The sequence below is a fragment of the Pinus tabuliformis genome, chromosome 1_1 (assembly GCF_031772625.1).
Source record: "Pinus tabuliformis cultivar Carrire ecotype Pingquan chromosome 1_1, CPIR1, whole genome shotgun sequence".
In the NCBI taxonomy this organism is placed as follows: domain Eukaryota; kingdom Viridiplantae; phylum Streptophyta; class Pinopsida; order Pinales; family Pinaceae; genus Pinus; species Pinus tabuliformis.
The window spans coordinates 704,233,011-704,377,189 of record NC_142297.1 but is presented as its reverse complement, the minus strand read 5'-3'; positions in this window follow the sequence as shown (position 1 = coordinate 704,377,189).

Below are 144,179 nucleotides of genomic sequence, written 5' to 3'. Positions count from 1 at the left end.
TTCTAGATCAGCACAAGAACTGGTTTGAGACAAAGTCATGGGAGGTCATCTTGCGGGTGAAAGACAAACAAGTTAGCAAACATAAGTTGTTAATCCAAAGAAACTCAATTGAAAGCATAAGTACCTCGTTAGTGCAAAACATGCTGCTAAGGATGGTTGGTAGGGAGGCTCCAAAACGAAGCTAAGTAAAACTTTTGGAGGATGGTTGTAGCCGCTACAATAGGTTCCATGTCTAAATCACTTGGAGTTCATCTATATTATGTTACTTTCATTGATGATCATTCAAGGAAAACTTGGGTTTATTTACTTGAATCCAAGGACGAAGTATTCATAAAATTTCAACAATTCAAGGCAGAGGTAGAAAATCTTACAGAAAGAAAGATAAAGATTCTAAGGTCACACAATGGAGGTGAGTATACTTCCAAAGAACTCATTGCTTTCTGTAAGGAGGTTGGGATTAAGAGGGAGATTATAGTTGCATAAAATATCAAGTAGGATGGAGTAGTTGAAGAAAAAAATATAGCTATAGAAGAATGTGTCAAGGCTATGCTCCATGATCAAGATCTACCAAAATTTCTATGGGGAGAAGCAACAAATACTATATTATACATTTAAAATAGAAGTCCACATAGGTCACTTGGAAATGTAACTCCAGAAGAAGTCTTCACTAGGAAGAAACCAAATATTGATCATCTCTGGATATTTGGGTGTCCTGTATATATTCACATTCTCAAGGACAAAAGAAATAAAGCAGACCCCACAAGAAAGAAAGAAATATTTTTTGGATATAAAAACTCTTCCAAGGATTACAGGATCTACATAAAGGAAGGGCATCAAATAGAAGTAAGAAGAGATGTAATTTTTTATGAGAGAATTTCCTTCAAGAAATCCAAAGATCTCCCATCTGATTCTGATGAATAGGATCTTCCTATGTTTGAGGAAGATGTTAATAAGGAAGAAGAAGTCTCTCATCATGAAGAAAAAGGTCCCAGTGAACCAATCTCTCTCCTTGTAAGAAGAAAGATACCTAACTAGTTAACTTCTACACTTCAAGAAGCAGAAGGTTTTCACCATGAAGAAAAAGGTCCTAGTGAACCAATCTTTCTCCTTGTAAGAAGAAAGAGACCTAACCGGTTAATTTCTACACTTCAAGAAGGAGAAGGTCACACAACAAGAGGAAGATTTAGGGAGAGAAAGAAATCAAAAAGGTACTCAGGATATGAATCATAGATCTTGAAGCTCATTGAAGATGAACCTTCCACTTTCGAAGAAGCAGCCAAACATCAAGAATGGAAAAATGCAATGAATGAGGAATACCAATCTATTATGAAGAATGGATTTTGGGAAATTGTCCCAAGACCGGAAAACAAATTAGTGGTAACCTCTAAGTGGTTGTATAAGATCAAGCATGTTGCAGATGTAAGCATAGATAAATTCAAGGCTAGATTTGTGGCTCAAGGATTCTTTCAGGAAGAAGGAATCAGTATGAAGAGACCTTTTTTCCCATAACAAGGTATACCATGATTCGATCTTTAATATATATGGCAACATCAATGGGATGGAGGGTGCATCAAATGGATGTCAAAATAACATTCTTCAATGGTACCATAGACGAAGAAGTCTACATAGAACAACCATTTGGATTCGAATTAAAGGATAGAGAAACTCATGTGTATAGATTGAAGAAGGAACTTTATGGCCTCAAGCAAGCTCCTAGGGCATGGTATGATAGAATGGATGCATACTTGCAAAGGTCGGGTTTCAAGAAAATCACGACATATCCCAATATTTACATCAAAGTAGAGAATGTTGAACCTATCATCGTTTTTATATATGTAGATGATATTCAATTAACTAGTAATGAAGAAAGAATTCAAGACTGTAAGAAAATGCTCGCAGTTTAATTTGATATGAAAGATCTAGGACCTATGCATTATTATCTAGGACTTGAAGTCTGGAAAGAACTGATTGAAATCTTCCTGGGACAAGGAAAGTATGTGATCGAGCTATTGAAAAGGTTTGATATAATGGAATGAAAACCCACGACAACTTTGATGATCACACACTTTAAAATGTTAAGGAATTATGAATCCAATCAATAAAACGTATTGGATCCTAGATGTATCTGGTCAATAATTAGCCAAACATATGTTTTGCAGTAAATGTTCTATGTCAATTTCAGATGAAGCCTAAACATGATCATTGGATAGCTGCCAAGCATATACTGAGATATCTGGAGGGAACCATTCATTACTGCCTGAAGTATGAAAAAGGGAAAGGTGTTCATCTACAAGGATTTTCTAATTCAGATTGGGGAGGAAGCAAGAAGGATGGAAGAATCACTACAGGAGGATGCTTTATCTTGGGATCCTCCATGGTCTCTTGGATGAGCAAAAATAAAGAGACAATGGCTTTGGGTAATGTTGAGGTCGAGTACATTGTAGGTTGTGAAGTGAGCAGGGAAGTGGTCTCGCTAAGGAAGATGTTATCTGATCTGTTTGTAGGACCATTAGACCCTACCATAATAGATTGTGATAATACCATCTGTATAAGACTGTCTGGGGACCCAGTATATCATGGAAAGATGAAGAACATAAACAACAAGTACCACTACATTCGAAAGTTGGTACAAGATGGTGTACTGAAGCTAGAGTATATCCCCACCGATGATCAAACTACTGACATTTTGACAAAATATCTTCTCAATAAGAAGCTTGTGTATTTTAGAAATAATCTTGGATTGGTTGACATATATTCCCTAGTTTATAGGGAGAGATAGACACATCATACTTGTCTTCATTTTGGAAGAAAGAATGGAGGACTGAGTAATCATCTAGCATCCGGTACTCTTTGAGGATGTGGTAGGGAATCCAAGATAAGAGTAGGCAAGAGAACCAATATTCTTTAAGGGTTGGGGACCCAAGATAAGAATAGTCCTAAAAGGTCATACTTGGTGAACACCCGGGTGGGTATGTTCCTTGAGAGACAATGATGAAGGTGTCTATAATCATTGATCTTACCAACATTGTGCTATGATCTATTGAGAGATATATTTTTTAGTTAAGGCCTTGTTATGTGACAATGTTGTTTATAATGATGCTATACAGATGGATTACTAGTACGACTCTTCTTATGAGATCTCTTCAGTATTGAGAATAGCTATCTACCATTTATAAATACCTCCCTAGTTACTAGGGATTGTTGAAGAAAGAGTAACTAAGTTTGGTATTCATAAATATGAAATGTAATTTTTATTATTGTATTTTGTAAGAAAATAAAAATGATTATTATTATTATTGAGCTTGTGTATTTTTCCCAAGCAATTTGTTTTATAGGTCAAGCACTAATTGAAAGTGCTTCTAGGGTTGTCCTAGGTCAAGAATTCAAATAGGGACATTTTCATAAAATTAATACCCCATCGGGCATCTTGTAAATTATAAAAATAATTATTTTTGTATTTTACTGAGCCTTCCAAGACCAAGTTAGCATACCAACCTGTCAAGCTAGCCTAGAAGCTGGAATTCGTACCCTTGGAAGACTTATATATAGGAGATAGTTCAACCTCACCTGGACACATTCATTCCCCTCTCTCTTATGCAAATGAAGAAACATAAAAGGGCAGTGAAGAAGGTAGAATATGGAGGAGTGTTTTGGGTTCCTCTCTCTCTTTCTCTCCACACGTGCGAAGAAACGGTTGAAATTTTGCAGCTTTTCTCTAGGGTTTCTACTGTTGGGCTAGGTTTTTTTGTGGAGGTTTGATCTGGTGAAAAAGAGCTAAAGGAAGGGCCAACAAATTTCCCTTCTAGATCCATAAGACAAAATAGGTCAAGCGAGGCAGTTGGAGGCAAAGAAGAAGCAATTCTAGTCCACACGTGTGAATTAGTAGTTGTTGTCTGGAGGCCGAAGTTGCAGATCTAGAGTTAGGGCCAAAACGTTGTGGCTGAAAGTCAAAGTAGTGTTGCCAGAAGATATTCTATTGTGTTTGGAAACCAGTGAAGAAAGAACATTCTTGAGAAACTAATCTTTGTCTTGGAAGGGCTTCAGTATTGGTCAAGGGTCTTGGTATTCGCCAATAAAGAATCTATAAGAAGAGATTGAAGGGTTCTCCTCTCAAGAGGAGAGGTTTTTCCTTGGCATGGAGCCTACATCTTGTGTACTCTTATCTTCTTGATCTTATTGTTTTGGTAGTTGTTTCATGATTGAAGAGCACACTATAATAATAATAAGAAGAAGATAATTCTAATAAGTAAAAATACATCACAAGCAGTTATCATAGTTAGAAGAATAAATAATGCCATCTTGCCTTAGACTCTTTAACACGTGCACCATATATGAATATGCAACATAAACAGCTGATAGAAGCAACATAGATCTCATAATGATAGCAGCATGAACATACTCATCATCAAGAAGTAACGTAAGATATGAAAATGTAGCATCAATCTCTCCAACATCATCATTATGGGACAAATATGCAATATTTCCCAGAATAGAAAATAAGATAATGCAATAAATCTTTGTTAGCAACTCGTCCCCTTGACCTCATATCATCAATTCCAACACACTTTTCCCATATATAGAAAGAGCCACAATCCTCAAGAATAAATATCAAACACCATAGGAAGCATGTACATGCATCAGTAAAATATGTGAAAACAATGAGAACCTTCAACATCAAAAATCATAGAATAGTTTGACAACATCATCAAAATATTTAAACCAACTTAAACAAGTGCAAGACAACATCCATAACTTCATCTCATGCAATGCATGTATCATTGATAACTAATGATAGTATCATGTGTATCTTCAATGGTAACAACAGTAAAAACCATACATTTAGATTACCAATATGTACTCATCATCAAGGAAAATTTTAGGGGCTAATATTTGTGGGTGGGCTAATTTCCATGCTTTTTCCAAAAAAAAAAAAAATTCACCAATTTCCATTTTTTTTTTCTAAAATGATTTCCCAAAATTTTATAGTAGACCATTATTTTTCCATAAAAATCACCAAAATATTATATCGACCAATATAAAATCGTTGGAAATCTAAATATTTCTACAAAAATATCACCAAAAATTTTACAATTTACATATTAGGGACTAGTAAGATTCGCGAAGGTTTCTAAACATTAAGATAAATTTCCATTCTTAAAATTTCCCGTGCTCATCATACTACAACATCATGCAACAAGTAGTGCTCAAGAAACCATAATGCCAACAATGAACTATTAGAAGCATAGAAGATGCTCCCCTTGAACCTGTGCAACAAATAGATATCAGCACCTAAAAGCCAATAATAACTTCTTGAAGCATATGAGAATCACCCTCTGAATCTGTGTCAATCATTTTCATTACTGAGAGGCATACCTGACTATCTAGCTCAAAAACTGCGTATACACGCGATTGTCTTTCATACAATTTGCATACAGAAAGTAACTTACTCGTGATTACTGCCACAACTCCTCCTGAACATGAGATGCATGTTAGAACAATTAGCAGAGTGAAGAGGAAAGAATAATTCCTAATTTTTGTCTGAGATATTCAAAGGAATCACATGGAAGAGGCTTGGTATATAACTCTGCAACTTGTTCCTTTGAAAGAACATATTCCATATTAAAGTTTTTTTATGAACCTACTCTCTAATAAAATGGTATTTGAATGGGATGTGCTTGGTATTTGAGTGCATGACTAGAATTTTCGAGATATTTATGGCATTAGTGTTGTCACAAAGATTAGGTACAGGTTGAGGACAAGTAACTTGAATGTCTTGCAATGTTTGGATCATCCACTAAACAAAGAAACTAAGTGAGGTCCCAAATAAGATTCTCCTCCACTAGTAATTTTGTGGTCATCAGCATTACCTGCCCAATCCGCATCTATGTAAGCATGAAGTGGAAAGCCTATGTTTTTGGGATACCAAAGACAAAAACCTTGAGTGCCTTGCAAATACTTGAACATCCTCTTGACTTCCTGGAGATGAGTTTCCACTACAACAAAAAGTTTATTGGAGAGGGTCATGCCTGTGACAAACTTTTAAGGTTTGTCACCAATGTCACATATGGTGATGGTCCTTAAAAAATCCTTGTTGTAAGTATATATAGTGATGGCCCTTTAATGTTTGTCACCAAATACAATTTCAATGACACTTTTGGTGAGGTTCTTTAAAGGCCCATCACTAATTCTCTCTGTGGTGACACTTCTAGTGATGATCATTTATTGACCCTCATCAATACTCTTTTTGGTTACTTTTGGTGACGGTAAAAAATGTTCGTTGTCATTGATCATTCCAATGACTTTTTGTTGACACTATGTGCTTGTTACTATATTATTTTTCAAAATATAATGATTTAAGACCATTGTTGTGGATCCTTTTTCATTATGTTTCCAAGGTCATAGTGGTTAGAGTTACTCAATTTGTTAAGAAGTAATTAATGTGTATCATTTCTCTCAAGTATTGAGACAATAGTTTTCTTATGAGTCAACACATGATTCGTCTCTATTAGGTTTATTATATAGAAAATTCCATTTAGATAAAGTTCCACTAGTGTCTGTAGGAACTAGATTATTTAATACATAATCAAGCTCTGTCAATTCTATTAATCAGAGAGACCTAACACTCCTCAAAAGTCTTGGCACACTTTAACATGTTTTGGCACACACTAACATTCCTTGGTACCTCACGTCTTGGAACATCTTTGTACCTAGAAAATATTGCCATGACTAGGACACTCAAGAACATGTCATCATGCCCTAACACAACATAGCACTCTCCTAACATGTGTTGGCATGCCCTGTAGTCCCTAACATGCCCTCGAACACCTTGTCATGCATTGACATACATTAGTACTTGGAAAACATTGACACTTCACATGTATTGGAACCTATTACTAGTGCGCCTAGCATGCCCCTTTTGAAAAAGATAAACTCCTAACTTATTATCCATCTTATGTGTTCATTTCTTTGAATTTTATCTTAGTTCTTCCTTTTGTTGCCTTGACACTTCTTGACACACATTGGCATACCGTGGCACCCTGCACATCGTAACATGCCTTAGCACCCAACATGTATTGGCATGCCTTGGCACTATTTGGAAAATGTTAGAACACCTTAGAACTCCCTAGCACAGTTTGACACTTCCTGACATGCCTTTATATTCCCTAACATGCTTTACTTTTTTCTTATCATACTGTGTTACTCCCTTCTTCGCATGACAACTAACACTCATTGGCACTCCCTAGAACATGCTCAAATTCATTCACTTCCATGCATTTTGACCTAGTTCTCCCTTGTGTTGTCTTAGTACTCCCTAATAGCCATATGCATGCATTGGAACTCTCTAGCACATCTTATCCCTCTTCAACATGCCCCGCCACTTCATAGCATGCATAGCACTCCCAGACACACATTGGCACTTAGCACATGTTGGCGCTTGGAAAGTCTTAGCATGTATGGCATGCATTGAGATGCCTTGGTATTATTTGGCATGGTTCAATATTAAATTTATTTGAGATTAATTATTCGAAAGTAGATGACACTACAAGAAAAAAGGACATTGGTGAGGGGTGAAAAATGTCACCATAAGCTCATTGGTGACGGTGAAAAGAGCATTTGTCACCAAAAACTGAACGTCACCAAAGGTGGCGTCATCAAAATAATAAGTGTTGTAGTGACATACAAAGTCCATCACCAATAATGATTTATAATGACGGATAATGACCGTCACCATTTCATATGAGAAATGGTGATGGACCATAGCCTCCATCACCAAAAAATGAATGCCACCAAAGGTGGCGTCGCCAAAAGCATAGGTGTTGTAGTGACATTCAAAGTTCACCACCAATAATGATTTATAATGACGGATAGTGATCGTCACCATTTCATATGAGCAATGGTGATGGACCATAGCCTCGGTCACCAAAACCTGAACGTCAGCAAAGGTGGCATCACCAAAAGTATAGGTGTTATGGTGACATTCAAGGTCCATCATAAATATTGATTATAATGATGGATAGTGACCATCACCATTTGATATGAACAATAATGATTTATTGTGATAGATCTTTAATGGTCATCACTATTGGTGCATATATACGATGATGTTCATTGGCTGTCACCAAAAGCCACATTGCTAAAAGTATAGGTGTTGTGGTGACATTCAATGGCCATCACGAATAATGACTGTAATGACGGAAAACGACCATCACCATTTCATATCAACAACAACAATTTATGCTTATGGACCTTTGAGGGTCGTCACTATTGATGCGTATATATGGTGGCGTTCGTTGACCATCGCCATTTTATATTTTTGGTGAAGGTCAAAAAATGTCACCAAAGCTCATTGGTGATGGTCAAAAGAGCCTCTGTCACCAAAAATTGATTGTCGCCATCCCATATGGATGTCAAAGCATGATGGAATCGAACCACCAACCCCCTACTTGTAAAGCAAGTGCTCTTCCATTGAGCTAGCACCCTTTAAAGAATTATATTTTTTAAAATTATACCTTGAAACTTCATAAATTGTAAATTCTACAATTTTCAATAAATTAAATTCTCAATAATATTTTACAAAACAAGCAAAGCAACATCAAACATGTAGGTCCCTACCTAATGGTTATTAAAGTTATGAAAATTGGGTGGAGGGAAAAACAGTTATGTAAAAGAGAATCAATATGTTCAGTTGAATACTCAATTAGAAGTGAAACTATAAAGACATTTATAACCTATGAATGACCTATAACTATCAAATGCACCAAATATTGCAAAGAAAATGTAATAAGTGGATATCATATGGAAGAAGAGGAGATAGGGACTTGGAACCCTTGTACACCTTCGCATGCCTTAGCACTTGGCACATCTTAGCTTGTTTGACATGTCTTCATACTATCTGGCACATCTTAGCATGCCCTAGCATTCCCTAACACACCTTGGCAGTCATGACCTCACAACTAGCATTGCATTTTTCCATGACTTGGGAACCTTAAATTCACTAGAACACCTTGGCACTCCTTAGTTGTCATGCCTCTATTATCCTCCATAATGTCCTAGGCTGATGAAGAGATCGACGGAGGTAACCACAGACCAAGCTTTTAGTTTGGCAGCTAGCCCTACCAAACCAGAGAGGGCTCTCTCTATGAAATCATAGCCAAGCGATGATTGGAATGTAAAGGATTTTAAGCTACATAGCTAGGGTCAGGTGGGCTTTTGGAAAATTTAGGGACTTGGAACTCTATCCAATGGTGTTTTGTCTGGCAGGGATTTTTTCAAGGAGGAAAGGACTTGGATCTCTATCTAGGATAAATCACCTAACATGCATGACAGAAGCTCCCTACAATAGAGTACCTCCTACCTAGAAGAGTGTCCTCTGCTCAAAATATAGAACCCTTCTCTTCTGTGCACTTTTCTTAAAGATAAATCTGTGCATAAATAGTACTAAGAAAAGCACCTAAATTAAGAAAATTGAGCGTCTAAGTCAAACCATAAAAGTATAATAAATATGGATCTATATAAGTTTGGGAAACGCTAGACAAGCATGCTTTCATACAACAATAATTAGATGCCTAAAATCGATGTGATTCCTTCATCGTTGCTATACCCTCACAACAAAAATAGAATCTATAACATGTACCCCAAGGCTGTATGCATTTACTGAAGGTGTAGATTGAAAGGATCTGCTGAGATGAAGTACTATTGAAGGAGAAACACCTTCAAAACAATAGATAAAGTACATTGTGAATTCAACCCATTTTCACATAGACTAAGGATACTATTGGGTACACTTCTCCACTGAATGGAAACTACAATGTATTGTAGTGCTACTGAAGGAAAAACACCTTTAGTGCAACACGGATAAAAATCTAACAGATATTTTCATTTTTGCCTCGGTTGTCGATGATCTCATCAATATAGGTAACAACTTCGATAATTAAAACACCAAAAGGTGAGATGCATAGATCATTTGAAGTGACAGATTTGGGCATACTTTATTATTGTTTAGAGTTGTTACTATAGAAAATGCAAGGTAGCTTGTTGCATCTTTATGTCACAAGCCAAGGATGCGATGAAATACATAAAATACTAAATAGCATGGTATAGGTCGATTGCAGGTTATTTTGGAACAGGAATGGAATTCTCCTTATGTGGGTTCTAATATAGTGGATATAAATTTAAATAAGAAACTCATAGTTATGGGGTTGAAATTGTCTCAAAATTCATGAAAAGTCCCAAAATTGTTCAATAGAAAGAAGTAGAGTGAGTCTTCAAGTTTATGGAAGGGAACACCCTATTCGCAGGAAGATAACTTCAAATTAGTCGGGCATATTATTTCTTGTGTTCTTGTATGTGTGTGCTTTGAAAAGATAACTACATCCAAAGACTTAATAACAACTCTGGTAGAGTTTATAGATGTGAAGCACTTTTGAGAAAACAATCGCTTAATGACAATTGAGCAAGGAATATGTCGAAGGATTCGATCTTGCACTCAGTCATAAAAAGGAAGTTGGGGTATCTAGCATCTTGCCAACAAATTGACTCCAAAAATAATGTGAAAGGAAGGTTAATTGCGAAACCTCTTTCCCACTTTGTAGTATTGTTCCCTCTTGAATTCCAACAGGTATATGGCTGCTTAGATCCACAAAACTCGTGCCAGGTAAACTTTGCATGATATAATTGTGGCATGCAAGCTTGACACACGCTCTAGTTTCCCTCTAAAAGAGGGTAAGTCAAAATATTATGACAATCTTAATTGTAATTTGATCATACAATATTAAGGTATTGGAATAAACAATATACTATCAATGCACTAATGAAGAATTCAAAATAAATGAATTTCTTATTGCTACAATAGCGCCTCTTGGGATTCTCGTATAAAGAACCTAACGTGCATGGAAAAAGCTTCCTAGAATAGAGTTCCTCCTACCTAGAAGTTTGTCCCTTGCTCAAAATATAGAACCCTTCTCTACTATGCATTTTTCTTAAAGATAAATCTGTGCATAAAACATAACTAAGAAAAACACCTAAATTAAGAAAAGTGAGCATCTAAGTCAAACTATAAAAGCATACTAAATATGGTTGTATACAATATTGAGGTATTGAATGGAATAAACAATATAATATCAATGCACTAATGAAGAACTCAAAACAAAAGAATTTCTTATTGCTACAATAGTGCCTCTTGGGATTCTCGGATAAAGCACCTAACCTGCATGGAAAAAGCTTCCTAGAATAGAGTACGTCCTACCTATAAGTGTGTCCCCTGCTCAAAATATAGAACCCTTCTCTACTGTGCACTTTTATTAAAGATAAATATATGCATAAAACAGAACTAAGAAAAACACCTAAATTAAGAAAAGTGAGCATCTAAGTCAAACTATAAAAGCATACTAAATATGCCTAAAATCGATGCACTTCTTTCATCATTGCTACAACCTCATAGGAAAATTATAATCTACAACATGTATCCCAAGGCTGCATGCATCTACTAAAGGTGCAGAGCGAAAGTATCTACTAAGGTGAAGCATTGTTGAAGAAGAAACAACTTCAAAACAACAAATAGAGTCTAATGTGCATTCAACCCATCTGCACACAGGCCAAGGTTGCTACTGGGTACAATTCTCCCCTAAATGGAAACTATAGTGTATTGTTGCTCTACTGAAGGAGAAACACCTTTAGAGAAACACGGATAAAACTATAACATACATTGTCACTGTGGTATCTGTTGTAGAAGTTCTCATCAATATAGGTAACAATTTTGATAATTGAAAAACCAAAAGGTGAGCTACATAGATCATTTGAAATGATATATTTGGGCATACTTTATTATTTTTTAGGAGTGTTAGTATATAAAATGCGAGGTAGTTTGTTGCATATTTATGTCACAGACCAAGGATGTGAATAAACACAGAAAATATTAAATAGCAAGCTACAAGTTGATTGCAGGTTCTTTCGAAACAAGAATGGAGTTCTCCTTGTGTAGATTCTAATCTATTGGGTATAGATTTAAATAAGAAATTTATAGTTATGGGGTTGGAATTGTCTCACGATTCATGGCAAGTCCCAAAGTTGTTCACTAGAAAGAAGTAGAGTGAGTCGTCAGGTTTATGAATGGGAACACCCTATTCATAGGTAGATAACTTCAAATTAGCTAGGCATATTATTTCTCCTCTTCTTGTACGTGTGTGCTTTGAAAAGCTAACCACCTCCAAAGACTCAAGAACAACTCTAGTAAAGTTTATAGGTGTGCAACACTTCTGAGAAAACCCATCACTTAATGACAATTGAGTGAGGAATATGTCGAAGGATTCAATCTTGCACTCAGTCATAAAAAGGAAGTTGGGGTATCCAACATCTTGCCAACAAACTAACTCCAACCATAATGTGAAATCCAGGTTAACTGTGAAACCTCTTTCCCACTTTGTAGTATTGTTGCCTCTTCAATTCCAATAGGTATCTTCCTACTTAGATCCACAAAACTTGTCCCAAGTAAAATTTGCATGATACTATTGTGATATGCAAGCTTGACACACACTCTAGTTTCCCTCTAAAAGAGGGTAAGTCAAAATATTATGACAGGCTTAATTGCAATTTGATCATACATTGTTGAGGTATTGTATGGAATAAACAATATACTATCAAAGCACCAATGAAGAACTCAAAATAAGCGAATTTCTTGTTGCTACAATAGCGCCACCCTTGGGATTCTCCAAGGAGCCACTAATTTATACACATTTGGAATCTTTGCTTCGCTTGCATAAAGATTAAGCAATGGTAGTGATCACTCTTTGCCCTCCCATGGAAGGTCTATATAGAGACAACAATAAATTGATTTCAAAAAGAGGTATATGCTTGAAAAATAGGAGTCTGACTCTTCAACTCTAATTTAGTGGCAAGGAAATATTCAACTGTAAATGCTTGATCTTCTACAGTGTAAATTTCTAGATAAATGGTTAGCGTAAATCTATCCATTGTCCACATATACCAAAAAACCATGTATGTCTAGACCCTAGTTGTGTGTAAGACAGGGGAGATCACATAAATAATCCATGATCAAAATAAAATGTTAAAGCAAAACATTCTATGGAGATTTTTTTTTAAATTTTATTACATACCTTAGAAAGTTTGAAAGGACATAATTGAAGCTTCCCTCTCCTTCCAAACTTCAGTAAATATGCCCCTTTTCCAATGAAGATGTGGCCTACAAAATCACAATCAGCGAATAGAATATGAGAAGTAAGTTTAATGAATTAAAGTAGCTTTGTTATACCTCAACCAAATGGACTATGAGAAATTGGATTTATTCTCTACAAAAGATGATATAGCAAGATTTAATTACATTTTTTACTGAAACAAAGGTAAATTGGATTCACGATTTGCAATAGACGATATAATGAGATATAATGGCATTTTCAACTCAAACAAAGGTAAGTTGAGTAATCTCAAGCTCCAAAATGATGGCATCCAACTTCTGAGTGGAAATTACTATATATATCTAGCTAGAGGCTATAACATAAAGATATTTGTTATATGTGAAGATAAAAAAAAGAAAGGAATGTGAAATTTTGACCATCAACTATAAGTTCCTTGCAAGGACTAGATCAAACCATAACATTGTTATCAAGATAATCAACTCACCCATTCTAATACACTTCTAGCAATTTCATGATAAAACTCAAACTCAATAAACTTCAAACAACATAAATTAACCAACAATATGTCTGAGGTTGGTTACCTTAGGATTATATCATACTAAATTATCTTTTGCATCTAACATTGAAAATAATTGTGAAATAAATGAAGACAAATCAATGATTATGATGGATGCATGTGATGAAATAAAATAAAAAATACCTTTCTTCTTGCTACTGATGAGCCTTCTAGGGGATTCTTGGATGAATTTGATCTTGATCTGCTTTTTGAAATCAAAGAGACACTTTCTAGCTACTCTGATTTGACGGAAAGCAACCCTAATGCTTATGAAAATGAATATGGAAAGCAATAAGCATCAATGAACCTGGTCTTGAAGAAGGTGTCTCAAATTCTAATATGGATAGTATTTTAAATTTATATAGCTAGCAAAGGGTTTTCCTAGTTGGGTTCCCTAGAATTTTTTTTTTTTGCTATAGTGTGACTGTGTTTTATTTATGTTCTATTCCACTACAAATAGGTAGAGATATTTTTTGTCTTCATGCAACAATTAGCTTCATATTTATTCATTCAAGCATTAGCATAATTTCAAGGAAATTCTACACAAGGGACAATTAATCTATATTTTCACTTATATATTTTGCAAGTAAAATTCACAACTAAATTTTCATCCAAAGTGTTTAGGTTACTAGCAAGTGGTATCACAACATATCTCAAAATTGCAAGGCATAAATCATACTATTCAATAAGGTTGAGAATTGAGATACAAAAATATTCCCAAGTTATGCAAGCAAGAAAACTGTTGATTTTTATTTCTAAATCTATCGAACCAAAACAAAATTATGCCATTTTCAACACCCTCTAGTCAAAGTTATTCCCTACCTCATTCAACTCAATTAAGAATATGTCAATCTCGTTGAGATTTATTCTTCATTTCATGCTTCTAAGTTATATATTTATGCAACCTAATATATCATTTATGTTAAGGGATTATTCATTAAAAATTATTTAGTCCGTCTAGCGCATCTACCTAATTTTCTAATCAGTTTCTGGGAAGACTCTATCAGACATTTGTAGCAAAAACTAGAAGACTATTTTAATACCTAGTGTTATAAAAATATAATCTGGAAAAAGTATTTTGGGTTGTTTCCCTAAAAATATTTACAAAATTTTCAATCCCAAAGCGAAGTCAGGGGGAAATTTAGTATTATTTTTGGAAAATTTTAATGCAACTAAAAGAAATTCTTCCCGTTTGCTCAAAAGATTCCAGCACCAAATATGAGTGAATTCATAGAAGTTAAGATTTGGAAATAATTAAATTTCACTTCGCTTTTCCAGGACCATATATGAGTGAATTCACAAAACCTAAGATTTGGATTCTAGAAACACTTAAATTTCACCTCATTTATTAGGATTGGAAGCTCCCTAAGATACAAACATTTAGCATTAAGGATCTACTTTGCATGTTTAAGGACAATGTTGAGTTTATAAAGAGTGATACAAGAAACCTTGTATACATGCCTGACACGGTTCTTTGGTCACAATTAATGAAATTGAACTCCATCAATACATAACAGACAAGGTAGAATGTAAGAGAGCATCTACTTTTCAACATATACTCTAAAAAAAATAAACAACTATACAGTCATATAAATTTGTCACCACACCAAAGAAGGAAATAAAAACCAAAATAAAAATAAGAAGATGCTTGGATTGTTATGGTTACTCTAATAAAATGTTAAATAGGATCAATATGTTAATATGGCAAATAGTGTAGTTGATTATGATTTATTGAGCCCAAGGGGTTAGAACCGAATGTCTTCCATTAATGTTACTGGGTATTTGGCTAGTTCTGTGCTGGCAAGTGCCATGTTTGAAATCCCTCAGGTGAGGTGCACCAGTCAATGCCAATGGGTTTACCAGGGATGCCATCCATGAATGTGGGGAAACATACATTGGGATTCCCCAAATAATTTTTCTTGGAAAAAATAAAAGTAGGATTTCGTAAAGAGCAATTTTGAGGGATTTTCTAGAGATTTTTTCTTGGAAAGAATAAAAATAGGATTTCCTAAAGAGAAATTTTGAGATGCATACAGTGTACACCCAGTAAAATCAAATCTATAGAGACAAACCACAAAATAAGGAAAGATACATATGATTTTACCTATGTTCCCTTGTTTTCCCTTGTTCCCTGTGAAAAGTGAAAATATGTTACTCTTAAACTTAAAAGAAATGATGAAAAAAATAGTGAATTTTGAACCAGTCCCCCTTGTGTGGAAGAAGACTAAAAGTGGGGTGGAAATGTAGTGAGGTTAGAAATGAAACATACCTAGGCGCCATTAATGGATTTAAGAGGTAAAACCTTAACTCACAACTCTCTTCAATCTCGTTTTCCCTCCCGCCCTGTGAAAAGTGAAAATATGGTACTCGTAAACGTCAAAGCAAGGATGAAAGAAATAGTGAATTTTGAACCAAAGATCTGAGGTGTGTGTACTCCTCTCTGTGTGGAAGAAGATTAAAAGTTGGGTGTAAATGCAGCCAAGTTAGAAATGAAACATACTTGGGCGCCATTAATGGATTGAAGATCCAATGATGGGGTATCTGACGTGTACGTACTCCTCCTTGTGTGGAAGAAGACAAAAAGTGGGGTGGAAATGCAGCAAGGTTAGAAATGAAACATACTTGGGCATCATTAATGGATTGAAGATCCAATGGTGGGGTTCGGTATCAGTCTGATTTTGGTAAAACCTTAATTCACAACACTCTTCAATCTTGTTTTCCATCCCACCCTGTGGAAAGTGAAAATATGCTACTCTTAAACTTAAAAGAAAGGATGAAAAAAATAGTGAATTTTGAACCAGTCCTCCTTGTGTGGAAGAAGACTAAAAGTGGGGTGGAAATGCAGCGAGGTTAGAAATGAAACATACTTGGGTGCCATTATTGGATTGAAGGTCTAATGGTGGGGTTCGATATTAGTCTGCTATTGGTAAAACCTTAATTCAGAACTCTCTTCAATCTCGTTTTCCCTCCCGCCCGGTGAAATGTGAAAATATGGTACTCGTTAACTTAAAACCAAGGATGAAAAAAATAGTGAATTTTGAACCAGAGATCTGAGGTGTGTGTACTCCTTCCTATGTGGAAGAAAACTAAAAGTGGGGTGTAAATGCAATGAGGTTAGAAATGAAACATACCTAGGCACCATTAATGGATTGTAGATCTAATGGTGGGGTTCGATATCAATCCACTACTGGAAAAACTTTAATTCACAACTCTCTTCAATCTTGTTTTCCCTCTCGCCCTTTGAAAAGTGAAAATATGCTACTAGTTTTCCCTCCCTCCACCTTATGAAAAGTGAAAATTTAATTCACAACTCTCTTCAATCTCGTTTTCCCTCCAGCGCTGTGAAAAGTTAAAATATCTACTAGTTTTCCCTCCTCCCTATGAAAAGTAAAACTATACTACTTGTTTTAGAAAGTAAATGAAGATTGGAAATAGGAGGGCTTTGTTACATCAAAATTAAGGCTGAATTTTTCCAAAAATGTTAAAATTTCCCTCCCTAAAATACAATAAATATAATATTTATAGAGTATATAGTAGATGTGTAGGTGTAATGTAAGTATGTAAACAATTCTAAATATGGGCTTAGTTAAAGAATAATAGTAATAATAATAAAAGTTAAAAGTATGGGGATGAGTGGAAAAATCTAAATGTTGGCTCAATTGATACTAAAAATAATAAAATTCAATTTGTTATATTTTGATTTTGTTATTTACTTGTGAATAGGTTTTTTTGCTATACCATGAGCCAATACCATGGCTTATCAATACCTCAAGCCCAAAAACCATAACTTATTTCACAACCAAAATATCTTATAACAATATGACAAGATTCTTAACCATGGATATTCACCCCCCACTTTACAGTGGATATTATTAACTTGTAAAAAATTGGTTTTGTTATAATACCATGGGCCAATACTATGGCTTATCAATACCACATGCTCTAAAAACATAACTTATTTCACAATGAAAATATTCTTAACCATGGATATTCGTTCTCACTTTACCATGGATATTATTAACTTGGAAATAGACTTTGTTACAATACCATCGGCCAATACCATGGCTTATCAATATCACATGCCCAAAAAACATAACTTATTTCAAAATCAAAATATTTTATAAGAATATGACAAGATTCTTAATCATGGATATTCACCCCTGCTTTGTCATTGATATTATGAACTTGTGAATAGGCTTTGTTACAATAGCATGGGCTAATACCATGGCTTATCAATATCACATGCCAAAAAATCATATCTTATTTCACAATGTAAATATTTTATAACAATATGAGAAGATTCTTAACCATCGATATTCACCCCCACTTTAGCATTGATATTATTAACTTTTAAATAGACTTTGTTACAATACCATGGGCCAATATCATGCCTTATCAATACCACATGCCCCAAAACCATAACTTATTTCACAATAAAAATATTTTAATTTTATTTAATTTTATAACATTTTTTATTTGAAGCTAATAAGAAAAGGGTTGTAATTAGTTTTGAGATATATATAAACCCTCTATCCTCACGAATACTAAAATTATTCCCATATAAATTAAATTAAGGTTTTAATAAAATTAAAAATGAGAATACTTTTGTATTTAAAGATGTGAAATTTATATAATACAAATATTAGTAAGAACCAACATAGATCTATCTTAACTAAAGATCCAAGTGATGTGAGAGAGAGAGAGAGAAGGAGGTAGGAAGAGAGAGGGGGGGGGAGAAAGAAGAAGAGAGTGGGGGAGAGATATGGAGTTGGAGGGGGAGAGAGAGGGAGGAAAGAAGTAAGGCATAGGGAGATAGAGGTGGAGAGAGAGGGAGGAAATAACTAAGGCATACAGAGATAGAGGTGGAGAGAGAGGGAGGAAATAACTAAGGCATACAGAGATAGAGGTGGAGAGAGAGAGGGAGTGACAAGGGATAGATGGATAGAGAGAGAGGAAGAGAGGAGAGGAGAGGAGAGAGAGAATAGGTGGGGATAAAGATAGGGAGGGAAGGGAAAGAGAGAGAGAGGGAGGCACAAATATGGAGGGGGGAGAGAGAGAGAGAGAGATATGGTAAGTGGATTAAATATACTAGGTGGGTGCAAACAAGAGAGAGTATATGGTAAGTGGATTAAATAGTTAAAAACAAATGTTAATTAAGGAGAAAGTTACAAAAATCTAACAAATAGGCTAGGGTTGGGATATTACTATTTTGGGACATCTAAAGTTGAAGCTACATTTTATGGAGGTGTAGTCTATGCCCTTGGGTGTAGGGCACATACTATGGGTATCTTGGACCTTTGGTGTGTCTTAGTGGTGTCAGCTAGTGGTGGAACGTCCAACCAATGAGTAGGAAAAGTTTTTCATTTACAAGGTTGGCATCAATAGAGTATTTTCCCTCTCTACCCAACTCTAAGATGATGAATGTGCATAATGGACTTATTATTGTAACAAATTGCAAATATTTGATTATCTTTAAGTTCAAAGGCTTGAAGTGGCTTCCTCAACCTACAAATATTTAAAGGAACTATGTGTTTTTCAGTTAAACTCTTGTGGTCAAGGAGCTACAAAAGAGGAAGGCCTTATGTATATTTTTAAGGGATTGTAATGACCCTCGTATTGTGGTAAATATGTAGATATGATGCTAATGGTCCTGATCTTAGTACATTCATGTATATAATGTAAATATTTTCCTATCACCTTGCATTGTGTAAATATGATAAACATTTTGTGGTTACCCTGATGTACATGTTGAAGTTCCACTTGCATGATTATGGGAAACACTTCTCAGTTATCCTTGTCTACATGGGGAAGACCATAATTACTCTATGTGATAAAAACACCTAGTAATATTTTCACACTGAACATTATACAATAAACTTAAACCTAATATCTTAGTGAAGAACAAGTAACTAGCTAGACTCTGGAAGGGTTTTTGGATTGACTGTTAGTGAAACTCATTGCAATTAGGTGTGTCAATGTGTGGTGAGTGTTAGTGAGTGGTAGGGAAACACAAGGGAGCACTAGGTCAAAATGCATGGAAATGAATGAATAAGAGTGTGTGACAGGGAGTGTCAATGAGTTCCAGGTGTGGAGCGATAAAAAGGTGTCTTTTAAGCTCCTAATTATCTTCACATTAATTATCAACCCAGGGACGACTTTTTATTTCAAGAGTGTACTCAGTCTGAGGTGGCTATTTACTTAAGAGTAATGTTTTGCAGTATAGTGCTTAAAACCCAAGAGTAAATGAATGCTTGAAAAATAAATCTAACAATAACATAAACTCAAATGCTCTAAAATCCAATTATTCACTCAACAAACATCAATTGAGGATACAACAACTGTTCACTGAGCAAGCTATGACTAAATTACTTTAAAAGAGCAAGGCAGCTTATCAGTCAAGGGTGTGGAAGCGATAACCCATCCCTCTAGAAACTGATGGAAAGGAAATTAGAGCATGGACCATAGGTCTGGGAGCTAAGCAGCGACTTGCTGGCTCACTACAGCCTTAGACCTTCTCTCACACCAAAGCAGCAAATGCAAGTAAATGGAATGGCAGAAAGTAAAATGGAATAGCAAACAGGAAATGGAACAGCAAGCAGTAAATGGAACATCAATCAAATAAACTAAGTCTCGCGAGTTAGAACTAAACTCACATTCTGCAATAAAATAACAATCTTCTTTCTTAAGGCAAATTGGATGGAATGTACTTTATGGAATAGCACTCATTGATGAATTAGCAAAAATCAACCATACATACACACGACATGCTAATATGGTAATCTGACAATTAAGGTGAGTATGACTATGTTTCCAAATAGAATAATATCACTTTTCGGATTCCAATAATCAGGATTTCAAATGAATCCAACAACAGTAATATTCAGTACAAATGCTCTGTAACAGAAATAGTTGGTTTATACTAATAACGTGCAATCAACTCTGAAAAGATTCACTCATACAATACAGAGTCACTACATAAATTTCCTGAAGAAACCATTAATGAATTAATCATAGCAGAGCATGGAATAGCATATGAAAAAGCATGTCAGATTACCGAGCAATAAAGATAAGAAAACCACGCAGAAATCAAAAGAATATAATATACAGTAGCAGCAGCATACTCCACCAGAGGCTGGGCCCTTAGCCACCAGCGGATGCTGCTGGGTTACTTCAGAAGGAAAAGAATGAACAACAACTCCAAATCATGTATTAATCAACCAATTATGGAATCATTACAACAGAAAAAGCTTGGGAATTACACCATGCAACAATCCCTATCCTATCATGAATAATCCATCATCATTCTTCATCATTTTTCATCCCCCAAAAATCATCCTGAAGTCATCTTCATCTCTGATCTTTGTTTTCATTTAAATAGAGAGATCAGAGAGAAGTTACAATAAAGATAAGTACAACATGATTTCTTTCACAAAATTGGGTTGATTCTAACCAGTTGATCAACAAGAAAATATATTTCCTTTCATCTCTCAACAAAAGCAAGACGAATTTGGCTTTGCAGCTAAGATTTGGAGGACGGCTGCAACAGCAAATCGGAGAAAATCGTGCTCAAAGAACCCTGCGTTGCTCTCAGTACAAGCCGAATTTGGGCAAACTGTTCTTTACGAAAGTTAATTGGGCCCGTTCGGGACAAAACCCATGTTCCAGAGTTTCCAGATTCTGCTCCATTTGCTCAGAATCTCAACTGCAAAACTGTCACTCCTTATTCCAGCGCATTTCTGAGTTGGCGCTTTTTAAAAATCAAATATTCAATCTGGAAATTATCTTGGAGGCTAAGAATGGTAAATAATGTTATAACTGATTTATTAAAACTATCATTGATAAAATCATGCATAATCATCAATTTATTAGAAATAAAGAGAATAAATAATATTCATCCATAAGAGCATAAATCATTTATAAAATGGATTTAAATGATAAATTATAACAAATGATATGATGAAGAATAGTGGAAATGGGTGGGATAAGTGTTCAAAAGTGATAATAATAATGGCATATTAACGACCCAACATACCCCCACACTCAATATGTTGCATGTCCTCATGCAATGAAAACTGAATATATTGCATGTCCTCATGCAACCCAAAGACAAAAAAACATGTGTTAACCAAGCAATAAAAATTTGAGAACAAATGAATGCTTCCTTAATTAATGAATATTCAATTTTAGGAATCTTGATGAAGGCATAACAATTTTTACATTGGCATTCAATTATATGTATATATGAAGTTGCAACAAAATATGATATAAATAACAGCAAACTTCATTAACCATTTTGTCAAAAACTACAAATCAGATTTTGTTGAAATGTTGCAAGTAGATTTGTAATATATGAAGGTTTCTATGATCCAAAAATCAGATCGTTTTGATGCATGGATCATGAGATATAAACAAAATGGCTGTAGGTGAGAGTGCATGATTTCCGAAATTTTATGAACCAATTTATCTTGAAATTGTGTGGGTTTGTATTAATGATACGTATGTGTTTTCCAAAAATTACAAGAATTGTGTTCATAGTTTTAAAAATATGTAGAAATCAATTTCTGCATTGTGTAAAAATGAAATTGTATGCCTTAAATAAGGAAGAAAGTAGAAAACATCCATCATGCATAGCAATTCCTCTCTGAAAAATTAGCATGTCCTCATGCGATGCTAGAAAACAAATAGAGGTGGTTGCTACCAGCTGTTGAATTCTATGCTTGGTGTAAAACAACATGAAATAAGGGAGGCGTTGAGAATGAATAAGAATAGCAATGGATGATAAAGAATATGAATGACATGGTCATAAGAAAGAAATGAATGGAAGGAACACTCCCCCACACTCGAAAATGACATGCTGCTGAAAAAGGGGAAGTGGTAAAGATGTGGAATGAAGGATGACAAATAATGCTCAAAATGGATTTTCATTAGATTCTCCTAAATTTATAATAAATTAGAAAACTATGCAATTTTACCTCAAGTTTTACCTCCAAAATTATGAAATGACATATATGGACTGGCAGTTGTTGAAGCTGATGTAGGCAGAGTTGGTGCTGAAAGTGATGCAAAAGGTGGAATCCAGGGAAGCACATCATGTCTGAAGAATTGTTCACGTTCGCGAGCCTCTACTGTGAAGTGCAATAGTGTGGTCATGCTACGAATAGAATTCTGCCCATACTTGTTGTTCTCATGTAAACAAAGCACTATTTTGCATACAATGTTCTTGAATCCATAGTGTTAGCTTTGAATAGCAACATATAAAATGCATGCAAAATTTCAATTAGAAAAACTTATGTATACATGCAATACTAATATGTTGTCAAATCAACGAGGTATGGCAAAGTGCAGTAATCATATCGCATGCAACCCCATAATGCATACATTCCCCCCTCCAATTGGAAAATGGGTTCCATAACCATAAAGCATATGAAAGGGGTGGTGCTGACGGCAAGACAATGGAATGAACAATATATCAGTAAATGAAGCAGAGTACACTTATCAATGATAGGACGGTGAAAGTTATGGTTATATTGAGAGCAGAGTATGTAAAGATAGTTATGAATAAGAAATAGGACACTTACGATTGATGATAGGTTATGAAAAAGAGAAAAAGAACAACAATATGCCAAAAAGATGCTTTACTAATAGTATGCTAGCTGAAAATGATGCGATTGATCATAAAACAATTTCTCATGCATAAAGGTTCAGAACAGGGAAAAAGTTAAGGAAATAACTTCTCTGATAAAAAGAAAAATAAGAAAAGGGTATTATAATAATAATTGATGATAAGATATAACTTCAATACCATAAGCAGAGCCGCTGTTGCCAGCAGGCGTCCATAGCCTCGGCAGGGTTGCTTTTTAACCCATATGAGCCAGAATCCTCAATTTATAACTAGAGAGTTTCAGTGTTGTTCTATAGAAGAGATCAATGTGCTGGCATGGTAACCAGATAACCACAGTGCCATTCACTAGGATGTAGCAAAAGTGATCAGGCCGGCTAGTGATGAGACCTCCTGTTCCAAGGATAATTTGGCTATCCAATGGATCATAACCCTGGTGTGGTGGCCATAATGAGAATGTCACTTTGTTACAACCTTATGAACATGGTAGGCTGGCTCGTAATGAGACCCCCTATCCTCCATCTGCGAACAAAATTTTGTTATTAGTACACATTTTGATGATAAAAAGAGGGAGGCTCAGTACTCCTTAAGAGCAGGGATAGTGGAAGAAGTTGAACATGTCAATAGAAAAGAAAATACCCATAATCTCATTTATTACAGACAGAGAAGATTATAACCAGGAAGGGTGGAACCAGCATGGTATTAAGATGATCAATCAATATCATGTTCAACAGAAAACAATGCAGTAAAGTGATATATAAATAATTGTGTGCCTTTTGAAAAGAATCTATCATCAAGGAGCTGTCCTGTTAAAGATCATAACGTGAATGATATTAACTTTGCTTTAAAAAAATCCATAATTCTTGTCCTCATAAAAGTAGTGTACTTCATGCCATAAAAGGGAATCAGTAAAATGTGGTTGGGATGAACTAGGAGTAATCCTACAAGAGGAAGGAAAGGGTTGCTCTCAAAAATATTCCCAAAGTGTTTCTCTCAAATGTCGTTCCTTTGGAAAAAGAAACAGCAAAAACTAAAAGTGTCATTCCTTTGGAAAGGAACAGCAAAAACGCAAGTGCCGTTCCTTTGGAAAAGGAACAACAAAAATCAAAGGTGTTGTTCCTTTGGAAAAGGAACAACAACAACACAGGTGCCGTTCCTTTGGAAAAGGAACATCAAAAATCAAAAGTGTCGAAGTGTTGTTCCATTCGAAAAGGAACAACAAAACGTGAAAGTGCAGAAGTGCTGTTCCATTCGGGAAGGAACAGCAAAAATGTGAAAGTGCAGAAGTGCTGTTCCATTTCGAAAAGGAACAGCAAAACGTGAAAGTGCAGAAGTGTTGTTCCATTTCGAAAAGGAACAGCAAAACGTGAAAGTGCAAAAGTGCTGTTCCATTTCGAAAAGGAACAGCAAAACGTGAAAGCGTAGAAGTGTTGTTCCATTCGAAAAGGAACAGAAAAACGTGAAAGTGCAGAAGTGTTGTTCCATTTCGAAAAAGAACAGCAAAACATGAAAAAGGAACAACAAAATAGACAATCATAAAATAAAAGCATGCAAAAAACAAATTAGTTGTTCATGACATTCATGCTAAGGATGAGTTACACTTTGAATGAAGCAACACCTGAAACACAAAATATAAGAGAAATTAGAAAAGAAACAACATTTTATTTAAAAAACAGTATGTAAATAAGTAAATTAAGTTACAACAACTATGATGTTATGTAAAAAAAATGATCTCTTTGAAAATGTTTTGGCAAAAGTGACAAGACATGAATCTTCAAATGGAAATCAATTCTTCATTTCTTCTATTATGAATCTGTTGGGTAATGAGTTGAATGAAATTCCTTTGTTTCATTTAAAATTTATTTCAAGAATCACACGTCCATAGATTGACATTCTTTTTCTCCTGGGACCTGCAAAAAACGAGTGTCTACCTGCAATAAAACATTAAATCATGGAGAAAGAGAGGTGCACGGCTCCCCTAATCCAAGAATTATGCAAAAAAACGAACAATTAGTTACTCTGTAGAACAAATCCATGGAGAAAATAACAAAGTAAAATTTATTTGTCACTTGCGGGAGAGCAGTGGTCGACCATACTAACCGCAATGTTTTAATCACAACTTCTATGTTTTTTGTCGAAATTTAGTGATTCCAAAGCCAAATGAGAGCCAATTAAAATTTTTATCTCTAGTAGAAACAGGTTTTAAAAATTCAATGATATGATATGTCAATTTTAGTTAGAACAACCTGCATAACAGAGTCATTTTCAATTACCCAGCCTATACCAAAAGTTGATATTTCAAGCATAATTTTTTTGTTTGATGTCGGATTCAAAGGAACCAAATTGGAAATGAAATTATATTCATTTATTTATTTGCAATAGAAACAGGTTTTGAAGAGAAGAAGAATTGATAGGTCAAATACTGTAAGGAACAGCCGGAAAGACATAGTTTTAAGGGTGCTGATTTACAATAGACAGTCAGTATTTTGATCATAACTTCCCCATACGATATCAAAAATGAGTGATTCCAATTGCATTGTAAACTAGATTCATAGGGGAATCTACCATAGAAATAGGTTTTAAAAATTCATTCATTTAGGACTCCAAAAATTGACTGTCCCAGCTCTGTTCCTGAGCTGCCCACTAGACACCCTGTCAATGTTTTGTTTCTAACTTTATCGTTTCAAATCCAAATTGAGTGGTTCAAATTGGGTTAGAAAGTAGAAATCAAGGGCTACCTAGGGTAGAAATAGGTTTTAAAAATATTCACTTTTGGTCCCTCAAAACATGACTGTCCCGACTGTTTTTCCAGAAAGTTCATCAAGCCCGCAAGCCAGAAAAAATTATATTCAAGCATTTTTTCAATTTGGCGATAAAGATGAATATATGTGTTTGTAGAATTGTTATTTCTATTATAAATCATCTACATACACAAATGAATTGAAACATTTATCATCGATGTTGATTTGCATAGCATGTTGCAACAAAAAACAACTAGTTTTACATAAAAAAAACAAAATGCATTTATTTATCCCCCTATTTATTTTATTTTCTTCACTAACCTATTTTGATTTGAAGAATGAATATTACTACGTATATGAGTACTTCCAGTGAAGCCATTTTCGAAGTAAGGCTTCACGTATGCACATACCCAAATTTGAAAAATGCATGTTAATGGATATTAGGGTATGAGAAGCCAACTTCCCTTCAAAAAATGGTATCAAAAATTGTTGAAGCACAGAATGATGTTGCAAACAAATGATGGAGTGAAACCAATCTTCAATATATCCTTTACTTTTTTGATTTCGCATAGCCATCATATCATGAAGTTCTTGAGCTTTTAAAATAGCTTGTTGATGCATAGTAAAAGAAACCTCATTTTCTTGCATAGCTTCTACAATTTTTGCATTTGAAACATTCTGAATCTCATTGTAGGTTTTCTCTAATAACACATGTGAGATAGAATGGGTGGGAAGGGTGGGTAAATTTTCCAGTTCAACATTGTAAGTATGTTGTACTGGTTTATTATGGTGAGGGTGTGGAATTAGTTGAGCAAGAAAATGTGTAAGGAATGGAGCATTTTGATGATATGGTTGATTGGGTTGTGTGAATGGTTTTGATGGGAAAGCAAGATATTGTGGAAGAGCTGGTGGAGAATATGGAGAATGTGGTTTTGCTACAAGATGGGGGAGAGTAGTCATGCAATCATAAGGTGAACCATGCCAAGCTTGTAGAGAAAATTGCTGGTGGTTATATTGAGATTGACATGGCTGTCCTAACACATTAGTATTCCATAATGGATTATGCAAGTAAGAAAGTGGAGAGGGAGTGTTTTGAACCATACCTGTAGGCCATGATTTCCGTGGTTTTGACCTTGTTGCAGCTTCCTTACCTCTTTGATATGTTACTTCCATCCTAGATAAGGAAGAGTGAGTATCTCTGAGATGCTCCTTTCGGTCCTGAGGGTAAAACACTTCATCCAATTCTTGATTTTTATGAACCTGCAAAACATCCAATTTTTCATTTAGAGAGCTAATAAAATCAACTTTAAAATTTTCAAATAACACATTGATTTCAGGTCTTATGTCTCCTATTCTTGTAGCAGATTTGAAAAAGAAAGAGCAAACATCTCTAGAATTCTTACCAGCCTTGGAGATTCCTCTTGAATACCTTATGCATAACTCACAAACATCATCATATGATAACTGAAAAACATCTCCTTTTCCTATCAGATTTAAGAGTTCTAAAAATTTATCTTTGATTCCTTTAAGAATGAGTGTTTTTAAGATCTCTTTTTCCAAATGCTTATATTTTGATTTTTGAAGGTTGTATTGAAATCGATCTACATAGTCCTCCAAACTTTCATCTTCCCCTTGTATCATACCAAAAATGTCTTCATTGGATTTGCAATAGTCTTGGTACTTCTTCAAGAATATGTTCTTCATGTCCTCCCATGTTTGGATGCAATTCCCACCTAGGCTCATGAACCATCGGAGAGCTGCTCCTTTTAGAGTAAGAGGAAACACTTTCAATCTTTCATCATTAGTACAATAATCATATCCTCTACAAAGTATTTCGAACTCAAATAAAAATGTATCTGGATCTTCATTTGCTAAACCATGAAAAATTGGTAAAGATGGGGGAATTATGTGCATTTGTGTCACTTCTCCTAGATCTTTGATAGGAAATTCAAAAGTAGAAACGTGAGCCATTTCTTACCATAATATAAGATGTTCTTCATGTGTTTTCTTCGAGGCTCCTTCTTCAAATGTTCCTGTCAATCGGTTAGTGAAATGGGTGGTGCTTACATCACCACTTGCGTGAGATCATGTGATTCATTTTTTTAAAAATTTCTATCTTTTTCCTAATCATTCAAAAATTCAAACATCTATTTCTACCCTAGGTTCTTTAACAGTCCTGCTGGAAAGCGGACGGGGGAGCAGGGCTTTTACATGCTCCGTACGCAGGTTCTTACCTTCCGTTTTTAAGATCCAACTCTTCCCTAGCAGGCACTCATCAGATTCACACTACTCTTTAGAAATGGCTACACTCTTCCCCGGCAACGGCGCCAAAATGTGGAGCGATAAAAAGGTGTCTTTTAAACTCCTAATTATCTTCACATTAATTATCAACCCAGGGACGACTTTTTATTTCAAGAGTGTACTCAGTTTGAGGTGGCTATTTACTTAAGAGTAATGTTTTGCAGTATAGTGCTTAAAACCCAAGAGTAAATGAATGCTTGAAAAAGAAATCTAACAATAACATAAACTCAAATGCTCTGAAATCCAACTATTCACTCAGCAAACATCAATTGAGGATACAGCAACTATTCACTGAGCAAGCTATGACTAAATTACTTTAAAAGAACAAGGCAGCTTATCAGTCAAGGGTGCGGAAGTGATAACCCATCCCTCTCGAAACTGATGGAAAGGAAATTAGAGCATGGACCATAGGTCTGGGAGCTAAGCAGCGACTTGCTGGCTCACTACAGCCTTAGACCTTCTCTCACACCAAAGCAGCAAATGCAAGTAAATGGAATGGCAGAAAGTAAAATGGAATAGCAAACAGGAAATGGAACAACAAGCAGTAAATGGAACATCAATCAAATAAACTAAGTCTCGCGAGTAAGAACTAAACTCACATTCTGCAATAAAATAGCAATCTTCTTTCTTAAGGCAAATTGGATGGAATGTACTTTATGGAATAGAACTCATTGATGAATTAGCAAAAATCAACCATACATACACACGACACGCTAATATGGTAATCTGACAATTAAGGTGAGTATGACTATGTTTCCAAATAGAATAATATCACTTTTCGGATTCCAATAATCAGGATTTCAAATGAATCCAACAACAGTAATATTCAGTAGAAATGCTCTATAACAGAAATAGTTGGTTTATACTAATAACATGCAATCAACTCTGAAAAGATTCACTCATACAATACAGAGTCACTACATAAATTTCTTGAAGAAACCATTAATGAATTAATTGTAGCAGAGCATGGAATAGCATATGAAAAAGCATGTCAGATTACCGAGCAATAAAGATAAGAAAACCACGCAAAAATCAAAAGAATATAATATACAGTAGTAGCAGCATACTCCACCCTTAGCCGCCAGCGGATGCTGCTGGGTTACTTCAGAAGGAAAAGAATGAACAGCAACTCCAAATCATGTATTAATCAACCTATTGTGGAATCATTACAACAGAAAAAGCTTGGGAATTACACCATGCAACAATCCCTATCCTATCATGAATAATCCATCATCATTATTCATCATTTTTCATCCCCCAAAAATCATCCTGAAGTCATCCCCATCTCTGATCTCTGTTTTCATTTAAATAGAGAGATCAGAGACAAGTTACAATAAAGATAAGTACAACATGATTTCTTTTACAAAATTGGATTGATTCTAACCAGTTGATCAACAAGAAAATATATTTCCTTTCATCTCTCAACAAAAGCAAGACGAATTTGGCTTTGCACCTAAGATTTGGAGGACGGCCGCAACAGCAAATGGGAGAAAATCGTGCTCAAAGAACCCTGCGTTTCTCTCAGTACAAGCCGAATTTGGGCAAACCGTTCTTCGTGAAAGTTAATTGGGCCCGTTCTGGACAAAACCCATGTTCCAGATTTTCCAGATTCTGCTCCATTTGCTCAGAATCTCAACCGCAAAACTGTCACTCCTTATTCCAGCGCATTTCTGAGTTGGTGCTTTTTTAAAAATCAAATATTCAATCTGAAAATTATCTTGGAGGCTAAGAATGGTAAATAATGTTATAACTGATTTATTAAAACTATCATTGATAAAATCATGCATAATCATCAATTTATTAGAAATAAAGAGAATAAATAATATTCATCCATAAGAGCATAAATAATTTATAAAATGGATTTAAATGATAAATTATAACAAATGATATGATGAAGAATAGTGGAAATGGGTGGGATAAGTGTTCAAAAGTGATAATAATAATGGCATATTAACGACCCAACACCAGGTTTGGTAAGAGGGGAGTGACATGGTATGCTAAGCAGCGCTAAGTCATTCTAGCATGCCAAAGTGACATGCAGCCAATATGTGCTAGGTGCGAAGGTGTGTCAAATAGTGCTAGGAACTATTAGGGAGTGTTAGGGAAACACAAGGGAGCACTAGGTGAAAATAATGCATGCAAATGAATGACTAAGAGTTTGTGACAGGAAGTGTCAGTGATTTCAGGGTGTGCTAAGGAGGGAGCATCAAGGTATGCTAGGCAGTGCAAAGTCATTCTATAGGTCAAGGAAACATGACAAGATGTGCTACGTGATAAGGTGTGCCAATGCATGCCAGGGATAGTTATGGAGTGTCAAGGAAAAACAAGGGAGCGCTAGTTTCAAGTGAATGGAAATGAATGAATAAGAGTGCGTGACAAGGATTGTCAGCAAATTCTAGGTGTGCTAAGGAGGGAGTGACAAGGTATGCTAGGTAGTTCCAAGGAATGCTAGAGTTCCAAGGCGACATGAAAAGATCTTCCAAGTCCTAGGGTGTGCCAATGTTTGTCAGGGAGTGCCATGAGAACACAAGGGAGAACTAGTTCAAATTGCATGGAAATGAATAGATAAGAGTGTGTGATAAGGAGTGTCAACGAGTTCCAATTGTGTTAAGGAGGGAGTGACAAGGGTATATGCTAGGCAGTGCCAAGGCATGCTAGATTGTCAAGGCATGTTAGAGAGTGGTAGGGTCTATTAGGGAGTGGAAAATCATGCCAAGGAATGCAGGGGATGATAATGTTTTCCATGTAGTGCCAATGGATTGTTGTACATGCCAGATGTTATGGCATGTGAAGATGTAAACTATGTTTCTTAGTTGTTTTATGGGCACTATTGGATGTGAGCCTTGACTTGGTAACTTGTTAAGTACGATGAGTTAATATTGGACATGAGAAGCCTAAGATGATTTAGAGTCCATTAGGGGAACAAGGCATAGTCTAGTTGTAGTAAATGTAACTTGGTAAAGTTGTCGTAGTCGAGGCAGGACTTGTTTGGGTCCCTAAGTCTAAAAGAAGATAAGGGTAGTTATGAGGGAATGATAATTAAGGAGTGCCATGGCATGCGAAGGAAGGAAAAGGCATTCTGACATATGCCATATAGTGTCAATGCATGTTAAGGAGTGTTTGGGAGTGTCAGGGAATCATAAGGGAGAACTAGGTCAAATTGCATGGAAATGAATGAATAAGAGATTATGCCAGGGAGTGTCAGTGAATTCTAGGTGTCCCATGGATGAAGTGTGTTAGAAGAATTTCATATTAGGTCTTGTATAAGGAAATCCTACAATTGTGATAAGAGGATGGAAAAAGCAGTTTGAGACAAAGGGAGACTTTGGTCTAGGCACAACACTATTTTTCAATGACTTGGTTGGGTTCCCAAGTCACAAAAAAAGTAAGGTTATCTATGAGGGCATGAAAATTCGGGAGTGCGAAGGTGTGAAGGGAATTCTAGGAAGTGTTAACACATGTTACAAAGTTCCAAGGAATGTTAGGCATGTCAAGACATGCCAAGTGCTAAGGCATGCCAATGTGTGCTAGGTTCTAGGATGTGGCACCAACACATGCTAGGGATTGCCAAGGAAACACAAGGGAGGACTCGTTTCAATTACATGTAAATGAATTAATGTGCATGTGTGATAGGGAGTGTTAACAAGTTATAGGTGTGCTGAGGGAGTGACAACATATGATAAGCACTGCCAATAGATGATAGAGTGCTAGGAAATCCTACTAATATGTGACAAGTGCCATGGTGTGCTAATGTGTGCTAGGGAGTGTTAGGGAGTATTAGGGAAACACAAGGAAGAACTTGGTCATAATGCATGGAAATGAAGGAATAAGAGTGTGTGGAATGGAGCATTAGTGAGTTCCAAGTGTGTTAAGGAGTAGTTACAAGGCATGCTTGGCAATGCTATGGAATGTTAAAGTTCTAGGGTGACATGCGATCAAGATGTGCCAATGCATGTAAGGAAGTGTTAGCTAGGAGTGCCAGCGAAACACGAGGGAGAAATATGTCAAAATGAATGGAAATGAACAAATAAGAGTTTGTGATTAGAAGTTTTGGTGAGCTTTAGGTGTGCTAACGACAAATCGACAAGGTATGCTAGGCAGTGTTCAGGCATGCTAGAGGCTAGGGCAACATGCCAAGATGTCATAGGTGCTAGGGTGTAAGAACGCGTGTCAAGGAGTGATAAGGAGTGCTAGGGAAACACAAGGGAGAACTAGGTAAAAAATCATGGAAATGAATGAATAAGAGTTTGTGACCAAGAGTGTCAATGATGTCTAAGTGTGCTATGGAGAGAGTGACAAGGTATACTATGTAATGCCAAGGAATGCTAGAGTGTTAAGGCGGTAGGCCAAGATGTGTTAGGTGTTAGGGTGAGCTAGGGAATGTTAGGGGGTGTCAAGGAAACATAAGGAAGCACTAGTTCAAAATGCATAGAAATTAACGAATAAGAGTGTGTGAGAGGGAGTTTCAATGAGTTCTAGCTGTGTTAAGGAGGGAGTGACAAGGTTATATACTAGGAAATGCCAAGGTATGCTAAACTACCAAGGCATGTCTGGAAGTGCCGCGATATGCTAGGGAGTTTCAAAGCATGCTAAGGAATGTAGGGGGTGTTAACGCATGCCACATAGTGTCAAAGCATTCTAAGACATGTTAGGTGTTATGGCATGTCAAGATGTAAATTGTGTTGCTTAATTGTTTTAGATGAAGGTTGGATGTGATGAGCCTTGTCTTGGTAACTTGTTAAGTGGGATGAGTGAGATTGTACATGAGTACCGTAAGATGAGTTACAAGTAGTTCTTAGGTGAACAAGGCATATGTTGAATTTCCATCACACATGAGAATCAGGGTTTGGCCTTAGAATTTTTTATGTGAACACACTCAAGTGCCACAACACATCTACTATGCCAAACGAAATCTGCCATGAAATAAAAAGTAATGGATTGAATGCACATAGTTTAGGGTTTGCACATCTTCATATGTTAATGCTTATTATTTTGATATACAATATCAATTTATATGTCTAGTGTAAGACTCCTTTGGAGGTTTCTATCAAACAATAACATCGCAGTGGTAAAAGGTGTACTGTCAGAGGTTGCTCCATCAAAAATAGCAACCAAAAGGGACCTTACTATGCACACAGATGAATAATTAAGAATATTGTTATCTATGAGTGCTGATGTGGAGGTATGGGACAAAATTACATAGGCAATGAACCTTTTTGTTCAACCAATCAAGATCTAAAAAGGAAAATGTGTGATTATATATACATGTGTGATAATATTTGGAGAAATGCCAACCTAACCCACAAATTTGATGACATTTTGCTGGAGCTGACCTATAATTCTTCCTAAATTTAATAAACATGTAAAATAGGACTCACTTTTCAATACAAAATATAAATTGATAGGAAAATGGCCAAATTGTGAAAGTGTAAAAATTGGTATGGTTTAAAGGGACCAATCCCTTTGAAAATTCTTAAATGTGGTAATGAATTTTGAGACTCATTATAGAACCCCTTTGGTCATCCAAATTAGGAATTGGTGTAGGATGCAACACTTCAAAATAATTTTTGTAGCAGTGATGTCAACACTTGTATAGTGACATGGGGTTGGAGTTGGCCTGTCAAAGCTCATTGGTCTACTTTGGAACTTTGTCTAGGGTGATGCCTTAGATGATTTGGAGTACAAGGGCATGATTTGATATTTAGTTTGCATTGAAGAAGATTTGGAGGCTAGATAATGCATAAAAACCCCTTGTTCTGAACGGGGAAGTACATGCCACTAAAGAAAGTAACAACAAGTACACAAATTTGAAACTCAATTCACGTCACTATTTATTACTCTTTGAAACAAGAAATAACTAAAAATTTCAAACACTACTATTCACTTTTCCTTAAGTCTAGAAGGTACAATGAATATGGAAACATGTACAACAATGTCTCAACTTTCTTAACTCCTAATCCAAATGCACCTTCCTTGCATGGATAGATAAGACAATTGAAGTCTACCCCTAGTGAATATTATATGAGATATGCAAACATGCTTCCTTAGCTAAGGCTGAGAATTAATAACTAGGGAAGTGCTCCTTTTAACTGTGCATGCAAAAACTAAATAAAGCAAAGAGTTTCGCTTCTCCCGGTCCTAGAAACGAATCCACTACCTAAGGTAAGTGCTTTGGCCAGAACAAGATATTAAGGACTCAGAAACTTTGTTGCTTCCTTCAAGAGAGGTGTATGCCAAACAGAACTAAGCTATCATGCACAATCCTCCAAATTCATTCACCTTTAACAGAAATATTGTGCCCAGAAAAAGACAAGAGACCAATATCCAATAGAATTTGTTGACTAACCAGAGACCCTTGTGCTCAAACAACAAGATAATAAGGGAATGTCAACTAGGGCGGAATATTTCACCACCGAAATTGACAAGAGATAGAAGGGGTCAAAAAATATCATACCTAATGCTCAAGAACAAATGAATTAATCCACACTTGGTGATCCAAAATGAATTAAATCCTTATTTATTTATAGATTTTCCAGAGGGGTTTCATATTCTTAAGTGATTGAGTAAACCTTACTCCAAACCCCAAATTTGGGTTTTTTAAGCCCAATTTCCCCAAAAATTTCCCTACAATGGTATTTTGGGGTTTTCCCCTCTTTATGGAGGACTATAGTCTACGGGGATGGATAGGATATTACATCCCATTCATCCTCAATTTGTAGAGGACGCTACATGGCACCTAATAAAAGAAACAATGCTTTAGTTTAGAAGGTAATAACTAAATGCTTATTTCTTTCCACATAGGAAATACATCTTAGAATTATGATCATGGGGTAAAACTACTACAAAAGGCCTAAATCTTACTAGCATTTTCATAGTCTAGGAATATAAACCCTTTTGGGTGAAACAAGGTCAGTACCACATACTACAAGCACAAATGACAAATTCAAAAACAATATACTTATTCAATGAAAGAATGACGAATCATATTAGTGCACTTTAAATTTAATAGCTCTTGAGTTGCAGTGTCAATCAAAATGTCTTAGGTTGGATTATAATTAAGTACTCAATGTTGTTTTGGGTCCAATTTAGGGAAAAGGAGGAGCTCCTGGTGACAATGGTATGATCAAGATTTTCAAAAGAATACCTTTCAACATACAAGCCATTCATTCTAGTGGAGGAGATATAGAGAAGCCTTTAGTAAGGACCTTTCCAAGATCAATTTGGAGGAAAATCCATTTTCAAAGCTTAAACATCGTTCTAGATTCAAACACGAGTAGTCATTTTTCAAAACAATTATTAATTCGCAAGAAATTGGAGCCAAGCTGACATGTTCACCATTTATTCTTCTACTGGACAAGGAAGCATTTATGAAAAGTTCTTGGCCCTTTGATCCAGTATTTGATGTAAATCTCTTGATTAGAAATGTAATAAGAGATGCAATTTATATTAAGGAAAAGGGAAAAGTAGAGGGCCATTTAATAATTATCTCTAAAAAACTCTCAATATAATCCTAACATATTTGAAATGGAAAAAGGATAACTCCATGGTTATTTTTTTCTTTAGAAACTTTGCTAATTTCCATGATTGAAGCATGTATTCATGCCTTGAAAGAAGCTCACAAATGCTTTTGATATTGGTTGAAGCAAAGAAAATGTGTAAAGTTACACTCACATATAGGTATGGAAAAAAAGTATATGGAGCTTGTTGTCCCAAACTCCAAATAAAGAATGGAAAAAAGGTGAAAAAACCAAGTCAAAAGGTATGTGTAGCTTTTGTCATGCAGAGGTAGGTGTTAACTCCACACTCTATAGCGAAGGATTTGCGAGTTTTGCATGCAGAACTTTGGATTAAAAGGAGTGGAACTTGATGCTACATGTCCACTATTACCCAGCTTTTTGTATGAGTTACATGAGATAAAAATAAGGAGATATGGGAGATATAAAGTAGATACTATTGTTATTCAAATTTAATAAAAAATATTACTATGTCTTCCTTGACATAAAAGAAACATCTTCCATAAAAAAATGTCTCCATGGACTTGATTTAAAATGAATCTCTTCCATTCACGCGCCCAACTGCAAATAGAAACGATCCCGATGGGCCAATTTCAGTTTAGAAAATTCACAATTAGTTTAAATTATAAGATCTTCTATTTTCAGTTCAGATTTCAGTTACAAGCAGTGAAATAGGACTCGCCGATCAATCGCTATTAATCACAAGTCAGAATCTGCTCACTCTCCAAATGATCTGATATAAATATTTGCGACTCAAACTCACATTGACCAAGTTTAACTCATGGTTGATGAAAGTTTGACTTGAGACTTGCTGAGTAAAGAAGATTCCTATGATTGATTCCAATTTATTCGATTTTCAGCCTTGACTCGACAAGCATGATTTTTTCAAGTTTAGGTATGTCGCATTGCTAAAAACTAAACATCAGTCATTCCAAAATTTATTTCTCATCTCTTAGGCCCAAAACTCATATGTCACGAGCTTCATTAATCAATCACTACTCACTATTACACAGTCTAGACTCAATATCGTGGAACTGTCAAGGTGAGCCTAAGTCCACACTCCATATCGGGCAGTCACCAATGTGTGCTCTATCCATACTCCATATCGACCCTCGGGCAGTCGCGAGTCACCTTTAGCGTGTGTTACTTTTAGGATTAGCCACTTCATTATTCAACAATTGAGGTACATTGGCACTTGGCTTAAACAATAGGTATATTAGTATATTGAAGTTTCAATGTCGTTTTAAATGGCAAGTTTCAAGTTTCACTGTTCAGTAATTGAATGTTCAGCGTATTCCTTTGGTTATGACTTTTCAACCCTATAAATGGGGCTTAAATGTATTTTTTAAATGCACTAAGAAATGGTTTCATACCAACCATCGACCAAGTCATCAAGCATTCCTTCCTTGGCCGATGTCTTGCCAACTTCAAAGGCTTTAATCATGCATTACTTTGGGTATTTTTGTTCTTCCAGAATCTGTTATTAATGTATTGGTTCAGTTGTCTTATGATAAACGAACTTGAAAATTCAAGATTACAATGTAATATATGTTGATAATATTTCCTTTAGGTAGAATTTCCTCATATATACCTAATTATGTTTCAAGGTCATAATGATATATTAGGTCGAAATGTGCTTGTGTTGTTGGACAAACTCCTCTTTGATCCTTAAAAAAACCTCATATCCTTTAAAACCAACCCTCTTTTTTGCGAAGTTATATATGGAATTTTTAATTTTAATTTTTTATTGTATTTTACAAGAGCTAATTTAAATAGAAGCCACAACTCCAAATATAAACAGAAGCCACAATTTAAACACAATTCTAAAACAAAAATAATGCTGAGGGAGAAGGACTTTGCTTGGGCTTACTGTGACAAGATTCTTGGAGACCCTAAGCTCCTTTTTAAATTTTTCAAAGTGAAATGTAGTGGAGGAATTTATAGATTCAAGTGCCACCTTGCACAAATACCCGACCGTGATATAGGTATCTACAAAAATGTTGACAAAATGTCAAACACTAAGCAACCTTGGCCATTGATATGTTGAGTCAGCAAAATGCAAAGAAAGAAAAGAAAAAATAAGAAATAGGAACTCCTGGAGTTGACAATTTTTCTTCCACTACCCCATTGTCATCTCCCTTTTTTGAATCCTCAATGTAGTTCCCATGTTTCCTGCACATGCCTCCAAGTCCAAGTCAAACTCAAGGCCAAATGAATCCTCCTGCATTCAACATTGAAGGTGGAAACATAAACACCCTTTTCTCTCCCCACACAAAACTCGGTTCCCAACCTAGCTTGGATACCATTGGTTGGAAAAAAATCCATAGTCAGGCAAGGAAGGCCATTTCTAACTTTTGGTACTATTTTGACATAATTTTCCACTGTGCCATAAGTCCTTATTGGAAAGCTATGATTGATGCAGTTGCTGTTGTAGGTCCAGGGTTCAAATCTCCTTCATTAGAGAGCATTAGGAAAAATTTGCTATTAGAAAGTGTTGAAGATGCCATGCTTGTGCTATTCGAGTTTCGTTCATCATGGATAGAAATAGGGTGCACAATCATGAGTGATGGATGGACAGATAAGAGGAATAAAACTTTAATAAATCTCCTTGTATCTTGTCTAGTAGGTACAATGTTTATCAAATCAGTGGATGCCTCAGACAAGGTTAAGACTACACAACTTATTTGTGAAATGATGGAGGAAGTCGTTCAAGAAGTGGGAGAAGAACATGTTCTACAAATTGTCACTGACAATGCAGCAAATTATATGGCTACTAGTAGACCTTTTGAGATTAAGCACCCCACTATTTTTTGGACCTATTGTGTTGCCCATTGTATAGATTTAATGCTTGAGTACATTGGTAAGCTTCATTGGATACATGAGGTTGTGGACAAGGAAAAATCCATAACCAAATACCTATAAAACCACATTATTATCCTAAACACCATGAGAAAATACAGTGAAGGTAAAGAAATTGTTTGACCTGTAGTGACTAGATTTGCAACAAATTTCATATCTTTGCAATTTTTGGTTCAACAAAAGATAAATCTGAAGAGGATCTCCTTGGGACCTGAGAGGATGGCATCTAAATGTTCTAAGACCCTTGAAGGCATTGAAGTTGTTGCACGTGTGTTTAATGACGGTTTCTGGAAAGATGTTGAAGAGATTATTGCTATGATGGAGTCCCTTGTTTGAGTTCTCAGGTACTTCAAGTCTTTTAACTTTTTCATGTTTTAAATTTCATTTCAAGCTTCTTTTTATTTTCAATGTTTCATATTAATTTAAATTTGAAAGCTTGAACTTTCAGGATGGTTGATGGTGACAAACCCGCAACGGGTTACATTTATGAGGTGATGGATCTCGTAAAGGAGGCCATCAAAAGAAGATATAGGTATGAGGAGGAAAAGTATATGCCTCTTTGGGACATTATTGATGCACATTGGGATAGGAAATTGCATTCCCCCTTACATGCTGCTAGGTACTTCTTAAACCCATAGTATTTTATGATAAGAGAAAATTCAATGAGGATGGGGAGGTTCACAGAGGACTTATGACATGCATGGGAAAAGTGCTTCCCTAATCCAAAATTTCAAAGTCGTGTCTTTTCCCCGCTATAGGATTATAGAGCACCACCTAAATTATTTTCCTATACCATTGTTATACAAGAAAGGTCTAAGGTGTTGCTAGGTACCCTTTAAGGCTTGAAGGCTTTATCAGTTCATTAAATTTGTTTAAACTTTATTTTGTATGTTAAATTTCTTATTAAATTTTGTTTTCTTTTTAAGTTTTTACTATTTAGTATTTAGTATGTCTACTCACGAACCCTTGCCACTTGCTAGGTACTTGATGGCAAAACTTTTGTAGTGATACACCAGATTTGAAGAGATTTGTCGTTCGAATATTAAACCAAGTATGTAGTGCTTCAGGTTGTTAGTGCAACTAGAGAATGTTTGAGAAAATACATAATTTCTAATAAGTGCAATGGATTGACACAAAAGCACTTAAATGACCTTGTATTTTTCCATTACAATCTACAACTTCACAACAAGAAAATACTAGGTGAGAGCTTGAATTTGAAGGTTTCAAAATCTGATTTGGAATTGAAAGTTTAAACTTTAAAGTTCAAAGTCAAACTTAAATTCACATTTCCATGTCTCATGATAATGATAGGTTTGGATCATTCACCTATAGACCTTGAAGAGATAGATTTGCAAACTACAAATGCAGTAGATTGGGTCCAATTAGAGGAGGCTCCTCTTTTAAGCCTACATGACTTGAAGAACTTTGAAAGTCAAAGCAAGCGGAGGAGTGGGAGGAATCGCTTTTAGTTATCACTCTTAAGAGTCTTAGACTCTTAATTACTGATTTTTTCTAATTAGTATGTTGTTGTTTGTAAACTTTCAGAAGCAATTGCTTCTAGCTCTATGTAGTCACTAGTTAGGAGTCATGACTCAGTACTTTTGATCATGTTTGGACTCAGAACATATATGAGATGCTTATTCATTCATGATATTTTGGACATCTATTGATATTATGAATTGTTTGGACATGGCTTTACTGAATATCAATGAAAAATGTATTTTTTTTTAATTCAATATATGTGTATATTTTTATTGATTGAATTTGTTGATTTTTTTCCTGATTTGTTTTTTCCGATTTTTCCCCAATCTGATTAAAACTCTTAGCTCTTTTGCCTCACCGATTTATTGTCTATTCTGAGTCTAGTAACATGGGTTACAAGATTAATTCTTCACTTATGAGTGCTAAGGTGTGCTAGAGAGTGCCAATGCATGCTAATGAGTGTTAGGGAGTACTAGGACAACACAAGGGAGCACTAGATCAAAATGCATGGAAGTGAATGAATATGAGGGTGTGTTGGGGAGTGTCAATCAATGCTAGTTGTCATGCCAAGGAGGGAGTGACAAGGTATGCTAAGAGTGGGTAAGGCATGCGAGGGAATATCAGGGAATGTCAAGAAGTGCTAGATTGTGCTAACATATGCCAAATAGTGCCAAGGCATTCTAGATGCTAGGACATGCTAGGATGTGCAGGGTGCCAGAGTATGCCAATATGCATCAAGGAGTTTCATGGCAACAAAAGGAATAACCAAGCTAAAATGAAAGGAAATGAACACATAAGAGGGTTAATAAGTCAGGACTTTATCTTTTTCAAAAGGGGCATGCTATGCACACTAATAATATGTTCCAATACATGCCAAGTGCCAATGTGTGCCAAGTGCTAATTTTTGTCAATGCAATATCATGCCAAGGAGTTTCAAGGCATGCTAGGGACTACAGGGAATGCCAACAACATGATAGAGGAGTGCTATGCTATGATATGGCATGCCAGCATGTGCTTTGGCATCCTACTCATAACAATATGTTCTATGTACAAAGATGTTCCAAGACATGTGAGGTGCCAAGGAATGTTAGTGTATTGTTCCAAAGCATGTTAAGGTGTGCCATGAGTGTTGAGGAGTGCTAGGTCTCTCTCATTAATAGAATTGACAGAGCTTGATTATGTATTAAATAATATAGTTCCTACACACACTAGTAGAACTTTATTTAAAGGAAATTTACTAAATAATAAACCTAATAGAGATTAATCATGTGTTGACTCATAGGAAGACTATATTCTTATGACTTGAGGGAAATGATACACACTAATTACTTCTTAAAAAATTGACTGGCTATTATAACTACTATGACCTTGGACACATAATGAAAAATACTCCCCAACAATGGTCTTAAATCATTATATTCTGACAAAAGGTATAGTAATAGGTACATAGCATCATCAAAAACTCATTGGAATGATCAATGATGATGAACATTTTTTTACTATCACTAAAAGTAACTAAAAGGAGCATTCGTGAGGGTCAATAAAAGATCATCACTCGAAGTGTCACCAAAGAGAGAATTAGTGATGGGCCTTTAACAACCCTCACCAAAAGTGTCACCAAAGAGAGAATTAGTGATGGGCAATTAACGACCCTCACCAAAAGTGTTATTGAAAATGGCTTTGGTGAAAAACCTTAAAGGACCATCACTATGTACACTTACAACAATGATTTTTTAAAGACCGTCACCATATGCGACATTGGTGATGGACCTTAAAGGTCTGTCACATGCATGAAGCATCATCAAAAACTCATTGGAATGATAAATGATGACAAACATTTATTGACCATCACCATGAGTAACCAAAAACATCATTGGTGATGGTTAATAAAATATCGTCACTAGAAGTGTCACCAAAGAGAGAATTAGTGATGGGCCTTTAACGACCCTCACCAAAAGTGTCACCAAAGAGATAATTAGTGACATGCCTTTAATGACCCTCACCAAAAGTGTCATTGAAAATGGCTTTGGTGACAAACCATCAAGGAAAATCACTATATACACTTACAACAACGCTTTTTTAAAGATTGTCACCATATGTGACATTGGTGACGGACCTTAAAGGTCCATCACAAGCATGACCCTCACCAATGACCCTTTTTCTTGTAGTATGAGAAGAAATAGAGGAATATTTTTCACTTAGAATGCACTATGACTTGACACTTCGCTCCTTTTGGCACCTATTGTTAGTGTGTCTAGTATGCCCCTATTGGAAAAGGTAAATTGATGACTTATTAACCCTCTTATGTGTTCATTTCCATGTAGTTTAACTTGTTTCTCCATTTTGTTGCATGGACAGTCCCTAGCATGCATTATGACACCCTTGCACATCTTGGTATGCCTTAGCACTTGGCACATCATAGGATGTTTGAAATGCCTTCATACTATCTGTCACATGTTAGCATGCCCTAACATTCCCTAGCATGCCTTGGAACTCATGCTCTCACAGCTAGCTAGCCTCACATTTTTTTACAACTTGGGAACCCAATCAACTCCTTGGCTACTATAGTTCTTATGATATTGGCCTACATCAGCCGCAACAACTTGACCAATTACACCTACTCCAAGTAGAGTATGCCTTGTTCACCTAATAACTGCCTATAACTCATCTTAGGCCGCACATATCCAAGATCAAATTCTCCCACTTAACTAGTTATGAAGACAAGGATAACATCTAGCCATGGCCATAAAACAACTAAGAAACATTAATGACTTTAGGCTTCTGTGATCCATATCAATTTTTAGAAGAATCCATAGAAAATTTTAGGGGCGAATGTTCGCCCTTTGGCGAAATTAAGGGGTTTTAAATTTTTAGTGGGCGAATATTTTGTATCATAGCACATTTTTACAAATCACCTCAAATAGCCCACCTTATTTTAAGGGAGAGGGTAAAAAAGGTAAATTTAGCCCTTGAAACTAGGAGTTACAACCTTCCATTCGCCCATTTTCAAGAATAGGTTTTATTTAAGTGAATCCATTTGCCCATTTTCAAGAATAGATTTTATTTAAGTGAATCCTATGGACCAAATACCATATTTATAAAAGAGGTATGGTAAATTAATAAAAATATAAATAAATGAGAGGTATGGTAAATAAATAAAACACTTTTTATATTTACTCCATAAGTCATCTTATATACATGCAAGGGTGTAAACAAATAAAAATATAAGTAAAGTGGAGGTATGGTAAATAAATAAAAATATAAATAAACTAGACTTATGGTAAATAAATAAAACCTCTTTTTATATTTAGTCCATAACCCTCGTTCTATTTATGAAGGCTCAAGAAAGAGGTTTTATTTAAGTGAATCCTATGGTCCAAATACCATATTTGTAAAAGAGGTATGGTAAATTAAAAAAAATATAAATAAACAAGAGGTATGGTAAACAAATAAAACATTTTTTATATTTACTCCATAAGTCACCTTATATTTACGAACACTCAAAAAATGCGTTATATTTAGGTGAAACCTATGGGAAAAATACTATGGGACAAATACCATGGACTAGATTGTTATTAATACCATGCAAAAAAACATTATTAACCCTAATATTACTATTAATAAAAATAAAAATGGCACATGGTATTGACCCATGGTATTCAACAAAATGGCACATGGTATTGACCCATGTAGCCTATTTAAATTGGGGAATTAAACCAGCATAGATCCATCTTTACTCTGGATCTACTAACCCCCGAGAGGTATCAAATATCGTGATATGCAAACTAGCATAGAGTGAAAAAATATTAGCGGGTCAAGAGTAAAAATGGATGTTGTAATTTAATGTATGTTAAACATTTTAGCTTGGTTAAAAAATAAAATAAAATAAAATTCAACTATTAATTTTATTAATTTTTATAAATTACTAATAGTAATTTTTAAGCTCAGGTTTATGATAACCCATGGTATTGACCCATGGTAATACCATGGTATTCATGTGAGCATAGACTATTTAAAGGGGAAATTCTCTCATCTTAGATCCATCTTAATTCTGGGTCTACCAAGTGCTCAGAGGGATAAATAGATTTCATCCCCCTAAGAGTGGTAGATGTGGAGTCAAGATGGATATAGGTTGGTTTTTATGATAATGAAGATATTAAATAGACTTAGGAAGTTATATTGTAGAAACATTTTAAGGTGAATGGTTAAAGCATAGACATTGGACAAGTATATTTGTATACTTTTGTTTTAAACTAAAACAAATCCAGGGCTAAAAGGAATGGATTGATTGCACTAGTCATCCTTCTATAACTTTCCAACATATGCTGGAGTAAACAGATTGTATTTGGGTAATTTTTCTAACTGCAAATAGGAACATACTTGTGTACTGGCAGGGTGGTTACGAGGTCCCTAGAAGTGATGAATTTGAATTTTTCTTGGTTTTATATATAGTATTAGGTTTTTTCTCATGCTTTCTGTGAATGACATGGGTGAACTTTATCCTACACCCACTAGGTTATCGATATGTAATTTCAGTAATTTTGATTTCAAAAGATATTTAAGACATGCAATGTTTTCATTTGTGTATTCAATAAACACAATATTCTAATGGAATTATGCATTTCTGGTTTACGTATATAGATTCCATGGAGAAGTATTAGTGGTGTGACATCAATTGTCCTCAAGTAGAGGCTTTAGTTTTACTCTTTTTGGAAGCAAATACTTTCTTCCAACAATTTTGAGTTCCATGAAAAATTTGAAAGTCCTAATAGTATTCAATTATGGGTTCAAGAGAGACATAGTATTCAATTATGGGTTAAAGAGATCCACATTGAATGATCTATTGGCCTTATCTTCACTTAGTTTAAGACTATTCACTTGGAGAGCCTACATGTGCCCCCACTTCAAGAGCATAGTAAAGTCATGTAGAACTTAGAGAAGCTATCTTTAAGCTTTTAGTGAAGAATGGAAAAATGTCTGGGTTCAATAACAACCAGTTGAGCATTAACCTTCCAATAATGCTAGATTTTAACCTCGAGCACTTTTGTGATTTGGAGGAGATGCCCCCTCGTATTTGTGACAATTCTTCAATTGTGAATTGGACTATTATGAACTGTCATTTCCTTCGAAAGTTACTTGATGACTTGGGGAACCTCAACTCTTTAAGAATGTTAAGCAAGGAAAGAAAGTACATTATGCTAAGTTCTCTTATGATTTTCAAGTTTTTCTTTGATATCTACAACGTTTCAAGTAGGAAAGTACATTCTGTTAATGAAAATTTCTCTTGATAGAAAGGCCCAATTTCAAATTCTAATGCTTTCAAAAAACATTGTATAATTATAATGTTTCGAAAAAGAAAGCACATTTTTTCAATTTAAGTATCATGATCCCATATTCCAACTTTTTTTAGTAATCCATTAGGCTTTGTGGCTTTGAATAAATCCATGTCTTTTGATAAGATCCTCTTCCAAATTAGAATGCAGTTTCCTTTTGGCAATAACCACATACAATGTCTTGATTTTTTTATTGATAAAATAGAGGTTGTGAAACAAGCTTGTGCCATACAAGGACTTGATTTATTGATTATGTGTCAATTATGGCTCTTGATATAACAATGTCTTGATTTTGTTGCTTGAAAATAGAGGTTACGCTTTACTATTTCACAAAATTTCTTACAATCTTTCCATAAGTATTGATTTGTAATCTCAGTCACTGAGGGATGACAGTAATGACAAAGGTAATATTCCATGGTTTGAAGTTACCCTCTTACTAAATATTTAAATATATCACCACAATTTAACTGTTAGTTAAAGGAATTGTATTTGATTTGTAAAAAATTCATTGCTTTATTTATAGATTTTGATTTTTTCCCTTTTTTATTTTTTTCTCAAATTTGGTATGAGATATCTTCCAATATTTGGGTTCCCTAGTTTCCCCACCATAGCTATGAGGTTCAAATGCTATCATTAAATATTCTCGGAATGTTACAACTTTTCTAGTAAGTGTATTTTGAAACATTGTTGTTTCTTTTCCATGGTGTTAATGCAAATAAGCACTACAACTAGTGCCATTATTTAGATTAAGTGTCGAAATCTAGGTGGTCTTGTAATGATGGAGTGATTGCTTTCTAGCTACTAAGGCCATATGCATTTTTATCTCTTATGTTGTCTTGAGATATTCAAATTCAGAATAATAATTGAGGTCTTGTTTCCATTGTAGATTGCAGTCAGTTTCTTGAACATAATATATAGTCGATTATATTTTACTAAGCAATTGTGGATGTGATCCCTCACAGGAAAGGAAATTCAAAGTGACTTTGATTTCACATTAATTTGTCAAAACATCCACACAGGAAAGGAGATTCAAAGTGACATTGATTTCACACTGATTTTTCAAAATGGAGGCAAGATAAAAGGAAACTTTGTATTCAACAATGCTCTTAATTTCATATGTACATGCACAAACATATTAGTAGAAAATATTGAAGGGTTGCCTAAGTAATATTTTCCATTCCACTACATTCTTTACAACTTGTAAATAAATAACTCGGAACAATTCATTACAGTACTTGTTATTCTTTATTAATCAGTGGTTAAGATTTTGATATTGAACTGGCTAAGATTTTTCTTCCTTTTGTGAAATCGTGTGTTCTATAATGCTTCTTTTCCATTCAATATGTATAGCATATAAAGTTTGTCTAATGGAGTAGGAAGATTGGAAATTCTTGTGATCCTTGAACTATGTTATAATGCAGAAACCCAATGGGGCAAGGTAGGTGCATCCCCACAAAGGGGTCACAAATACCAAAGTTGGTATTGGCTAGTGCCTTGAGCTAGAAAATTTCCTTTACCCTTGTATTAACAGTGAATCCAGAGAGGATTCTAATATTATCTTTAAAAGATTTATATTAGTTAAGATTGATGAATAAAATTCATGAGACATGAGCTAGGATGTCCTTGCAAAGTGGTTGTTGATTATTGGAAGCTATGATGGCCATTATGTCAGGCTAGGTGGTCGCACTCCCTTGATCATGAGCACGATTGTGATCAAGATGGAAGACTTCATAGTCTGGATTGATTGTTTAACAATGATAATTAGTGGGCTCATTCACAAAAGCTTCTATTTCACTAATCCTTTTTATAGAGTTGTCACATTCAATTTCCAAAGGTTTTAATTACACTATAGAGTTGAGTTCTGAGAGAGTTGTGATTCACAGTGTTAAGTATAGAAGCTATGACACTTGAATGAAGACAAGCATAGTAGATGTATCAGACTCTGTTATAAGCTTACCTGCATATTATAAGGGACTTGGTTGGCTTTTTTATAATTTTATAAACAAGTTCCATTTCGTGGAAATGTGAAAAAAATAGTGATATTGCCACCATGTGGCTCTTGTCATATATGGTTTTATACTTTTTCAAAAAATTCTCTAAGAGTTCACAATGTTAGGATTCACTAGGACCTTACAAAGTTTTATTATTTAGTGAAAGACTCACCAAGATCTTACAAGATTCTATAATTGAGTAAAATATTCACCATGCTTGGTGAGAGATTCACCAAAAAATTATATATACACATTATATTATTGATAAAATCACCTTCCATTTTTCCTATATACCATGGAGATTCGCCCATTTATTATACATACAAATTTAGGGGGGGGGGGGGGGGTTCTTAAAATTTTCCCAGGAAGAATCTTCGATGAAAATCACATAGAGATATTTTTGTCGACGTGTTTCAAACTAGCCAATGAGGTTCATCGTCAGGACAAGTTGAATGAGTAGATCTTTCTATGCATTATAAATAGATTGGGCAAAATATCCAATGACCTAATTTCCAGATCAGGTAACGGCTAAAATGATAATAGCTAGATTTGACTAGGAAATGGCTAGTTTGACTATGAAGGGTATAAACATAAATTATTCAAATAAGTTAATTCGCTTATTAATTTTCTTATTAAAATAAATATAAATGGATAATTTTATAATTATAAATATATATTAGAATAAGCAAGTTAATATACTATAATCATAAAATAATCAAAATAATAGAGAATAGTTAATTATGTTTTAAATAGCCTGGATGCGGGTGGTAGCTTGATAAACACATGAGCTTGTTGCGTTGGGCAGCTGGAGTAATGAGGTGGCCTACCAGGACGGCTACACTTGGTGGCTCTGCGAAGAATTAATACCTTTAAATGCTGAGGAGACGGCATTGCAGGTGGGCGATGGGTTCAAGCGAGGTGACTTTAAGAGTCCTGTACTCTGATTCGATGGGGATTGTTCAGTATGTATCCAGATTGCTCCAAGCAAAGGTCTATTTAATGGCGCACTTGATCCAGGTTTGGTATGAGCGATATTTTGTTATGCTGTTTGATGTTAAGGGTGGAAAGGGGCTGATCTCTGGCTCTGTGAGGAGTTGCAGAGGCTTCACCTCTGTCCAGCTTGCGCCCTCTCGGCTCTCGAATGTGAAGGGGATCGGGAGGGCCCATAATTCTGTTCCGGCTTCTATCAAGGTCGTTCTGTGTGGAAGAGTTAAGGCTTTGAGTCCTGATACTCTGCCTTTTACTGTAAAGAGCTCGAGATTTCCCCTGCTCATGGCACCGAGACAGAGAGGAGTCCCGAGAAGAGGAGGTGTTTGGGGGATAAGTAGACGGCAGGAGGCTCAAGCCAGAGCAATTCCGCCGTTGGCCATAGCTCCGCCTCCGTCTTCTCCCTCAGAGGAGTCGGAACCTTTAGAGAGCCAAGTCCATACCTCCCGCTTCACCTTCAGGTGTCGGAGAAATCATTCTCTTGTCTCTCTCCTGATCACTGTAATTGCTACGGAGGAAGAGGAAGATTCTGTCAGCCAGGAGGAGGACGTTGAGGAGCATGCTCAAACTAGTAATGCCCGGGAGACTGCGGAGGTTGATAATGATGAAGAGCCTCCTCCAGACGAAGTCAATCCTGTGGAGCCGGTTCTCGATCGGGACTCGCATCTGCCGCCGGTTCATACACCGGATTTTCGCCTGGAAGTGACCGAAGATGCTACCATGTCTGACTGGCTTCCTCTCTCGCCAGAAGCAGACAACAATGCGCAAGGTGAGCCTCTGAAGGCTTAATTCTAGTTTCTTCTGCTGTTCAATGGTCATGTTTTGGAGTTTTGGTGGGGTTTCATCTCTTTCCGCGGCGCCCAGTTTTTTGTTATTGGGTAGGGGACCTTTCAGAGTTCGTGGTGTCTCCAGAACTCTGGAAACTATGGTCCCGCTACTCTCCTATGCCACAATGCTACCAGCAGCAAGCCACAAAATACATGCAATGAATCATTGGAGAGTCAATTATGCTTACTGCTGTGCTTTTGAAGGAATCTCTTTTGTAAGTCAGGGGGCCACTTGCCACTGCTTCGCTCATGCTCACTTCTATGGACTCTATCTTTGTAATTCAGGTGGCCATGTGCACCTGCTGCGTTCTTCTGACAGGGGGTGGCTTTATGCATCCTCAGAGGCTAGAGCCTCTTTGTAAATATTTTTTCATCTTTTTAATACAATAGCTTAGTCTTTACACAGAAAAAAAAATTATGTTTTAAATAAAATATAAGTTAAAGGGACATTTAAATCTTAATTTAAATTAAGTAAATAAATAAATAAATTGATTAGTTATCAAAGATGTTATAAAAATATTAGTTAGTTGTACAAGTTAAAAATAGAATAATCTATAAATAGTTAATTCTAATTTTAAAATATAAGCTAAAAGGACTTATATTTATAAATATATATTAAAATAAATAGATTAGTTTAATATTCATAGTCAAAGAGTATCTCCATATAAAAATATTAGAGAATTGCAATATTAATTAATAGTTTATTAAGGGTAAAAATTAGTATATTAGTTTTAAATTAATTATAAAAAAAAAAGAAAAAGACGAAGAAATAAACTAAAATAAAATATTAATTTTAATTAAATAGTCAAAGAGTTTAAATGTATAAATATTAGAGAATTCAAGTATTAGAAAAAAATTACAATATTTAAAATAAATAAATAAATATATATATATATATATATATATATATATATATATATATATATATATATATATATATATATCTTAATTTAATAGTCAAAGGGTTTTAATATATAAATACTAGAGAATTCAAGTATTAGAAAAAAATTACCATATTTAAAAAATAGAAATAAACAAATAAATAAATTACTTAATGGAGAAAATGACTAGGAGGAGAGGGTTGGGACCCAGCAGCTACTGATCTTCCAACAATCCTATCTATTGAGATTGTTCGGCCTTTTTTCAATCTCAAGGGCTTCCCTAAATTTTTGGTGATGGAAATGCGACACTCTAGCAATCACACTAGCTTCTTTGATGCAAACATGATGATTGGTTTTCTCCACATGCTCTGCTAAAGCGCCAAACTTGGTTCTCATATGCTTGAGGTCAGTTGCATGCTCACTAATCCTTTGGTTAATGGAGTGACTAGTCTCACCAATATAGGCCGAACAATCTCAATATAGAGGATGGTTGGAAGATCAGTAGTTGTTGGGTCCCAGCCCTCTCCTCCTAGTCGTTTTCTACCTTATATATATATATATATATATATGGTAAATTTTTTCTAATACTTAAATTCTCTAGTATTTATATATTTAAACTCTTTGACTATTAAATTAAAATTATTATTATTATTTAAATATTGTAATTTTTTTCTAATACTTGAATTCTCTAATATTTATACATTTAAATTCTTTGAAAATTTAAGTAAAATTAATATTTTATTTTATTTTATTTCTTCTTCTTTTTTCTTTTATAATTAATTTAAAACTAATATACTAATTTTTACTCTTAATAAACTATTAATTAATATTGTAATTCTCTAATATTTTTATATCGAGATAATCTTTGACTATGAATATCAAACTAATCTATTTATTTTAATATATATTTATAAATATATGTCCTTTTAGCTTATATTTTAAAATTAGAATTAACTATTTATATATTATTCTGTTTTAACTTATACAACTAACTAATATTTATATAAAATCTTTGATAACTAATCAATTTATTTATTTATTTACTTAATTTGAATTAAGATTTAATTGTCCCTTTAACTTATATTTTATTTAAAATATAATTAACTATTCTCTATTATTTTAATTATTTTGTGATTATAGGATATTAACTCGCTTATTGCAATATATATTTATCATTATAAAATTTTCCATTTATGTTTATTTTAATAAGAAAATTAATAACCGGGTTAACTTATTTGAATAAATTATGTTTATACCCTTCATAGTCAAACTAGCCCTTTCCTAGTCAAATCTAGCTGTTATCATTTTAGCCATTACATGATCTGGAAATTTGGTCATTGGATATTCTGCCCGATCTATTTATAATGCACAACAAGATCTACTCATTCAACTTGTCCTAACGATGAACCACATTGGTTTGTTCGAAACGTGTCAACAAAAATATCTCTATGTGATTTTCGCCAAAGATTCTTCTCAAAACTAAGAAACATATCTTACATAGGAAATATTTCACATGTATTTCAATTTGATATAAACAATATATAATTAACTTAGAGTTTTCAAGAACCACAGCATGCACAAGACACACAAGATATAACCTGACACAACTTGAGTGCCCCAAAACTTATACACAACAATGTACAATATGTAATTATCTAGAATATTTTAAAACGTGAGCATGCGGCCAAAGTGTGCCACATCTCATATAAAAATAATAGCTAAAGGAGAAATATTGTTGTGCCCAACACAAAGTCTCCCTTTGCCTAAAATTTTTATGTCAATCCCATTATGACAATTGTAGGTTTTCCTCATGCAAATCCTATTCTAAACTTATCCTAACACACTTCGTCCTTGGCACACTTAAATTCACTGACACACACTCTTATTCAATCTTTTCCATGCATTATGACCTATTTCTCCCTTGTCATGCCCCGACAATCCCTAACACTCCTCAACATGCATTGACATTTTCCTGCATCTGTTAGCATGCCGTGACCCTCCCTAGCTATCATGCCCTCACAAATACCCTTACTTAATATGCAACTTGGGAACCCAACCAAGTCCTTGCTTGAATACAAGAGCTTGACTAAGTTATGGTTACATCAACTAGACTATGTTGTTGAATTTTGTAGCTTTGGAGGTACTCCACAAGCCTAGTGAGATGGGTTTGTCTGAGTTTGGTCACAAAAGGATTTGTGGGCAAAGAACCCAAGTGAAGGGGTTTTGGACACAAGATGGGGTTTAAATCTAAAGGAAAATTAAAAAGGAAAATTAATATTTCCTAAGGTCTAAGTGGATAAAACTCATAAGTTATAGGGGGCTCCTAATAGGCATAGGAAAAGCTATTTAAGGAGGCCTTAGGAGGAAAGGAAGGAAATTGAGAGAAAAGGATATCATTTGATCAAGGAGGCCAGAAGATATGTAGTCCTCAAGTAGGCCGAGTTAGAGGGCTGAGTAAGGGTTGCTAAAGGGAGGCCATGATCTTCCACCAAGAGTAATATCATCATGTGAGGGTTCACAAAAATGCATCATACCTTAATAGGTTCAAAATAGGAAGTAGGATGGCATATTGTTGGTTCTCTTCTCGCCGATCGAGCTCAAGAGAGGTTGCTCATGACAATCTGGGCATGTGATTCTTGTGGTGTCTCTATGTGAAGGCTGCATCAGATTATGAAATAACATAGAGGGTTGAGACCCTGTCTTGGGGTGGTTAGTAGGCTGCAAGGTCTGTGATAAATACCAACACAAATGGAGGAGGGCTTGCACTAGAATTCAGGTCCAGAACAGAAGTAGTCACATGCATTGACTGAGGTAACCTATTTCGAGGGTCGTAGAGATCTAAAGTTCATGTCAAGATTCAGTGAAAGTCTCTTATGGAGGCAAGAGTTTTTGTGTTTTCTATGGCTGGATAAGGTTTGTTCTAAGGAAACTAGAACATAAGTATAATGCCCTATTTAGGGTGGTTTCCTAGCATGTTTATTCCATATAGTATGCAGAAGAAATGTGCCATATGAAGAATGGATTGACACAAAGAGGAGTTGCTTTTGGTGGACTTTCCATAGAGTTTTGGAAGAATATATGAAGTAACCTATAAACAATAATTCAATGGGTTTTTGGTGGCTGATTTGCGACCCTAGCTCAGTCATCTACAAATTATTAGAAGGATGATAAGAGGAGTAGTTTAAATATGTTCATAGATTGGAAAACAAAGAAATTGATACACAAGAACAATGATTTTGAGAGGACTCAAATCATTGTTAGGTGGAAGATTTGAAGAGCCCTAGATGAGGGCAGTGTTGTGGGCCCTAGATCAGTAAAATAATTAACTATGGTTGGGAAAATTGATGGAAATCCAAGTACAGTTGGAGGGTTGTTAGGTGACTTTCAAAGAAGATCTCTAAGTCCTATACTTGTGAAGGACAACAAGAGTGGTAGAATGGAAAGTGTATTGGGCCTAAGGATGTGCATACTTGGAAGGACTAAAGTGGGAGTAAAGTGGGCTAGCCAACTAGCCTTAGTTCATGGTATTGCAAAGGATCGATTCAGTGAGAAGAAGGGCACCCTTCATAGACCTAGACTTGTCATCTTGGAGCAGTAGTATGGAAAAGGCAGGAATACTAAATAAATGTTCAGAAATGGAGTTGTGAACAGTTGATCAAGAGCCCTAAGTGTTGCATACCTTGAAGGACAAAGGAGGAAACTAGAGGGAAAACTTTTCTGAGCCGATTTCAGTAATCTAAAGGAGTTGAGTTCATTGATATAGGAATATTAAGGAATTGTAGAATGGGAGGCAAGAGAACCTACCAGATGTGTTCAGGACATGTGGACTGAAAGGGTTATGTGTGGTCAGCATTAGTAAGTAGGTCAATTGTAGTCTTGTTAATCATAGATTGGTTGTCAAAGGGCTCACACCAAACCTTAGTTGTATTCCTTGTATCATTGTGATTGTAAAGGGCCATGATCCCTGGTATGGGAGCTCTAGCCTATTGTATTATAGTTTGTAGCTTAATGAAGAAGGGTTTGAAAAAGTTAAAAATTTTCGTGTGCACTAATTTATTCCCCTATGTGTGTAGATTTCATTGTACATTAAATTAAATGTGTTGTGGCACTTGAGTTTGTTTGCATCAAAGACTCTATAAACAAACCCACATTATGATGTGTTGTGGAAATTCAGCATATGCCTTGCTCACCGAAGAACTACCTATAACTCATCTTAGGATACTCATGTCCAATCTCAACTCACCCCACTTAACAAGTTACCAAGACAAGGCTCACATCCAACTATGGTAGTAAAACAACTAAGCAACATAATTTACATCTTGACATGCCATATCACCTGGCATGTCTTAGAATTCCTTGGAACTATGTGGCACATGTTATCATCCCCTACATTTCTTGGCATGTTTTGGCACTCCCTAGCACACACTACCACTCCCTAAATTTCCCTAACACTCTAGCATGTCTTTGAATTTCCTAGCATATAACCATGTCACTCCCTCTTTAGCACATCCAAAACTCACTAGCACTCCCTATCACTGGCATGTCTTAGAATTCCTTGGAACTATGTGGCACATGTTAGCATCCCCTACATTTCTTGGCATGTTTTGGCACTCCCTAGCACTCCCTAGCACACACTACCACTCCCTAGATTTCCCTAACACTCTAGCATGTCTTGGAATTTCCTAGCATATAACCTTGTCACTCCCTCTTTAGCACACCCGAAACTCACTAACTACTTCTCCATGCATGTTTAACTACTTCTCCCTTGTGTTTCCACGGCACTCCCTAACACTCGTCATGCATTGACACACTCTATCACTTGGCACCATTTGGTATGTCACCCTAACACTCTAGAATTCCTTGGAACTATCAAGTATACCTTTTCACTCCCTCGTTATCACACTTAGAACTTGCTGACACTCCTTGTCACACACTCTTACTCATTCATTTCCATTCATTTAAAACTAGTGCTCCCTTTTCTTTCCTTGGCTCTCCCAAACACTCCCTGACATGCATTGTCAGACCTTGGCACTTGCCACATCTTGGCATGATTCCCTAACCTATAGCATACATTAGCATTGCCTAACATACCTTGTCACTCCCTCCTTAGAACACCCAAAACTCACTGACACTTCCTATCACAAACTTTTATTCATTCATTTCCATGCATTAATTTGACCTAGTTCTCCCTTTTGTTTCTCTTGCACTACTTAACACTTCCTAGCACGTGTTGGCACACCCTGACACCCGAGATATCTTGATCGCATGCTGCCCTAACACTATAACATGGATTATCACTACCTAGGATACCATATCATGCCCTCCTTAGCACACCTAGAACTTGTTGACACTCCCTGTAACACACTCTTATGCATTTTGACCTGGTGATCCATTGAGTTTCCATGGCATTCACTAACACCTCGTAACACACATTTGCACACCTTGACACTTTGTACAGCTTGGAATGCTTCGCTAACACTCTAGCATGCCTTGGTACTACCAAGCATACCTTGTCACTCCCTCCTTATCACACTTGGAACTCGCTAACAATCCCTATCACACAATATTATTCATTCATTTCCATGCAATTAAACCTAGTGCTCCCTTATGTTTCCGTGGCACTCCCTAGCACTCCTTATCATGCATTGGTGCCACACCCTAGCACCTTGCACATCTTGGAATACCTTGGCATTCCCAAAATTCCTTGGAACTAACTATAATTTGTTAGCACCTCTTCACATTCCCCGAAACACCTTGGCATTCCCTAGTTATCATGCCCTTATAGATAGCCTTAGTTGTTTTGAAATTTGGGAACCAACCAAGTCATTGAAAAATTAGTGTTGTGCCTAGTCCAAAGTCTCCCTTTGTCTAAAACTACTTTTCTCCAACCCATTATTGCAATCGTAGACTTACCTCTTGTAAGTCCTATTCTAAAATTATCCCAACACACTTCATCCTTGGGACACCTTGAATTCACTGACACTCACTAGCACAAACTCTTATTCATTCATTTCCATGAATTTTACCTACTTCTCCTTTGTGATGCCCTGAAACTCCACAACACTCCTTGGCATGCATTGAAATTATCTAGCATTTGTTAGCATGCCTTTTCATTCCTTAGCATGCCCTGAAACTCCTTAGCTATCATGCCCTCACAAATACCCTTACTTTTTTTGCAACATGGGAACCCAACCAAATGCTTCCTCGACTACAACAACTTGACCAAGTTATAGTTACTATAACTAGACTATTCCTTGTTCACCAAGAACTTCCTATAACTCATCTTAGGCTACTCATGTTGAATCTTAAATCATAAAACTTAACAAGTTATGAATACAAGGCTTACATCCAATCATGGTTGTAAAACAAGTAAGCAATAGAGTTTACATCTGGACATGCAACAACACTTGGCATGTCTAACAATACCTTGGCACTATGTTGCACGCATTAGCATCCCTTGCATTCCATGGCATGCTTTGGCACTCCCTAACACATGCTATCAACCCCTAACACCTAACACACATAAACCTCGTTAACACTCCCCATCACACTCTTATTCATTCATTTCCATGCATTTGAATCTAGTGCTCCCTTGTGTTTCCCTGGAACTTGGCCCTTACACACCCTAGAATGCGTGGGTGCCACACCTTGTCTCCTAGCACATCTTCGCATGCCTTAGTGCTTGGCATGTCTTGGGATTCCTAACATGCATCAGAACTATCTAGCATTGTACTAGTACTTCTTAGCATTCCCTGGAACACCTCGACACTCCCTGGCTAGCATGCCCTCATAGATATCCTTTTTTTGCGACTTGAGAACCCAACCATGTCATTGCAAAAAAAATGTTGTGCCCAACCCAAATTCTCCCTTTCTCTAAAATTTCTTTTTCCATGCCTTATCACAACCATAAGATTGCCTCCCGCAAGTCCTATTATGAAATTCTCCTAAAACACTTCATGCTTGGGACACCTAGAATTCATTTATAGTCCTTGGAACACACTCTTATTCATTCATTTCCAAGAATTTTGACCTAGTTCTCCCATGTGTTCTCTTGTCACTGCCTAACACTCCTCAACATGCATTGACATTGTCCGACATGTGTTTGCACGCCTTTTCATTCCTTGGCATGCCATGACACTCCTTAGTTATCATGCCCTCACAACTACCCTTACCTTTTTTGAGACTTAGGAACCCAACCAAGTCCTACCTCGACTACAACAGCTTGATCAAGTTATGGTTACTACAACTAGACTATGCCTTGTTTACCTAAGAACTACCTATAGCTAATATTAGGATACTCATATCCAATCTCAACTCATCCCACTTAACAAGTTAGAAAGTCAAGACTCAAGTCCAACCATGGCCATAAAACAACTAAGAAACATAGTTTACATATTTACATGCCATAACACTTGCACATCTAACAATCCCTTTGCACTATGTGGCACATGTTAGCATCCCCTTCATTCCTTGGTGGACTTTGGCACCCCCTAGCACCCCTAGCACTCCCTGAAATGCCCTAGAACTCTAGCATGCCTTCAAACTACCTAAGATGCCTTTGCACTACCTAACATGTAACCTTGTCACTCCCTCCTTAACACAATTGGAAATTTCTATTGCACACTTCTATCCGTTAATGTCCATGCATTTTTAACTAGTTATCCCTTGTGTTTCCATGGCACTCCCTAACACTCCTTGTCATGCATTGGCACACCCTGACACTTGTCACATCTTAGCATGTTTCCCCCTCTAGCATTCCTTGGCACTACCTAGCATGCCTTGTCGCTCCCTCCTTAACGCACCTAGAACTCACTAACACTCACTGTCACACACTCTTATTCATTCATTTCCATGAATTTGAAACTAGCACTCCCTTTTGTTTCCCTGGAACTCCATAACACTCCCTATCATGAATTAGCACACCCTAACACCTGACATATTTTGGAATGTTTCTCCATCCTCTTTCATTCCTTAGCACTGCCTAACATACAGTTTGACTCCCTCATTAGCACACTTGTAGCTCACTAACACTTCCTATAAAAAACTCGTATTCATTCATTTTCATGCAATAATTTGACCTAGTTCTCCCTTGTGTTTCCCTGGAACTCCCTAACACTTCTTAGCACACGTTGGCACACCCTGGCATCTGGTACATCTTGGTCACATGTCACCCTGACACTCTAGCATGACTTAGTGTTTCCTAGCATGCCATGTCACTCCCCCCTTGGCACACCTGAAACTCACTGATACTCCCTGTCACACACTCTTATTCATTCATTTTCATGCATTTTTACCTATTGTTTCCTTTTGTTTCCTTGATACTCTATAATACTTCCTAGCACATGTTGGCACACGCTACAACTTGGCACATCTTGGATGCATGCAGCTCTAGCACTCTAACATGAATTAACGTTTCCTAGAATACCATGTCACTCCCTCCTTAACACACCTGGAATTGGTTGACCATGTGTATTCATTCATTTCCATGCATTTTGACCTAGTGCTCCCTTGTGTTTCCATTGCACTCCCTAGCACTCCATGGCACACATTGACACACATTGACACTTTGCACATCTTGGTATGCTTTCCTAACACTCTAGCATGCCTTGGAATTTCCTAACACACCTTATCACATTATCTTGGTTTTTTTATCTAGTTCACACAATTTATATGGAAAATAGTTGTATTGTTAGGCTACTGGATTGCTTTCCCTAGTGGAAGACCAGTACGTAACAAATATGATGTATTATTTTTATTTCTCAATTAATATAAATGATTTTCCCATTTTACAAAAAAAAATGACACGATATTGATTAATTGCAACTTGCTACTTCCTTGCCTTCATTGATTGAACCACATGATGTGATTCCCATTTACCAATTCCATCTTGACCTTTATAAATCATCCTAAAAAATTATACCACATGCAATTAAATTATTATTCTTCCCATCATTAGCTCCGAACCACAATTTTATGAGGATTGAGAGTAGGACCTCTTGATGTGGTCAATGGGAATCCCAAAATTTCCATCTACAAGGTGAAAATAACCGTAGTAATCAAAGATATGCTGACCTTCAGTAGGATCATCTTTAGAGTAAAAAAAATACACATTTTCTCTTATACTAGCTATGGTTTCCTTAGCCCCTTCCTCCTTCATAAATAAGATGGTATGCTTTTAGTTTGTGTGCCCAAAGTTAACATTCATCGCATTACTACATATAATTTACAGCTTTGTGTTATTTTTTTTGGTAGGACATTCTTTAGATTTTTCCAATTTGTTTTGTATATTCAATATTCTTTCTTGGATCTGTGGATTTGTGGTTTAGCGATCGAAATAAAACTCATCAATTTATGGTTTGATAGTTGAAATAGAGCATAGAAATATTAGTCAATTAGGCCTAGTTTGTGTGGTTGAGAGAAGTGTCCTCCTTCTTGTTGTCAATTCTAGATACAACCTCTAATTGCTATGAGACCAATGCTTAAAACATTTATATCTGATGTGTCTCAGGTAGTTCTTCAAAGAATAGAGACATCACTTATAAATTTTCTTACACAAATAATTTAGTTGGTTCAATCATCAAAGAACAACATAATCCATGATCTCTTTGCACATTCGCATATGTATGATACCCAGAAACATAAATGATAAATCAAGAAGGCCAAACAACTCAAGGAATTACAGATCAATTACTTTAGCAATAGCACAAAAGTAGATATAAAGGAGGAAGTAACCCATCATGTAGAGCTTGAAATATCAAGAATTCTACACTTATCTGAGTTAGGAAAGACATGATGAATATGCAGAAGGAATGGATACAAATATTCACTGAGTGCAATTAAAGATTTATTTTCCAAAGACTCATATAGGCATTTGTGTTAATATCTTAACTCAAATGAATCTGTAAGAAAGAAGGAAACATATCTGGTAGCTACATACGTGGAATATAAGAGGAACATGAACATTATGAAATTGTAACGGAGAGAAGACATACTTTAATATTGGAACAAAGGAGTCACCATGATTTTCATTAATAATCCAAGTGAGACATACTTCAAATAAGTAGAGACGTTCTAAAAAATAACATAGTTTTATTTCCAAAATTTTGAACCTGTTTTCCTTTGTCGAGAACATAAATATACAAATACCTTAAAACATAGGCCGTTAAATAAATATTCTTTCTTGATCTTTTCCATCATTGAAAAAAATCACATATCCAAATTATAGCATGCGCAAGAGCACAACCACTCTAATCATAATAAAATGTCTTGCAAAAAGCATAGTAAAACCTAGAGTAAAAATAACTACAAAGTGAAATAAAAGGCCATAACTGGCACAATAAGCATGATCTTTTAGGAACAATGAGATGGTGTTGATGCTTGGTGAGAAGTAGTTGAAACCCGAGGACAAACCATCTAAATTAGTGGGGGGTTGGCAAATTGTTTTCGTCGCTGCCACATGGCTGGAGGAGGCGGAGTGATTGAGTTGAAATGTCTATAATGAAGCTTGAGATTTATCACCCCTGCATAATCCAGTTTGTGCTAAAAGATACCTTTAACCATCTCGAGAAGGTGAACTTATTTCTCAAGGAAGTTCATTATGTTTTTTCCTTTAAGGATGGTGTTTTCTCAGGAGTTGCTCCAATCCTGCTTTTAATCTCGGTTATTTTCTAGGTATATAACTCCTATGCGAACAAATCTCCATTGGCTCCACACAAGTTTGGTAACTTGACTTCAAGGACCTGATTGAACTTATCATTGAAAACTTCCACCTCCTTTTGTAGCATTGATAAGCTTTGTTCTTCTTTAGTTGTGGCTTCTTCCTTTGAAATAACCTTCGAAATTTCTTCCACTACATTCATTTTTTTGGCTATATCAAGTGGCCTTAGCTCCCTAATTGACCTCTCAGTCACAAACTAAATATATTTCTTAGCATACTAAGAGTTGGTGATGCTAGCTTGCTTTCCATTTAGGAGAGAAGGGGAACATTCAGCACTAAGCTTCTTTTGATCTTGTATCAATCCTATTTGTTCCCACCTTTGGTTGATCTCATAAATGGTCTTTTCCAAAACCAACTTCCTAGTTTGAATGACAACCAAATTTCCTTTCAGTCGGGTGTCTAGTTCCTTGTTTTCTTGATTAGTACTTTATAGATCCCTAGTGAGCTTTTCTATGTTTGTAATCGAAGATTTGAGTAGCTTCTCTTTCTGTCTACTCGAACTCTTGTTTCATCTAAGTCCCTCTGAGCTTTAATTCACTCTCCTTCAGATAATTTCATCTTGATTAATGCCTGGGCGAGGCAATCAATGGGGTTTTGAGGATCTTTAGGGACAACTACCATGCATACATGAGAAGTGATTCTATTCTATAAATCTATTACTGTCAGATCTAAGGCAGTAACTATGTTTTTTATTTTGTTCAGCTCTTGCATTAAAACCTCTTACTCCTTTTCACTCTAGGTCAACTCAGAAGTTTGAATGTGCTCGCCCCAAGCCATATTTAATTGTCGTCTCAACTCTAAATTCTTTTTTTGAGTGGCCTGTAAGACAACTTCCACTATTGCCTTATCCTCAAGATCCATCCCCATCTTCATGATCAGTTCTTTATATACTTCCTTCTGTTGAAAAATATCACAGGACTTGATTTTGACCTCTGGAGCGAGGATTTTCTCCAAGAATGATTGTTTCTCTCTAGTTGGGAGTGTTGTGAAATAACCAGCTAGGGCTGCATTAGTGAATGTGTACATAGTGAAGTATTCAGGTAAATTAAGAGCTCTTTCGATTAAGAGAGGGGTTATCTCGAGGACTACAACCACTAAAGTAGAAATGAATCGGTTTCTATCCTTTTGATAAGAGTCGACCAACCAAGTTACAAACTCAAGGAGGTGATGGACTGGAGGGGAAATCTAATAGTACAACCCAGAATTCACAACCCTAAAAGGGTTATCATTCCTCACATAGTCTTCAAACATTTTATAATGAAGTTCTGTGACTGGCAAGGGATAGACAGGGTCATCTATTTGGGTTTCGGTATCTGTTAAAGGCCTGACACCGGTTCTTTAGACCTCATGGGTGTTGGGGGTTGTAGGTGTCACATGCTTCATCCATCTAAATAAAACAAAAGTAAAAAAAAATGAGGTCAGGGTGTCGGGTTACCTGGAGACCATAGGGAGGAATTAAAACAACTTGGGAATGCATCATTGACCTTTGGGAGTGTGCACAGAGGAATCTTGTGTTGTTGTCCATGCGAGAGGTTCTTTTACTGGGGTTGAAATATTGTTGTGGGGTGGTAGCTTTAGGGTTTAGGGGATTTATGCAAAGGACAAGGATAAATTCCCAAGTGATGGGAGACGAACCTAGGCGTGGGAAACACGTGACGGTCATGGATTCACTCGGCATGAAAGAGGATGAGATTATACTGAAGTTGTCCAGGGCTCTAGAACGTTTTTTCCAACCAATGCTCCTAAGACTAGTAACTCAACCCACAAATGTCACCAAGCTCTAGAACATTTGTCCAACCAGAGCTTTCAGGACTAGTAACTCAACCCACCAATGGCTCCAAAGTGTTTTTCCAGCCAAGGCTTCCAAGACTAGTAACTCAACCCAAGTTGTTATAGGGATTCTAAAGCATTTGTCCAACCAAGGCTCTAGGAGCCAGTAACTCAACCCACAACCAAAGTAACATGAGAAACAACCAAAAAATAAAAGTAAAACCCACAAACCCATGGCTATCTCGGAAATGGAAAGGCTAGGAAAATCCACTGTCAATCCAAGAAATCCTCCATGCCAATGACATATCATAAACAGGAAACCACATCCATATGTCATGCATGCCAAAACTAGCAAGGAAATCATACATGCAACTCAGTACCTACAAGAAAAACTCGTTGTAGTTGTTGATCTCATTGTCCTCTTGTGATTTCCTACTCTTCCTTTACCTTCTAGCTCCAAATCAAAAGTGTCCCACAATCCTCCAAGGGTGCTCCAAGGAAAATCTAAGAGTCCAAGTTCATGAGAGAAAGAGAGTAGAATGAGAGAGCTCTAAAACTGAATTATCAAAATTTTAACTAACAAAATCCATGAACTGATCCTCATAAGACTTTTTATTATTGAGGCATCTATTTTCTTCATTTTCCATTATTTTCCTTTATTTTCCTCCTCACATGCAGCCTGTGACCTTTCATCTTCCTTTTCTCCTATTTTCCATTATTTTCATAAATAAAATGCCAATAAATGTCTCACGCCTTTCCAAATCCTTTGCCATTGCCTTTGCCAATTTCCATAGCCATTAACTAATAATAAGTTATCTCCATCACTATTTTTTTCCCAACATTCAACTTGGAATACATGTCCCATGAGCTTGGTTATTAATATGTCATTATTGACTTTATTACATGGACTTTTAACCATGGTTGTTACATAACCCTCCCCCTTGTGGGAAAATCATCTGCGGTGTTGAATGACACCTACATCGAACAAGACTGCTGAAAACCAAAACATATTGCCCATGGATCTTTATAACATATCTTCTTGCAATGCTTACAATGAACAACCCGCTGAAAAGAAAACCAACATGACAAACATAACAATCATAACGACCATAGTTTCATGACACCCATATCGCTTATTCGAGATTTATAACAAAACTCATACACACACACACACACACATACCAAAATCACATCTACTATATTGGTGAATCAAGAAGGATACATAGCCCACATCTAATCAGTCATCTCCCATGTAGCCTCATCGGGCCCGAAGTGCTTCCATTACACTTTAACTTGCTCGATTCTAGAGCATGAGCATCTTTTGCTATCAGATGCACTAAGGTTTCGACTGGAATTATCCTTCTGGCTCCACCTCCAATATAGACCAGTCAATCACATGATCAACATCTTTAACGTACTTCTTAAGAAATGACACATGGAAAACATCATGGAATTTCACTGTCGGAGGTACTGCAAGTAAATAGGTTACTGATCCAATCCTCTCAAGAATATTGAAAGGTCCACAATACCGAGGTTCGATCTTCACACATGATCCAATCCTTAAGGAGCTCTTCTTGGGCTTGATGAGCAAGTAAACCTGTTCCCTAATCTGAAAGTCCTTAAACAACTTGTGATGATTTGCATAACTCTTTTGTCTATCCTATGTTGCCTTCAGATTCTTCTTGATTTCCTATATTTATTGTTCCATGTTTGTCAACATGTCTGGTCTAATCAATACCTTGTTCACTGGATCACTTCATCTGATGGGAGTATTACAACTCCGCTCATAGAGTGCCTTTAATGGACTCATCCATAGAGAATCCTGATACCCATTGTTATAAGCAAGCTCAACTAACGGAAGATACTCTTCCCACTTTCATTGTTGATGCATCACATACATTCTCAACATATCCTCTAATATCATGTTGGCCCTCTTTGTCTATCCATCTGTATATGGATGATAAGTTGTACTGAAGGCCAACTTTTTACTTGAACCTGCAAATAACTCTTTCCAAAACTTGGAAGTGAATTTAGCATCCCTATCTGATACAATCTTCCTTAGAGCACCATGAAGTCTCACTACATATCTAATGAAGACTTGTGCTACATCATTAGCTGAATATTTAGACTTCACTGGGATGAAGTTCCCTACCTTACTAAACTTGTCAACCACAACCATAATAGAACGATATTGTCTAGATGTCCGTGGAAAACCTATAATGAAATCCATGGAAATGACCTCCCACTTCCACTTTGGAATCTGAATCGGTTGTAGTAATCCACCTAGATGTTTACATTATGCCTTTACCTATTAAAAATCTAAAAATCTAGCCACGAACTCTGCCACTTCCTTCTTCATATTCGAATAGTAGTATAACTTCTTCACTGTTGTCAAATGTCCCTTGATATCCCAAATGACTTGAACATGACTAACATGGAATTCCCTCAATATAATATTATTGAGCTAACCGTTTTCTTTCACATGTATCCTCTCCCTCAATATAACCAAACCATATTTTGTGAGATGATAGTCGACATCCTGATTACCTATACCCTATTGTAACCTGTGCATAAGCTCCCTATACCTGTCATCCTTTTGTCTTTCCTGCAAGATCCGATCATGTAAATGTGTCTCGTAAGAACTCATAGTTGCTATATGATTCACCTACACTCTTCTACTAAGATCATATGCAACCTTGGTCTCTTTACCTTTAATGTACCTAATATCAAATTCAAACTCATTGATCGTGGCTAACCATCTAGCTTGTCTGGAATTTAGATTTAGTTGCCCAAATAGATACCTCAATCCAGTGTGATCGCTCATCAACAAAAACCTCCTTCCAAGAATATTCTTGGCACTTGCAGCTTAGAGAAATGTTCGTTGTTGGTGGCAAATTGGCAATAATGGCTTCAAACCCTCCTTGGTAGCAACCACATTCCTTCTCCAGCACTCAGAAAAACAAAATGACTTGAAAAAAACCAAAAATTGAATTATATAGGCCACGCGGAATGATTTCAGGGTCACCGGCGATATTTTCTGTTGTCGCGTGATGTTTTCTGAGATATTGTCGAAATATCATAAATCTCGCGAGATTTTCAAAACTCTAAAATATCACGATATTTGTTCGGCGATATTTCGGCTCGCCGAAAATATCGCGATATTTCCGAATATCGCCGATATCTCGGCGATATTATCAACACTAGATTGAACAACCAAAAGGCTTTGAGACACATGAGAAGAAGTCTCATGTATGCAGATTGAAGAAAGCCTTGTATGGGTTCAAACAGACACCTAGAGCATGGTATGGTTGAGTTGATGGCTACTTGTAGAAGATGGGGTTCATCAAGAGTGATGCAGATCCCAATCTCTACTATCTGGTTGTAGAGAATGAGCCTATAATACTAGTATTATATGTGGATGATCTCTTCCTGACAGGATCATCGAGGCTCATCGAGGATTGCAAGAAGAATTTAGCCACAGAGTTTGACATGAAGGATTTTTGACAGATGCATTATTTCCTGGGGTTGGAAGTTTGGCAGCAGAAGGATAAAATCTTCCTAGGACAAGGGAGATATGTTACAGAGATCCTAAATAGATTCAGGATGCAGGACTATAGGCCGATGTCTACTCTAATGATCACCAACTGGGAGAAAATTGATGCATTAGAAGACAAAGATGTTGATCCCACTTTATGCAGGCAGCTCATAGGTTCCTTGATGTATCCGATCAATACCAGGCCAGACATTTGTTACGCTATCAACACCGTCAGTCAATTCATGGTGGAACCGAAGAGGGTGCACTGGACAACAACCAAAAACGTTCTCAGATATTTACAGGGAACAGTCGATTATGGACTCTTGTACACCAGGAGTAATGATATCAAATTGAGTGGATTTATTGATCAGATTGGGCGGGAAGTTCAGTGGATCGAAAAAGTACTTCTGGGTAAAGTTTCAACATTGGATCGGGTATGACCTCCTGGTGCAGTAGGAACCAAAAATCTGTAGCTCTGAGCTCAGTTGAAGAAGAATATATGGCCACTAGCATAATTGCATCAAGCTCTCTGAGAATCCAGTATTTCATGATCGCTAAAAGAACATTGATATTCGATGTAACTTTCTCAGAGAATTTGTCCAACAAGGAGCTGTACAGTTGAACTACACTCCTACAAGAGAACAGGTGGCAGACATCCTTACCAAGGCTCTTGGAAGAACAAAGTTTGCTTATTTCAAGGAAAAGATGGGGATGATAAAGAATCCATTTCAATAGCAGAAATGGGTATGATGTTGTAGTGTAAATGCAGTGTTGGAAGGAAAGGACCAACACTAGCATGGATGCAGAGGGAGTTACAGTGAAAATGAAGTGTTGAGAAGAAGGACCAGCAGTAGCATGGATGTAGAGGAACCTGCAGTACAGATGTAGTAGTGGCAGTGATAGAGCCATGGGTTGCAGTACAAGATGCAGCAGTGTAGAGGTTGTTGGGCAGGAAGGCCAAACATCAATGCAGGTACCAGTGTTAGATGATTAGGTGATGCTCAGTTGTGGAGTATTACTAGAGCACATTCCTCACTAAGAGGGAGTGTTGATTTGGGGTAGCATCGGATGTGCTCTAGCCATAAAAATTGGTGGAGAGGCAAAAGCCAACGAGATCTCCAAAACCCATGAATTGTTTTGGAAAATTCCATCTGGATGAAGAGTTATTAAAATAATTAATCTTTCTAATGAGTTCCTAAGTCTAAACCTAGGAAAATAAAAATATTAATGGGTATTAATAAAGATAAGAATGAGAAGCTTCCAAAAGATAGAGATCAAGTCTATTTTAATCTTAGCCATTGATTAGGGATTTAATCTTAGTCGTTGATTCATCAACAACAAAAGTATAAGAGGGGGCTTGAGGGTCAGTCGAATATACACTGAGGGAGACCAGTCAATTCAATTTCTGGAGTGGGGCTTGCTGAGAAATTCGAACTAGAAGACTAGATTGTAGCAAGAGGTAGTGAGTATGGAGCAGAGGCGTCGACAGAGATGGAGGATCAGTGCAGAGATCAAAGAGTCGGACCCAGATCCACTCAAGAAGACGGAGAGGCAACAAGACTATGTGTGATGCAGAGAGGCCCAACGTTGACGCAGAGACGCAAAGTGCTGATGTAGAGAGGCTAGTTGGTCTGACGTTGAGCATAGGGGAGGTGCTAGAGAATTTATCTCTGTTGGGTGAGCTAGCTTGGCACCTTGTTTGTACTCAAGAAAAGTTGATTAATAAAATCCTCCTCTGCTACATTGGTTTTCCCGCATTGGGTTTTTCCAGGGACAACTGCCCAAAAATAATTGTGTTGATGTGTTTGATTCTTGTGCATGTATTTGTTTTTGTTTAATGGTGTGATATCTGCAGTAGAATTTATTTTAATATTTACTGAAGGGATTTCGTAAATAACTTATTGAATTCCAATCTCCCTTTCAGTCTTAAATCAAATTTACCTTTTCACCACGCTTCAGTGTTTCAGTCTCCTCTCCTCCCTTTTCCCCACGCTTATGAATAACCCTAGCGAGTTCCTCCACATCTTCAATTTATGGATGATTGCTTCCAACTAAAGATCATGTGTCAGATAATTCTACTCGTGTTAATTTAGTTTCCATGACTCATAGCATACCACATATCCTTCCTACATAAGGACTCCGCCAAATCCCCTCTTTTAAGCATCTATACACACTATGAACTATTTATCTGGATCCACAATCTTTAGAACTAAAGCATTTGTGAAAATTTGCTTCAACTTCTGAAAACTTATTGCTCTTTCCTCTATCCATTCAAATTTCTTACCTTTTCTTTGTAATGATGTAACAGGATAGGAAATCCGAGAGAAGTTCCTGATGAACTTCCTATAATAACCTTCTAACCCCATAGCCCTTACCTTGTCTAAATCCAGTTCTATGCATTCCTTGGAAACCATATGTTCCAAATAATGTACCTATGGTTGAAAGAAATTATATTTAATGAGCTTAACATACAATTGATGCTCTCTCAACAATCTCAATATTGTTGCTAAATGTTCGACATGTTCTTCCTCATTCTTAGAATATATCAAGATGTCATCAATGAATAAAATAACAAACTTGTCCAGATAAGGAAACAATACACTATTCATCAAGCACATAAAAGTAGCTAGAGCGTTAGTCAAACTAAAAGGAACTACAACTAACTCATAATGCCCATACATGGTCTAGAAAGAAGTCTTGTATATGTCCTCTTCTTTAATGTGTACTTAATGATATCATGATCTCAAGTCAATATTCAGAACATTGTTTCTCCCTTCAACTGATCAAACAAATCACCAACCCTTGGCAACGGATATTTGTTCCTGATGGTTACCATGTTCAATTACTTGTAATCGATGCACAACCTGAGAGTGCCATCCTTCTGCTTCACGAACAAAACTGGTACACTCCAAGGCGGCACACTTTGCCTAATATATCATTTATCAAGTATTTCCTTTAATTGCAACTTTAGTTCCAGTAACTCTGGTGTAGTCATCTTGTAAGGTGCCTTTGATGTTGGTGCTTCCCCATGTACCAACTCAATAGAAAATTTCACTTCCTTGTGAGGTAGTAACTCTAAAATATCTATGGGAAAAACATCCTGAAACTATTGTAAAACTGGGTACTTACTCATTACATTTGCATCCTCAACATCCTTACCTTTATCACTAGAAATATGTATTGCAAATAACACACACCCTTTATTGCGGTTGCACTTTGCCTACATAACTATCACCATTCTAATTGATGTTTCCTTTTCTCTTCCTTGCAAGATTATTTGTTCCCCATTATCATCCAAGCACTCAATAGCTTTGTCATAAAAATCCACCTTGGTCCTACGAAGATACAACCAGTGCATACCTAATAACATATTGTACGATCCCAAAGGAAGCACATTCAAATGCATCAATGTAGACATACCATTCAATTCAAATGTACAATCTCTTACACAATGATGAACTCTCTTCTTAGTACCTGTAGCGAATTGTACCAACAAAGACTCTGCATGCACTTCTTTATTCAAACCACACTTATCCAACAGATCTGGATTAACATAACTATAATTAGATCCAGGGGAAATAAAAATAGAAACAACCTGGTCACAAATATTACCGTCAATCTCAATAATAGAATCTTAGTGATCTTCCTGCCTATTATCCAGTGATGCATAAATCTGAGGAATAATTTTTCCAACATCCCCCACTGTCTCTGTCTCTTGAGAATTTTATATTTGTTGTCTACTGCCCTAATTTTCTAGGCAATCTCTCCTATGATGATCTCCTCTGCAAGTCCAACACTACAAGGACTTCCTACCATCACCCTTGTTATGCTTCTCTAACTGAAATCCTTGTCCCCTATTAGATGCATTGAACTTCTTAGGTGATGTTGCATTCTCTTTGTTACCTATGCCCTTAGATCTTGTTCGCTTCTTATCCCATTTTCCGTTATTCTTCTCATTACTTTTCCAAACTTTCTTTGTCTCATATCTATGATTTGATTGTTCGTAACAATTCTTTAGCTTCATGATGGCTTCCTCCAACAATCTAGGCTCATCAAACTCAATCTTGTCCTTGAATTATATCGATAACCCACTGATGAATCTTTGAATCTTGGCCTTCTCCTCCTTAAGATAAGGTACATACCTCAATAACTTGAGGAATCTGCTAGTGTACTCCTCATCAGTCCTAGATCCCATATTCTTCTCATAGAATTCATTTTCCCTATCATCATAGTATATTTTCGATAGATACTTCTTCCTTAATAGCCTCTCGAACTCACTCCAAGTTAACTCCTCTTCATGAATAGCTATGTTGTTCTTTACATCTTCCCACAAAATGTCTTCTTTACCTTTAAGAATGAACGTAGTGTTTCTGGCCTTCATGTTCTCTGACTAATTGTGCAACCTGAAGAACTTATTCATCCCATGTAACTAGGCTTCATCATGCTATGACTTCTTCATTTCTCCATCAAATGTAGGTGCCTTTTCTTTCTCGAACTCATCTGGTAAATATCCCCTATCACTCCTCCTATAAGGATGATAACAATTATGACCATGATACTTGTGTGAACCAAAACTAGAGTAAAGCCCATGTCCACATCCTCGTTTATCAAGTGTATCTAAGAACCTTCCATTTATAATCGTGTCATCCATATCCGACCTATGTCTACCATGAGAACTAGTTCCATATGCTTCATTAGTCCTATCCTTCTTTCCATGGTTGATTCTAAGTAGCCATTATTTCTGCAAGTCTAACAACCCTCAAGGATAATTGCATTAACCTCTACTTGTTTCTCTTGTGCCTGAATGATTATGTCATTATCTTCTTTGCGATTTCTTATTTTTACCTTCAAACTTGTCAATGTGTCTACTATGTCAAGAGAGCGCCCATTACCATGTTTCTCATCTGATCTATAGGGAGAATCTTCTGAATTGTAGTCTACCATATATTTAGTCATCTTTGTTCTTCTCTTCCAGCAAGGTATATCATGTCAGCTGAACAAAATTATAAATGAACCAACGTACCTCAGTTTAGCTCAGGGGAGAATATCTATTCTACAAGATCAAATAGAATAGAACAATATATATATATATATATATATATATATATATATATATATATATATATATATATATATATATATATATATATATATATATATATATATATATATATATATAATCATCACAGTATATAGACATAATCTCAATCATCATCCTAGTTACCATGCATGATGTCACAACTACAACACTGACTAGGTGCAATGCATAGATAACAAACATATGCATGACACACACGCATAAACAATACATATCAACACTGACATGCATTCATGACAAACACATCCTAACAATAACAACAACAACTTTTGCATGGAATCACAACAGAAACAATGACCACCGTCATCCATACACAACAAGCACATAGACCACAACCATAAGTACACCTATGTAACTGAGATGTACACATGACAATGCATTCATTCAAGGAGAACGGAAACCATACATCACCTAAGGATAACGAAACCATGCTCTAAGACAATTCTATAACACCCTCCTCCCAGATTTACCCAAGCTAATCAATCCACTGGGGTAAACATGTGACGAAGAGTTACCATGATATGATTCAACTCCCCATGTGCAATTAAGGAAGTGGAACTGACAAGCAAAAGACCAATCTTCCCCTCCTTAGGAGCTACAAAACCCTTAAGATCCGACCAACCCCTTCGGGTGTCCAACCATTGAGAGAACTTATTGTTTTGTTGAACTAGACCCCAATTCGCTCCCATGACAAGGCATGCATGTGGCTAAGACACTCTAGTTGCTCCCACGACAAGGCATCCATGCTACAACGACCCCATATTCTGAGCCAATTTTTAGGGCTAGGACTCGGCCACTACCCATAACTTCATGAGACTTCTAGAAATGATAAATGACAATGAAAAAATGCTACTAATGTGAAAAAACGAATAAGTACTTAACCAAACCCCTACTAGCCATGACATACATTCCACCAAACAGAGCATGAACATGCAATCTACGGGTCATAACAAAATATTTGAACATAGGGATCTCATAATTATCTGAGAATCATCAAGGAGGACTAATGTCTCCTCCCAATAGTTGCAATGTTATCTTCTAGGTCATTCATTCACTAATATTTTTTATAATAACTAAAACATGATGAAAACCATAAATCAAAATTGTCATAAAACATGCTTATAACCAACAAATAACTAGAGATATATCCATGATGAAAGAACCATTAAAGCCATATAATGACAAACACATTTACTCATAAAATACCAAAGGAAAAGGAGCTAATATTAACATATGCCAATCCAACCAAGTCAAGAACTTCCATGTACCACCTGACCATAGATTCAACTGAACCAAATCTCGCTTTCATCTAATCACCCCGAGTGCCATATTCCAAGCATGAATGTGGGATCATTTGGAATAAAACAAGAAAACTAAATTATAGATTCCATAGGCCAAATGACCTCAACCTTCAACCAGTGATTCCACTCACAGTCAGACATCACTAACCATCACCATATTGGTCTCTACTCAAGTTGTCCAGGGTTTAAGAGCCTTTGTTCCAACCAAGGCTTCCAGGACTAGTAACTCAACCCACAGCTATTGTCAGGCTCCAGAGCATTTGTCCAACCAGGGCTTCTAGAACTAGTAACTCAACCCACCAAGGGCTCTAAAACATTTTTCCAACCAAGGATTCTAGGACTAGTAACTCAACCCACAACCAAAGGAACATGAGCACCAACCAAAAAAAAAAGTAAAACCCACAACACCATGGCTATCCATGAAATGCAAAGGATAGGAAAACCTAATATTAATCTAGGCAATTCTCCATGCCAATGACAGATCATAACCAAGATACCACATGCATACGCCATGCATGCCAAAAATAGAAAGGAAATCATACATGCAACTCAGTACCTACAAGAAAAAGACATTGTAGATGTTGATCCCACTGTCCTCTGGAGCTTTCCTTCTCTTCCTTTTCCTTCTTGCTACAAATCCTAGGTATGCCACACTCCTCCAGGAGTTCTCCAAGGAAACTTTAAGTGTCCAAGAGTATGAGAGAAAGAGAGCAGAAAGACAGAGCTCCAAAACTGAATAGTCAAAATTCTAATTGACAAAAGCCATGAACTGGTCCTGAGAAGCCTTTTTATCATTTAGGCCTTTATTTTCTTCATTTTCCATTATTTTCCTTCATTTTCCTCCTTACATGCAACCTATGACCTTTCACCTTCCTTTCTCCTATTTTCCATTATTTTCATAAATAAAATGCCAATACATGCCTCATGCATTTCCAAAGCCTTTGCCAATTTCCATAGCCATTAATTAATCACAAGTGATCCCCATCACTATGTTTTTTCCCATCATTTAGCTTGGAATACATGTCCTGTGACCTTGGTTATTGTTTTGCCTTTATTACCTTTATTACATGGGTTTTTAACTAGAGATGTTATGTAAAAAAGGAAAGATACAAAGCAAGGTTGGTAGTGAAGGGATTTTTCCAAAAGGAAGGTATTGGTTTTACTGATTTTTTTTTTACCTATTGTTAAGATGTCATCCGTAATATTTATTCTTGGTTTGGTTGCTTCTTTAGATTTGAAATGTGAACAATTAGATTTAAAGACAATATTTCTCGATGGATAAGTGAAGGAAGAGATTCATATGGATTAAATGGAAGAATTCAAAGTAAAAGGTGAGGATAACCTAGTTTATAGTTTGAAGAAGAGCCTCTAGGGGTTGATACAAATACCTTGCCAATGGTATAAGAATTTATACATTTATGTTGGAGCATTTTTTAACATAATAGATGTTGATCACTATATCTACATTAGGGAGTATGACCAAGAAAAGTATATTATACTATTATTATATGTAGAAGTTATGCTAGTTGTTGGACATGATAAAATAATTACCAATAGATTGAAGAAGGATTTGGGCAGTCAATTTGAAATGAAATATTTGGGTCCAGCACAAAAAATATTTGGCATGAGGATCATGTGTGAAAGAAAGTATAAAATGTTTTGGTTATCACAAAAGAAATATTTTGAGACGGTATTAAATAGGTTCAACATGAAGGATGTCAAAACAATTGATACACCTATGGCATCCCACTTGAAACTTAATGTTGATTTGGGCACTTGTGATGACAAGAACAAAAACAAAATGAGTAAAATTTCTTATTCTTTAGCAATTGGTAGTTTTATTTATGTCATGGTATGTACCGAGATAGATATTGCACATGTAATGAAATTAGTAAATAAATTCCTTGCAAATCTAGTCAAAACAATAATAGGATGCCATAAAGTGGAGTTAAGATCTTTTAGGGGTAACAGTCATAATTGTTTATGTTTTGGCAATAATAATGATGTTAGATATCATTTTTTGGATTCAATTGCGTTAAGTAAGTCATTCACGTATGACCATTCCCAAAAATGATATCTAATATAATGCACTGCGTAAACCCCTATACTTAAATTCAAAAAGAGTGAAGGGATCTCTACTTGAATGGTTCATGAGGCACAATACTTGCTAAGGTTTCGCAAATGGGGTAGCAAGTTAAGTGGGCTTGATTGTGGGGAAAACTCCACAGTTAAGCGCGCTTGAGCCAGAGGCGATTTGGGATGGGTGACCCCCCGGGAAGTCCTGGTTACCAGGTGCAAGCCCTGGAAGTGATGATTGACGCTATGTGATTTATTTCACCAGTTGCAATCCCACTTCTTCACCCCTGTGAGCATCACCTGATGCAATGAGTGCTAAGTGAACTATTAAAATCATGAGAAATTAGTCACTTACAACTACCTCTCATGGAAATGGTCATACGTGAATGACTTACTTAACACAGTTGAATCCCAAAAATGATATCTAACATAATTCACTATGTAAACCCTCTATACTAAAATAATAATGTTATGCTTGAAGGCTATATAGATGCAAACATGGTTGGAGATGTGGACACCTAAAATTCACCATTATTTATATATTGTTGCAGGTGTCATAGTTTCTTAGGTGTCTAGACTGTAGAAAGTAATAGCCATCTCCACACTAGAGGTAGAATACGTAGCTAACATGGAAGCTTGCAAAGAGATGTTGCAGATGCAACGATTCTTAAGAGAGATGGGAATAAAACAAGACAGATATGTGTTGCATTGTGACAACTAAAGTGTTATTCATTTAGTGAAAAACTGATAATATCATTCTAAGAAAAGCACATTGATGTGAGATATCATTGGATTTGTGAAGTGCTAGAAGATTTACTGCTATAGTTGGACAAAATAAACACCAAATATAATCTAGTTGATATGTTAAAAAATATTTTTCCAATGGATAAGGAGGAGTTTTGTAAAACCTTGGATGGGTAATGAAAATCTGATGAAAGACATATTGGGAAAGGATTAGTAGGAAGGAAATATAAACAATAGTGAAAATGTTCACTCAAACGTTTATTTCATGTCAAGCGGGTGATTGTTAGATATGAAACCAAACCAAATCAAATCAAAGAATATAATATTTTAACTTCTTCATGCTTCAATGTCACATAACAAGTAAAATGAATTATGGTTCTTTTGGGCACATGGTGTTGATGATCCATTACTAGCCCATGGTATCAACTCATGGTATTATAACAAGGCTATTTGTAGGGTAGAAATCATCTGTAGTAAAATGGGTGTGTGCATCAGAAGTGAGTGGATGTATGTACTTCCATTTGTAGAGGCCCATGATATCAACTCATGGTATCATAACAAGGCTATTTATAGGGTAGAAATCATATGTGGTAAAATGCGTGTGTGAGTGGATGTATGTACTTCCATTTGTAGAGGTCCATGGTATCAACTCATGGTATTATAACAAGGCTATTTATAGGGTAGAAATCATCTGTGGTAAAATGGGTGTGTGCACTAGAAGTGAGTGGATGTATGTACTTCCATTTGTAGATTAAGTAAAGCTCTAATACTTTCCCTGTGGTTTCACCCATTGCTAGCCCATGAATTTTCCCTTTTTTTGGTTTTCCACGTGAATTTGGTGTATTGTGGTAAATTTGATCTTTAATCATTTATTTTTAAGTTTATTTCTCTCATCTAATGTAGTATTATTAATAAAATAGATTTGTCTCATTAAGATACAAGAGATTTGCCTCAATTTTCTTGGTGATAGTTGATGGACAAAGCCTAAGAATAGAAGAAGTTTCCAATAATATTGTAGGTCATCCTCATGGACAACTCATTGTCATAATGAGAAAAGATGTTTAGCTAGAGTGAGGAGAGGAGACTTGCTTGGTCATTTTTTTTGTTGGACATGTAACTAGATAATTAATGAACCATTAATATATGGGGGATTTTGTTTGTTTCAAATGTTAACCCTCCTTTGCCTATAAAGATGTGGATTCAACTCAAGCTTGATGTCAAACCTATTAAAAAGAGGCCCATTAGAAAATAATGTCAAAACTATTTTTTCTTGGTCAATAATAAAGAGGTAGCATTTGATTACTTTATTCATCGCAAATCAATGTTTTTCAATTATCAATCAATAACAAGTTCACAACTTTTAATACCGCATCACACCCTGCTGAATAAATATAAAAAAACACCACATCCTGCTGATTAGATATAAGAAAACACATCATACCTGTTGATTTATAAACAATCAGAAATTTAGAAGATTACATTCTCATGAACCACTTTGACGCGATTATCTAGAATTTCATTAATATAAAATAGGGCATCGTATCGTGTGGAGCAAGCTTCCATGAAATACAAAACAGAAAAATTAGGAAATATAGCAATCCATTCTTGTTAGCAACCTCTCATAGACACGAAAACTAATTAGAGAATTAAATAGAATGGTTGGTCTTAGGAATCGTTTAAATATTCATTATTTATCATAAATTTATATGCATTTTGAAATTTTTTATATTTTTGTACGAGTCCCAATGAATTAATTGGCAAAACTTACCTGACTTTTTGGGATAGTACACATGTTTTAATACTTCCTGACTTTTGGGATAGTACGCATGTTTTAGGCCTGTGTGGTTTTAATACTTTTAAATGTTTATTTTTATTTGAAAAGATTTATTTTAAGAAAGCCAACTGGTTGGGATATTTTTTGTCATGACTTCCCACATAAAAATAATTGTAAAGATTATGAATTTATAATACGAATGTTGGACACCTAATCCTAAATGGGTTAGTGTGGAAGCCGAATAGACCAAAGCAGTCCAAGAGACCTTGGGATCTGAAACCCAAGAGTCACGTATTGTACTATAAATGTATATCTCATGTTAATAAAAAAATGTATTGCATGTTTTATCTTTCATATTGTCTTTGCTGTCCATGTGTGTTTAACATGGTATCAGAGCAGGCGATTGCTGGTCCTGCTCCAATTTGAGCCATTTGTTTTGTGGCCTCTATGTGCATATTAGTTATGAAATTTCTATTCACTGTCCATAACACTCCATTAATTCACTGATAGTCATAAATTTGATGCTTTTACTCTGTCGATTCCTTGGATTATCTCTCTGTTGTGCCTAATCGAAATTCATGCACATATATGCGTTTTTCTGCCAAGACTGTGCGTTTTGTCTAGACTGCGCACTCTGACATATGCGTTTTTAAGTAAATGCTGAACACGGGCATATATCTTGATAAATTGTTCTGTAGAACACCGGCGTATTGAACGAACGTATTTGCCATGGCTATTAGTTTTTGACTGTTTTGATATTCGGGCAAACCCTGGTGCATTGAGCGTTTGTAACACCCCTTACCTGCTGAGAGCTATTCGTTACATTCCGATCTGACCCTCCACACTCGCTGCTCACCTCTGCCATATGCTACCATTGTCCTCATTTATTGCTATCGCACTCCCCTCAGCGGATTTTGTTCCGCCGTTCTCGCTCACGCAACTCTGCAACTCCGGAAACCGCCGAGACTACTATACTCTATTCATTCTTCTATCATGTAACTCAAAAGGGTTCCACATAAGTGATGGCCAATTGATGAAACATATGCCCAATTGATTGTTTCATTTTTGTGCATACTAGTCCATTGGTTAAGCAAGTGCTCTTTCTGGCATCTCTGTCATTTTCCTACTCTAGCATAACGCCTTTGCATTTCTCCAGACCTGTCAAGCCAGCATCTTGTCTTCTATAGTTGTCAATAACTTCTCTAGCCGCTCTAATTTGCAGACTACGGGCTCGTTCACCTGTTTTTCATTTGGTGAACCCGACGTGAAATCTCATCAAAAGCACGGTGTCGCTAGACCTTCTTCATGATTTCTGGTATTTAGTTTTAATGGAAAGCACCACAAACATGAGTCTGTAGATCCGTTGGTTCTGCGAATGAACTCCAAACTACTGATGTTTGGATTTCAAGAAAAGAGTTTTTTACGTTTCGAGGAGCAGTAATTGACAGTTTCAAGCAGTGGTGCCTCCACGCAGGAGCCTCCAAGAAGGTCATATTCAGAGAAGGTCGACTAATATGGTGGGGAATTCGATCCTTCAGTTTGAGGCCGATTCTTGTCTTCAAATTTAGGGTTTCATACCAGCAAGGATTTTCATTTCGCTCCTGTCATTCCAGGTTCTAATTTCAGTGTTGAATTGTTCTACAATTTGTATGGAGACCATGAAGAAGATAGATCGATTTTCCTGAGAATGAACTAGAGCACGAAAATCCCTGGATTTTTTTCACGAGTTCTGTTGTGAACAAGGGGAACGAAACTCCTCTTTATTTTTGTTGGACAAAGTATCATTTTTCCTGACCAGTGTGTTGACTAGCATGCATCAGAGATGTAGTGTACCAGTTCCAGGTTCTCCTATACGTTGTGCTATCACTGATCAGCTGTGTGACAGAGCTCACCTGGAGTTTTTCATCTGGGCAGATGAAGGATATTTTGGCAGGTTGCCCAAGTTGTATTATGTGTTAGTAAAGGAAATAACGCACATAATTAGAGACCACCTGCAGCTGACCCTGAGCGGCAGAGATAAACATTATCTGTGAGTTGAGTAATCTTATCTGAAGCTCGATTTGCCACATACATTCATGTGCTTGTCCGTGAATCAGCTCCAAGCACCACTCCTCCATTGTAGGTCACTCCGATAATTTTTGTCCCCATGGAGTGAGGGGCATTCATCTAGTCCATATCCATCGTTTTAGGCTTGTACAAACCCTTGTCTTGCCCTCAAGAACCGTCACCGGAATCACCAAATCGGATCTGGTGGTAGATTAAACTAGAAAGAAAGAAAGAGCGTTGTATACCAGAGTGTCATTAAAATTAGTTCCCTTTCATTTTGTTGATGTATTTGGAAGGGTGAAGCTCAGCACAGGTTTTGGTGCGGATATCATAAAGATAAGGGACAAGAATTTGTGCCTTCCTTGTTCAATTACGTTATTCTTTTGCCTGTACGAAATGGTCCCATGGAAGGCTCTCGTCAATCACATAAGCACATCCCGAGCACAAAATCCCGAAGCAGAAGCAGCCATTCTCAGTTGATCCCCAAGAGCTTCGAGAGGGAAACGAACTTCGAAGGGAAGAACTTTGAGAAGGTTTTGGCGATTCATAATCGATTGGCAGATTCAAAATAAAACCCACGAAAATTTCTGAGCGAACTGGGGTTTTAATTCGGTCGAGTCGTGAAATTTGGTGTGCATCCGATAGTAATAATGATGCGCATGGCTTTAGCCAAATGAGTTGGGAGAAGTTTTTTGTTTGAACTGTAGGATATTCCCTGTTTTGAGTCTAATAGAAACTGGGGATTCTTTGCTAAGTTGTTCATTTATAGCCAGCTTTGTTGGCTTTATAAGAGATTGAGTGTGTAGCTATATGTCATTGAGTGTCTTCATTACTCTTGGTGTCTTCGGGCCTGTGCATTGACAATTTTAGACATTGAGCTTATACATAAACTGGTTCAGGTTTCTGCATGGAGACTTTGGAGAGAAGGAAGTCACGAAGTGATTTATCTCTAGCTGAAGTTTTGGTATAGCCACATATGGAAACATATATTTCTTCTGGATTTTAGTTATGCCGCTGGAAAACAATCTATGCAAAAGCAAAGTTTAATGTCTTGATTTATCTTCCACTATTGATTAACACTTCTACAACATTTGGCATTTTATTATTCAAGTCCAAGGGAATGACAAAGTTCATGTTTCTATCTGCAACGGTACTACGGACAGACTTTCAGATTTGATATTTTGAAAAGCTTCTCTGTGTAGTATAATATCGATGCTCTTCTTCTAAGTTACCACAAGTTCAGTAAGTATTGCAGAGAAAGAAATCAGTTTTTCTCTGCCCATTTTGTATATCGCTCATTGATTTATTTGTGTGCTGACCTGGAGCTGTATTGAATGCATCAAAAACTGTGATTAAAGCTGCCTGAATACGTTATGATGCTGCCTGAAATACGTTGAAGCTGTTGTTTTAAATAAGTTTGCAGTTGCTGCTGCCCCAATTGTGGCATTGCAGTTAAAACTCATTATAGTGCATTGATTCCTTGATTCCACTACTGCATAAAGATTTTGGTGAGCTGATTGTAATCCTTTATATTTCACACTGATCATTTGCTGACATTTATAAAGGATATTGCTGTGTACTATGAGTAGATATTACTTTTCTGCATTGAGTAGTAGTTGTGATCAGTTTTTTAAGGTGTAAATCAGACATTGAAGAAAAAATGGCCAGAACCAGTGAAGTATTACAGTTCCTTAAAACTCTGATATTATCTACTGTTGATGACACATTACAAATCAGCAAAGGATCTCTCTCAGAAATTCAGACATGTCTACAAAATGCACAGGAAAAGATCGATTTTTTGCAGCTTGAATCACAGCTACAACAAGAAGAACTACATCAAAATAGACACCATTCTGAACCTGTTTCTGTTCAGAACATTGAGACAACCACCCATCAGCAGCATGTTAATAATGGTACAGTTCATTCATATCCAGTGCCCAATAAAGCAGCAGTTGTACATGCAGATGCAGAAACTCAGTCTGCACTTCCCAAGCCCATCATTAGACCTTGGGAATAGCTTGTCCACAACAAGCGCAAAACTGGTCTTGGATATGATAAGGACTTGTCCTTTCATATTCCAGACTATGCCAAGCCCGTTCAGTTTCAGAGTGTTGGATTCATTCATGGCAGTTCACCTGCTCCTCATGACAGTTCAGCTTCAGCTGTTCCAGACTCTGCCCCTCTTCCGCAACAACAACAACAACAGATAGTGAAATGCCAACACTGTGACCGAGTTGGCCATTTGAAAGATCACTGTTTTGATCTTCATCCATGTAAGCACTGTCATAAAACCAGCCATTCTTCACACAGATGCTTCAAAAACAAACGTTCTGCAAGAACAAAGATTCATCTTGGATGGATCGCTTCTTGGCAATGGGCATCAACATCCAAGAAGATATTCCAAACACATGTCAGAACTTGTTCCAGAATATTGAACAGTCTTGCAGTTGAGTTTTCTCCATCATCTCACCTTGTATCTGACAGGGGGGAAATGATGGTCATCTACAAGATTCAAAGTCACATCAAGCGAGCCTGAGCCACAACCTGCCACACAGTTTCAGAGTTATAGCCAGAGACAAAGATGCCTGAACATGCCTTCAGTTGGCAATCTAGGACTTCCTCTAGCAGAAGACTTCAGCTTCTTGCCAGTTTTGGAAGAGTTCCGGGAACAAAATTGAGAACACTTCCTCTAGCAGAAGACACCAGCTTCTAGCCAGTTTTGGAAGAGTTCCAGGAATTGCATTAAGCATTCCAGAGTTGTTGGTTATCCTTAAACCATCACAGGTTGAGACTTCCCTTTTCAGGTTGAAGTTTTACCTTTTATGTGGGGTGAGACCTCCCTTTTATGGTTGAAGGTTTCCCTCTTTAAAACAATAGGATCACTTCCTCTAGTAGAAAACTTCAGTTTCTTGCCAGTTTTGGAAGAGTTCCGGGAACTGCACTAAGCGTTCCAGTGTTGGTGGTCATCCTTAAACCACTGCCCTTTATACCAACATTTCATAGAGCACATTCAGCCTAGTGCTGCCATGCGTTTTTTGCACATTTTGTATTACAGCTCTCTTCTTGGACTCATACATAAACCTTCGGATTAAGGGGGGGAATGTTGGACACCTAATCCTAAATGGGTTAGTGTGGAAGCCGAATAGACCAAAGCAGTCCAAGAGACCTTGGGATCTGAAACCCAAGAGTCACGTATTGTACTATAAATGTATATCTCATGTTAATAAAAAAATGTATTGCATGTTTTATCTTTCATATTGTCTTTGCTGTCCATGTGTGTTTAACAACGAATGTGGTTTTATGTGGGTAGGTTTTTAATCTTTTTATTTTCTAGTGAGAAATTTTATTTTATTTTAAGAGAGTAGAAGTTGTAGAGTAGATTTTGAGATGAAATTATCTATAGGATTTTTATGTTGTTTAATGTTTTAAGTAGATGTTACATTTATTTTTAGGAACCAGAAAGAAGAATGATGACATGTTAGGAAAAACATTGAGAAGGAGGAGGGGGTTGGAGACGGGAGGGAGTGAATCTGTATTTTTAATTTTTCATTTTATATTTTGAGTTTTATATGTTATTATTTGTCATGCAACTAAAATATGTAAGTGACTCTTATGAATGCAAACAACGTATATCTAGTTAACCTAATTTGACATATCTTTCATCAGTGATTGAACTTAACCAATGCATTATTAATTCATTCACCATCCAGAATGCAGTAAAGAATAGATAGATCAAAACACATAAGAAAACCACATAGAACACCAGGATTTTAGGTGGAAACCCAATGTGGGAGAAAACCACCATTGTCGATGTCTTTGTCTTCTTTCTTATTATATAAAGGAAACCTTGATTACATTTTTGTACTAGTGCAAACTCTTACCAGTACGCAGGCACCCACCTGCCAGAGGCTACAACCTCCACTCGTTCTCCAGCACCCACTAGAAAGGAGCTACAACCCTGTGAACTCGTTTACTCACTCCTACTGGAATGGAGCTCCTTACCCCATTTTTGAAGGCTACAACCCTCATCTCCTTGTGAGCCACTTTTCAAAATGTTTCACACTGGATCCACCTATCAAACAATCATCAAACAACCTGTAGGACACCTTTCATCAAATTTTCTTATTGGACCCACACCAACAATAAGCCCAAGTCAAATATGCCACGCTGAAATACTGAATCACACATAATGAACCACCGAATAATTGTTAACCAACTGGATCTCTGAAGCTACTTAATATGTAATTCAACTAGAAAAAATTAACTTCTGAATATATACACGGTTGGTCTTAAGAGAACATACGTATATATGCGCTTACTCTGCATAACACCCACATAAAGTTCTCAAATCACAGGATCATTTAACTAAATCATTGTAACACTAAAACACCTGCTGAATCAAATATTGAACCGATCACAGATCATGAACCATACTCAATCATCATAACTAATTAATATAGCAATCCATAACTTAATCAACCGAAACAACACCACTTGATATAGATCACGCTTATTAAGACATCATTGACAGACAACAACAAACAAACATCACAAATAGTTATCATCAAGCAACACTGTAGACCATATTTGACTCATAATGCATATACATGATTGTAATTAAGAAAACTAGCATATATACACACTTATAATGTAGAACACCCACATACAGATCTCAATGTACTGCAAAATACATCAATGAATATATACAAGATTACCCAGAAACAAATATGTGTATGTACATGACCATTCAGAAACAAACCTACATACAAATCTAGAACATTTCACTGCAAACAAAATTCCTCTTTCGCAAACCTTCATTGTCACATATTCATATTACAATATCACTATAACCACAAATCTATCATTATTAGCTACTTAGACATTGCAACAAGTAAATCAATCAAGCATATTTCAATATATCTTCAGATCTTTCAAATCTGAGTCATCTCCTTGCTTCTTGGTGCACACATGTTCCAGATCAAAGCATACATAAAGAATCCATTACTTGCACATGTAACACCTTGATCTCCATCTCCTTATATAGATTTTGGCTTAGCCAATACCTTAGATAAATCCTTTGGTATTGTCGATAGTATCTATTGATGGGATCAAATGAATGCTGTCACTTCAATTTCTATGGGCCAATACCATAGTAATGATCAATGCTATCCATATTTCCATGGTTTAGATTTTTTACGCAACTTATACTCATAGGACATGGATATGTAAGCAACACTTCCTCACAGGAACCATGTATAGTTTCTCAAACTTCACTTTTGTCATCCATTCTGTAACTAAACTGTCATTTCTTTGTCGATATCCTCTGTAGCATCTGTAACAATCTTTATTAGTTCCACAGTCATCAACATTGACATCAAGTACATCTTTATTAAGCATGTTTCCATCAAGGACAACACGTTAGCCATAATGCCAAGAATCTCCCCCTTTAGGTTTGATGGCAACCACTTTTGTCTTTAGACACCACCTACAAAAACCTACATATACATTTGTAAACATCAAGTCTTCTCTCCAAATGCTAATCTTATCTCCCCCTTTGACATCAAGGGGAAAGGGTTGAACCATGTTGATCAGTGTAGGTCTGATCTGCTGAATATGGATCATGAAATATGCATACTTGTCATGCTCCCTCTGATCATATGTTGAACCTCTTGTAGATATTCAATAGAGTACAAGACTTTATGACTCAACCAAATATGACCTTTCCTATCACCAATGGCTCATGGTTACATCATACAGCCAACATATTGGACCCAAATTTTACATCAATGTCCAAAAATAATGGGATTGCATACATGACATGACTTGATCCTGATAGCCCATACATGATTGAATTTTACAATGATTACAGCATGGGTCCTTTCATGACCTTTACATTAAGAGACGCATAGGATGCTTATAACCAAAACCAGTGACTTCAATAATGAGGTAGAAAGACCATGATAGTCATCAACAACCACCAGTTTGATGAAGAAAGTGTAACAAGGTTTGGTCTTCATAAATATGAAATGTATGTTTGATTATTTTGTTTTTTAAAACAAAGAAAAATGATTATTATTATTATTGAGCTTAGGTTTCTTTGCCAAGAAATTTGTTTTATAGATCAAGCACTAATTGAAAGTGCTTCTAGGGTTGTCCTAGGTCAAGATTTCAAATAGGGACATTGTCATAATATGAATACCCCATCGAGCATCTTGTAAATTGTAAAAATAATTATTTTTGTATTTTACTGAACCTTCTAAGACCAAGTCGGCCAGCCAGCCTGTCAAGTTGGCCTAGAAGCTGGAATTCGTATCCCTGGAAGACCTATATATAGGATACAGTTCAACCTCACTTGGACACATTCATTCCTCTCTCTCTTATGTGAAGGAATAATCAGAAAAGTGTAGTGAAGAAGGCAGAAGAAGGAGAAAGAGTGTTTTGGGTTCCTCTCTCTCTCTCTCTTTCTCTCCACACGTGTGAAGAAGAGAAATGAAATTCTACAGCGTTTCGCTAGGGTTTTTGCTGCCAGGCTAGGGTTTTGTTGTGGAGGTTCGATTTGGGGAAGAAGAGTTGAAAGAAGGGCCAAAAATTTCCCCTTCTAGATCCAGAAGACAAAATAGGTCAAGTGAGGCAGTTGGATGAAAAGAAGAAGCAGTTGTAGTCCACACGTGCGAAGTGGCAGCTGCTGCCAAGGGGCCAAAGTTGCAGATTTGCAGTTAGGGCTAAAAAGCTGTTCCTAGAGGCTGAATTAGTGTTGTTGGAAGAGATTATGTTGGGTTTGGAAAGCAGTGAAGCAAGAATATTATTGAAAAGCTTATCTTGGTATTGGAAGGGCTTCAGTATTGGTCAATGGTCTTGGTATTTATCAATAAAAAATCTATAAGAACAGATTGAAGGGTATTCCTCTCAAGAGGAGAGGTTTTTCCTTGGCTTGGAGACTACATCTTGTGTAGTTGTATCTTGTTGATATTCCTATTTTGGTAGTTGTTTGATTATTGAAGAACACACTATAATAATAATGAGAAGAAGATAGCCCCACAGGGGTAGTCGAGTTGGTAATCACATTGCGGTGAAGTTTGTTTGCACGACGAGATTCTTACTGAAGGTCACGAGTTCAAATCCCCTGGACTAACTCAGAGCTATGGAGAGGGGCAGGCGCAGTGTCCCAGGGGTTATAGTGGTGGCTGCCAGAATCGACCCCATGTTATGCGAGTTGCGAGGCTGTCCCAGTTGCCGATTCCTTTGTCAATAAAAAAAAAAAATAAGAAGAAGAAGATAATTCAAATAAGTAAATATACATCACAAACAGTTATCATAGTTAGAAGAATCATTAATGTCATCTTTCCTTAGATTCTTCAACATGGGATCAGACTTATGGTTTGCATAAGGAATGAATGAGGTCAACTTTATTATGAATATGCTTGAAGAGAAGTGTTCATCATGAGCAAGTCTCATCAAGAAAAGTTTCAAGGCAGTATGGAATAATCTCCTCTTTCAAAGATCTCAAATCTTCAAAGAATGAAGGATTGTTCTCAACCCTCACCAAAACATTTCAAGATGAAAATATATGGGTGATAGATAGTGGAGCTTTAATACACATGACTATATATCACAAGCAACTCAAAACCCTATCCAAAGGGAATTCCTCATACACTATGGAGCTTGGTGACAACAAGAGATATCAGGTAAAAGGCATTGGATCTACATCAATTGAGCTGGAAGGAGGAGGTAACATTCATCTCAACAACATTCTATATGTTCTAGGTTTGTGAAAAAATCCTATTTATGTTTCGTCATTAGAAGAAAAAGGAGATAGAGTTGCTTTTATATATGTTAAAGTAATGGTTTGTGCTAAATATTCTAACATAAAAAAAGATAGAACCAATGGAGTTCGAGAAGGAAGACTCTACAAACTCTCATCTCTTCTAAATCAAGCACTTGTCCACATTTAGATAAGTCCGTGTGAACTTTGACATAGAATATTTGGCCATATTCATTACAAGATCTTTCCAACTCTAAAATCCATTGTAAATGGAATACCAAATCTCAAAGAAGACCATGAAGGAGTCTACAAAGGTTGTGCTTTGGGAAAGAATTAAAAGAAACCATTTGAAAATAGTACATCTAGAGCTCAAGAGATTCTAGATCTCATCCACTCTGATATATGTGGTCATGTTGACAGTGTTGGACACACCAACATGTCAAGGGATCTCACCGATAAGAAGTCCCAACTATATCTTAGACCGTTTGGAGTAGGAGTCCTAGCAGTGGGTAGTATAGTATTGCCTTGATTGCGGTTGCACGCAGAGGTAAGTAAGATGTCCTTGTTGGAAGCAAGGGTGTGACCTTGCAACAAGTGAGGGAAGATGCATGGAAAGGCTCTAACATATGGAAGGGGAGAAGAGCAAGCCCCTTAGAAGCTTGTAATAGTATGCAACTTGAAAGGGAACACATGAGTTGAAAGACATCACAATATGGAAAGTAGAATAGTCAACAATCCAAAGTGATGAGTTAAACCAGCAACACACTTCGATAAGATTCATACAAACACATATGGAATATTCCATGCATCCATGCGTAAGTTACAAATAAATACATTGTTAGAGTAACCAAAATAGTCGAACTATAATAACAATACATGCATGAAGCGTGTTGGATCTATTATATTAAAAGAGTGAAACATCCAATCACACATACAATCACGTCAACCACTAGCCTCAATAGTGGAATTTTACAGTCACTGGCACCTGCTCCTCCAAAGAGATGTACTTGCTCTGCATTGTGGAGAAGCCAAGGCTCGTTACAATACACTCCAAAATTTCTCTAAAAATATTGTACAATGAGTTATGAGGTTCTATATATATAAAATGGTGGGCTGACCCTTGACATTCCCCTTTGTGACTCTTAGCCTACCCTCGTGACTCTTCAACTTACACATGACTGCTGACATTCTACTATTGAAACCTAGTCTTTCACTTTACAACATGTTTACAATACATCTTGCACATGTACCCATGTGAGACAAAAATGGGCTTGAGTAAGCCATACAAAACATCACTCGGACTCAGACAACTATGGGAAGACTAACTCATCGACATCCTCAAGGTGATCGTTGGTGGTGAACTGATGCCAATATTGGTAATCTACTATGGTGTTCACATACTTTGTGGTCACATCCTTCTGAAAGTGAACTCTTGCCTCCATTTTATCTAGCTACACTGATTTGGCACCTCTCTCCAACTCGTCATATATCATGTGTATCATGTTCTTGAGTGCGGCTAGACCAACGACATAATGGTGCATAGTGTTTGCGCTCATCTATAAATCTATGCTGGTGGCTATGTGCATCAACTGCTCAAAGTACATGTCCATCTCCAGTCAGACTTGGTTATTTTCTTTGACCTTAGTGAGTGTGCCAATGGATGGGATCGAATGCATGTGCACAATGACATCCATTCTCCTAAACACTCATACCTGTGAAGCCTATAAAACGGTGATGAGTTGTGGGAGTTCCTCATAGTTCTAGATCTAACTTTGGATGTGTGCCATCAACACTACTTCCTTTGGCTTCATCATCTTTGGCAAGTACATCAAGGCTTCCTTGTACATCATTTTCCATATTTGCATGTGATTGACAACAATGTGTATTTTTATCAAGATGTGTGCTCTCCTAGCACGACACTGCTACCAACCATTAAGATGGACAACCGACTTATGCCCGGTGACGAACCTGAAGTAAAACTTTCGCATGACTATCTGGAGAGATGATACTTCATCAAGTATCGCTTTCCTCCACTCTACTCTGGTGGATGTTGTAGCTTTTGCTTCTCTTTTCTTGGTCGCTTGCAATTCCTTAACCATGCGTTCATTCTTGGCTATTAAGAATCTCACACTTGATCTAGTGGCTTCGACATATTCCTTTATAGCATTGTCCAATGTAGCTAGATGTGTGTGCACATCGGACATGATCACTCGTTCTTGAAATTGCGCAAGAGATGCATGGACATCTGGTGCAGGCACTCTACGCAACTTCACAACTCTGTGTTGTGACTCATTAAAGGATATGTTGTGCACATCTCCTTCAAGATTATCTTCAAGGATTTCACTGTCTCCTTGATCACTTGCGACTTGCTCTACTCCCAGATCTAATGAAGCCTGTGGGGTGTGTTGGCATTATGATACAGGTGTTGTCCTTGATGGAAACTCACCAGACGTATGATACAGGTGATGGAAACTTATCAGATGGCATATCTAGTGCAGAAGGTCAAAAGAAATGTATACGCGAGTTAGACGTGATGAAAGTGCGTATACACGCGGGTAAGCAGAGCAAAAGGCGCGTATGCGTACACACGCACTTTCATGCAAGGGAAGGCACGTACATTGGGTTTTGGTCCGTGGTATTAAGTCCTTGGTATTTGGACCTATGGTTTTGGAACATGGTATCTCGTCAGAAGTGTTGAACCCAGGTATTGGGTCCCTAGTATTGTTTCTACATGGTTTTGGACCATGGTATTGAGAGAAGCCTAAACCTATATAAGGAGAAGATCATTAGGCCAAAGGGAGGTGTGGAAGTGATGAATATCTGATGAAGTGTGAGATCCAGATGCTGGTTATGGGTTGGTGATGCCTTGCTTGATCTGAACCAAGGTTGCACTCATGTGGAGGATGATGAATGATGGAACGGGATCTCAAGGCTTGGAATGATTATCTTTATATGGTTTGATTATGGATAGACTAGATATATTGACGCATGTATGAATGTTATGATCTGGGTATGTTCTGATGTCTGAAATAGTTGCAAAGTTATAAGTTAGAATTTGTAGATCTGTACACAGGTTGTCTTTGCTAAAAGCATGTATACACGCAGGTTGAGTTCATCCAAGTAGCATATACAGTATGAAGTATGATATTCGAAGATGCAGTTGGATCTGGTTGTTGTTGCAGAGTTATGTTGTCTGTTCTGTGTTTTGGTGACTGTGTTGTTGACAGGGTTTCAGTATTGGGTGATTCAGAGATTGATGATGTAGGTGTAGTTGATGATTGTATTGTAATGGTGATTGTTTTACGGATCCAGTCTGAAAATGTATGAAACGTGGTCCCTGGATAATCGTAGTCTGGAACCTACGTACTGGTAAACATATTGGCCAGTACAAGAGCCAGGGGGTTGTGGCTCCCTTCCAAGAGTAGCTGGAAAATGAGTGAAGGTTGGAGCCTCCAGTAGGTCAGTGCCTACGTACTAGTAAATGGATCGGCTAGTACAAGAGCTAAGAGGGTTGTAGCCCTCTGCAGGTTGTAGCCTGCGTGATGGTAAAGGACTGCACCAGTACATTGTAAAAGAAGTTTCTTATTAAAGATAGAAACAAATTGCAACAGGTGGTTTTCACCCACATTGGGTTTCCACTTTATATCACGGTGTTCATGTGTGTGGCTTATGTGTGATGATCTGGTCTATTATACTACTCCTATTTACTGTTAATATGGTTAATAATGATCTGATGGATTCACTGAAGATAAACTAACTGAATCATAAGATTACTGTATGTACGCTAGTTTCATTTATCACAGTCGCGTATATACGTAGATATACTGAACTGAAGCCACGTATATGAATCTGAGTATGAAAATGAAAAAGTATCTGATTTGCTAATACTGATTCACCCCCCCCCCCCCTCAGTATTATTTCCAACAATTGGTATCAGAGCAGGTCCTTTGGTAGAAGCTTGATCGCTTGAAGGAGATCCGTAGAACAATGGGAAAGAAAGCACGTCAAAAGAAGAAAATAGCTCAAAGGAACAATGACAGCCTACCATTGAGTGGAAGCAAGTATTCATATCCTGAATCACCTCAGATTGAAGATGGACAAGCAAATGAAGCATCAGATAAAATCATAGATCAACAAGATCTACCTAGCAAAAGGGAGAGTGCCCTCAAAGAAGAAATCATCAGCTTAAAAGCTCAGCTAGAATGTGCCTCCAGAGTTCGACAAATGCTGCAGGTGCTGAATGAAGAGCAAGAAAATGAGATTCTCAAACTAAGGCAACAAGTGGAAGAATGAAGAAAGTCTGAAGAAACCTTGAAGAAGAAATGTTTGGAAAAAGAAGAACATTATCAAGTTGAGGTAAATATCTTGAAAAATAAATTAGAAGAAAAAGATAAACTATTATGATTTCAAGATAGTAGTAAGATCTTGGATGATATTCTTAGTAGTCAAAGGTCCCCTGCTACCAAAACTGGTCTTGGTTTTCATGAGTCTATTGAAGGTGAATCTGGTTCACAAAGTAAGACAAGAAACTCTAATGCAAAATCTGAAAGGCTCAACAAGGAGATGAAAGGACAACCCCATCAACAGCCAAGGAAAGAATTTCCTCAAAGAAAATCTTTTGCTCCTAACTATGGAAGTGATAGACGATTATTTCCTCTGATGAATAGTGTTGAATGTTATGTATGTCATAATCTTGGACATGTTGCAGCCAGATGCAGAAGTAGAATGGTTCAAGACCGTCAAACAGAAAGATCATCACATTCTAGGTACTTTAAAGGATATTGTTTTGCTTGCAATATGTTTGGTCACAAAGCTGTTGATTGCTACAGGAGGAATATGAAACATGTAAGATGTTATGCATGTAACAAGCTTGGACATATAGCAAAGGAATGCAGGAACAAAGTACGAACATCACACCAAAAGGAGAAAACATCATCACAATTGAAGATATGGAAGAAAAAGGAAGCACAACCAAAAAGATGTGGCATAGCAGATTACACAGACATGACAGATTCAGAGGAAGCTGGAAGTGTGGAACATCAGTGTTCCAAATCTCATACACGGGTTTCATGAATACAAGTCGCGTATATACGTGAGTTATATGCTACAGAGTCACGTATATTATGTTCTGAAGAAAAACAACAGTATAGAAGTCTGATATGGTTCAGTCACTGTTTGATGATGGCATGACACAGGTTCAGGGGGAGCATATACTTCAAATAATGCATTGTTGGCATTATGGTTAGAAGCCTTTGGTGATGATGCTTATGATACATCTTGCTACTTATTGTTGGTCGGTCAAAAGAATGGTATTGCAGGTTTGGATGCTGATGCTTATGGTGCAGATCATATATGATGTATGATAATCATGGTCTTGAATGGATTGCTGGTCTTTGTTTTGTTACCCCACTATGCATGGGATGGATAATGTAATGGTTCTTGTTGTTGAGTCATGTATAAACAATTGGTATATCCTCACTTGGTTGGGTGGATGAGTTTAAAATGGTGTATTCCCACTTGGTTGGGAGATTGATGTATGTATAGAGTCATGATATGCTTTTGTAGATCTTGCATGTGCTTAGGGGGAGCATGGACGGATTGGTACATCTTGGCATATACAAAGGGGGAGCTCAATTAGAAACTTCAGCATGTACTCAGGGGGAGTATGGACAGCAGAATGTATATCAAAGGAGATAATATCTTGGTCTGCCCTTTGCCCTTGATGTCAAAGGGGGAGAGTGACTTGGTGTAGTGGTTGCCATCATGTCCAAAGGGGGAGATTGTTGGCATTTTGATACAGGTGTTGTCCTTGATGGAAACTCACTTAGAGGTATGATACAGGTGATGGCAACTTATCAGATGGCAGATCTAGTGCAGAAGGTCAAAAGAAAGGTATACACGGGTTAGACCTGAAGAAAGCGCGTATACATGCAGGTAATTAGAGAAAAAGGTGCGTATACGTACACACGCACTTTCATGCAAGGGAAGGCGCGTACATTGGGTTTTGGTCCGTGGTATTAAGTCCTTGGTATTTGGACCTATGGTTTTGGACCATGGTATCTCGTCAGAAGTGTTGAACCCAAGTATTGGGTCCCTATTATTGTTTCTACATCGTTTTGGACCATGATATTGAGAGAAGCCTAAACCTATATAAGGAGAATATCATTAGGCCAAAGGGAGGTGTGGAAGTAATGAATATCTGATGAAGTGTGAGTTCCAAATGCTAGTTATGGGTTGGTGATGCCTTACTTGATCTGAACCAAGGTTGCACTCATGTGGAGGATGATGAACGATGGAACGAGATCTCAAGGCTTGGAATGATTATCTTTATATGGTTTGATTATGGATAGACTAGATCTATTGACGCATGTCTGAATGTTATGATTTGGGTATGTTCTGATGTTTGAAATAGATACAAAGTTATAAGTTAGAATTTGCAGATCTGTACGCGGGTTGTCTTTGGTAAAAGCGCGTATACACGCAGGTTGGGTTCATCCAAGTACCATATACAGTATGAAGTATGATATTTGAAGATGCAGTTGGATCTGGTTGTTGTTGCAGAGTTATGTTGTCTGTTCCGTGTTTTGGTGACTCTGTTGTTGACAGGGTTTCAGTATTGGGTGATTCAGAGATTGATGATGCAGGTGTAGTTAATGATTATATTGCAATGGTGATTGTTTTATGGATCCAGTCTGAAAATGTATGAAACGTGGTCCCTGGATAATTGTAGGCCGATGCCTATGTACTTGTAAACATATTGGCCAGTACAAGAGCCAGGGGGTTGTAGCTCCCTTCCAGGAGTAGCTGGAAAATGAGTGAAGGTTGGAGCCTTCAGTAGGTCAGCGCCTATGTACTAGTAAATGGATCGGCTAGTACAAGAGCTAAGAGGGTTGTAGCCCTCTATAGGTTTCAGCCTGCCTGATGGTAAAGGACTACACCAGTACATTGTAAAATAAGTTTCTTATTAAAGATAGAAACAAATTGCAGCAGGTGGTTTTCACCCACATTGGGTTTCCACCTTATATCATGGTGTTCATGTGTGTGGCTTATGTGTGATGATTTGGTCTGTTATACTGCTCCTGTTTACTGTTACTATGGTTAATAATGATCTGATGCATTCACTGAATATAAACTAACTGAATCATAAGATTATTGTATGTACGCTAGTTTCATTTAACACAGTCGCGTATATACGCGGATATACTGAACTGAAGCTGCGTATATGAATCTGAGTATGAAAATGAAAAAGTATCTAATTTGCTAATACTGATTCAACCCCCCCCCCCCCTCTCTCATTATTATTTCCAACAGGGTTACATTTGGTTCCTTAGGCATGAGGTCTCTCTCCCGATCTTGCTCCAGTTGAACCACATTTGTATCCATTTGTTCCAACATCTATTTAATCTCTTGAGAAAAGTTCTGATCCTGCGAATTCTCACCTTGTTTTCTATCTACTAGCTATGATGAGTCAATAACTTGTTTGTGTAGTTTCATCAATGTGTGCATACTGTGCTTCCTGCTCTTTTTGTTCTTTTTGCACTTTCCTTCTCCCTTTTACGCAAATCTTGTTATTCCCTTAGTTGTTGCTTCACCTCCTGCAACTTCTTCTCTGCCTCCTCCAGTTTCTGCTTCTCCCTATTTTTTTTCACAATTCTTCTGTTGCATTGTCGCTTTTTTGCCTCAATCTCCAAAGATTCTCTTATTACAAGTTGATCTTCCTTGAACTTGTAGCTTTGCTCTACCTCTACATTGTCTACAATATTCCTTTTTCCATTGTCATGGGCGAGTTTGCTGTCCTCTATTGCTGCTAATGTTGCTGCCCTCTCAAGTACTGTTGCCTTATGTGTTTCTAACCATTGTACAACAACTCTAACTGGTTCATTGAGCCTTGAGGAGTTATAGCAATATCTCCACAGGTCTTCCTCAAGCCAATAACATGCCCCATGGATCCAAGGATGATACACTCTCACACAGTGTTCCTTCACTAAGCAATGCGGGCCATATGGATTAAAAATTCTGGTGTCAAAGGTGAATCTCTTGAATTCATCCATCTTGGCCTCAACATGCTTGAGACTTTGGATATCACACAACTCGATCTAGAAAGGAAGAGGCGGTCAATGTGCCTTCTTCTTCCTCTGCAGTCTCATTAACAACCCTGTAGAGATGTGGTATGCAACCTCTTGCATGACCAACTTCTTAATGGAAAACTTCATTAACACATGTGGAGCTTACTCCTCGATGTACATGCAGATGAAGGTGCCAAGGGGTGAGGCATACCAATCTGCTATGCCAACCAATGCCTCCATCTCTTCTTGTGACATGTAAGGCAGATCCTTCTCAAAGACCATCATGTACACCAAGATGAAGAAGTGTTCTGATAGTTGTAGTATAACTCCATAGAAGCTGCACTTAGAGAACAACCTGCAATATATGTGCGTAGGAGGTTTCTGAAGGTGTCCATGCCTAACCCAAGATAGGGAACTACTGACGGGCATAGATTGCATCAAGAATGTAAGCGAACATGAATAGCTTTTCCTGCCAACCCTTGGGTAGATGTTGGGAATTTGTTACTTGCCCCTTCAGGTGGAGAGCCAATATGTCAGACCAATTGAAAAGTTTTCCTTCATTTGCCAGCTAATCCAACACAATCACCCAACTCTATGGGAAGGTTTATGTACTCTCTTTTTCATATAGGCGGCATGCAAAGATGACCAAAGATTGATAAGCCTTTCACATTGTCTTTGTCTTGTATACCTGGTTGGGTGTCGTCCTGAACTTAGATGGTTCTCTTAACCATCTATTCAAGATGTCTCTTGAGTTTTTGTTGTTGCTGGGACAGGTGAAGAGCACATCCATTTTGTTCACCGGTTGTGGCAAGTGATACATCTCCTAAGAGTTCTTTGTCCTGAAGGTATTAAGTTTGGCTCCACTGGCACTTCTCAATACCATTGTCTCTAGATCAGTATGTGAGACAATATAGTGGATCATGTCTGCCCATGGAAATGCGGGATACCTGCATGCAAACTGGTACAAGCCAGGCTTTTCTATGTTGACGTAGACTCTGCGGTCCTCCAGATTCTCCTCAAAGGTGCATAAAAATATGTCATTGATGTCATTCCATGTGATCTTGATCTCGTTGACTATGAAAAACTTAGTGTCTTCATAGATGGGCAAGCTCATAGACACTTGCTCGACCATATCTCTAGTTGTTCTCTTAATGGTGTCCTTTGACCCTACTCTCTTGGAATGCATTGCACCTATACTACTAAGAAACTTATGAACACCTATGATACATGGAGACAATAAAACTCATGGAAATCAAACTATCAGTTGAAAACCAAAAGCAACTTGATGACTGACATGCAACACACCTCATTAACTGACTGGGAAAACTGTGTAGTTTTCTCTAGGAGAGGATAGGAGACTGACTACTAGAATTGCGCAGAGCACAGTCCAGGCTCCTAGTGAGTTGAATGATTACTGGAACTCTGTAGAGAACATTCCATCAATACGTAGTTTCAGTCAGCATGACTGTTATCCGGGAAATTGCACTGCGCAACCCCGGGGGACAACTGAGGCACTGTATCTCAAAATTACACAGAGAAAAACTTGGGAGGCTAGTGTGAGCTAGGCTCTATGAAATTCCTGGGAGAAAGGCAAGGCCTTCCATCCTAGAAATGCGCAGTGGAAGCCCAACAATGCAAGCTCTGGGCCAAGGCAGCTCAGACTTGCCGACGGGCGACTGAAAATTAGTAAGGATTGAATACATGTGCAAATATGGATGTAGACATGAGTGAATGAACATGCGTGCAATTAGTAAATGTAGGATTCAGTAATATGGGAAAACAATGAAGTGTGTGAATCGAGTCGTCGTAATGATGACCCTTAGTGTAGAAATAGTTTCATGCATGCGACAACAAGGAAACACAATGCAAAACTTGAAGCAATGCTTCTAGAAGCTAACATGCATTGAAACAACAACAAGCATGCAATAAAACCAAGTAAACAACATTTACACAAACTTAAATGTAAAAAGCAACAGAAAAGTAGCAAAAGATATGAAAAATGGACTTACCCAAAAAATGTTGCAGTGAATGTGTCGAAAGTTCGTAGATGTATTGGGAATACCAGAGCTCCAAGATCATAAGTGAAGAATGAACTCTAAGGTTTCAAATAAATAGATTTGACAAGATCTAGGCTTATGACGCACATTCTACATTTATAGGAAAAAACAACACTTGGTGGGAGGTTTCTAAAAGGACTTTTGCATGTAACCCCCAGCTGCTAAAAGTAGATCCCTAAAATCTAGGGATGCTTTTTTATTTTCACTTTTTTCTTTTTTCTTTTTTCTTTTTTCTTTTTTCTTTGTCGCGTAAAAATTGTCCATGCATGCAAGGAAATATTGCACAGTCCTGGAGGGAACCGATCAAGTTGTGAGCACATGCAATGGTCAGCAAGCCTTGGGATAACTTCTGTGCAGTTTTTGGGTTGAGTGGCTCTGGTTGCCCCTCAAGCTCTACGCAATTTCTAGACTGAAGCCAAGGCTTCCAACCAGAACTACATAAATTCTTAGAGAAATCTTGGTGATAGGCTACGCTCAATTTTCTTGGGGAAGGTAGCATGCCTACTCTGCGCAATTCTGGAGAGCAGTGTTGGCTTCCAAGATGCGCTACGTAATTCGGAAGAATAAGGTTAGTTTCCCTCCAATGTTGTACAATTTTCCAGGTCAGCACAAGAACCAGTTTTAGACCAATTCATGGGAGGTCATCTCGTGGGTGAAAGACAAACAAGTTAGAGAACATAAGTTGTTAAGCCAAAGAAACTCAACTGAAAGGATAAGTACCTTGGCAGTGCAAAACATGTTGCTAAGGATGTTTGATAGGGAGGCTCCAAAATGAAGCTAAATAAAACTTTTCGAGGATGGTTGTACCCTTTACAATAGGTCCCATGTCTCAATCACTCGTAGGTCATCTATATTATGTTACTTTCATTGACGATCATTCAAGGAAAACTTGGGTTTATTTACTTAAATCCAAGGATGAAGTATTCATAAAATTTCAAGAATTGAAGGTTGAGGTAGAAAATCTTACGTAAAGAAAGATAAATATTCTAAGGTCACACAATGGAGGTGAGTATACTTCCAAAGAACTCATTACTTTCTGTAAGAAGGTTGGGATTAAGAGGGAGCTTATAGTTCCATAAAATATCAAGTAGAATGTAGTTGAACAAAAGAATATAGCTATAGAAGAATGTGTCAAGGCTATGCTCCACGATCAAGATCTACTGAAATTTCTATGGGGAGAAGCAACAAATACTATAATATACATTTAAAATAGAAGTCCTCATAGGTCACTTAGAAATATAACTCCAGAAGAAGTCTTCACTAGGAAGAAACCAAATATTGATCATCTCCAGATATTTGGGTTTCATGTATATATTCACATTCCCAAGGACAAAAGAAATAAAGTAGACACCATAAGAGAGAAATAAATATTTTTTGGATATAACAACTCTTCCAAGGCTTACAGGATCTACATAAAGGAAGAGCATCAAATAGAAGTAAGCAGAGATGTAATTTTTTATGAGAGAATTTCCTTCGAGAAATCCAAATATCTCCCATCTAATTTTGATGAAGAGGATCTTCCTATGTTTGAGTAAGAAGTTAATAAGAAAGAAGAAGTCTCTCATCATGAAGAAAAAGGTCCCAGTGAACCAATCTCTCTCCTTGTAAGAAGAAAGAGACTTAACTGGTTAACTTCTACACTTCAAGAAGCAGAAGGTTCTCATCATCAAGAAAAAGGTCCTGGTGAACCAATCTCTCTCCTTGTAAGAAGAAAGAGACTTATCTGGTTAACTTCTACACTTCAAGAAGTAGGGTCACACAACAATAGGAAGATTCAGGGAGAGAAAGAAACCAAAAAGGTACTCAGGATATGCATCATACATGTCGAAGCTCATTGAAGATGAACCTTCCACTTTCGAAGAAGCAGCCAAACACCAAGAATGGAATAATGAAATTAATGAGGAATACCAATCTATTATGAAGAATGGAGTTGGGAAATTGTCCCAAGATCGGAAAACAAAGCAGTGGTAACCTCTAAGTGGTTGTATAAGATCAATCATGCTGCAGATGGAAGCATAGATAAATTCAAGGCTAGATTTGTGGCTCAAGGATTCTTTCAGGAAGAAGGAATCACTATGAAGAGACCTTTTCTCCCATAGCAAGGTATACCATGATTCAGTCTTTGATAACTATGACAGCATCAATGGGATGGAAGGTGCATCAAATGGATGTCAAAATAACATTCTTCAATGGTACCATAGATGAAAAAGTCTACATAGAACAACCATTTGGATTCGAAGTAAAGGATAGAGAAACTCATGTGTACAGATTGAAGAAGGAACTTTATGGCCTCAAGCAAGCTCCTAGGGCATGGTATGCTAGAATGGATGCATACTTGCAAAGGTTGGGTTTCAAGAAAAGCACGACATATCCCAATATTTACATCAAAGTAGAGAATGTTGAACCTATCATTGTTCTTCTATATGTAGATGATATTCAATTAACTAGTAATGAAGAAAGAATTCAAGAATATAAGAAAATGCTGGCAGTTGAATTTGATATGAAGGATCTAGGACCTATGCATTATTACCTGGGACTTGACGTCTGGAAAGAACCGATTGAAATCTTCCTGGGACAAGGAAAGTATGTGATCAAGCTATTGAAAAGGTTTGATATAATGGAATGAAAACCCACAACAACTTCGATGATCACACACTTTAAAATGTTAAGGGATTATGAATCCAATCCATAAAATAGATTGGCTCCCTGATGTATCTGGTGAATAATCAGCCAAACATATGTTTTTCATTAAATGTGCTAAGTCAATTTCAAATGGAGCCTAGACATGATCATTGGATAGCTGCCAAGCATATACTGAGATATCTGCAGGGAACCATTCATTACTCCCTGAAGTATGAAAAAGGGAAAGATGTTCATCTACAAGGATTTTCTAGTTTAGATTGGGGAGGAAGCAAGATGGATGGAAGAATCACTACAGGAGGATGCTTTATCTTAGGATCCTCCATGGTCTCTTGGATGAGCAGAAATAAAGAGACAACGGCTTTGGGTAATGCTGAGGCCGAGTACACTGTAGGTTGTGAAGTGAGCAGGGAAGTGGTCTCGCTAAGGAAGATGTTATCTGATCTGTTTGTAGGACCATTGGACCCTACCATAATACATTGTGATAATACCATCTGTATAAGACTGTCTGGGGACCCAGTATATCATGGAAAGATGAAGAACATAAACAACAAGTACCAATACATTCGAAATTTGGTACAAGATGGTGTACTGAAGCTAGAGTATATCCCCACTGATGATCAAACTATTGACATTTTGACACAATATCTTCTCAATAAGAAGCTTGTGTATTTTAGAAATAGTCTTGGATTGGTTGACATATATTCCCTAGTTTAGAGGGAGAGATAGACACATCATACTTGTCTTCATTTTAGAAGAAAGAATGGAGGATTGAGTAATCACCTAGCATCCGGTACTCTTTGAGGATGTGGTAGGGAATCCAAGATAACAGTAGGCAAGAGAACCGATATTCTTTAAGGGTTGGGGACCCAAGATAAGAATAGTCCTAGAAGGTCATACTTGGTGAACACCCGGGTGGGTATGTTCCTTGAGAGACAATGATGAAGGTGTCTATAATCATTGATTTCACCAACATTATGCTCTGATCTATTAAGAGATAGATTTTTTAGTCAAGGCCTTTTTATGTAACAATGTTTTTTATAATGATGCTATATGGATGGATTACTAGTTTGACTCTTCTTATGAGATCTCTTCAGTATTGAGAATAGCCATCTACCATTTATAAATACCTTCCTAGTTATTAGGGATTGTTGAAGAAAGGGTAACTAAGTTTGTTCTTCATAAATATGAAATGTAATTTTTATTATTATATTTTGTAAGAAAATAAAAATGATTATTATTATTATTGAGCTTGTCTATTTTTCCCAAGCAATTGGTTTTATAGGTCAAGCACTAATTGAAAGTGCTTCTAGGGTTGTCCTAGGTCAAGAATTCAAATAGGGAAATTTTCATAATATGAATACCCCATCGGGCATCTTGTAAATTATAAAAAGAATTATTGTTGTATTTTACTGAGCCTTCCAAGACCAAGTTAGCCTACCAACCTGTCAAACCGGCCTAAAAGTTGGAATTCGTACCCCTAGAAGACCTATATATAGGAGATAGTTCAACCTCATCTGGACACATTCATTCCTCTCTCTCTTATGCAAACGAAGAAACATAAAAGGGCAGTGAAGAAGGTAGAAGATGGAGAAGGAGTGTTTTGGGTTCCTCTCTCTCTTTCTCTCCACACATGCGAAGAAGAGGTTGAAATTGTGCAACTTTTCTCTAGGGTTTCTACTGTTGGGCTAGGTTTTTTTTGTGGAGGTTTGATCTGGTGAAAAAGAGCTAAAGGAAGGGCCAACAAATTCCCCTTCTAGATCCATAAGACAAAATAGGTCAAGCGAGGTAGTTGGAGGTAAAGAAGAAACAATTCTAGTCCACGCGTGTGAATTATTAGTTGTTGTCGGGGGGCTGAAGTTGCAGATCTATATTTAGGGCCAAAAGGTTGTGGCTGAAGGTCAAAGTAGTGTTGCCGGAAGATATTCTACTGTGTTTGGAAACCAGTGAAGAAAGAACATTCTTGAGAAACTGATATTTGTCTTGGAATGGCTTCAGTATTGGTCAAGGGTCTTGGTATTCACCAATAAAGAATCTATAAGAAGAGATTGAAGGGTTTTCCTCTCAAGAGGAGAGGTTTTTCCTTGGCTTGGAGCCTACATATTGTGGACTCTTATTTTGTTGATCTTATTGTTTTGGTAGTTGTTTGATGATTGAAGAGCACACTATAATAATAATAAGAAGATAATTCTGAAAAGTAAAAATACATCACAAGAAGTTATCATAGTTAAAAGAATAAATAATGCCATCTTGCCTTAGACTCTTTAACACATGCACCATATATGAATATGCAACATAAACAACTGATAGAAGAAACATAGATCTCATAATGATAGCAACATGAAAATACTCATCATCAAGAAGTAACGTAAGATATGAAAATGTAACATCAATCTCTCCAACATCATCATCATGGGACAAATATGCAATATTTCCAAGAATAGAAAATAAGATAATGCAATAAATCTTTGTTAGCAAGTTATCCCCTTGACCTCATATCATCAAGTCCAACACACTTTGCTCGTATATAGAAAGATCCACAATCCTCAAGAAGAAATATCGAACACCGTAGGAAGCATGTACATGCATCAGTAAAATATGTGAAAACAAAGAGAACCTTCAACATCACAAATCATAGAATAGTTCGACAACATCATCAAAATATTTAAACCAACTTAAACAAGTGCAAGACAACATCCATAACTTCATCTCATGCAATCCATGTATCATTGATAACTAATGATAGCATCATATGTATCTTCAATGGTAACAACAGTAAAAACCATACATTTAGATTACCAATATGTACTCATCATCAAGGAAAATTTTAGGGGCTAATATTCGTGGGTGGGCTAATTTTCCCTGCTTTTTCCAAAATAAATTTCACCAATTTCCATTTTTTTTTTCTAAAATGATTCACCCAAATTTTATAGTAGACCATTATTTTTCCTTAAGAATCACCAAAATATTATATCGACCAATATAAAATCGTTGGAAATCTAAATATTTCTACAAAAAGATCACCAAAAATTTTACAATTTACATATTAGGGACTAGTAAGATTCGCCAAGGTTTCTAAACATTAAGATAAAGTTCCATTCTTAAAATTTCCCATGCTCATCATAATGCAACATCATGCAACAAGTAGTGCTCAAGAAACCATAATGCCAACAATGAACTATTAGAAGAATAGAAGATGCTCCCCCTGAACCTGTGCAACAAATAGATATCATCACCTGAAAGCCAATAATAACTACTAGAAGCATATGAGAATATCCCCCTGAATCTGTGTCAATCCTTTTTCATTAGTGAGAGGCATACCCGACTATCTAGCTCAAAAACCGTGTACACGTGACTATCTTTCATACAATCTGCATACAGAAAGTAACTTACTGGTGATTACTGCCACAACTCCTCCTGAACATGACATGCATGTTAGAACAATTAGCAGAGTGAATAGGAAAGAGTAATTCCTAATTTTTGTCTGAGATATTCAAAGGAATCAAGTGGAAGAGGTTTGGTATATAACTCTGCAACTTGTTCCTTTGAAAGAACATATTCCATATTAAAGTTTTTTTATGAACCTACTCTCTAAGAAAATGGTATTTGATTGGGATGTGCTTGGTATTTGAGTGCATGACAGGAATTTTCGAGATATTTATGGCATTAGTCTTGTCACAAAGATTAGGTATAGGTTGAGGGCAAGTAACTTGAATGTCTTGCAATGTTTGGATCATCCACTGAAGTTGAGTACAACAAGATGAAACTACAATATATTTTTCCTCAGTAGTTGATAAAGTGATAGAACTTTATTTCTTACTGAACAAAGAAACTAAGTGAGGTCCCAAATAAAATTCTCCTCCACTAGTACTTTTGTGGCCATCAGACAAAAAACCTTGGGATACCAAAGACAAAAACCTTGACTGCCTTGCAAATACTTGAATATCCTATTGACTTCCTGGAGATGAGTTTCCACTACAACAAAAAGTTTATTGGGGAGGGTCATGCCTATGACAAACCTTTAAGGTTCGTCACCAATGTCACATATGGTGATGGTCCTTAAAAAATCCTTGTTGTAAGTATATATAGTGATGGCCCTTTAATGTTTGTCACCAAATACAATTTCAATGACACTTTTAGTGAGGTTCGTTAAAGGCCCATCACTAATTCTCTCTGTGGTGACACTTCTAGTGATGATCATTTATTGACCCTCATCAATACTCTTTTTGGTTACTTTTGGTGATGGTAAAAAAATGTTCGTCATCATTGATCATTCCAATGACTTTTTGTTGACGCTATGTGCTTGTTACTATATTGTTTTTAAAAATATAATGATTTAAGACCATTGTTGTGGAGCCCTTTTCATTATGTTTCCAAGGTCATAGTGGTTAGAGTTACTCAATTTGTTAAGAAGTAATTAATGTGTATCATTTCTCTCAAGTAATGAGACTATAGTTTTCTTATGAGTCAACACATGATTCGTCTCTATTAGGTTTATTATATAGCAAATTCCATTTAGATAAAGTTCCACTAGTGTGTGTAGGGACTAGATTATTTAATACATAATAAAGATCTGTCAATTCTATTAATGAGAGAGACCTAACACTCCTCAAAAGTCTTGGCACACTTTAACATGTTTTGGCACACACTAACATTCCTTGGTACCTCACGTCTTGGAACATCTTTGTACCTAGAAAATCTTGCCATGACTAGGATGCCCAAGAACATGTCATCATGCCCTAACACAACATAGCACTCTCCTAACATGTGTTGGGATGCCCTGTAGTCCCTAACATGCCCTGGAACACCTTGTCATGCATTGACATACATTAGTACTTGGAAAACATTGACACTTCACATGTATTGGAACCTATTACTAGTGTGCCTAGCATGCCCCTTTTGAAAAAGATAAACTCCTAACTTATTATCCATCTTATGTGTTCATTTCCTTGAATTTTATCTTAGTTCTTCCTTTTGTTGCCTTGAAACTTCTTGACACACATTGGTATACCATGGCATCCTGCACATCCTAACATGCCTTAGCACCTAACATGTCTTGGCATGCCTTGGCACGATTTGGAACATGTTAGAACACCTTGGAACTCCCTAGCACAATTTTACACTTCCTGACATGCCTTTATATTCCCTAACATGCCTTACTTTTTGCTTATCATACCATTTTACTCCCTCCTTGGCATGACAACTAGCACTCATTGGCACTCCCTGGAACATGCTCATATTCATTCACTTCCATGAATTTTTACCTAGTTCTCCCTTGTGTTGTCTTAGTACTCCCTAACACTCCTATGCATGCATTGGCACTCTCTAGCACATCTTAGCCCTCTTCAACATGCCCCGCCACTTCATAGCATGCATAGCACTCCCTGACACACATTGGCACCTAGCACATGTTGGCGCTTGGAAAGTCTTAGCATGTATGGCATGCATTGAGATGCCTTGGTATTATTTGGCATGGTTTAATATTAAATTTATTTGAGATTAATTATTGGAAAGTAGATGACACTACAAGAAAAAAGGACATTGGTGAGAGGTGAAAATGTCACCATAAGCTCATTGGTGACGGTCAAAAGAGCATTCATCACCAAAAACTTAACGTCACCAAAGGTGGCGTCAACAAAAGTATAAGTGTTGTAGTGACATACAAAGTCCATCACCAATAATGATTTATAATGATGGATAATGACCGTCACCATTTCATATGAGCAATGGTATTGGACCATAGCCTCCATCACCAAAAACTAAATGCCACCAAAGGTGGCGTCTCCAAAAGTATAGGTGTTGTAGTGACATTCAAAGTTCGCCACCAATAATGATTTATAATGACAGATAGTGGCCGTCACCATTTCATATGAGAAATGGTGATGGACCATAGCCTCGGTCACCAAAAACTGAACGTCACCAAAGGTGTCATCGCCAAAAGTATAGGTGTTATGGTGACATTCAAGGTCCATCACAAATATTGATTATAATGATGGATAGTGACTGTCACCATTTGATATGAACAATAATGATTTATTGTGATAGATATTTAATGGTCATCACTATTGGTGCATATATACGATGACGTTCATTGACCGTCACGAAAAGCCACATTGCTAAAAGTATAGGTGTTGTGGTGACATTCAATGGCCATCACGAATAATGACTATAATGACAGAAAACGACCGTCACCATTTCATATCAACAACAACAATTTATGGTTACGGACCTTTGAGGGTCGTCACTATTGATGCATATATATGGTGGCGTTTGTTGATTGTTGCCATTTTATATTTTTGGTGAGGGTCGAAAAATTTCACCAAAGCTCATTAGTGATGGTCAAAAGAGACTCCGTCACCAAAAATTGATCGTCGCCATTCCATATGGATGTCAAAGCACAATGGAATTGAACCACCAACCTCCTGCTTGTAAAGCAAGTGCTCTTCCATTGAGCTAGCACCCTTTAAAGAATTATATTTTTTAAAATTAGACCTTGAAACTTCATAAATTGTAAATTCTACAACTTTTAATAAATTAAAGTCTCAATAATATTTTACTAAACAAGCAAAGCAACATCAAATATGTAGGTCCCTACCTAATGGTGATTAAAGTTATGAAAATTTGGTGGAGGGAAAATAGTTATGTAAAAGAGAATCAATATGTTCAGTTCAATACTCAATTAGAAGTGAAACTCTAAAGACATTTATAACCTATGAACGACCTATAACTATCAAATGCACCAAATATTGCAAAGGAAATGTCATAAGTGGATATCATATGGAAGAAGAGGAGACATGGACTTGGAACCCTTGTACATCTTGGCATGCCTTAGCACTTGCCACATCTTAGATTGTTTGACATGTCTTCATACTATCTGGCACATCTTAGCATGCCCTAGCATTCCCTAACACACCGTGGCAGTCATGACCTCACAACTAGCATTGGATTTTTCCATGACTTGGGAACCTTACATTCACTAGAACACCTTGGCACTCCCTAGTTGTCATGCCTCTATTATCCTCCATAATGTCCTAGGCTGGTGAAGAGATCGACGAAGGTGACCACAGACCAAGCTTTTAGTTTGGTAGCTAGCCCTACCAAACTAGAGAGGGCTCTCTCTATGAAATCATAGCCAAGAGATGACTGGAATGTAAAGGATTTTAAGCTACATAGCTAGGGTCAGGTGGGTTTTTGGAAAATTTAGGGACTTGGAACTCTATCCACTGTATCTGGTAGGGACTTTGTCAAGGAGGAAAGGACTTGGATCTCTGTCTAGGATAAATCACCTAACATGCATGATAAAAGCTCCCTAGAATAGAGTACCTCCTACCTAGAAGAGTTTCCTCTACTAAAAATATAGAACCCTTCTCTACTGTGCACTTTTCTTAAAGATAAATTTGTGCATAAAATAGTACTAAGAAAAGAACCTAAATTAAGAAAAGTGAGAATATAAGTCAAACCATAAAAGTATAATAAATATGGATCTATATAAGTTTGGGAAACACTAGACAACCATGCTTTCATACAACAATAATAAGATGCCTAAAATCGATGTGATTATTTCATTGTTGCTATACCCTCACAGTGAAAATAGAATCTATAACATGTACCCCAAGGCTGTATGCATTTGTTGAAGGTGTAGATTGAAAGGATCTGTTGAGATGAAGTACTATTGAAGGAGAAACACCTTCAAAACAATAGATAAAGTCTATTGTGAATTTAACCCATTTGCACATAGACTAAGGCTACTATTGGGTACACTTCTCCGCTGAATGGAAACTACAATGTATTGTAGTGCTGCTGAAGGAAAAACACCTTTAGTGCAACACGGATAAAAATCTAACAGATATTGTCATTATTGCCTCGGTTGTCGATGATCTCATCAATATAGGTGACAACTTCGATAATTAAAAAACCAAAATGTGAGATGCATAGATAATTTGAAGTGACAGATTTGGGCATATTTTATTATTGTTTAGAGGTGTTAGTATAGAAAATGCAAGGTAACTTGTTGCGTCTTTATGTCACAGGCCAAGGATGCGATGAAATACATAAAATACTAAATAGCATGGTATAGGTCAATTGCAGGTTATTTTGAAACAGGAATGGAATTCTCCTTGTGTGGGTTCTAATATAGTGGATATAACTTTAAATAAGAAACTCATAGTTATGGGGTTGAAATTGTCTCAAAATTCATGAAAAGTACCAAAATTGTTCACTAGAAAGAAGTAGAGTGAGTCATCAAGTTTACGGAAGGGAACACCCTATTCGCGGGAAGATAACTTCAAATTAGTCGGGCATATTATTTCTTGTCTTCTTGTACGTGTGTGCTATGAAAAGATAAGAACATCCAAAGACTTAATAACAACTCTAGTAAAGTTTATAGATGTGAAGCACTTCTGAGAAAATCCATTGCTTAATGACAATTGAGCAAGGAATATGTCGAAGGATTCGATCTTGCACTCAGTCATAAAAAGGAAGTTGGGGTATCCAGCATCTTGCCAACAAATTGACTCCAACCATAATGTGAAAGGCAGGTTAACTGCGAAACCTCTTTCCCACTATGTAGTATTGTTCCCTCTTGAATTCCAACAGGGATCTAGCTGCTTAGATCCACAAAACTCATGTCAGGTAAACTTTGCATGATATAATTGTGACATGCAAGCTTGACACACCCTCCAGTTTCCCTCTAAAAGAGGGTAAGTCAAAATATTATGACAATCTTAATTGTAATTTGATCATACAATATTAAGGTATTGGAATAAACAATATACTATCAATGCACTAGTGAATAACTCAAAATAAATGAATTTCTTATTGCTACAATAGTGCCTCTTGGGATTCTCGGATAAAGCACCTAACTTGCATGGCAAAAGCTTCCTAGAATAGAGTACCTCCTACCTAGAAGTGTGTCCCTTGCTCAAAATATAGAACCTTTCTCTACTGTGCACATTTCTTAAAGATAAATCTATGCATAAAACAGAACTAAGAAAAACACCTAAATTAAGAAAAGTGAGCATCTAAGTCAAACTATAAAAGCATACTAAATATGGTTGTATACAATATTGAGGTATTAAATGGAATAAAAAATCTACTATCAATGCACTAATGAAGAACTCAAAATAAATGAATTTCTTATTGCTACAATAGCGGCTCTTGGGATTTTCAAATAAAGCACCTAACCTGCATGGAAAAAGCTTCCTAGAATAGAGTACCTCCTACCTAGAGGTGTGTCCCCTGCTCAAAATATAGAACCCTTCTCTATTGTGCACTTTTATTAAAGATAAATATATGCATAAAACAGAACTAAGAAAAACACCTAAATTAAGAAAATTGAGCATCTAAGTCAAACTATAAAAGCATACTAAATATGCCTAAAATCGATGCACTTCTTTCATCACTGCTACAACCTCATGGGAAAACTATAATCTACAACATGTATCCCAAGGTAGCATGCATCTACTAAAGGTGCAGACTGAAAGTATCTACTAAGGTGAAGCATTGTTGAAGAAGAAACACCTTCAAAACAAGAAATAGAGTCTAATGTGCATTCAACCCATCTACACACAGGCCAGGGTTGCTACTAGGTACACTTCTCCCCTAAATGGAAACTATAGTGTATTGCTGCTCTACTGAAGGAGAAACACCTTTAGAGAAACACGGATAAAACTGTAACATATATTGTCACTGTGGTATCTGTTGTAGAAGTTCTCATTAATATAGGTAACAATTTTGATAATTGAAAAACCAAAAGGTGAGCTACATAGATCATTTGAAATGATATATTTGAGCATACTTTATTTTTTTTAGGAGTGTTAGTATAGAAAATGCAAGGTAGTTTGTTGCATATTTATGTCATAGACCAAGGATGTGAATAAATACAAAAAATATTAAATAACATGGTACAATTCGATTGCAGGTTCTTTCGAAACAAGAATGGAGTTCTCCTTGTGTAGATTCTAATCTATTGGGTATAGATTTAAATAAGAAGTTTATAGTTATGGGGTTGGAATTGTCTCACGATTCATGGGAAGTCCCAAAGTTGTTCACTAGAAAGAAGTAGGGCTAGTCGTCAGGTTTATGAACGGGAACACCCTATTCATAGGTAGATAACTTCAAATTAGGCAGGAATATTATTTCTCCTCTTCTTGTACGTGTGCGCTTTGAAAAGCTAACCACCTCCAAAGACTCAAGAACAACTCTAGTAAATTTTATAGGTGTGCAACACTTTTGGGAAAACCCATCACTTAATGACAATTGAGCGAGGAATATGTCGAAGGATTCGATCTTTCACTCAGTCATAAAAAGGAAGTTGGGGTATCCAGCATCTTGCCAACAAACTAACTCCAACCATAATGTGAAATCCAGGTTAACTGTGAAACCTCTTTCCCACTTTGTAGTATCGTTGCCTCTTCAATTCCAACAGGTATCTTACTACTTAGATCCACAAAACTTGTCCCAAGTAAACTTTGCATGATACAATTGTGATGTGCAAGCTTGACACACACTCTAGTTTCCCTCTAAAAGAGGGTAAGTCAAAATATTATGACAGGCTTACTTGCAATTTGATCATACATTGTTGAGGTATTGTATGGAATAAACAATATACTATCAATGCACTAATGAAGAACTCAAAATAAATGAATTTCTTGTTGCTACAATAGCGCCACTCTTGGGATTCTCCAAGGAGCCACTAATTTATACACATTTGGAATCTTTGCTTGGCCTGCATAAAGAGTAAGCAATGGTAGTGATCACTCTTTTCCCTCCCATGGAAGATCTATACAGAGTCAACAATAATTTGATTTAAAAGTGAGGTATATGCCCGAAAATAGGAGTCTGACTCTTCAACTCTAATTTAGTGGCAAGGAAATATTCAACTGTAAATGCTTGATCTTCTACAGTGTAAATTTCTAGATAAATGGTTAGCGTAAATATGTCCATTGTCCACATATACCAAAAAACCATGTATGTCTGGACTCTGGTTGTGTGTAAGAGAGGGGAGATCACATAAATAATCCATTATCAAAATAAAATGTTAAAGCACAACATTCTATGAATATTTTTTTTTTAATTTTATTACATACCTTAGAAAGTTTGAAAGGACATAACTGAAGCTTCCCTCTCCTTCCAAACTTCATTAAATATGCCCCTTTTCTAATGCAGATGTGGCCTGCAAAATCACAATCAGAAAATAGAATATGAGAAGTAAGTTTAATGAATTAAAGTAGCTTTGTTATACCTCAAGCAAATGGACTATGAGAAATTGGATTCATTCTCTACAAAAGATGATATAGCAATATCTAGTTACATTTTTAACTGAAACAAAGGTAAATTGGATTCTTGCTTTGGAATAGACGATATAATGAGATCTAATGACATTTTCAACTCAAACAAAGGTAAGCTGAGTAATCTCAAGCTCCAAAATGATGGCATCCAACTTCTCAGTGGAAATTACTATATATATATAGCTAGAGGCTATAACATAAAGATATTTGTTATATGTGAAGATAAAAAAATGAAAGGAATGTGAAATTTTTACCATCAACTATAAGTTCCTTTCAGGGACTAGATCAAACCATAACATTGTTATCAAGATAATCAACTCACCCATTCTAATACACTTCTAGCAGTTTCATGATAAAACTCAAACTCAATAAACTTCAAACAACATAAATTAACCAACAATATGTCTGAGGTTGGTTACCTAAGGATTATATCATAATAAATTATCTTTTGCATCTAACATTGAAAATGATTGTGAAATAAATGAAGGCAAATCAGTGATTATGATGGATGCATGTGACGAAATAAAATAAAAAAAAGACCTTTCTTCTTGCTACTGATGAGCCTTCTAGGGGATTCTTGGATGAAGTTGATCTTGATCTGCTTTCTGAAATCAAAGAGACACTTTCTAGCTACTTTGATTTGACGGACAACAACCCTAATTCTTATGAAAATGAATATGGAAAGCAATAAGCATCAATGAACCGGGTCTTGAAGAAGGTGTCTCAAATTTTAATATGGATAGTATTTTAAATTTCTATAGCTAGCAGAGGGTTTTCCCAGTTGGGTTCCCTAGAAAATTTTGTTTTTTTGCTATAGTGTGACTGTGTTTTATTTATGTTCTATTCCACTACAAATAGGTAGAGATATTTTTTTGTCTTCATGCAACAATTAGTTTCATATTTATTCATTCAAGCATTAGTAGAATTTCAAGGAAATTCTACACAAGGGACAATTAATCTATATTTTCACTTATATATTTTGCAAGTAAAATTCACAACTAAATTTTCATCCAAAATGTTTAGGTTACTAGCAAGTGGTATCACAACATATCTCAAAATTGCAAGGCATAAATCATATTATTCAATAAGGTTGAGACTTGAGATACAAAAATATTCCCAAGTTATGCAAGCAAGAAAACTGCTGATTTTTAGTTCTAAATCTATCCAACCAGAACAAAATTATGCCATTTTCAACACCCTCTAGTCAAAGTTATTCCCTGCCTCATTCAACTCAATTAAGAATATGTCAATCTCATTGAGATTTATTCTTAATTTCATGCTTCTAAGTTATATATTTATGCAACTTAATATATCATTTATGTTAAGTGATTATTCATTAAAAATTATTTAGTCCGTCCAGCGCATCTACCTAATTTTCTGATTAGTTTCTGGGAAGACTCTATCAGACATTTGCAGCAGAAAATAGAAGACTGTTTTAGTACCTAGTGTTATAAAACTCTAATCTGGAAAAAGTATTTTGGGTTGTTTCCCTAAAAATATTTACAAAATTTTCAATCCCAAAGCCATTTCAGGGAGAAATTTAGTATTATTTTTGGAAAATTTGAATGCAACTAAAAGAAATTCTTCCCGTTTGCTCAAAATATTCCACCACCAAATATGAGTGAATTCAGAGAAGTTAAGATTTGGAAATAATTAAATTTCACTTCGCTTTTCTAGGACCATATATGAGTGAATTCACAAAACCTAAGATTTGGATTCTAGAAACACTTAAATTTCACATCATTTATTAGGATTGGAAGTTCCCTAAGATACAAACATTTAGCATTAAGGATCTACTTTGCTTGTTTAAGGACAATGTTGAGTTTATAAAGAGTGATACAAGAATCCTTGTATACATGCCTGACACAGTTCTTTGGTCACAACTAATGAAATTGAACTCCATCAATACATAACAGACAAGGTAGAATGTAAGAGAGCATCTACTTTTCAACATATACTCTGAAAAGAATAAACAACTATACAGTCATATAAAGTTGTCACCACACCAAAGAAGGAATTAAAAACCAAAATAAAAATAGGAAGATGCTTGGATTGTTATGGTTACTCTAACAAAATGTTAAATAGGATCAATATGTTAATATGGAAAATAGTGTAGTTTATTATGATTTATTGAGCCCAAGGGGTTAGCCTAACCGAATGCCTGCCATTAATGTTACTGGGTATTTGGCTAGTTCTGTGCTGGCAGGTGCCCTGTTTGAAATCCCTTGGGTGAGGTGCACTAGTCAATGCCAATGGGTTTACCAAGGATGCCATCCATGAATGTGGGAAAACATCCATTCGAATTCCCCAAAGATTTTTTCTTGGAAAAAATAAAAAAAGGATTTCGTAAAGAGAAATTTGAGGGATTCCCCAGAGCGTTTTTCTTGGAAAGAATAAAAATAGGATTTCCTAAAGAGAAATTTTGTGATGCATACAATGTACATCCAGTAAAATCGACTCTATAGAGACAAACCACAAAATAAGGAAAAATACATATGTTTTTACCTATGTTCCCTCTTTTTCCCTTGTGCCCTGTGAAAAGTGAAAATATGTTACTCTTAAACTTAAAAGAAATGATGAAAAAAATAGTGAATTTTGAACTAGTCCTCGTGTGAAAGAAGACTAAAATTGGGGTGGAAATGTAGTGAGGTTAGAAATGAAATATACCTGGGCGCCATTAATGGATTTAAGAGGTAAAACCTTAACTCGCAACTCTCTTCAATCTCGTTTTCCCTCCCACCCTATGAAAAGTGAAAATATGGTACTCGTAAACTTAAAAGCAAGGATGAAAAAAATAGTGAATTTTGAACCAGAGATCTAAGGTGTGTGTACTCCTCCCTGTATGGAAGAATATTAAAAGTGGGGTGTAAATGCAGCCAGGTTAGAAATGAAACATACCTGGGCGCCATTAATGGATTGAAGATCCAATGGTGGGGGATCTGAGGTGTGCGTACTCCTCCCTGTGTGGAAGAAGACTAAAAGTGGGATGGAAATGCAGCCAGGTTAGAAATGAAACATACTTGGGCGTCATTAATGGATTGAAGATCCAATGGTGGGGTTCGATATCAGTCTGATTTTGGTAAAACCTTAATTCACAACACTCTTCAATCTTGTTTTCCCTCCTGCCCTGTGGAAAGTGAAAATATGCTACTCTTAAACTTAAAAGAAAGGATGAAAAAAATAGTGAATTTTGAACCAGTCCTCGTTGTGTGGAAGAAGACTAAAAGTGGGGTGGAAATGTAGCGAGGTTAGAAATGAAACATACTTGGTGCCATTATTGGATTGAAGGTCTAATGGTGGGGTTTGATATTAGTCTACTATTGGTAAAACTTTAATTCACAACTCTCTTCAATCTCGTTTTCCCTGCCGCTCGGTGAAAAGTGAAAATATGCTACTCGTTAACTTAAAAGCAAGGGTAAAAAAATAGTGAATTTTGAACCAGAGATCTGAGGTGTGTGTACTCCTTCCTATGTGGAAGAAGACTAAAAGTGGGGTGTAAATGCAACGAGGTTAGAAATGAAACATACCTGGGCACCATTAATGGATTGTAGATCTAATGGTGGGGTTCAATATCAATATACTATTGGAAAAACCTTAATTCACAACTCTCTTCAATCTCGTTTTCCCTCCTGCCCTGTGAAAAGTGAAAATATGCTACCAGTTTTCCCTCCATCCACCTTATGAACAGTGAAAATTTAATTCACAACTCTCTCCAATCTCGTTTTCCCTCCAGCCCTCTGAAAAGTTAAAATATCTACTAGTTTTCCCTCCTCCCTATGAAAAGTGAAACTATACTACTTGTTTTAGAAAGTAAATGAAGATTGGAATTAGGAGGGCTTTGTTACATCAAAATTAAGGCTGAATTTTTTCAAAAATGATAAAATTTCCCTCCCTAAAATACAATAAATACAATATTTATAGAGTATAGAGTAGATGTGTAGGTGTAACGTAAGTATGTAAACAATTCTAAATATGGGCTTAGTTAAAGAATAATAGTGATAATAATAAAAGTCAAAAGTATGGGGCCGAGTGGAAAAATCTAAATGTTGGATCAATTAATAATAAAAATAATAAAATTCAATTTGTTATATTTTGATTTTGTTATTTACTTGTGAATAGGTTTTATTGCTATACCATGAGCCAATACCATGGCTTATCAATACCTCAAGCCCAAAAACCATAACTTATTTCACAACCACAATATCTTATAACAATATGACAAGATTATTAACCATGGATATTCACCCCCACTTTATAGTGGATATTATTAACTTGTAAAAGATTGGTTTTGTTATAATACCATGGGCCAATACTATGGCTTATCAATACCACATGCTCTAAAAACATAACTTATTTCACAATCAAAATATTTTATAACGATATGAAGATATTCTTAACCATGGATATTCATTCTCACCTTACCATGGATATTATTAACTTGGAAATAGACTTTGTTACAATACCATGGGCCAATACCATGGCTTATCAATATCACATGCCCGAAAACATAACTTATTTCAAAATCAAAATATTTATAAGAATATGACAAGATTCTTAATCATGGATATTCACCCTTGCTTTGTCATTGATATTATGAACTTGTGAATAGGCTTTGCTACAATAGCATGGGCTAATACCATGGCTTATCAATATCACATGCCAAAAAATCATATCTTATTTCACAATCTAAATATTTTATAACAATATGACAAGATTCTTAACCCTAAACCCTAAACCCCCACTTTATCATGGATATTATTAACTTGTAAATAGGCTTTGTTACAATGCCATGGGCCAATATCATGCCTTATCAATACCATATGCCCAAAGACCATAACTTATTTCACAATAAAAATATTTGATTTTTATTTAATTTTATAACATTTTTTATTTGAAGCTAATAGGAAAAGGGTTGTAATTAGTTTTGAGATATATATAAACCCTCTATCCTCACAACTACTAAAATTATTCCCATATAAATTAAATTAAGGTTTTAATAAAATTAAAAATGAGAATACTTTTGTATTTAAAGATGTGAAATTTATATAATACAAATATTAGTAAGAACCAACATAGATCTATCTTAACTAAGGATCCAAGTGATGAGAGAGAGAGAGTGATGGGGGGAGACAAAGAGGAGGTAGGAAGAGAGAGAGGGGGGTGAAAGAAGAAGAGAGTGGGGGAGAGAGATATGGAGTTGGAGGGGGAGAGAAAGGGAGGAAAGAAATAAGGCATAGGGAGATAGAGGTGGAGAGAGAGGGAGGATATAACTAAGGCATACAAAGATAGAGGTGGAGAGAGAGAGGGAGTGACAAGGGATAGATGTATAGAGAGAGAGGGAGAGAAGAGAGGAGAGGAGAGAGAGAATAGGTGGGGATAAAGATAGGGAGGGAAGGGAAAGAGAGAGAGAGGGAGGCACAAAGATGGAGGGGGGGGAGAGAGAGAGAGAGAGAGATATGGTAAGTGGATTAAATATACTAGGTGGGTGCAAACAAGAGAGAGTATATGGTAAGTGGATTAAATAGTTAAAACAAATGTTAATTAAGGAGAAAGTTACAAAAATCTAACAAATAGGGTAGGGTTGGGATATTACTATTTTGGGACATCTAAAGTTGAAGGTACATTTTATGGAGGTGTAGTCTAAGCCCTTGGGTGTAGGGCACATACTATGGGTATGTTGGACTTTTGGTGTGTGTTAGTGGTGTCAACTAGTGGTGGAACGTCCAACCAATGAGTAGGCAAAGTTTTTCATTTACAAGGTTGGCATCAATCGAGTATTTTCCCTCTTTACCCAACTCTAAGATGAGGAATGTGCATAATGGACTTATTATTGTAACAAATTGAAAATATTTGATTATCTTTAAGTTCAAGGGCTTGAAGTGGCTACCTCAACCTACAAATATTTAAATGAACTATGTGCTTTTCAGTTAAACTCTTGTGGTCAAGGAGCTGCAAAAGAGGAAGGTCTTATGTATATTTTTAAGGGATTGTAATGACCCTCGTATTGTGGTAGATATGTAGATATGATGCTAATGGTCCTGATCTTAGTACATTCACGTATATAATGTAAATATTTTCCTATCACCTTGCATTATGTACATATGATAAATATTTTGTGGTTACCCTGATGTACATGTTGAATTTCCACTTGCATGATTATGGGAAACACTTCTTAGTTATCCTTGTGTACATGGGGAAGATCATAATTACTCTATGTGATAAAAACACCTAGTAGTATTTTCACACTGAACACTATACAATAAACTTAAACCTAATATCTTAGTGAAGGACAAATAACTAGCTAGAATCTGGAAGGGTTCTTGGATTGACTGTCAGTGAAACTCATTGCAGTTAGGTGTGTCAATATATGGTGAGTGTTAGTGAGTGGTAGGGAAACACAAGGGAGCACTAGGTCAAAATGCATGGAAATGAATGAATAAGAGTGTGTGACAGGGAGTGTCAATGAGTTCCAGGTTTGATAAGAGGGGAGTGACATGGTATGCTAAGCAGTGCTAAGTCATTCTAGCGTGCCAAAGTGACATGCAGCTAATATGTGCTAGGTTCCAAGGTGTGTCAAATAGTGCTAGGAAGTGTTAGGGAGTGTTATGGAAACACAAGGGAGCACTAGGTGAAAATAATGCATGCAAATCAATGATTAAGAGTTTGTGACAGGAAGTGTCAGTGATTTCAGGGTGTGCTAAGGAGGGAGCATCAAGGTATGCTAGGCAGTGCAAAGCCATTCTATAGGTCAAGGAAACATGACAAGATGTGCTAGGTGATAAGGTGTGCCAATGCATGCCAGGGATAGTTATGGAGTGTCAGGGAAAAACAAGGGAGCACTAGTTTCAAGTGCATGGAAATGAATGAATAAGAGTGCGTGATAAGGATTGTCAGTGAATTCTAGGTGTGCTAAGGAGGGAGTGACAAGGTATGCTAGGTAGTTCCAAGGAATGCTAGAGTGCCAAGGGGACATGCCAAGATGTTACAAGTCCTAGGGTGTGCCAATGTTTATCAAGGAGTTCCATGAGAACACAAGGGAGAACTAGTTCAAATTGCATGGAAATGAATAGATAAGAGTGTGTGATAAGGATTGTCAACAAGTTCCAATTGTGTTAAGGAGGGAGTGACAAGGGTATATGCTAGGCAGTGCCAAGGAATGCTAGATTGTCAGGGCATGTTAGAGAGTGGTAGGGTCTGTCTGGGAGTGGAAAATCATGCTAAGGAATGCAGGGGATGATAATGTGTTCCATGTAGTACCAATGGATTGTTGGGTAGAAATTTTGAATAATAAACACTTATTCACAGAGATTATCCTGATTATACACTATTGCGTAATACATGCATAATACATAACCTCCTCTATGTTGATCATCAATTTAGCAGCATTAAAAACAATGAAACATCAATCGCATGCGCACATTAACACAGTATGTAACCCGGGGAAAGCATACAGCTTAAAACCCCACACTATCTGTATATTATAATAATAGAGAACATGTAACAATACATAGTACAATATTCCTCACAAGTACTCAATACTATCTCCACTTGTTACACACAAACTAGCTCAGATCTGAAGCCTCAAATCTCCTCCACTATTTGCCTACCTCCACTGCGCAATCTTGCAAGAGAATCAATCACTCTATGAAATCAAATTCCTTTGGTTATACTACGCAAGCCTCATGGGCAATCTCCATCCATTGCATGTGCAAATCTCATGCACAACTATAGTCACAAATGATTGCAATCTCAACCTCTAACACCTGTCTCCACTGAACTGTACATGCACTGAGTTAACTGATATATTCCTCAGTTGCTTTATGAGTTAACAATTAGTGAATTAATTAATATTTAATTCACACAACTCATCACTAGTTTATTAATTAGTTAGACTAAAATACAACTAGTTCAACCAAGTCAAACTGAACACAACTCCATCAACTCCACAATCAACTCCACCAAACTCAACCACATGAGTTCTAACTGAAGTCTTGCATGCAATAGCTCAAATGACCCACAAGAAAAGCATATTTTCTTTTGACAGCTGCATGTGCCACATCTGTAGCTCAAACTGAAGTGCTCCAAGAGGATAAGATAATGTTTATAGTCCAAATATTATTATGAGACAATAATATTTGATTGTTCTATTTTTAGCCTGGCAGTCTAAAAATAGAAACCTGCCCATATGTCTAAAAATAGAAGTCCATCTATTTTTACCAACATGACCAATCATCCACAAATAGCATCCTGCAACTCATAAACCATGATCCATATGTCTAAAAATATACATGTTCTAAAAATAGACTTTGCGCCAAAAATAGCCTGCGGGCCCACTTAGTGAAGGCGACTCCTTTCCACTAAGCTCCATCATCTTGTTGCATTTTTGACACTCCCTCTCAACAAGATATGGATTATCAGCAACCCCTATCCTGCCTCGGTGATATTTGAATTTTCTCCTGGTGAGCGCCTTCATCAAGATATCAGCATCTTGATCTTGCGTTGGAATGTATGAAAGTAACATGACTCTCCACTGCACAGAATCTCTAATATGATGGTACCTGATGTTAATGTGCTTGGATCTATCATGAAATACTAGATTAGCCAAGAGTTTAATGCAACTCTGGTTATCACAATAAATCACTGTAGGCTCCAAGTGAGAACCGAACAGCCTGACTAGGATCTTCCTCATCCATATAGCCTCACATGCAGCCAAACTTGCTGCCACATACTCGGCCTCTACTGAACTGAGTGCCACAGATCTCTGCTTCTTGCTGTACCAAGAAACTGTTGTCGACCCAATACTGAAGACCCCTCCTGATGTGCTCTTTCTATCCATTGGGCTCCCTGCCCAATCTGCATCCATGAAGCCACATAGCTTCACCTCATCCTCCTGTGTGTACCACAATCCATATCCCAATGTGCCTTTGAGATAACACAATACATGCTTGCCTGCCTTCCAGAAGAGCTTGGTTGGCTTAACCATAGCTTGTGAAAGCTGGTTAATGACATAGCATATATCGGGTCATGTATTGACCAGATACATAAGTGACCCCACCAACTGTCGATAAGTAGTGCCATCCACTACCTCTGCCGAAGTAGCATCCTCCTTCCTCCAACCTCCAGGAAGAGAAGTATCAACAAGCTTGCAAGCATGCATGTTGAACTTCTCCAGTATCTCTCGAGCATACTTACCCTAAGAAACAAATAGTCCATCATTGCGCTGCCAAATTCCCAATCCCAGGAAATAATGAAGGAGGCCCAAGTCCTTCATCTCAAACTCCTTAGAAAGATCATCCTTGCATGAAAGTATCAACAGCTCATCACCTATTAGAATCAAACCATCTACATAAAGTACAATGATAAGAAACTTACCCTCCACCACAATCTGGTATAGGTTAGGATCCGCCTCACTCTTGGAGAATCCAAGTCTGGTGAAATAACTATCTATCTGTGTGTACCAAGCACGTGGTGCTTTTTTCAACCCATATAGCACTCTCTTGAGCCTGCACACATGCGACTCACTCCTGAGGATCTCGAAACCTTCGGGCTGCTCTATGTACACCTCCTCCTCAATGACTCCGTTGAGGAACGCAGTCTCCACATCCATATGATGAATGTGCCACCCCATCTGTGCTGAGAGAGTGAGAATCATCCGTATGGAAGAATACCTTGTGACAGGTGCAAAGGTCTCCTTATAATCGATCCCCTCTATCTATGAAAAGCCTTGGGAAACAAATCTTTCCTTGTACTTCTCCACACTCCCGTCAGCTACCTGCTTAACTTTGTAGATCCATCTCGAACCCACCACTTATTTCCCTTCCGGTCTTGGGACAATCTCCCATGCACTATTTCTCACAATCGAATCATACTCTTCCACCATGGCATCTACCCATGTAGGATCCTCCACAGCGTCCTCGAAAGAGGATGGCTCAGTCACAACACATTTGCTCACAAGAGCCATGTATCCAGTGTACCGATCAGGTGACTGTCTCTGCCTGCGTTGAGCTATAGGTGGTCCTACAACCTTCTCTGCATCTTGAGCCACTTGCTCAGCTTCTGTCAAGTGCTTTCGCCCTCTGATGGTTGGCGCTACATGAGTGGCCTCTTCCACTCCATGAACTTCGTCTTGTTGTTGATCCACGTCCTGAAGCTCATCTTTAGGAACTAATAGCTCCTCATATGCATGCAAGTCTAGCTCCCTCTCAGGCGAACACTTCATGGCTTTCTCCTCCTGAAATTTTATATCCTGTTGCACAACAGTCTTGCCACTGTCTGACAAATACACACGATAGTTGTGGGGCATATTAGTGTACCCCACAAATATCCCAACCTCTGCGGTCGGCTCCAACTTCTTCCTGGCATCCTTTGTCACATGCATGTAAACATTAGTACCAAAAATCCTCAAATGAGAAATATCATGCCTCTTACCAAAATAAGCCTCCTCGGGTGTACTCATGCCAAGTATCCTATGAGGACAACGGTTCTGCACATATACTGCAGTATTGCATGCTTCCGCCCACAAGTGAAGGGGTATGCCCTGATCATGCAACATCGCCCTTGCAACACCCATGATTGTTCTGTTCTTCCGCTCAGCAACCTCGTTCTGTTGTGGGTTATGGGGAGCTATGAGCTCTCTTCGAATCCCTTCTGCACTGCAAAAGCCCTTGAACTCGCCAGATATGTATTCACCACCATTATCGCTCCTAAGAGCCTTCACCTTCTTCCCCGACTCCTTCTCGACCAGTGCTTTGAACTCATAGAACTTTGAGTATGTCTCGCCCTTCTTCTGCATGAAGAAGATCCAACACTTTTGAGAGAAATCATCAACAAATATCATATAATACATGTGCTTTTCTGTCAAAGCTACTGAGAAAGGTCCACACATGTCTATGTGAATTCTCTCAAGGATCGTCATGGCATGACTATCCTTCTCGTGAAAGGTGGGTTTCACAAACTTTCCCAAAGTACACCCCTTGCACTGATCTGACTATGCAAGAGTGCGTTTAGGAAGCCCAGTAGTGATCTGCTGCAGTATCCTCAAGGCTTCATGGTGAAGGTGACCCAATCTCTTGTGCCACAGCTCGCCATCATCCCGGCTCACCAATCCTTTTGCCTTGCATGCCATTACTGTGCAACCATCTACATGCAACTGATAAAGGTTCCTCACTCAAACCCCTATCTTCTAGGTTTCTCCAGTTGTCTTACTGCCCAGGAAAGCCTTTCCCTCGCTGAAAACAACATCATATCCCTTGTCTTCTAACATCGCCACAGAGATAAGATTCTTCTTCAATCCTGGAACATGCATCACTTCCTTCAAAACGAAGGGTTTACCAGACTCCCTCTCAAAAGAAATGGTACCGATACCGATCGCACTGTATCTACCATCATTGCCCATCTCGATGTGCACTCCAAGATCTTTCTCCTCCAGATCATAAAACAAATCTCGATCTCCTGTCATGTGAAAAGACGCACCACTGTCCAAGAACCATACCGATCCCATCACACTTGATACCAAGAATGCGATCAATGAAAAATCAAGCTCAAACTGCGAGGTTAGAGCCTCTCCTATTACAAATCCAGCAGCTTTCTTGTTGTTCTTCTTCTTCTATGGACAATTTGTGGCATAGTGTTCATGCTGGTGACAGTGAAAGCACTTCACCTTGGACATGTCCTGCTTCTTGACTTTTGCATTGGAATGAGAAGCTTTCTTGCTCTTCCCCTTCTTTTCTTTGGAAGCCAAAGCGCAATTTTCTTCATCAGTTGCCTTTGATGAAGATCCATCCCTGGTATTCCGCCTGATATCCTCCTGCACAAGATCTGACCAAAGTCTCCCCCATCCTGGAAATTTCTCCTGACCATTGACAGAGTCCTAATAGGAATTCCAACTCTTCGGAAGACCAAGGAGAGCCAAGCTCACCAAGTCCTCATCATCGACAGTCACCCCCACACTTCCTAGCTCATCCCTGCACTAAGTGAACTTCGTGAGATACTTGGGCATACTGTCTCCCTTCTCGTATTTAATGTTTCTTAGTTTATCTTTGAGCACCAGCTTCCTATGATCACTCTTTCTTTGGAATATATCTTTCAACGCTTTCCACATCAAGTATGGAGAAGCCTTTCCATGCAGGTTTGACACAATGTGCTCCTTCACGCCCTCCAATAGAATCCTTCAACACTTTGTTGTCTTCTTTTACCAAACCTCAGCTTCAACAGCATCAGTAGGCTTTGGGACCTCAGCCTCTATGAACTCCTTCAGCCCATTATCATCTAACACGGCCTCCATCCTATCCTTCCATGCAATATAGTTTGAGCTGCCCTGAAGAGCATACTCCAATCGCAATCTTTTGAAAGACATTGCAATGTTGACACCAAGAAAACACTGCTGCAAATTCGAATTCCACCAGCTCCAAACTCAACTGCCTATGATCTATAATTCGTGAGAACAAATTATTTCTCGTTCAAAGATTCACTGTATGGGCTTTTACTGGATATCTCACCTACTAAAGGAAGGATGAATCCAGAGGCTACTTGGCCTGATTACAGACTCTGCCTAAAGAAATAAAATGTAAACACTTTCTAAACAATAGATCTGATGATCAACCCCTCTGATACCATGTATAAATTTTGAATAATAAACACTTATTCATAGAGATTTCTTGATTATACACTATTGTGGAATACATGCATAATACATAACCTCCTCTATGTTGATCATCAATTTAGCAGCATTAAAAACAATGAAACATCAATCGCATGCGCACATTAACACAGTATGTAACTCGGGGAAAGCATACAGCTGAAAACCCCACACTATCTATATATTATAATGATAGAGAACATGTAACAATACATAGTACAATACTCCTCACAAGTACTCAGTACTATCTCCACCTGTTACACACAAACTAGCTCAGATCTGAAGCCTCAAATATCCTCCACTGTTTGTCTGCCTCCACTGTGCAATCTTGCAAGAGAATCAATCACTCTGTGAAATCAAATTCCTTTGGTTATACTACACAAGCCTCATGGGAAATCTCCATCCATTGCATGTGCAAATCTCATGCACAACTATAGTCACAACTGATAGCAATCTCAACCTCTAACACCTGTCTCCACTGAACTCTACATGCACTGAGTTAACTGATGTATTCTTCAGTTGCTTTATGAGTTAATAATTAGTGAATTAATTAATATTTAATTCGCACAACTCATCACTAGTGTATTCTTTAGTTAGACTAAAATACAACTAGTTCAACCAAGTCAAACTGAACACAACTCCATCAACTCCACAATCAACTCCACCAAACTCAACCACATGAGTTCTAACTGAAGTCCTGCATGCAATAGCTCAACTGACCCACAAGAAAAGTGTATTTCCTTTTGACAGCTACATGTGCCACATCTGTAGCTCAAACTGAAGTGCTCCAAGAGGATAAGATAATGTTTATAGTCCAAATATTATTATGAGACAATAATATTCGACTGTTCTATTTTTGTCTTGGTATTCTAAAAATAGAAGTCCATCTATTTTCACCAACAGGACCAGTCATCCACAAATAGCATCATGCAACTCATAGACCATGATCCATATGTCTAAAAATAGACTTTGCGCCAAAAATAGCCTGCGGGCCCACTTAGTGAAGGCGACTCTTTTCCACTAAGCACCATCATCTTGTTTCATTTTCAACATGTTGTACATGCCAGATGTTATGGCATGTGAAGATGTAAACTATGTTTCTTAGTTGTTTTATGGGCACTATTGGATGTGAGCCTTGACTTGGTAACTTGTTAAGTAAGATGAGTTAATATTGGACATGAGAAGCCTAAGATGATTTATAGTCCATTAGGGGAAGAAGGCATAGTCTAGTTGTAGTAAATGTAACTTGGTAAAGTTGTTGTAGTCAAGGCGGGACTTGTTTGGGTTCCTAAGTCTACAAGAAGATAAGGGTAGTTATGAGGGAATGATAATTAAGGAGTGCCATGGCATGCGAAGGAATGAAAAGGCATTCTGACATATGCCATATAGTGTTAATGCATGTCAAGGAGTGTTTGGGAGTGTCAGGGAATCATAAGGGAGAACTAGGTCAAAGTGCATGGAAATGAATGAATAAGAGATTATGCCAGGGAGTGTCAGTGAATTCTAGGTGTCACATGGATGCAGTGTGTTAGGAGAATTTCATATTAGGTCTTGTAGAAGGAAAGCCTACAATTGTGATAAGAGGATGGGAAAAGCCGTTTGAGACAAAGGGAGACTTTGGTCTAAGCACAACACTATTTTTCAATGACTTGGTTGGGTTCCCAAGTCACAAAAAAAGTAATGTTATCTATGAGGGCATGAAAACTCGGGAGTGCGAAGGTGTGAAGGAAATTTTAGGAAGTGCTAACACATGTTATAAAGTTCCAAGGAATGTTAGGCATGTCAAGACATGCCAAGTTCTAAGGCATGCCAATGTGTGCTAGGTTCTAGGATGTGGCACCAACACACGCTAGGGATTGCGAAGGAAACACAAGGGAGGACTCGTTTCAATTACATGTAAATGAATTAAGTGTGATAGGGAGTGTTAACAAGTTATAGGTGTGCTAAGGGAGTGAAAAGATATGATAAGCACTGCCAATAGATGATAGAGTGCTAGGAAATCATACTAATATGTGACAAGTGCCATGGTGTGCCAATGCGTGCCAGGGAGTGTTAGGGAGTGTTAGGGAAACACAAGGGAGCACTAGGTCATAATGCATGGAAATGAAGGAATAAGAGTGTGTGGAATGGAGCGTTAGTGAGTTCCAAGTGTGTTAAGGAGTAGTTACAAGGCATTCTTGGCAATGCTAAGGAATGTTCGAGTTCTAGGGTGACATGCGATCAAGATGTGCCAACGCGTGTAAGGAAGTGTTAGTTGGGAGTGCCAGGGAAACACAAGGGAGAAATATGTCAAAATGAATGGAAATGAACAAATAAGAGTTTGGGATTAGAAGTTTTAGTGAGTTTTAGGTGTGCTAAGGACAAATTGACAAGGTATGCTAGGCAGTGTTAAGGCATGCTAGAGGCTAGGGTGACATGCCAAGATGTCATAGGTACTAGGGTGTAAGAACGTGTGTCAAGGAGGGATAAGGAGTGCTAGGGAAACACAAGGGAGAACTAGGTAAAAAATCATGGAAATGAATGAATAAGAGTTTGCGACCGAGAGTGTCAGCGATGTCTAAGTGTGCTATGGAGAGAGTGACAAGGTATACTATGTAGTGCCAAGGAATGCTAGAGTGTTAAGGCGGTTGGCCAAGATGTGTTAGGTGCTAGGGTGAGCTAGGGAGTGTTAGGGGGTGTCAAGGAAACATAAGGAAGCACTAGTTCAAAATGCATGGAAATTAACGAATAAGAGTGCGTGAGAGTGAGTTTCAATGAGTTCTAGCCGTGTTAAGGAGGGGGTGACAAGGTTATATGCTAGGAAATGCCAAGGTATGCTAAACTACCAAGGAATGTCTAAAAGTGCCGCGGTATGCTAGGGAGTGTCAAAGCATGCTAAGGAATGTAGGGGGTGTTAACGCATGCCACATAGTGCCAAAGCATTCTAAGACATGTCAGGTGTTATGGCATGTCAAGATGTAAATTGTGTTGCTTAATTGTTTTAGACGAAGGTTGGATGTGATGAGCCTTGTCTTGGTAACTTGTTAAGTGGGATGAGTGAGATTGTACGTTAGTAACCTAAGATGAGTTACAAGTAGTTCTTAGGTGAACAAGGCATATGTTGAATTTCCATCACACATGAGAATCGGGGTTTGGCCTTAGAATTTTTTATGTGAACACACTCAAGTGCCACAACACATCTACTATGCCGAACGAAAGCTGCCATGAAATAAAAGGTAATGGATTGAATGCACATAGTTTAGGGTCTCCACATATTCATATGTTAATGCTTATTATTTTGATATACAATAGCCATTTATATGTCTGGTGTAAGACTCCTTTGGGGGTTTCTATCCAACAACAACATCTCAGTGGTAAAAGGTGTACTGTCAGAGGTTTCTCCATCAAAAATAGCAGCCAAAAGAGACCTTACTATGCACACAGATGAATAATTAAGAATATTGTTATCTATGAGTGCTGATGTGGAGGTATGGGACAAAATTACATAGGAAATGAACCTTTTTGTTCAACCAATCAAGATCTAAAAAGGAAAATGTGTGATTATATATACATGTGTGATAATATTTGGAGAAATGCCAACCTAACCCACAAATTTGTTGACATTTTGCTGGAGTTGACCTATAATTGTTCCTAAATTTAATAAACATGTAAAATAGGACTGACTTTTCAATACAAAATATAAATTGATAGGAACATGGCCAAATTGTGAAAGTGTAAAAATTGGTATGGTTTAAAGGGATCGATCCCTTTGAAAAGTCTTAAATGTGGTAATGAAGTTTGAGCCTCGTTCTAGAACCCCTTTGGGCATCCATCGTAGGAATTGGTGTAGGATGCAACACTTCAAAATAATTTTTGTAGCAGTGATGTCAACACTTGTATAGTGACATGGGGTTGAAGTTGGCCTGTCAAAGATCATTGGTCTACTTTGGAACTTCTCTAGGGTGATGCCTTAGATTATTTGGAGTACGAGGGCATGATTTGATATTTAGTTTGCATTGAAGAAGCTTTGGAGGCTAGATAATGCATAAAAACCCCTTGTTCTGAATAGGGAAGCACATGCCACTAAAGAAAGTAACAACAAGTACAAAGATTTGAAACTCAAATCACGTCACTATTTATTACTCTTTGAAACAAGAAATAACTAAAAATTTGAAACACTACTATTCACTTTTCCTTAAGTCTAGAAGGTACAATGGATCTGGAAACATGTACAACAATGTCTCAACTTTCTTAACTCCTAATCCAAATGCACCTTCCTTGCATGGCTAGATAAGAAAATTGAAGTCTACCCCTAGTGAATATGATATGAGATATGCAAACATTCTTCCTTGGCTAAGGCTGAGAATTAATAACTAGGTAAGTGCTCTTTTTAACTGTGCATTCAAAAACTAAATAAAGCAAAGAGTTTCACTACTCCAAGTGCTAGAAATGAATCCACTGCCTAAGGTAAGTGCTTTGCCCAGAACAAGATATTAAGGACTCAGAAACTTTGTTGCTTCCTTCAAGAGAGGTGTATGCCAAACAGAACTAAGCTATCATGCACTATCCTCCAAATTCATTCACCTTTAACAGAAATATTGTGCCCAAAAAAAGACAAGAGACCAATATCCAATAGAATTTGCTGACTAGCCAGAGACCCTTGTGCTCAAACAACAAGATAATAAGGGAATGTCAACTAGGGTGGAATATTTCACCACCGAAATTGACAAGAGATAGAAGGGGTAAAAAACTATCATACCTAATGCTCAAGAAAAAATGAATTAATCCACACTTGGTGATCCAAAATGAATTCAATCCTTATTTATTTTAAGATTTTCCAGAGGGGTTTCATATTCTTAAGTGATTGAGTAAACCTTACTCCAAACCCCAAATTTGGGTTTTTTAAGCCCAGTTTCCCCAAAAATTTCCCAACAATGGTATTTTTGGGTTTTCCTCCCTTTATGGAGGACTATAGTCTATGGGGACAGATAGGATATTACATCCCATTCATCCTCAATTTGTAGAGGACGCTACATGGCACCTAATAAAAGAAACAATGCTTTAGTTTAGGAGGTAATAACTAAATGTTTATTTCTTTCCACATAGGAAATACATCTTGCAAATATGATCATGGGGTAAAAATACTACAAAAGGCCTAAATCTTACTAGCATTTTCATAGTCCAAGAATAAAAACCCTTTTAGGTGAAACAAGGTCAGTACCACATACTACAAGCACAAATGACAAATTCAAAAACAATATACTTATTCAATCAAAGAATGACGAATCATGTTAGTGCACTTTAAATTTAATAGCTCTTGAGTTGCAGTGTCAATCAAAATTTCTTAGGTTGGATTATAGTTAAGTACTCAATGTTGTTTTGGGTCCAATTTAGGGAAAAGGAGGAGCTCCTGGTGACAATGGGATGATCAAGATTTTCAGAAGGATAATTTTCAACATACAAGCCATTCATTCTAGTGGAGGAGATATAGAGAAGCCTTTGGTAATGACCTTTCCAAGATCAATTTGGAGGAAAATCCATTTTCAAAGCTTAAACATAGTTCTAGATTCAAGCAAGAGTGGTCATTTTTCAAAACAATTATTAATTCCCAAGAAATTGGAGCCAAGCTGACATGTTGACCATTTATTCTTCTACTCGACAAGGAAGCATTTATGAAAAGTCCTTGGCCCTTTGATCCAGTATTTGATGTAAATCTCTTGATTAGAAATGTAATAAGAGCTATAATTTATATTAAGGAAAAGGGAAAAGTAGAGGGCCAATTAATAATTATCTCTAAAAAATTCTCAATATAATCCTAACATATTTGAAATGGAAAAAGGATAACTCCATGGTTATTTTCTTACTTTAGAAACTTTGCTAATTTCCATGATTGAAGCATGTATTCATGCCTTGAAAGAAGCTCACAAATGCTTTTGATATTGGTTGAAGCAAAGAAAATGTGCAAAGTTGCACTCACATAGAGGTATGGAAAAAAAGTATATGGAGCTTGTTGTCCCAAACTCCAAATAAAGAATGGAAAAAAGGTGAAAAAACAAATTCGAAAGGTATGTGTAGCTTTTGTCATGCAGAGGTAGGTGTTAACTCCAACTCTACAATGAAGGCTTTGCAACGCAAGTGACACAAAGGTTTGCATGCAGAACTTTGGATTAAAAGGAGTGGAGCTTGATGTTACATGTCCACTATTACCCCACTTTCTATATGAGTTACAGGAGATAAAAATAATGAGATATGGGAGATACAAAGTAGATACTATTGTTATTCAAATTTAATAAAAAATATTACTATGTCTTCCTTGACATAAAAGAAACATCTTCCATAAAACAATTTCTCCATGGACCTGATTTAAAATGAATCTCTTCCATTCACGCGCCCAACCGCAAATAGAAACGATCCCGATGGGCCAATTTCAGTTTAGAAAATTCACAATTACTTTCAATTGTAAGATCTCCTATTTTCAGTTCATATTTCAGTTACTAGCAGTGAAATATGGCTCGTTGATCAATTGCGATTAATCACAAGTCAGAATCTGCTCACTCTCCAACTGCTCTGATATAAATATTTGCGACTCAAACTCACATTGACCAAGTTTAACTCATGGTCAATGAAAGTTTGACTTGAGACTTGTTGATTAAAGAAGATTCCTATGATTGATTCCAATTTATTCGATTTTTAGCCTTGACTCGACAAGCATGAGTTTTTCAAGTTTAGGTATGTCGCATTGCTAAAAACTAAACATTATTCGTTCCAAAATTTATTTCTCATTTCTCAGGCCCAAAACTCATACGTCAATAGCTTCAGTAATCAATCACTACTCACTATTACACAGTCTAGACTCAATATCGTGGAACCGCCAAGGTGAGCCTAAGTCCACACTCCATATCGGGCAGTCACCAATGTGTGCTCTATCCATACTCCATATCGACCCTTGGGTAGTCACGAGTCACCTTTAGCATGTGTTACTTGTAGGATTAGCCACTTCACTATTCAACAATCGAGGTACATTGGCACTTGGCTTAAATAATAGGTATATTAGTATATTGAAGATTCAATGTCGTTTTAAATGGCAAGTTTCAAGTTTCACTGTTCAGCAATTGAATTTTTGGCGTATTCCTTTGGTTATGAATTTTCAACCCTATAAATGGGGCTTGAATAGATTTTTAAAATGCACTAAGAAATGGTTTCATACCAACCATTGACCAAGTCATCAAGCATTGCTTCCTTGGTCGATGTCTTGCCGACTTCAAAGGCTTCAACCATGCATTACTTTGGGTATCTTTGTTCTTCCAGAATCTGTTATTGATGTATTGGTTCAGTTGTCTTATGCTAAACGAACTTGAAAATTCAAGATTACAATGCAATATATGTTGATAATATTTCCTTTAGGTAGCATTTCCTCATACATACCTAATTGTGTTTCAAGGTCATAATGATATATTAGGTCGAAATGTGCTTGTGTTGCTGGACAAACTCCTCTTTGATCCTTAACAAAACCTCATATCCTTTAAAACCAACCCTCTTTTTTGCGAAGTTATATATGGAATTTTTTATTTTAATTTTTTATTGTATTTTACAAGAGCCAAATTAAATAGAAGGCACAAGTCCAAATATAAATAGAAGACGCAATTTAAACACAATTCCAAAACAACAAAAATGCTGAGGGAGAAGGACTTTGCTTGGGCGTATTGTGACAAGATTCTTGGAGAACCTAAGCTCATTTGTAAATTTTTCAAAGTGAAATGTAGTGGAGGAATGTATAGATTCAAGGACCACCTTGTACAAATACCCAACCGTGATATAGGTCTCTACAAAAACGTTGACGAAAATATAAAACACCAAGCAACCTTGGCCAGTGATATGTTGAGCCAGCATAATGCAAAGAAAGAAAAGAAAAAATAAGAAATAGGAACTCCTGGAGTTGACAATTTTTCTTCCACTACCCCATTGTCATCTCCCTCTGTTGAATCCTCAATGTAGTTCCCATGTTTCCCGCACATGCCTCCAAGTCCAAGTCAAAATCAAGGCCAAATGAATCCTCCTACAGTCAACATTGAATGTGGAAACATAAACACCTTTTTCTCTCCCCACACAAAACTCAGTTCCCAACCTACCTTGGATACCACTGGTTGGAAAAAAAAATCCATAGTCAGGCAAGGAAGGGCATTGCTAACTTTTGGTACTATTTTGACATACTTTTCCACTGTGAAGTCCTTATTGGCAAGCTATGATTGATGTAGTAGTTGTTGCAGGTCCAGGGTTCAAATATCCTTCATTAGAGAGAATTAGGAAAAATTTTCTATTATAAAGTGTTGAAGATGCCATGCTTGTGCTATCCGAGTTTCGTTCATCATGGATAGAAATAGGGTGCACAATCATGAGTGATGGATGGACAGATAAGAGGAATAAAATTTTAATAAATCTCCTTTTATCTTATCTAGTAGGTACAATGTTTATCAAATTAGTGGATGCCTTAGACAAGGTTAAGGCTGCACAACTTATTTGTGAAATGATGGAGGAAGTCGTTCAAGAAGTGGGAGAACAACATGTTATACAAATTTTCACCGACAATGCAACAAATTATATGCCTACTAGTAGACTTTTTGAGATTAGGCACCCCACTATTTTTTGGACCTATTGTGTTGCCCATTGTATAGATTTCATGCTTGAGGACATTGGTAAGCTTCATTGGATACATGAGGTTGTGGACAAGGAAAAATCCATAACCAAATACCTATACAACCACATTATTATCCTAAACACCATGAGAAAATACACTAAAGATAAAGAAATTGTTTGACCTGCAGTGACTAGATTTGCAACAAATTTCATATCTTTGCAATTTGTGGTTCAACAAAAGATAAATATGAAGAGGATCTCCTTGGGACCTGAGAGGATGGCATTTAAACGTTCTAAGATCCTTGAAGGAATTGAAGTTGTTGCACTTGTGTTTAATGACGTTTTCTGGAAAGATGTTGAAGAGATTATTGCTGTGATGGAGTCCCTTGTTTGAGTTCTCAGGTACTTCAAGTCTTTTAAATTTTTCATGTTTTAAATTTCATTTCTAGCTTCTTTTTATTTTCAATGTTTCATATTAATTTAAATTTGAAAGCTTGAACTTTCAGGATGGTTGATGGTGACAAACCCGTAATGGGTTACATTTATGAGGTCATGGATCTCGCAAAGGAGGCCATCAAAAGAAGATATAGGTATGAGGAGACAAAGTATATGACTCTTTGGGACATTATTGATGCACATCGGGATAGGAAATTGCATTCCCCCTTACATGCTGCTAGGTACTTCTTAAACCCATAGTATTTTTATGATAAGAGAAAATTTAATGAGGATGGGGAGGTTCACAGAGGACTTATGACATGCATGGAAAGGTGCTTCCCTAATCCAAAATTTCAAAGTTGTGTCTTTTCCCAGCTATAGGATTATAGAGCACCACCTAAATTATTTTCCTATACCATTGTTATACAAAAAAGGTCTAAGGTGTTGCTAGGTACCCTTTAAGGCTTGAAGGCTTTATCAGTTCATTAAATTTGTTTAAACTTTATTTTGTATGTTAAATGTCTTATTAAATTTTGTTTTCTTTTTAAGTTTTTACTATTTAGTATTTAGTATGTCTACTCACGAACCCTTGCCACTTTCTAGGTATTTGGTGACAAAACTTTTGTAGTGATACACTAGATTTGAAGAGATTTTCCATTCGAATATTAAACCAAGTATGCAGTGCTTCAGGTTGTTAGTGCAACTAGAGAATGTTTGAGAAAATACATAATTTCTAAGAAGCACAGTCGATTGACACAAAAGCACTTAAATGACCTTGTATTTTTCCATTACAATCTACAACTTCGCAATAAGAAAATACTAGGTGAGAGCTTGAATTTGAAGGTTTCATAATCTGATTTGGAATTGAAAGTTTAAACTTTAAAGTTCAAAGTCAAACTTAAATTCACATTTCCATGTCTCATGATAATGATAGGTTTGGATCAGTCACCAATAGACCTTGAAGAGATAGATTTGCAAACTACAAATGCAGCAGATTGGGTCCAATTAGAGGAGGCTCCTCTTTTAAGCCTACATGACTTGAAGAACTTTGAGAGTCAAGCAAGCGGAGGAGTGGGAGGAATCACTTCTAGTTCTCACTCTTAAGAGTCTTAGACTCTTAATTAATGATTTTTTCTAATTAGTATGTAGTTGTTTGTAAACTTTTAGAAGCAATTGCTTCTAGTTCTATGTAGTCACTAGTTAGGAGTCATGACTTAGTACTTTGGATCATGTTTGGACTCATAACATATATGAGATGCTTATTCATTCATGATATTTTGGACATCTATTGATATTATGAATTTTTTGGACATGGCTTTACTGAATATCAATGAAAAATGTTTTTTTTTTTAATTCAATATATGTGTATATTTTTATTGATTGAATTCACTAATTTTTTCCTTATTTTTTTTCTGATTTTTCCCTAATATCATTAAAACTCTTACCTCTTTTGCCTCACCGATTTATTGTCTATTCCAAGTCTAGTAACATTGGTTTAATTCTTCACTTATGAGTGCTAAGGTGTGTTAGAGAGTGCGAATGCATTCTAAGGAGCACTAGGACAACACAAGGGAGCACTAGGTCAAAATGCATGGAAGTGAATGAATATGAGGGTGTGTTGGGGAGTGTCAATCAGTGCTAGTTTTCATGCCAAGGATGGAGTGACAACGTATGCGAAGAATGGGTAAGGCATGCCAGGAAATATCAGGGAATTTCAAGAAGTGCTAGAGTGTGCTAACATATGCCAAATAGTGCTAAGGCATTCTAGGTGCTAGGACATGTTAGGATGTGCAGGGTGCTAGAGTATGCCAATATGCATTAAGGAGTTTCAAGGCAACAAAAGGAATAACCAAGCTAAAATGGAAGGAAATGAACACATAAGAGGGTTAATAAGTCAGGACTTTATCTTTTTCAAAAGGGGCATGCTAGGCACACTAATAATATGTTCCAATACATGCCAAGTTCCAATGTGTGCCAAGTGCTATTTTTTGTCAATGCAATATTATGCCAAGGATTTTCAAGGCATGCTAGCAACTACAGGGAATGCCAACACATGATAGGGGAGTGCTATGCTATGATATGGCATGCCAGCATGTGCTTTGGCATTCTACTCATAGCAAAATGTTCTAGGTACAAAGATGTTCCAAGACATACGAGGTGCCAAGGAATGTTAGTGTATTGTTCCAAAGCATGTTAAGGTGTGCCAAGAGTGTTGAGGAGTGCTACGTCTCTCTCATTAATAGAATTGACAGAGCTTGATTATGTATTAAATAATATAGTTCCTACACACACTAGTAGAACTTTATTTAAAGGAAATTTGCTAAATACTAAACCTAATAGAGATTAATCATGTGTTGACTCATAGGAAGACTATATTCTTATGACTTGAGGGAAATGATACACACTAATTACTTCTTAAAAAATTGACTAGCTATTATAACCACTATGACCTTGGACACATAATGAAAAATACTCCACAACAATGGTATTAAATCATTATATTTTGACAAAAAGTATAGTAACAGGTACATAGCATCATCAAAAACTCATTGGAATGATCAATGATGATGAACATTTTTTGACCATCACTAAAAGTAACTAAAAAGAGCATTCATGAGGGTCAATAAAAGATCGTCACTAGAAGTGTCACCAAAGAGAGAATTAGTGATGGTCCTTTAACAACCCTCACCAAAAGTGTCACCAAAGAGAGAATTAGTGATGGGACATTAACAACCCTCACCAAAAGTGTCATTGAAAATGGCTTTGGTGACAAACCTTAAAGGACCATCACTATATACACTCACAACAATGATTTTTTAAAGACCGTCACCATATGCGACATTGGTGATGGACCTTAAAGGTTTGTCACATGCATGAAGCATTATCAAAAACTCATTGGAATGATAAATGATGACAAAATTTTATTGACCATCACCATGAGTAACCAAAAACATCATTGGTGATGGTTAATAAAATATCGTCACTAGAAGTGTCACCAAAGAGAGAATTAGTGATGTGCTTTTAACAACCCTCACCAAAAGTGTCACCAAAGAGATAATTAGTGATGGGCCTTTAATGACCCTCACCAAAAGTGTCATTGAAAATGGCTTTGGTGACAAACCATAAAGGAACATCACTATATACACTTACAACAACGCTTTTTTAAAGATCGTCACCATATGCGACATTGGTGATGGACCTTAAAGGTCCATGACAAGCATGACCCTCACCAATGACCCATTTTCTTGTAGTATGAGAAGAAACAGAGGAATATTTTGCACTTAGAATGCACTAAGACTTGACACTTCGCTCCTTTTGGCAGCTAGTGTTAGTGTGTCTAGTATGCCCCTATTGGAAAAGGTAAATTGATGACTTATTAACCCTCTTATGTTTTCATTTCCATGTAGTTTAACTTGTTTCTCCATTTTGTTGCATTGACAGTCCCTAGCACGCATTGGGACACCCTTGCACATCTTGGTATGCCTTAGCACTTGGCACATCTTAGGATGTTTGAAATGCCTTCATACTATCTGTCACATGTTAGCATGCCCTAACATTCCCTAGCACGCCTTGGAACTCATGCTCTCACAGCTAGCTAGCCTCAATTTTTTTCACAACTTAGGAACCCAATCAACTCATTGGCTACTATAGTTCTTATGATATTGGTCTGCTTCAGCCGCAACAACTTGACCAATTACACCTACTCTAAGTAGAGTATGCCTTGTTCACCTAAGAATTGCCTATAACTCATCTTAGGCCACACATGTCCAAGATCAAATTCTCCCACTTAACTAGTTATGAAGACAAGGATAACATCTAGCCATGGCCATAAAACAACTAAGAAGCATCAATGACTTTAGGCTTCTGTGATCCATATCAATTTTGAGAAGAATCTTCGGCGAAAATCACATAGAGATATTTTTGTCGACGTGTTTCGAACCAACCAGTGTGGTTCATTGTCAGGACAAGTTGAATGAGTAGATCTTGCTATGAAATATAAATAGATCGGGCAGAATATCCAATGACCAAATTTCCAGATCAGGTAACGGCTAAAATGATAACAACTAGATTTGACCAGGAAACGGCTAGTTTGACTATGAAGGGTATAAACATAATTTATTCAAATAAGTTAATTCGGTTATTAATTTTCTTATTAAAATAAACATAAATGGACAATTTTATAATTATAAATATATATTAGAATAAGTGAGTTAATATACTATAATCATAAAATAATTAAAATAATAGAGAATAGTTAATTATATTTTAAATAAAATATAAGTTAAAGGGACATTTAAATCTTAATTTAAATTAAGTAAATAAATAAATTAGTTATCAAAGATGTTATATAAATATTAGTTAGTTGTATAAGTTAAAAATAGAATAATCTATAAATAGTTAATTCTAATTTTAAAATATAAGCTAAAAGGACATATATTTATAAATATGTATTAAAATAAATAGATTAGTTTCATATTCATAGTCAAAGAGTATCTCGATATAAAAATATTAGAGAATTACAATATTAATTAATAGTTTATTAAGGGTAAAAATTAGTATATTAGTTTTAAATTAACTATAAAAAAAAAGAAAGAAGAAGAAATAAACTAAAATAAAATAAAATAAAATATTAATTTTAATTAAATTGTCAAAGAGTTTAAATGTATAAATATTAGAGAATTCAAGTATTAGAAAAAATTTAATATATCTATATATATATATATATATATATATATATATATATATATATAATAGCCAAATGGTTTAAATATATAAATACTAGAGAATTCAAGTATTAGAAAAAAATTACCATATTTAAAAAATAAAAATAAAAATAAATAAATAAATTACTTAAGGGAGAAAATGACTAGGAGGAGAGGGTTGGGAACCAGCGACTACTGATCTTCCAGTCATCCTCTCTATTGAGATTGTTCGGCCTTTTTTCAATCTCAAGGGCTTCCCTAAATTTCCGGTGATGGAAATGTGACACTCTAGCAATCACACTAGCTTCTTTGATGCAGGCATGATGATTGGTTTTCTCGACATACTCTGCTAAAGCGCAAGACTTGGTTCTCATATGCTTCAGGTCAGTTACATGCTCACTAATCCTTTTGTTAATGGAGCAACCACTTTGGTTCTCATATGCTCGAGGTCAGATACGTGCTCACTAATCCTTTGGTTAATGGAGCAACCACTTTGGTTCTCATATGCTCGAGGTCAGATACGTGCTCACTAATCCTTTGGTTAATGGAGCGACCACTCTCACCAATATAGGCCGAACAATCTCAATAGAGAGGATGGCTGGAAGATCAGTAGTTGTTGGGTCCTGGCCCTATCCTCCTAGTCGTTTTCTCCCTTAAGTATATGTGTATATTTTAAATATGGTAAATTTTTTCTAATACTTAAATTCTCTAGTATTTATATATTTAAACTCTTTGACTATTAAATTAAAATTAAAATTATTATTATTATTATTATTATTATTATTATTATTTTTAAATATTGTAAATTTTTTCTAATACTTAAATTGTCTAATATTTATACATTTAAATTCTTTGAATATTTAAGTAAAATTAATATTTTATTTTATTTTATTTCTTCTTTTTTCTTTTATAATTAATTTAAAACTAATATACTATTTTTTACCTCTAATAAACTATTAATTAATATTGTAATTCTCTAATATTTTTATATCAAGATACTCTTTGACTATGAATATGAAACTAATCTATTTATTTTAATATATATTTATAAATATATGTCCTTTTAGCTTATATTTTAAAATTAGAATTAACTATTTATAGATTATTTTATTTTTAACTTATACAACTAACTAATATTTATATAACATCTTTGATAACTAATCAATTTATTTATTTAATTTAAATTAAGATGTAAATGTCCCTTTAACTGATATTTTAATTAAAATATAATTATCTTATATTTTATTTAAAATATAATTAACTATTCTCTATTATTTTAATTATTTTGTGATTATAGTATATTAACTCGCTTATTCTAATATATATTTATAATTATAAAATTGTCCATTTATGTTTATTTTAATAAGAGAATTAATAACCAAATTAACTTATTTGAATAAATTATGTTTATACCCTTCATAGTCAAACTAGCCGTTTCCTAGCCAAATCTAACTGTTATCATTTTAGCCGTTACCTGATCTAGAAATTTGGTCATTGGATATTCTGCCCGATCTATTTATAATGCACAGCAAGATCTACTCATTCAACTTGTCCTGACGATGAACCACACTGGTTAGATCGAAACGTGTCAAAAAAAATATCTCTATGTGATTTTCGCTGAGGATTCTTCTCAAAACTAGGAAATATTTCACATGTATGTCAATTTGATATAAACAATATATAATTAACTTAGAGTTTTCAAGAACCACAACATGCACAAGACACACAAGATATAACTTGACACAACTCGAGTGCCCCAAAACCTATACACAACAATGTACAATATGTAATTATCTAGAATATTTTAAAACATGAGCATGCTGCCAAAGTGTGCCACATCTCATATAAAAATAATAGCTAAAGGAAAAATATTGTTGTGCCCAACATAAAGTCTCCCTTTGCCTAAAATTTTTATGTGAATCCCATTATGACAACTGTAGGTTTTCCTCATGCAAATCCTATTCTAAACTTATCCTAACACACTTCGTCCTTGGCACACTTGAATTCACTGACACTCCCTGACACACACTCTTATTCAATCCTTTCCATGCATTTTGACCTAGTTCTCCCTTGTCATGCCCCGACAATCCCTAACACTCCCCAACATGCATTGAAATTTTCCCGCATCTGTTAGCATGTCGTGACCCTCCCTAGCTATCATGCCCTCACAACTACCCTTACTTAATATGCAACTTGGGAACCCAACCAAGTCCTTGCTTGAATACAGGAGCCTGACTAAGTTATGGTTACTGCAACTAGACTATGTTGTTGAAGTTTGTAGCTTTGGAGGTAATCCACAAGCCCACTGAGATGGGTTTGTGTGAGTTTGGTCACAAAAGCATTTGTGGGCAAAGAACCCAAGTGAAGGGGTTTTGGACACAAGATGGGGTTTAAATCTAAAAGAAAATTAAAAAGGAAAATTAATATTTCCTAAGGTCTAAGTGGATAAAACTCATAAGTTATAGAGGGCTCCTAATAGGCATAGGAAAAGCTATTTAAGGAGGTCTTAGGAGGAAAGGAAGGAAATTGAGAGAAAAGGATATCATTTGATCAAGGAGGCCAGAAGATATGTAGTCCTCAAGTAGGCCGAGTTAGAAGGCTGAGTAAGGGTTGCTAAAGGGAGGCTATGATCATCCACCAAGAGTAATATCATCATGTGAGGGTTCACAACAATACATCATACCTTAATAGGTTTGAAATAGGAAGTAGGATGGCATATTGTTGGTTCTCTTCTCACTGATCGAGCTCAAGAGAGGTTGCTCATGAAAAACTGGGCATGTGATTCTTGTGGTGTCTCTGTGTGAAGGCTGCATCAAATTATGAAATAACATAAAGGGTTGAGACCATGTCTTGTGGTGGTTAGTAGGCTGCAAGGTCTGTGATAAATACCAACACAAATGGAGGAGGGCTTGCACTAAAATTTAGGTCCAGAACAGAAGTAGTCACATGCATAATCTTGACTGAGGTAACCCTAGTTTGAGGGTCGTAGAGATCTAAAGTTCATGTCAAGATTCAGTGAAAGAAATTCATAGAATCTATGGATCCATATGAGCTAGGCCAAGTCTCTTATGGAGGCAAGAGTTTTTGTGTTTTCTATGGGTAGATAAGGTTTGTTCTAAGGAAACTAGAACATAAGTATAATGCCCTATTTAGGGTGGTTTCCTAGCATGTTTATTCCATACAGTATGCAGAAGAAATGTGCCATATGAAGGATGGATTGACACGAAGAGGAGTTGCTTTTGGTGGACTATCCATAGAGTTTTGGAAGAATATATGAAGTAACCTATAAACAATAAGTCAATGGGTTTTTAGTGGCTGATTTGTGACCCTAGTTTAGTCATCTACAAATTATTAGAAGGATGATAAGAGGAATAGTTAAAATATGTTCATAGATTGGACAACAAAGAAATTGCTACACAAGAACAATGATTTTGAGAGGACACAAATCATTGTGAGGTGGTAGATTTGAATATCCCTAGATGAGGGTAGTGTTGTGGGCCCTATATCAGTAAAATAATTTACTATGGTTGGGAAAATTGATGGAAGTCCAAGTATATTTGGATGGTTATTAGGTGACTTTCAAAGAAGATCTCTAAGTCCTATACTTGTGAAGGACAACAAGAGTGGTAGAATGGAAAGTGTATTGGGCCTAAGGATGTGCATACATGGAAGGACTAAAGTGGGCTAGCCAACTAGCGTTAGTTCATGGTATTTCAAAGGATTGATTCAGTGAGAAGAAGGGCACCCTTCATAGACCTAGACTTTTGATATTGGAGCAGTAGTATGGAAAAGGTGGGAATACTAAAGATATGTTCAGAAATGGAGTTGTGAATGGTTTATCAATAGCCCTAAGTGTTGCATACCTTGAAGGACAAAGGAGGAAACTAGAGGGAAAATTTTTGTGAGCCGATTTCAGTAATCTAAAGGAGTTGAGTTCATTGATATAGGAATATTGAGGAGTTGCAGAATGGGAGGCAAGATAACCTACCAGATGTGTTCAGGACATGTGGAATGGAAGGGTTATGTGTGGCCACCATCAATAAGTAGGTCAATTGTTGTCTTGTTAATGATAGATTGGTTATCAAAGGGCTAACACAAAAACCTAGTTGTATTCCTTGTATCATTGTGATTGTAAAGGGCCACGATCCTTGGTATGGGAGCTCTAGCCTGTTGTATTATAGTTTGTAATATAATGTAGAAGGGTTTGAAAAAGTTAAAAAATTTCATGTGCACTAGTTTTATTCCCTGATGTGTGTAGATTTCATTCTACATTAAAGTAAATGTGTTGTGGCACTTGAGTTTTCTTGCATAAAAGACTCTAATAACAAACCCACATTATCATGTGTTGTGGAAATTCAACATATGCTTTGCTCACCTAAGAACTACCTATAACTCATCTTAGGCTCCTCATGTCTAATCTCAACTCACCCCACGTAACAAGTTACCAAGACAAGGCTCAAATCCAACTGTGGCAGTAAAACAGCTAAGCAACATAATTTACACCTTGACATGCCATATCACCTGGCACGTCTTAGAATGCCTTGGAACAATGTGGAACATGTTAGAATCCCCTACATTTCTTGGCATGTTTTGGCACTCCCTAGCACACACTACCACTCCCTGAATTTCCTTGACACTGTAGCATGCCTTGGAATTTCCTAGCATATAACCTTGTCACTCCCTCTTTAGCACACCTGAAACTCACTAGCACTCCCTATTATACTCTCTTATTCATTCATTTCCATGCATGTTTAGCTACTTCTCCCTTATATTTCCATTGCACTCCCTAACACTCCTTGTCGTGCATTGACCCACCCTAGCACTTGGCACATCTTGGTATGTCACCCTAACACTCTAGAATTCCTTGGAACTATCAAGCATACCTTTTCACTCCCTCGTTAGCACACTTACAACTTGCTGACACTCCTTGTCACACACTCTTATTCATTCATTTCCATTCATTTGAAACTGGTGCTCGTTTTTCTTTCCCTGGCTCTCCCAAACACTCCCTAACATGCATTGTCACACCTTGGCACCTGGCACATCTTGGCATGTTTCCCTGACCTCTAGCATACATTATCATTGCCTAACATACCTTGTCACTCCCTCCGTAGAACACCCAAAACTCACTGACATTTCCTATCACAAACTCTTATTCATTCATTTCCATGCATTAACTTGACCTAGTTCTCCCTTTTGTTTCTCTTGCACTCCCTAACACTTCCTAGCACGTGTTGGCATACCCTGACACCCGAGATATCTTGGTCGCATGTTGCCCTAGCACTATATCATGCATTATCATCTCCTAGGATACCATGTCCGCCCTCCTTATCACACCTAGAACTCACTAACGCTCCCTGTAACACACTCTTATTCATTCATTTCCATGCATTTTGACCTGGTGCTCCCTTGAGTTTCCATGGCATTGACTAACACTTCGTAACACACATTGGCATGCCTTGACACTTGGCACATCTTTGCATGCTTCCCTAACACTCTGGCATGCCTTGGCACTACCAAGCATACCTTGTCACTCCCTCCTTAGCACACTTTGAACTTGCTAACACTCCCTATCACACAATCTTATTCATTCATTTCCATGCAATTAAAACTAGTGCTCCCTTGTGTTTCCTTGTCACTCCCTAACACTCCTTATCATGCGTTTGTGCCACACCCTAGAACTTAGCACATCTTGGCATACCTTGGCATTCATAAAATTCCTTGGAACTATCTAGAATTTGTTAGCAGTTCTTGGTATTCCCCAACACACCTTGGCATTCCCTAGTTATCATGCCCTTATATGTAGCCTTATTTGTTTTTCAATTTGGGAACCAACCACGTCATTGAAAAATTAGTGTTGTGCCTAGCCCAAAGTCTCCCTTTGTTTAAAACTACTTTTCTCCAACCCATTATTCCAATCGTAGACTTACCTCTTGTAAGTCCTATTCTAAAATTATCCCAACACACTTCATCCTTGGGACACCTAGAATTCACTGATACTTGTTGGTAAAGACTCTTATTCATTCATTTCCATGCATTTGACCTAGTTCTCATTTGTGATGCCCTGAAACTCCACAACACTCCTTGGCATGCATTGACATTATCTAGCATTTGTTAGCATGCATTTTCATTCCTTAACATGCCCTGAAACTCCTTAGCTATCATGCCCTCACAAATACCCTTACTTTTTTTGCAACTTGGGAACCCAACCAAATGCTTCCTTGACTACAACAACTTGACCAAGTTACAGTTACTATAACTAGACTATTCCTTGTTCACCTAAGAACTTCCTATAACTCATCTTAGGCTACTCATGTTGAATCTTAAATCATAAAACTTAACAAGTTATGAATACAAGGATTACATTCAATCATAGTTCTAAAACAACTAAGAAACAGAGTTTACATCTGAACATGCAATAACACCTGGCACGTCTAACAATACCTTGGCACTATGTTGCACGCATTAGCATCCCTTTCATTCCATGGTAGGCTTTGGCACTCCTTAACACATACTAGCACCCCCTGACACCTAACACACATCAAACTCATTAACACCCCCCATCACACTCTTATTCATTCATTTCCATGCATTTGAAACTAGTGTTCCCTTTTTTTTCCCTGGAACTCAGCCCTTGCACACCCTAGAATGCATGGGTGGCACACCCTATCTCCT